This window comes from Tasmannia lanceolata, unplaced genomic scaffold, assembly GCF_043159265.1.
Source record: "Tasmannia lanceolata isolate RefF3 unplaced genomic scaffold, GAP_Taslan_0.1 ptg000007l, whole genome shotgun sequence".
Classification (NCBI taxonomy): Eukaryota; Viridiplantae; Streptophyta; class Magnoliopsida; order Canellales; family Winteraceae; genus Tasmannia; species Tasmannia lanceolata.
In genome coordinates this window covers 17,085,001-17,215,712 of record NW_027518684.1, presented here as the reverse complement: position 1 = coordinate 17,215,712, position 130,712 = coordinate 17,085,001, and the positions used below count along the sequence as shown (strand labels likewise).

The 130,712-nt window shown below is 41.0% G+C and overlaps 6 protein-coding genes across 8 annotated transcripts in view; 3 read left to right on the top strand and 3 right to left on the bottom strand.

Annotated features, from left to right (window-relative positions):
- The first annotated feature begins 47,586 nt into the window (after positions 1–47,586).
- Positions 47,587–55,880, top strand: LOC143882133 (uncharacterized). The gene is made up of 2 exons (XM_077385568.1): positions 47,587–48,180; positions 55,767–55,880. Exons 1-2 carry the CDS (start codon positions 47,653–47,655, stop codon positions 55,857–55,859), a joined length of 621 nt encoding a protein of 206 aa, XP_077241683.1. The 5' UTR covers positions 47,587–47,652; the 3' UTR covers positions 55,860–55,880.
- A 2,204-nt stretch (positions 55,881–58,084) lies between these two features.
- Positions 58,085–60,117, top strand: LOC143881088 (uncharacterized). The gene is made up of 2 exons (XM_077384085.1): positions 58,085–59,642; positions 59,803–60,117. Exons 1-2 carry the CDS (start codon positions 59,130–59,132, stop codon positions 59,923–59,925), a joined length of 636 nt encoding a protein of 211 aa, XP_077240200.1. The 5' UTR covers positions 58,085–59,129; the 3' UTR covers positions 59,926–60,117.
- Positions 60,118–61,473: 1,356 nt separating this feature from the next.
- LOC143882132 (amino-terminal glutamine amidohydrolase) lies at positions 61,474–74,044 on the bottom strand. Of its 2 annotated transcripts, XM_077385566.1 has the most exons (7): positions 73,745–74,044; positions 70,888–70,993; positions 67,839–67,916; positions 67,538–67,668; positions 67,303–67,341; positions 62,261–62,385; positions 61,474–61,960 (listed from the first exon to the last, which is right to left on the bottom strand). In XM_077385566.1, exons 1-7 carry the CDS (start codon positions 73,846–73,848, stop codon positions 61,803–61,805), a joined length of 741 nt encoding a protein of 246 aa, XP_077241681.1. In that variant the 5' UTR covers positions 73,849–74,044; the 3' UTR covers positions 61,474–61,802. The 2 variants fall into 2 exon arrangements, with proteins under 2 accessions (XP_077241681.1, XP_077241682.1); XM_077385567.1 differs by lacking the exon at positions 67,303–67,341 and having other exon boundaries at positions 73,745–73,928.
- A 14,326-nt stretch (positions 74,045–88,370) lies between these two features.
- LOC143881087 (protein LATERAL ROOT PRIMORDIUM 1-like) lies at positions 88,371–90,494 on the bottom strand. Its single transcript, XM_077384084.1, has 2 exons — positions 89,411–90,494; positions 88,371–88,967 (listed from the first exon to the last, which is right to left on the bottom strand). The coding sequence occupies exons 1-2, from the start codon at positions 90,042–90,044 to the stop codon at positions 88,642–88,644; spliced, it is 960 nt and encodes a 319-aa protein (XP_077240199.1). The 5' UTR covers positions 90,045–90,494; the 3' UTR covers positions 88,371–88,641.
- A 16,748-nt stretch (positions 90,495–107,242) lies between these two features.
- Positions 107,243–114,409, bottom strand: LOC143882131 (phosphatidylinositol 4-phosphate 5-kinase 6-like). Its single transcript, XM_077385565.1, has 9 exons — positions 114,128–114,409; positions 112,030–113,960; positions 109,671–109,838; positions 109,347–109,512; positions 109,141–109,257; positions 108,866–109,059; positions 108,571–108,701; positions 108,380–108,458; positions 107,243–107,900 (listed from the first exon to the last, which is right to left on the bottom strand). Exons 2-9 carry the CDS (start codon positions 113,256–113,258, stop codon positions 107,612–107,614), a joined length of 2,373 nt encoding a protein of 790 aa, XP_077241680.1. The 5' UTR covers positions 113,259–113,960; positions 114,128–114,409; the 3' UTR covers positions 107,243–107,611.
- A 10,938-nt stretch (positions 114,410–125,347) lies between these two features.
- LOC143882130 (signal peptide peptidase) overlaps positions 125,348–130,712 on the top strand; it is a 31,628-nt gene continuing 26,263 nt past the window's right edge. Inside the window, exons 1-3 of one of the 2 annotated variants that reach the window (XM_077385564.1) lie at positions 125,397–125,496; positions 126,409–126,427; positions 126,553–126,595. In XM_077385564.1, the coding sequence (XP_077241679.1) occupies positions 126,556–126,595 (40 nt within the window). In that variant the 5' untranslated portion in view covers positions 125,397–125,496; positions 126,409–126,427; positions 126,553–126,555. Of the gene's footprint in view, positions 125,497–126,408; positions 126,596–130,712 lie in introns of both variants that reach the window. The other variant, XM_077385563.1, reaches the window with a different exon arrangement.

The window sequence follows — 130,712 nt, the reverse complement described above, 5'->3', positions numbered from 1 at the left end:
AAAATTCTTGGCTGAGCTCTCGTCAATTACACTGGTAATCTCGCATCCTTTGGTTGAATTTTGATAGCGAGACTACCCAGTTTTAATAATGGCACCAAACCAGCTTTTTTATTTTATTTTATTTTATTTTATTTTATTGAAGTTGATTATTAATATTAAATTGTCGAGAATAGTAACTGTTTGAATAGTAATAGGATGAAATATTTATTTTTGTGCATAGTAAAGGTTGTGTGAACAGTACTAGAATGAGTAATATTATTAAATCATTATTTTGTCGATTAATATTATTAAATTATTATTTTGTCGGTGATTAATATTATTATTTTATTATTTTTGTCGGTCGCGATGAATAATATTATTTAAGTATTATTTTCGTCGGTGGAATATTTAATTATTATTTCGTTTCCAATTATTGATGGTTCCCGCTGGTGTGGGATCCGCTGGTGTGGGGCCCGCTTGTGTGGGACCCGCTGATGTGGGACCCGCTGATGTGGAGCCTACTGATGTGGGACCCGCTGATGTGGGACCCGCTGATGTGGAGTCTACTGATGTGGGACCCGCTGGTGTGGGGCCCGCTGATGTATGAATAGTACTTGGTAGGTCCTACTGTGAATAGTAGTTTTGAATAGTACTTATGAATAGTAATCTTGTATAGTAATCTTGCATAGTGACTATTGACATAGTTCTTATAGATTTTCAAGAGGTTGTCCATCGATTTCAGAGGTTTCCTCGGCGGGTCCAGGCTATGACGGAATGCTTCTTGAGCCAACCCCCTCCCTTCCTGCCTTAGAGTCTTCGCAGGTTAAGGGATTTCTTCCTCTTTAGAGTCAGTCCTAGAGAGTTTAGGAGTCAGTCCTACCATCCTAGGGTTTAGGTGTCTGTCCTACCCCTGTAGAGTTTAGGATTATGTCCTATCCCTTCATAAAATTTAGGATTTCGTCCTTCAATCTTTCAGAGTCAGTCTTCAGCATAGGAGTCAGTCCTTCAGTCTTTCAGTGGTCTGTCCTATCATCATAGGGGTTAGGATTCTGTCACCCTCTCATCAAGTCGTGCGTTTTTTTCTATCCACTCCTGCAAGGTATAGGATGCTGTCCAACCCTTGCAGAGTCGTGATTCTGTTCATTCCCCCCGCAAAGCATAGGATGCTGTCCAACCTTTGCGGGATATCAGGAGTCTGTCCTCCCCTTGTGATGATAGGATTCTGTCCTCTTGTGTCGAAAAAATCAAAAACATCTGAAAAATCAAAAATCTCAAAAATCTCGAGTCATTAGAGTGTAGTTAGGAAAATCTGTTCCGAACTACGGATGGCTTGATCCCTAGCTGAGGGGTACGTAGGCAGCTCAGGCGTGCTGCTGGCACCCTGAGTTCAGTCACCATTTTTTACACTCTTTCACCCTTTACACACCACTTTACCATTATTTCTCACCTTTCCTTCCGAACTACGTTGGCTTGATCCCTTTCAACAGGGTACGTAGTGCAGCTTGGGGTTCACATCCCAGGTCCAGCCAAACCTTTAAAAATAAACATTTCAAATATTCCCAAAAATACAAAAAACTTCAAAACTTCCATAAGCTTTCAAACCTTTAAAAATAAACATTTCAAATATTCCAAAAAAATACAAAAAAACTTCAAAACCTTTTCAAAAAAGATCTTCCCCTAGAGTTAGGAGTCTGTCCTAGATATTTAGGGTGTTTTAGAGTTAGGAGTCGGTCCTGATTTGTATTGATATGGTGTGTCCTGTCGTGTGAGTGTCCCTAGAGTTAGGAGGCCTCAAGTCGATCGGTTAGACATTTAGTCGAACCGATGGCTAGACTAGGAAGCATATAGTCAACCCATGGTTTTCCTTAGAATGCACAGCCTAGATACACATAGGATATAGGGCTCACCTGCATTAGCTTAAGGCTAATCAACTTGCATTAGTTAGGGCATATAGAGTCCTAAAAATTACAATCCACTTGAATTTAAGCAATCGCACAAAAAGCTTTAAACATCAGTCGAGTCTAGTGGATCGAGTCTAGGATAGCGGTCCTAGAGTTTTAGGCATCGTAGTTTAGAATAGGGCACCGAACTACGTTGGCTCTGATTCTTCCCGAGGCCGGGATACGTAGTGCAGCTAGGATGGATGGCCATCCTGGTCCGAGTCAAGTATTGCATTAGAGTCTAGGGCTTGTCGTGTCGGGTCATGTGTCGAGTCGTGTTGTGTTGTGTGTTTTGCTGTGTTTTCTTATTTTTATGTACAGATCCTATACCTTTAGCTGTAGCATGCATGTGTTTGCCCACCAGAACTTAGACACCAATCAGGCATGTCACTCATAACCTAGATATTTTAGGTGACACTTCTTTCACTTCTTTTATGTGTGTTTCTTATTCATCTCCGAGACGTGCATGATTAGCTAGACGTTATCTCGGGGATATTCGTTCCCATTTCGCATGATTTTCTCCCAAAACTCTTCAAAATTAATAATAAATGGCATAAGAGACCAGGTGCTAGCACTTGGGCGAATTGGGGGCGCCTAATCCCTTCCCCATTCGTCATCAGGCACGAACCCTATTTTATATCTCTGGTTATCTGTTGCAACAGAGCACAGCATGGGATCCAGGGCCCACTTCCTTGGATGGCGACTCTTTCTTTGCTTAAGGTGCGTCTCGAATCCGGGCTAGTCCCCGAATCGAGAGGTATCTCACTTTACATCGCCGCTCATGCTGTGAGGGGCACTCTTTCGAGAGTTCCTTGGTGGGGCTCTCCTTCACGTGGACGATCTAGAGACTCGCGCGGGGGCACGTCCCCCCGCCCCTCTCGGATCGAGGTCCACAGGCTGGCGACTCTGCTGGGGAATCTTTGAAACATTGCCTAACTCTGTAAAAATGCCATTTTTAATTAATTTTGAGGAAATTTGGGTCAAAACCAAGTTAAATGGGAACTTTATCGTTAGAAATCCAGGGGCACCAAGTAGGTGCGTAACTAAAACAAGGGATTCACACACTGCACATCATACATTGTCATATTCTTTATTTCTTTCATTATTTTCATTATTGGCCTCAGGGAATAGATATGACGCGTACCAGTTGGGAACCGTTGTATCTATTTCCGAGCTATGCGCCGGAGCTGCAGCCGTAGACACTGGGTGTGCTGGTGTTCTACAGCAGCCGATGAGCAATGAACATACTTTGTATAATGCTGGGTGTGCTGGCATTATACATCAAGGGTATGGTCATAAGCATAGTACCCTGCAGAGATGCCTGGGCCCTACTTTTATTTCATTATATTATGTATGTATATATTAGTTGCTCCCTTTAGAACCAAAATTAGGGAACCCTTGCTAGGACACTATATATATGTACTCATATAGGACGAACATGTGCGACCAGCATATGTGAGCCTAGGATAGAAGTCAGCCTACCCATGTAGTGTAGAAGGGTAAGTCACACCGTGGTTACCCGCGCGTTTTCTAGTACACTCACAAGCACTTTTGAGTCAAGATTATCTGGGCTCCGCTAGATCAGGTTAGGGCTGGTGCCCCTGGTTAGGATATGTATGTATATATGTACGTGTATGTGTTATATTTATTCTCAGATTAGGACATGTCTCCTAGATTAGGTTTCTGTATCTGTCGCAGTCGTGCATTCCTTCAGACCTGATCGATGACCCTTACTCTTGCTCGGTTGTCAGCTAGATCGTGATTTACCCTGTGATCTCTTATCATACGGTCACCCCGGTGTGTTGGGTTCATGTGTTTGAGTTGTTCTGATCCATTACATCAGGTAAAGTCTATTCCTTCTTTCAGTTTGGGTCTGGCCGACGGTTTTGTTCACCGCCTTTCATGGTCATGGTCCAGTCCTTGATTCCTTATTTTCCTGATCGGTCTTTGTGCTAACCTGTTAGACCAGGGTCTGTCTATCAATAGAATTTTCTGGTCTAACTATCAGCTACATAGTTTCATTCCTCAGTCTTCAAAATGGTTAATCATTTTCCCTGGTCTTTGTCCTGATCATGGTCTATGTTTTGTCTCCTGAGTGTACGGTGGTCTTGTTCCTTTGTACATGTATTATTCGCTGAGTCGATGTACAGTTTTGCCATCTTCTTGTGCATACCCTATGTGTCGAGTCGGTCGTTCAGATCAGGCCACCTTTTTACAATAGGTGTTCCAGGTCTGATCCATCCTATTGCACTCCTTCGATGCAGTCGATAGTATTTCTTTTACCTTTGTTGAGACTATATCTGTCGTTTTGTCTTCAGATTGTACAAATCTCTTTGGTATGTCCCGTTTTGTCGATTGGTTAGATCAGAACCCTCTTTTCCAGTGAGGGATTCCTGGTTCAATCAATCATATGTACATTCTTTCAGAGTCACCTGGTTAGTGGTCTATACTCGTCACTCTCATAGCCATGGTCTATTCATGTGTCATAGATCCGTGTTGTGTGTGGATATTACTCATTGGGTTAGATTTTCGCTACTTGCATGCTCTGTCTTAGATATGGTTGATGGCTTGTCCGCTGTCTCTATGACCATGATCTATCATTATCGATCCTCTTGATCATACAGTTGTCAATGTCCATCATCAGATTTGAGATCCAGTCTATGACCTACTTCTGTCATTTTGTGGCCGTGGTCTACCTTTCTGATCTATTCGAAAGTCTATGATTATTGATGAACAAAATCATTGTCACCAGTTGTATCCTTCCCATATGATCGGTCAAAATTATCCCTATTATTTCGTTATTCAGGGTTATCTTCCCTCTCTTCTGATCTTATCCTATCTGTGATTAGGTTAAATCATGTCGAACAAAGTGATGAGGGTTTGGATAAGTGAGTCAATTCGAGCTCTCCCGCGCGAGCGTGCACAGTGGAGTACGGCCGACAGGTTCATCAGCACGTTTAATAATTTGAGCGCATCCGGTGTGAATTGGCAATTTCTTCAAGCAGCTGCAAGACTCTGGGATCCTATTCTTCATGTTTTTCAATTTGGTCCCTTTGAAATCTGTCCTATATTCGAGGATTGGTGCGCCTTATTAGAACTCCCACCTGAGGGACTCTGGATCCAACCTTCGAGTGTAGCGTCTCCTCGTTCCCTTTTCTGTAAGCTTTTCGAGAACCAAACTGTTGATGCTATGCCCTATTTCAAAGACACGTACGTGCAATTCGATGACCTCATTGAGCGTTTTTCTAAAAACGTTGACCCTATTGATACCCGTTTTCAAAATTGTAGACGCAGTGCCTTAATCTTTGGTGTCCTTGCACGTCACGTTGTCCGTGAAGACTCCAGTATTGCCCCTGTGACCTTACTGAGTGTGGTCGATCAAATTAGTGAAGGAAGGAATCCTGTCCCACTCATGCTAGCAGAAACCTTCTCTGGGCTGGATCTTATCGCCCGGCAAGAGGTGAAGGATAATTTCCATGGGTGCGTCAAGTTACTTTATTTATGGCTCTGTGAAAAACTCACCATCCTTCGGCCACAGAGTTCCCTTCAGTACACCCTCAAGGATCATCTTTCGTGGCAACCAATGGCCAATAAACCCCAATCCATTGATGAGTGGCGTAATTGGTTGCAACACGTGGAGAAGGATCAATTTCACTGGGTGAGTCATTCATGCTTACATGTTATCACTAGCACCTGCCCACACCCATTTGTGTATCTTATGGGTTTGGAAAAGTCAACCTTTTATGCTCCCACTCGTCTGCTTTACCAGATCACGGGAAGTCCATGTCCTCCCGGATTTGTAACCCCTCCTCCTTGCGAAAAGCTTACTCCCGATCTCATAAAGTCTATTGTAGCTGCTTGGGGAAACAAGGTTACCGCTAGGAGATTTGCTCTATCATCTAAAGTCCATCGAAAGGAGTTACCAGAAGAGCCTGCGGGAAAGAGAGCTCGGATCATGGAGCATTGAAGACCATTTTCATACAATTGTCATTTTAATTTCAAGTTTCATTATACTCATTTTGTTCCATCTACTTGTAATTAAAAGTGACATGTTTTATCAATCGTAACTGCAGTTTGATTTGTGATCAATGAAAATGTGTTCTTTTCTATTTTTCTCGTCTTGAATTTACGTGAAGTGTTCCATCTCAATTATCAAATGTGCAATCTAACTTATTAACTTCCATTCAGGAGTCTTAGCAGGACATCATCGCTCCTAAGAAAGCCAATTCAAAATCGGCCTGGTCCCGTCAGTCTTCAGATTCCAGGCTGAATAGACTTTCTCTTTCCCCAGAATCCTTTACTTCTCCTGCGCCGCTTCTCCTTGGTCGTCCAGAAATTCTTTCACCCATTTCACTTGCATCTGAATCAATGGAAGGGACCGGTAACAACAGTCCTGATACGAATGAGATGATGAAGGCTATTCTTCTTCAGCTGAGTGCCATGAAGGATGATATAGCCCTCCTGAAAAATGATCGTCTTTCTACCTCTAAAGACCCGGCCAATCAGCAGCCTTCAGTTATACCTTCTGTTCCTCTTGTTTCTCCCAGGCCAGCTGTATTGCCTGAAATCGAAGACTTTGATGAGGGCCAGTACGCAGCAGAGAACTGTCTTCCTAACCTGGGAAATCCTGATAAAGCACAGGAATTGGCTGACCAAATTGAGAAGCTGACTCGGGATATGGAAACCATGAAGTGCCAAGGTCCCAAAAATTTGGATATGTCTGAGTTCATGATAGCTCCAGGGGTCGTACTTCCGCCCAAGTTCAAAATGCCAGACTTTGACAAATACGACGGAATGGGGTGCCCTCGTAGCCATCTCAAGTCAGTCATTCCTTTGTTGCAGCAACACGGTTTATCCGCAGAACAGATTGCTTTAGTGTTCCCTAGAACTTTGACTGGGACAGCGAAGAAGTGGTTTTTGCATCTGAAACCAGAAGAAAGCAGGACCCTTGAAGGTGTAGCCAACAAATTCGTCCAGCAATTCTCCATGGAAGAGGGGATTGATGTGACAAAAAGGGACCTGAAATCGCTGAAGCAGGGACCCAATGAGACCTTTACTTCCTTCATTCGGCGATGGAGGAGAAAGGCAGCACAAATGACCCACAAGTTACCGGATGACGATCTTATCAAGATTGCCGTCAAGAACCTTTCCCCCTTTTACTTTCCCCATATGTCAATCCAGTACTTCAATGACTTCGATCACCTGATTAAGACCGGGACTAGGATCGAAGACATATTGGCTAAGGGCGGCCTGAGAACTAGGGCCTCCACTTCAGATGTCAGAGAGGGAAAAAGGCCTATGGCGCCTCCGAAGGAAGTTAACAACGTGAATACTGCTCGTCCAGTTAGGAGAGAAGGTCCCGGAGGAGTTCGTCCGGAAAGAAATGAGCCCAGACAGTTCACTCCTTTACCTTATTCCCTGTCTGTAGCTCTCAAAAAGCTGTTGAGAGACAAGAAGATCACTCTACTAGAACCCCGGGAAGTTCCCAATCCTCTCCCGAAATACTGGAGAAAAGATCAGTACTGCGAATATCACCAGAGTGTTGGGCATTTGACTGACAGATGTTTGGCACTAAGGCATAGGATCCAGGATAAGATCGAGGCAAAAGAAATTGTGGTGGAAGCTCTTCCCAATGTCACCAGGAATCCATTGCCGACGCATACTATGCCTCCTCCAAATGTCTATGCCATTCTTACTGAAGAGGTTGTCCTGGACCATTCTCGTATATGCGCAGTCATCTCTGATGAGCCATATATCTTGAGATGGGAATCCGATGATGAAGAATTAAAGCGCGAAGAGCCTTATGTCTTATCCTCTGCGCACGAAGTTGGGGAATCCTCTGGATGTCCTTATGTCCTCAGATTCGAGGGGGAGGAGGAGAAAAGCGAAGTCCCATATGTCCTTAAGCTTGAAGATGAGGACTTGCTGCTGTTGAACGATCAGTGTGATGAGGTTCGCCATGTTACCCGCGGTGGACGTTTCTTTAAGCCTCCTGAGTTGAGAGCAGAGAATCCTGCTGAGATCGCCAGAGCAGTTGAAAACCAGAATCAGAGGCTGAGTCCTGAGGAAGATGAGGACATTCTGTTGAAGCAGCTTAGGAAGACCCAAGCCAATGTTTCTATCTGGGGTTTGTTGATGTCATCACCTAAACATCGTCAGGTTATGCTTCGCGAACTGAATACAGCACAGGTGTCTGTGAATATAACCCCTGATGAGCTGGTTGGGCTCGTATCTATGGCCAGATCAGCTATGACCGTGTCCTTCTCGGATGAAGATTTGACCCCGGAGGGTAAGAATCACACAAAATCTCTCAGAATTACCGTCGTGTGCAATAAGAAGAAAGTGCCAGAGGTTTTGGTCGACAACGGGTCAGCTCTGAATGTGTGTCCTTTGAGCACCGCTACTGCCTTGGGGTTTGGGCCGAATGACTATATTCCGTCGGAGAAGGGGATACTAGCTTATGATGGGACTAGGAGAGACGTCATCGGCACCTTGGTCACCGAAATTGAGATCGGAGGTGAAGTGTTTGACGTAGAATTCCAAGTTCTAGATATCAAGACCTCTTTCTTTCTCCTTCTCGGCCGACCTTGGCTTCACAAAGTCGGAGTAGTTCCTTCCACTGTCCATCAGAAGCTCAAGTTCATCAAGAATAACAGAATTATCACTGTTAGAGGGGATCCAGAACCAGAGGTTGGGCAGATTTCCCAAGAGCAGATCGGTTCAAGCACCATAGATGTCAGTCTGACTGGGTTTTCACTCGAAGTTTCAACCATTACTATGGAAGAAGCCATGAATGAGGAAATTTTGTTTATGTCCAGTACAAATGCGCAGGTAGCCCGAATAATGCGCAAGTATGGGTATATTCCTGGAACTGGTCTGGGGAGAAGCCTGCAAGGTTTAACTGAGTGGCCGGAGCTGAAGGTCGCAAACAATTTGTTCGGGTTAGGATATGAACCCACCCAGAAAGAGATCAAGGAGAGAAAGCAGTACATGCTGAAGTGGGCAGAGCTGCGTCGTCGGGGCCTAGAGCTGCCTATGGGGCCGTTCAGTCTGTTGATGAATGGTAAGTACAGGAAAGAAGGAGCCGATCGCCCGTTCTATGGTTTTCCCGAGCCGTGGTTTGATGAGTCTGGAAAAGAGTTACCAGGTTTTGAAATCTTCTCCACTGATGAATTGCCAGATGAATACTTCCATGGACAGATTGTAGCCGTCGAAAAGCAGGAATCTGATTGGGCTAAGAACTTAGAGTCGCAGCTTCTGGACTCCCTCTTCGAGGTTGAGGCACCGGTCATTGCTATGATCGGAAAAGATGCACGCTTCCTGAATCCGAAGGGCCGAATTACCCCAGCTGAGGTACCCCTTGATAACTGGACTTCTCAGGTCATTCCTCAATTAGTTCTTCAGTGTGGTCATGTTCCTCCAAAAGAGTCTCAAGTTTCTGAGTATGTGTCTGTTTCCGAGTCAAATATAAAGTCTGCTATTTCTAACAATTCTTTGGATGCAGGTACCTTAGAAAGCTTAGACATTCCTGGTGTGGGTGGCGAGTCCTCCGGTATAGATGTTGTCTATGAAGATGAGTCTGTTATGGAATATACTACAAAGTCCATACATGGTCCAGTTGAGTCAAGTGTCAGCATTTCAGTTGACGATGCAAACTTTCTTTTTGAGCATACTGTAAAGCCTGCTGTGGGCCAGTTGATCAATGATGTAAACTTTGATTCTATGAATGAAATAAAGGACTCGTTTCAGTATCTTCCTGTCTCTGTTTCTGCTTCTCAAATTGATAAAACTAATAACAATGATCAAGACTCCCCCTCTTACGAGGATGTCGACGAAACTCCCCCTGAGATCAAACACATGATTACTCAGGAGGAGCAGCGTCGGGCTAAACCACTTGAAGAAGAAATTGAAATCGTCAACATAGGTGATGAAACCTTAATCCGGGAAATACGGATTGGCAAAACGTTATCCCCGGAGGAGCGTGAAGAATTAATCACTTTGCTTAAAGAATACGAAGAAGTTTTTGCTTGGTCCTATGATGACATGCCAGGATTAAGCGAAGACATAGTCCAGCATCGTCTTCCCCTAATCCCAGGTGCCAAGCCGAAAAAGCAAAAACTTCGAAAACTAAAACCAGAATGGGAATTGAAAGTCCATGATGAAGTCAAGAAGCTGTTAGATGCGGGCTTCATTCAAGTGGTTGAGTATCCGGAATGGCTGGCTAACATAGTACCGGTGCCCAAGAAGGACGGAAAAGTCAGAATGTGCGTGGATTTCAGAGATTTGAACAAGGCGAGTCCCAAGGATGACTTTCCTTTGCCGAGCATCGATCTCCTGGTGGATAGTACAGCTGGTCATGCTTTGCTATCCTTTATGGATGGGTTTTCCGGATATAATCAGATCAAGATGGCCCCTGAGGACATGATAAAAACTGCGTTCACCACTCCATGGGGAACATATTGCTACAAAGTGATGCCGTTTGGGTTGAAGAATGCAGGGGCAACCTATCAAAGGGCGGCTACCACCTTATTGCATGACATGATTCATAAAGAGGTCGAAGTTTACGTCGATGACATGATTGTTAAATCTAAGACTCGACCAGAGCATGCCGTAGTCCTGAGGAAGTTCTTTGAAAGGATCCGGAAGTATAAGCTTCGCTTGAACCCGAGCAAGTGTGTTTTCGGGGTTACTTCAGGGAAGTTGTTGGGATTCATGGTCAGCGAAAGAGGGATCGAGGTAGATCCTCAAAAGATCAAAGCAATCCAAGAGATGGAGCCACCGAGGACCGAGAGGCAGATCCGTGGTTTCCTGGGAAAGGTTCAGTACCTCAGAAGGTTCATAAATCAGTTGACAATGACGTGCGAACCCATCTTCAAGCTGCTGAAGAAAAATTCTCCAAAGAAGTGGAATGATGAGTGTCAGGAAGCATTTGAGAAAGTCAAGCAGTGTCTAACTTTGCCTCCTGTCCTGTCACCAGTTATTCCGGACCAGCCACTGTTGCTGTACCTGTCTGTCACTGACACAGCTATGGGTTGCATGTTAGCCCAGCAAGACCCTGAGTCGAAGAAAGAAAAGCCTATCTACTACATCAGCAAGAAGATGCTGGAGTACGAAATCAAATATTCTATCTTGGAAAAGACTTGTCTGGCACTGGTTTGGGCAACTCAGAGGCTTAGGCATTACCTGCTATCAAACAAGGTTCTCTTACTCTCACGGATGGATCCGTTGAAGTACTTGTTCGAGAAGCCCGCCCTCACCGGGAGAACATCCAGATGGTTGCTGCTATTGTCCGAATTTGATATTGCCTATGTAACCCAGAAATCAGTTAAAGGGCGTGTGATAGCTGAGCAGTTGGCTGATGCGCCTGTAGATGAGAATGCCGTTCTGACGGCAGATTTTCCTGATGAAGAGATCATGGCTGTAGAAGAGGAGGTCCAAAGCACCAGATGGTTGATGTATTTTGATGGTGCTGTGAACAACCGAGGTCAAGGAGTTGGGGCAGTGTTGATATCTCCGAAGAAAGAGTACATCCCCGTGTCCATCAAATTGCAGTTCAAGTGTACCAACAATGAGGCCGAGTATGAGGCTTGCATTGCTGGTCTCGAAGCAGCCTTGGCTCTGCATATTCAAGAGATAGATGTTTTCGGGGACTCGATCTTGATCATTTGTCAGATCAATGGTCAATGGAAAACAAAGGAGGATAGATTGATCCCGTATCACACGCACCTGGATTCCCTGGTCAGGAGGTTCAAGAATGTTACATTCACTCATCTGTCGAGGACAAGAAATCATTTCGCGGACGCTTTGGCTACGCTAGCCTCAATGTTAGATATCTCTGCATCAATGGAAGTTCAGCCTCTAGCAGTGCGGTTACAATGGGCTCCAGCGCATGTGAACGCTATAGAGATAGCAGCCCGATGTCCAGATGGAAAGCCCTGGTACATTGATATAAAGAATCTCATTTTAGGCCAAGGGCACCCCCCTGAAGCATCAGGAAAAGAGCGGAGGTCTCTCCAGAAGTTGGCGGCTAACTTCATTATCTGCGGCAATGAGCTCTTCAGGAGGTCATTTGATGGAATCCAGCTTCTTTGCGTAGATGAAGATCGAGCAGCTAATCTCGTAGAACAGACGCATGAAGGAGTCTGTGGGCCTCACATGAACGGGAAGATGCTGTCAAGAAAGATCCTGAGACTTGGGTACTATTGGCCAACCATGGAAGCTGACTGCTTCGCATTCGTGAAGAAGTGTCATAAATGTCAGGTTTACGCCAACCTCATTCATGTGCCGCCTTCTGAGTTACATTCTCTGACTTCGCCGTGGCCGTTTTCAGTCTGGGGAATCGATATTATCGGAAAGGTGTTTCCGAAATCTTCAAGTGGGCATGAGTACATCCTGGTAGCCATCGATTACTTCACTAAGTGGATCGAAGCCGCGTCGTTCGCATCGCTGACTTCAGCCTCAGTTGCCAAATTCATTCGAACGAACATCATCTGCAGATATGGGGTACCGCATGAGCTGATCTCAGACAATGGATCGCACTTCAAGAAAGAAGTGGTACGCCTATGTGAGGAGTTCAAGATTAAGCATCACAAGTCCTCACCATACAGACCCCAGACAAATGGAGCCGTCGAAGCTGCAAACAAGAACATCAAAACCATCATCAGCAAGATGACAGAGACGTACAGGGACTGGTCAAATAAGCTACCATATGCTTTGTGGGCTTACAGAACGTCGATCAGGGCCTCTACGGGAGCTACGCCATATTCACTAGTGTATGGGATGGAAGCGGTCCTACCAGTTGAGCTGAGAATTCCTTCGTTAAGGGTAATGATGGAAGCTGGTTTGCCAGAATCAGAATGGGCAAGGGCCCGGTATCAGGAGTTGCAAATGATTGATGAGAAGAGGCTCAGAGCTCTGTATCATGTCCAGGGGTATCAGCGTCGAATTGAGAAGGCCTTTAACAAAAAGGTGAAGATCAGAGATCTCCAGAAAGGTGACCTCGTTTTGAAATCCTACAGGGCACCGGTCCATGATCCCCGAGGGAAGTTCAGACCAAACTGGTCGGGTCCTTACATTGTCGATGAAGTCCTGCCTGGAAAAGCCGTCAGACTCCTTAATCAAAATGGTGAAAAGCTAACAGAACCCACAAACCTTGATCAACTAAAAAAATATTATGCCTAAGACACTAGGAGGCCGTCCTTGGTCGATCTGAGCTTCAAAGCCAAAAATCCCATTCAAAAAGAAAAGAAGGGAAAGTCAAAAACCGTTTGCAAACCCTTTGAGCCAATAATCAAAATTTCTTTGTCACACTCAAACCAGGGGCATCTTTTATGTCTTACGTCATAAAAGATGCAAAGCCTGAACTACGCCGTGACCTGATCCCTTTCTACAGGGTACGTAGGCAACCTGACAAACTCGGGTTCGGTCAAATCTTTCAAAGCTGTTGAAAAAGAAAAAAGAAGAAAAGAAAAGAAAGCAAGTCCTTCAAATCTGCGGAGGAGAGAAAAATTCAAATCAAAACAATCTCAACCCAAAATCCCCAAAGGGCAAACTACGCGGACCTGATCCTCACTCTTTGGAGGTACGTAGGCTATCTGGAAGGGTCCAGATTCGGTCCAGTCATTGCAAACATCCTAATCCAATTCTTTCAAACCCTAACCCACCTAGAAGTCCTCCTGGTGTGATAAGGCAAAGGTTTGTGGCAAAACAGAAAAAGAAAAGAAAAGAGTAATGGAGTCTTAGACCCGCTAGACTGAAAACCCGAAAGGGCGGTCTAGGCAAAAGTTAGGGTCATTCGCCCGCTAAGTTGAAAACCCGAAAGGGCGGCTTAGGCAAAAATCAGGGCGCAGAGCCTGCTGGATGGAAAACCTGCAAGGGCAGGCAGTCCAGGCAAAAATTAAGGCAAGCGGTCCGCCGGATTGAAAACCCAAAAGGGCAGTCTGGTCATGGCAGTAACTTCTCGTAAAGGACTAAATTTCAGAAGCTAGCAAGACTTTCATACCCTTATCGGCCTCACTTCAAGGTCTGAATAGTGCTAGCAAGGCTTCCTTTGATATTCCTCTAAGCTAGGGGTTAAAACCGAGCAATCCAAAGGGTATAATAACCATGACTAAATACCAGAAAGAGGCGAAATCACCTTAAAACACGGTCTTCAAAGAGTTCCAAGAGTGGTAAGCTGTACCATCTTAAAACAATTATCAAATTGAGAAGCAGATTCAGTCTTTCCTGAAAGTCAGTCTTGTAACTCGGTCGTGTATTCACCAAAAGTCCTTTGTCAAGCAGTCGTCAAGGTCGTTCTCTGTCAAGTCAAAGTCATGTACTCAGTCGAGTCAGGTGTGTCCCAAAATGACCTGTTTGGTCCAGTATCCTTTCAAAAGCTGGGGTATCAGGTACCGGAAAATGAAGTCGCATCTCCAGAAGGCATTGATGACCTATACATGGTCTAGAAGCGCGGCAAGCTCTCAGGCCCATTTGAAATTCCTGCAGCAGGCAGGAGGTTGAAGATGTGTCAAGCAGAATCAGTCTGCTTGGAAGTTGAAAACCATTGCAACCTGAAGTTCTGATAGCTGGCAGAAAATTGAAGGTATTTCAGGCAGAATCAGTCTCTTGTGCATTTTGAAAGCCTTTAAGGCCCGGAACCCCTGCAATTGGCATAAAAGTGGTAGACCTTTCAGCAAGAGTCAGTCTCTTGTACCTTCAAAATCTTTGTTACCCGAGTTTCATAAAAGAAAGCTTGAATCTGTTTGAGTTTTGTTAAGACTCCTGAACTGGAAGCGAAATTATACTAGGGGCATCTTTTATGTCCTGATGAAAGTCAGACCATAAAAGATACCCAGCATGCATTGATGTTTGAGATATCAGCTTTAACAAATCAAGATTTGAGAAACTTGAACACGTCGTTCAAATCAAATTTTCAAATTGGGAATGATCCCCCTGTTGATCTGTCAAGATGCTGTCTTCCCAGGTCCCAATTTAGGTTTGATAATGATAACTGTCTAATCATTCCGCTTTGTTCATCTGTCAAGATGCTGTCTTCTCAGATCCCAATCCAGGTTTGATCGTGATACTGTCTAATCATTCCGCCGTATTAATCTGTCAAGATGCTGTCTTCCCAGGTCCCAATTTAGGTTTGATCATGATAACTGTCTAATCATTCCACTTCGTCCATCTGTCAAGATGCTGTCTTCTCAGATCCCAATTCAGGTTTGATCATGATGCTGTCTAATCATTCCGCTGTGTTCATCTGTCAAGATGCTGTCTTCTCAGATCCAAATTCAGGTTTGATCATGATGCTGTCTAATCATTCCGCTGTGTTCATCTGTCAAGATGCTGTCTTCTCAGATCCTAATCCAGGTTTGATCATGATAACTGTCTAATCATTCCGCTGTGTTCATCTGTCAAGATGCTGTCTTCTCAGATCCTAATTCAGGTTTGATCATGATGCTGTCTAATCATTCCGATTTGTTCATCTGTCAAGATGCTGTCTTCTCAGATCCTAATTCAGGTTTGATCATGATGCTGTCTAATCATTCCGCTTTATAATCTCCAAATCCCTGAGTGACTTAATTAGAGGCTGTCTAATTATTCCATTCTGCAATTTGTGAGAGTCTGTCTCACTACCCCTTGAGAGTTCATCTCAGTTTTCTTTTTGAGAATCTGTCTCGTCAATTCATCTTATCATTCCCTCGATGAGAATCTGTCTCGTCGATCCATCTTGTCCCCCCCTTGCATCCCTTCCGTTTGAAATCTTGGGCCAGTCAAAATGTGCTGTCTGCTCGGCTTTGGCTTTCGTGCGACAAGCGCACTCTGCCAAAGAGGGGCATCTGTAGACACCCCATTTTGACAAGGCCCTAAAGTCCCCAAAATTGAAAATCCAATAGAATTCCCGAATTTCGGGTCCCCAGACGTCCCGAAATTAATCTCGAAATTCCTGAGGGGTGGCCCCAAAATGAGAAAATGGAGAACAAGACGGGCGAGTGTGTGCCATCATCAAAACTGGCTGTGCTCATATCATTCCCCTCGTTCGATGCAAAATGAGGGTGCGCCCATGTCGGCCCATTGGTCAATCGGTGTAAAAATTTGGAACAGGTTAGCGCGGCTATCGAAGCAGGGTAGTATTGGTGTTATCTCTCTTTATTACGAAAGAGGGGGTTGAAAACAACCAAGTGAGGGTGCTCATTGATGGAAATAAAAGCAAGTAGGGCATAATGGCAATAGGGTAAAATCGCTTTATCTTGGGGGCATTTAATAAGGATGGGCATTACTTCCTTTGCAAGCAACATACTTAGGCCATTGGATTAAAGAGATGAGGTGTAGGGCTTAGATCAACTAGGCACTCTATGTTTTTAGGGTTTCTAGGATAGAATTAGAGCAAGGGAGAGGATCAAGGGTTGAGAACAACCAAGGGAAGCAAGATGCCACATAGAGGGTGAAGATTAGAGCTAGGTCCCTAACCCTAGTTATAAGAGAGGATTTTCTCAAAAAAAAAAGAAAAAAGGAAGAAAAAGAAAAAAGAAAAAAAAAGAGGGCAGCAGCAGCAGGGAGAGCAAGAGGAGGGAGCTTCTTCATCTTTTCTCCCAACAGGGGAGCCGAAGAGGGGAGCCACCAAAACAGAGGGAGAGAGAGAGAGACCGCCGGCCAATCGCCTCTACCACCGTCTTCTCCGGCCATCCTAGCCGGAATCCGGCAAAAATCCGGCAACCCCCATCACTTCCGACCACCATCTTCCTCGGCCAACAACCCCACGACCTCATTTGCCATTCAAACCCCATCTCCCTTCCTCCACAGCCACTCTCCACCATCCTCCACCGCACCACCCAAACCCATTAAACCCAAAACCCTTTTTTTCCCCAAAAACCCACCTCAGCCATCTCCCTCATTCTCCCCATTTTTATTCTTATTTTTTTCTTTTCTGTTCTTCCTCCCACCGCCGATCACTTCACAGCCGCCACCTTCTTCTCCGGCGAGCTTGCCGGAATCCGGCAAGCCTACAACCCCTTCTTCCTCCTCCATTCTTTTCTACCACCTTCCTCCTCCTCCACAGCCGAACCACCATCCACAGCCACCATCTCCACCCCAAACCTCTACCACCTCCCTCAGCAACTCCCAAACCCAAACCCCATTTTCGAAAAAACCACCTCCTCCTCCATCTTCTCCGGCAAACCGCCCCGCCGCCACCACCATCGAACCCCCAGCCACCCATCATCATCTCGAAAATCTACCCCAAGCTCCATTAAAACCGCCCACCACCACCACCACCTCTATCATTCGGCATTTTTCCTGCAAATCCAAAACCCATTTCAAGAAGAAAAAAAAAAAAACCACCGAGCCTCTTCCACCGAGACCCACCAAACCCCCACCCTTTGCCTCCACCCCAGCCGCCACCGCAACCCTCCCCGTTTCTTCTCTTCCCGCCTCGCCGCTCCTCCACCACCAGCCGCCACCATTTCTTATCTCTTAAAAAAAAAAAAAAAAAAAAACTTCCAAACCCAAAAATCCAACCCACCGCCACCTTCTGCCGTTCCCACCCCCATTCAGCCACCGTACCCTCCCATCAAACCCATTTTCCCTTTTTTCCCATCTCACTTTCTAAAAAACCAAGCTCTCTCCAGATTCACCGCCATCAGCCACCTTCTCTTCCCCAACAGCCGACACTTTAAACCCTAGAGAAGACCCCACCTTCTCATTTCCTTCGGTGAAATTTCTCCCGGAATCCGGCGATCCTCCGAGGGACCCAGTCGTCTTTGTCGAAATTGGATCGGAATTTCGATCTACCCCATTTGTGAGGGAAGGAGATATAAGCAGGGTGAAGAAATTAAAAAGAAAAAGGGGGAAAAGGAGGGGAGGATTCGGTCATTCTCTTTGGGAAGGAGGGATCATTTTGTTGAAGCAAAAGAGAGTGAGAACAGCGATGAGGAGGTAATTTCAGAAAATTCTTGGCTGAGCTCTCGTCAATTACACTGGTAATCTCGCATCCTTTGGTTGAATTTTGATAGCGAGACTACCCAGTTTTAATAATGGCACCAAACCAGCTTTTTTATTTTATTTTATTTTATTTTATTTTATTGAAGTTGATTATTAATATTAAATTGTCGAGAATAGTAACTGTTTGAATAGTAATAGGATGAAATATTTATTTTTGTGCATAGTAAAGGTTGTGTGAACAGTACTAGAATGAGTAATATTATTAAATCATTATTTTGTCGATTAATATTATTAAATTATTATTTTGTCGGTGATTAATATTATTATTTTATTATTTTTGTCGGTCGCGATGAATAATATTATTTAAGTATTATTTTCGTCGGTGGAATATTTAATTATTATTTCGTTTCCAATTATTGATGGTTCCCGCTGGTGTGGGATCCGCTGGTGTGGGGCCCGCTTGTGTGGGACCCGCTGATGTGGGACCCGCTGATGTGGAGCCTACTGATGTGGGACCCGCTGATGTGGGACCCGCTGATGTGGAGTCTACTGATGTGGGACCCGCTGGTGTGGGGCCCGCTGATGTATGAATAGTACTTGGTAGGTCCTACTGTGAATAGTAGTTTTGAATAGTACTTATGAATAGTAATCTTGTATAGTAATCTTGCATAGTGACTATTGACATAGTTCTTATAGATTTTCAAGAGGTTGTCCATCGATTTCAGAGGTTTCCTCGGCGGGTCCAGGCTATGACGGAATGCTTCTTGAGCCAACCCCCTCCCTTCCTGCCTTAGAGTCTTCGCAGGTTAAGGGATTTCTTCCTCTTTAGAGTCAGTCCTAGAGAGTTTAGGAGTCAGTCCTACCATCCTAGGGTTTAGGTGTCTGTCCTACCCCTGTAGAGTTTAGGATTATGTCCTATCCCTTCATAAAATTTAGGATTTCGTCCTTCAATCTTTCAGAGTCAGTCTTCAGCATAGGAGTCAGTCCTTCAGTCTTTCAGTGGTCTGTCCTATCATCATAGGGGTTAGGATTCTGTCACCCTCTCATCAAGTCGTGCGTTTTTTTCTATCCACTCCTGCAAGGTATAGGATGCTGTCCAACCCTTGCAGAGTCGTGATTCTGTTCATTCCCCCCGCAAAGCATAGGATGCTGTCCAACCTTTGCGGGATATCAGGAGTCTGTCCTCCCCTTGTGATGATAGGATTCTGTCCTCTTGTGTCGAAAAAATCAAAAACATCTGAAAAATCAAAAATCTCAAAAATCTCGAGTCATTAGAGTGTAGTTAGGAAAATCTGTTCCGAACTACGGATGGCTTGATCCCTAGCTGAGGGGTACGTAGGCAGCTCAGGCGTGCTGCTGGCACCCTGAGTTCAGTCACCATTTTTTACACTCTTTCACCCTTTACACACCACTTTACCATTATTTCTCACCTTTCCTTCCGAACTACGTTGGCTTGATCCCTTTCAACAGGGTACGTAGTGCAGCTTGGGGTTCACATCCCAGGTCCAGCCAAACCTTTAAAAATAAACATTTCAAATATTCCCAAAAATACAAAAAACTTCAAAACTTCCATAAGCTTTCAAACCTTTAAAAATAAACATTTCAAATATTCCAAAAAAATACAAAAAAACTTCAAAACCTTTTCAAAAAAGATCTTCCCCTAGAGTTAGGAGTCTGTCCTAGATATTTAGGGTGTTTTAGAGTTAGGAGTCGGTCCTGATTTGTATTGATATGGTGTGTCCTGTCGTGTGAGTGTCCCTAGAGTTAGGAGGCCTCAAGTCGATCGGTTAGACATTTAGTCGAACCGATGGCTAGACTAGGAAGCATATAGTCAACCCATGGTTTTCCTTAGAATGCACAGCCTAGATACACATAGGATATAGGGCTCACCTGCATTAGCTTAAGGCTAATCAACTTGCATTAGTTAGGGCATATAGAGTCCTAAAAATTACAATCCACTTGAATTTAAGCAATCGCACAAAAAGCTTTAAACATCAGTCGAGTCTAGTGGATCGAGTCTAGGATAGCGGTCCTAGAGTTTTAGGCATCGTAGTTTAGAATAGGGCACCGAACTACGTTGGCTCTGATTCTTCCCGAGGCCGGGATACGTAGTGCAGCTAGGATGGATGGCCATCCTGGTCCGAGTCAAGTATTGCATTAGAGTCTAGGGCTTGTCGTGTCGGGTCATGTGTCGAGTCGTGTTGTGTTGTGTGTTTTGCTGTGTTTTCTTATTTTTATGTACAGATCCTATACCTTTAGCTGTAGCATGCATGTGTTTGCCCACCAGAACTTAGACACCAATCAGGCATGTCACTCATAACCTAGATATTTTAGGTGACACTTCTTTCACTTCTTTTATGTGTGTTTCTTATTCATCTCCGAGACGTGCATGATTAGCTAGACGTTATCTCGGGGATATTCGTTCCCATTTCGCATGATTTTCTCCCAAAACTCTTCAAAATTAATAATAAATGGCATAAGAGACCAGGTGCTAGCACTTGGGCGAATTGGGGGCGCCTAATCCCTTCCCCATTCGTCATCAGGCACGAACCCTATTTTATATCTCTGGTTATCTGTTGCAACAGAGCACAGCATGGGATCCAGGGCCCACTTCCTTGGATGGCGACTCTTTCTTTGCTTAAGGTGCGTCTCGAATCCGGGCTAGTCCCCGAATCGAGAGGTATCTCACTTTACATCGCCGCTCATGCTGTGAGGGGCACTCTTTCGAGAGTTCCTTGGTGGGGCTCTCCTTCACGTGGACGATCTAGAGACTCGCGCGGGGGCACGTCCCCCCGCCCCTCTCGGATCGAGGTCCACAGATAGTTAGCTTGCCTCGTTTAGGGGTTTCCCCTGTTTGCCCTGGGGTTTAGGTCTTTGACCAAAAGGGTGAAATCAGAAATTAAAAATCTAAAAACATCAGAAATTCGAAATCCAAAAACATTTGAAAAGCTTTAAAACCCAAAAACATTAGAAATTTGAAACTCAAAAACATTGGAAAAACTTTAAAAACATCAAAAACATAAAAAAATATAAAAAAATCTAAAGTGTTGAATGTTTTAGAGGTAGCAATTAGGAGAGTTCGTTTCGAACTACGTTGGCTTGATCCTCTTCCACGAGGTACGTAGTGCAGCTTGGGATACATATCCCAAGTCCAGCCAAACTTTGTAAATAAATGCTTTAACCTTTTTTTTCTTCAAAACCTTGTTTTCAACAAATTCTTCCTCTAGAGTTAGGACTTTGTCCTAGATAGAGAGTTTTAGAGTTAGGAGTTTGTCTTTTGTTGTGTGCTTGTTGTGTGTTTGTGTTAGAATTAGGAGTTTGTCCTAGCTAGGAGTGCCTTCGTCCGGTCAGTTGGCGATTCACATCACCGACTGATGACTAGGTCTAGAATGCGCTAGTGATTCCATTGTTTTCCTTAGGAAATACAGCCTAGTTACACATAGGTTGTAGGAACCACCTGCATTAGCTTAGGGCTAACTTGCATTTAGTTAGGGCATATAGGGTGTCTTAAAATCTACAATTCACTGGAATTTAAATAATCATTCAAGAAGCTTTAATAACTAGTCCGGTCTTTTAGATCGAGTCTAGGATAGAGGTCTAGGTGTCTTAGGCATACTAGCTTAGAATAGGCGTGAAGAACTACGTTGCCTTGATTCTCGTGGAGGCGGGGATACGTAGGCTTCTTTGGATGAATACTAGACCATCCGAAGACTCGGGCTAATAATTTAGAGTCTTAGGATTTGTTGTGTAGTCATCGTATGTTTTGATGTGTTTTCTTACTTTCTTGTACTGATCCTATACCTTTAGCTATAGCTTGCATGTGTTTGCACATCAGAACTTAGACACCTTTTAGGCATGTCACTCATAACCTAGCTATGCTTAGGTGGCACATCTTTCATTTTATTTTATGTGTGTTTATTATTTTTATCTTCAGGAAATGCATGCTTAGGTAGACGACTCCTGAGGATTGTTCCCATTTCACATGATTTTTACCCAAACTTCTTTGAAGTTAATAAAAATGGCATAAGAGACCAAGTGCTTGCACTCGGACGAATTGGGGGTGCTCTCAGACCTTCCCTATTCGTAACCAGGCACGAACCCATATATATTTCTGGTTATCCATTGCACAGAGGATTTGATTTTAGGGTTCCATGGCATATCCATGGATGGCGACTCTGATTTTATTTCAGGTATGTCTTGGTTTCGAGCCTTGGCTCCGGATCGAGACATATCTCTTTCTTTTTATATCGCCACTCGTGCTATGCTATGAGGGTGGCATCCGTTTTGAGAGTTCCTTGGTAGAGCTCTCCACACACGTGGATGATCCAGATGGTGTTAGGGACCCGTTCCCTCGCACTCGTCCTCGGATCGGGGTCCACACTACCATATCAAACATGAGGTGTAAAAATAAATGGGATGGCCCCACCAATGATGGTGCACCCTGCCATATCAAACCTGTGTAAAATGGGTAGGGTGGGCCACCCATGTGTGCCAAATGATGGCCCAATGCTCATCAAAACATGTATTGTAAAATGATGGGCCCACCCATGCAATGCATGAGGTGTAAAATAATTCCACCATAGTAAAAGTGCCAGTAAAATTTTTCCATGGAAGAAGTTTTTCAATAAAACTTGGCCTTAGAAAGAAGATGAATGACAATGAAAAGAAACATGTTTACTAGGGATGCAACTCGGGTCGGGCGAGTCGGCTTTTCCAAAACTCTACCCTACGCAAGAATTATCTCGGGTTGGGTCGGGTCGGGCAAGTCAGCTTTTCCAAAACCCTACCCTATCCTAGAATTATCTCAGGTCGGGTCGGGTCGGGTCGGCTCTTCTACAGGAAAACCCAAGATTCCTAAACCCGGCCCTACCCAAGATAGTTTCTTGGGTCGGGTCGGGTTTTCATTTTTCAGCTTAGCATAGTGAATAATTTTAAACACTGAAGAAGAAGAAAACTAATATTCACACCGAAAATCTCTAAATTTATGTCATCAAGTGTATAAATTTAAAAAGGGCACTATATTTTCACATTATAGACATGACCACCTCAATGAAAACAATTGTATCAATATATTGGGAAATAATTTGCTATGTTATTCAAGAGATATTTAAGAAAGTCATAGTACACCCATATGAGTCGGGTCAGGTTTCAAGTTATATTTTATTAAACGTGGCCCTCCTCAAGTGTGCAAAGGGGATCCGTGAAATGCCTCCAAGATACAATGAAGCCTAGTAGGAAAATCCTACTGATGTTTGACGACGCCTTGCACAAGCGGAATCAAACCCGAAATGCCCTTCAGAAATTTCAAGCCTCAGAGACATTTCCAGATATTGTTTTTACAGAATAACTAGGGGTGCAACTCGGGCGAAACTCTACTGTATTTTCTGTTTTCTTTTTCAATTACATTCTACCATCTCTCAAATAAAGGAAAAGCATATTCCCATTCTAGATTCCTCCCACAGAGGTACGCCATTTTTTTTCTCTACCCAACCAAATTCATGAAATCTAGGGTTTATTCTGCTTGCATGGATTTTCCTTAGAGTTTGAATTATTTTTTTTAATTATTTAGTACAGTATATGTTAATATCAATTTCCAGTTTCTTACTGTTGTCAATTTCATTTTGTTTAAGATTATCTTCTCCATTGTCAAATTTTGGTAATCCTTACTATTTGATGGGGTGTAAAAACTCCAGCCTCTCACAGGCCGCCACCTATCCCAGAGCAGGTGAGCTCCAGCCTCTCACAGGCCGCCACCTGTCCCAGAGCAGGTGAGCTCCAGCCTCTCACAGGCCGCCACCTGTCCCAGAGCAGGTGAGCTCCAGCCTCTCACAGGCCGCCACCTGTCCCAGAGTAGGTGAGCTCCAGCCTCTCACAGGCTGCCACCTATCCAGGACACCTGTCCTGGACACCTCACCAGGTTTTTCCCTATAAATAGGGGATCAAAGTTCAAACCAATGGGTAATGCGAAAAACCCTCTCCACCCAAACTCTTAGACTTCTCCCCTTCACTCCTGCTCATACTGACTTGAGTGTCGAAGGGCCTGTCCGGAGTAAAACCCGGGTTGGTCTTCTGACCTCGCTTGACTTGTGCAGGACTCGGCCCTCATAGCAGGACTCGCTTCTGGTCACCTCACTACTCGTTCACTCTGATCCCCCAGAACTCAGTTCCTTTGGTCATCCAGCTCAGCTCTTACGTCACTGCTGTACCTGTTACCGATTTTCGGTCTAACAGATTGGCGCCATCCGTGGGACCGCAGAACTAAAAGTCGTTCTCAAACATCTCATAAAAAATGGCAGGGCGCAAGAATGCGCGTGTACCGACTGCACGGACTGATCAAGCCGTGCTGCCTCGTAGGACCCGAAGTGAGCGAATCGCCTCGTTGGTAGTGGCGGCCTCTGCAATAGCTGAGCAGAGCCCTGCTAGCTCAGAGCACCTGAATCCCCTGCCCACTCCGGAGCAAGTTCAAGCTCTATTTCAACATATGACAACTCTCGTTGGGCAGTACCAGCAACTGCTTCAGACGCCTTCACAACCTCCCCCAGAGGCTCCGCGATCTGTCCAAGGAAGGCCAGACGTCCACAGGGGAGAGTCGTCGTGCCATGGTGAGGATCGAACTCACCACTCCACCAGACAAGTCCATCACCCCACAGCGGGGCATGCCCGAGCAGAACCTTACCGCCGTCAGAGGTCACGATCCTGCTCCACACCAAGGCCCCGAGCTCACGAAGACCGTGCTCCACCAGTGAAGTCCCGATCTCGTCGAAGGAGTCCGGAGAGCCAGTCCGGCTCCGCGGTAAGCCGATCAATGGGAAGAATCAGGCCCACGGAGCATAGAACGGATCCGCTCCTACAGAGAATGGAGGAGATGGATCACCGGATAGAGGAGCTGGCGAAGGATCAGAGCCGGCCCGCCTCCAGGACGTTCTCAAGTAGAACGCCGTTCACTGGTGATGTCCTGGGTGCTCCAGCACCCAGAGGCTTTAAAATGCCCGCTGTCCCGCAGTACGACGGAATCACTGACCCCGTCGACCATTTGGAGACATTCAGAACAATGATGCTCCTTCATGGCGCCTCCGACGGCTTCATTTGTAGAGCGTTTCCAACGACGCTAACTGGCGCGGCGAGAGACTGGTACTCCAGGATCAAACCGAACTCCATCAGTAATTTCGATGATTTCGGAGAGGATCTGGTACGCCACTTCATGAGCAGTCGCAGGCCGAAGAAAACGACAGCATCTCTGATGGCTTTGCGACAGGACGACAATGAGCCTCTGAAAGTGTTCGTCCGCCGCTTCAACAGGGAGGCACTTCAGGTGCCCAATCTAGATCCCTTAGCAGCTATGAATGCGCTCCTCGCGGGTGCCAGATCTAATGACTTCCGTCGGGCCGTAGCCCGACAAAATCCGCACTCACTGGCAGATCTAATGGCCGGGGCAGAGGAGTACATAACGGTGGAAGAAACACTGGCAGCTCTTAATTCAAATCGGAGGATAACCTCCGAAGAGAAAAATCCCACCAAGCAACGCAGGGAGGATAAACCTCCCCGGAGAGAGAAGTCTCTGCCTCCTCAAAGAAGAGGAGAGAACTTCACGCCCCTCAACACATCTAGAAAACATATATTGGCTGCCATCAGCGAAGAAGAATTCGTGAAGTGGCCTGCGAGAATGATCTCCAAAGGGAACAGAAGAGATCCCTCAAAATACTGTCGCTTCCACAAGGACCACGGCCACGACACGGATGAGTGTTGGCAGCTCAAAGAGGAAATTGAGCAGCTGATCGGCCGCGGTTATTTGAAAAAGTACATTCGAACTGATGGCCGCAAACAAGAACGAAGAGAGAAGAGCCCCCGAGGCCGCAGTCCTCGAAGATCACAGCCGCCCCCTGCTCGTAACAAAACTCCTCAGCCGCCCAGTACGCAGCAGGAGGCACCTCCATCTCAGCCAAGGGGGGTCATCGGTAGAATAATGGGTGGACCAGCCGCCGGGGGCACATCCTCTGCTGCCCGCAAAGCATATGCGCGACGAGTTAACGCCATGCACACAACCAGCAAAAAGACGAGAACGGAGAATGAGATCTCCTTCTCAGATGCAGATCTGGACAACCTTATCCTACCCCATGACGATGCACTGGTTTTAACCATGCTTGTTGCCAACTGGGAGGTGAAGAAAATTCTCGTGGACAATGGGAGCTCAGCGGACATTTTATACTACCATGCCTTCGAGAAAATGATGATAGGCGACGACCGTCTGAAGCCGGCGAACTCGGATCTATTTGGCTTCTCCGGAGAGGTCGTAAAGGTGGTGGGGTAGATTGAGCTCCTCGTTCTTGTCGGAGACCCACCTTGTCAAGCCTTCGCCATGGTCAACTTCCTGGTAGTAAAGGCCACCTCGGTCTATAATGCTATCCTGGGACGGCCTGGCCAGAACCTGATCCGTGCAGTGGCCTCGGCTTACCATCAGAAAATGAAGTTCATAACGCCCAATGGCGTGGGCGAAGTCCGAGGAGATCAGCCTCAATCCAGGGAGTGCTACGCAACGACACTCAAAGGCAAAAATGCAGTGGAATCACTGCCAATTGAACTACTTGATGTAAGGGACGAACTCAGGGGGAACCAACCCGTTGAAGATCTCATCTCCATCCCACTATGCCCAGAAGACAGTGAGAAGGTGGCTCTGATCTTCTCTCAGCAATAGCATTCAGCATCAGCTTGCTGAGTTTCTCCAAGAGAATGCAGATGTTTTTGCATGGGTTCCTGCTGATATGTCAGGCATTGACCCAGAAATCAGCACCCACCGACTCGGCGTCGATTCGACCTGTAGACCGGTCAAGCAGAAGAGGAGACATTTCGCTTTTGAAAGGCGACAGGTAATAAAAGAAGAAGTGGAGAGGCTTTTGAAAGCCGACTTCATTCGCGAGATTCGGTATCCGGACTGGCTGGCAAATGTAGTCCTACTCAAGAAGGCAAATGGAAAATGGAGGACCTGCGTCGACTTCACCGACCTGAATAAAGCTTGTCCTAAGGACAGCTATCCACTCCCGAAGATCGACCAGCTCATTGACCCCACGGCGGGTCACGAATTGTTGAGCTTCATGGACGCCTTCTCCGGATACAACCAGATCAGGATGTACGAGTCAGATATACCAAAGACCTCCTTCGTCACAGATCAAGGGACTTATTGCTACCAAGTTATGCCCTTTGGCCTCAAAAAAGCCGGAGCTACTTACCAAAGGCTGGTGAATAGACTTTTTCAGAACCAGATCGGCCGTAACATGGAGGTCTATGTGGACGATATGCTGGTCAAGAGTCGCAATGCGCAGGATCATGTATCTGATCTCAGGGAAACGTTTCAGGTCCTGAAAAAGCACAACATGAAACTTAATCCCACCAAGTGCACCTTTGGTGTCAGTTCAGGGAAGTTCTTAGGATTCATGGTAAGCCAGCGAGGGATAGAAGCAAACCCGGAGAAGATCAAAGCTGTGAGGGAGCTCACTGTTCCAAAAACTATCAGAGAAGTCCAGCGGCTCACGGGAATGATAGCCGCACTGGGACGCTTTATCTCGAAATCAGCAGAAAGGTGCCTGCCCTTCTTTAGTGCGGTCAAAGGACTCAAGGCCGCGCCCTGGACGGAGGAATGCCAAACCGCATTCGAAGAATTGAAGAAGTACTTGTCCTCCCCACCAGTACTAACAAAGCCGGAGCCGGGCGAGGAGCTATTTCTGTATCTCTCCATTAGCTCCACAGCTCTGGCAGCTGTTCTCGTCCGTGAAGAACACCGCCAGCAAAAACCTATCTATTATGTCAGCAAGGTTCTTCACGATGCAGAAACGAGGTACCAGCGGGTCGAGAAATTGGCTTACGCGCTGGTAATGGCGGCCAGAAAGTTAAGGCCTTACTTTCAAGCCCATACCATAAAAGTCTTGACTGATCAGCCACTCCGGCAAGTACTCCATCGACCAGATATCTCCGGGCGACTTGTGAAGTGGGCCGTGGAGCTAAGCGAGTTCGATATCCAGTATGCACCTATGCCAGCCATCAAGGCCCAAGTATTGGCAGACTTCGTGGCTGAATGCACCATCCCCCAGCAGCTCGTTGATCCTGAAGCAGTACAGCTCCCAATTGCAGAGAGAGCAGCTCATGAAGAATGTATAGCAGAGGAAATTCAGACGGAAATTAGGCCACCGTCAGCCGAGCAGGACTCCATAACCAGCACACCGACTTGGGAAGTATACGTCGACGGATCTTCGAATAAAAACGGCTGTGGAGCCGGCCTCATCCTCACTGGGCCTGATGAGTTCACTGCGGATTACGCCCTGAGATTCGGATTCCGTGCATCCAACAATGAGGCAGAATATGAAGCCCTCCTTGCCGGAATGAGCCTAGCAATCCAGACCGGCGCCCAAAAATTAAAAGCATACTGCGACTCGCAACTGGTAGCAAACCAGATCCAAGGGGTCTACGAAGCTCGAGACGAGCGTATGATTAGGTACCTCGCCAAGGTTCGCCAACTTTCCAGCCGGTTTGCAAGTTTCGAGGTCATCAGAGTACCAAGAACAGAAAATGCCAAAGCCGACGTGCTGTCAAAACTGGCTGCCTCTGGATATACTACTCTCGGAAGCATACACATGGAGTTCCTACAAAAGTCCAGCATCGAAAGTAAAGCCATGGAAGTCATACAGGTGGAAGATGAGCCGTGCTGGATGGATGAGATCATGGGTTATCTGCGCGACGCTAGACTCCCGGAGGATAAGAAGGAAGCCCGCAAGGTGATACAGAGAGCTGCCCGATTCTCCTTCAGTGGCGACAATCTGTATAAAAGATCATATACTCTCCCATATCTGAAGTGTCTGAGGCCGAGCGACGCCGCGTATGCACTACAGGAGACTCATGAAGGAATTTGCGGAGAACATCTGGGGGGCAAAGCCCTGGCGATAAAAGTGCTGCTCAGAGGACTGTATTGGCCTACCATAAGGCAGAATGCACTGAGTCTGGTTAAAAGGTGTGAGAGGTGTCAAAAGTTCTCTCCCACCATCCACCAGCCCGCCGTAGCAATGGCTCCAATTATTAGTCCACTCCCCTTCGCAGTATGGGGGATGGACATCCTGGGCCCTTTCCCACCGGCTTCTGGAAAGCGCATGTTCGTGGTAGTAGCGATCGACTATTTTACTAAGTGGGTGGAGGCAGAACCTCTAGCACAGATCACAGAGCAAAATGTGCAGAACTTCTTCTGGAAATTAGTAGTTTGCCGATTTGGGATTCCCCGTGCCTTGATAACAGATAACGGCAAACAGTTCGACTGCCGGAACTTTAAGAAGTTCTGCTCCGATCTAAAGATTGAGCAGAGGTTCACTTCGGTGGCTCACCCCCAGACCAATGGGCAAACGGAAGTGACTAATAGAATCCTGCTTCAGGGGATAAAGAAGAGACTGGATGAAAAAGCTGGTCGATGGGCAGATGAGCTCTATCACGTTCTATGGGCATATCGCACTACTCCTCATACGACAACTGGTGAATCGTCGTTCAACCTCTCCTTTGGTACTGAGGCTGTGATACCGGTTGATATAGGCGCTCCATCTCCCAGAATCACCAGCTTCAATGAGCAGCTTAACAGGGACGGGCTCCACGCCAATCTCGACTTGCTAGAAGAGATCCGAGAAGAATCTCGAATCTGGGTCGCTGCTTACAAGCAGAGGGTATCCAATTATCACAACTCCAAGATTCGTCCCAGAGAATTCAGGACAGGGGATTTGGTCCTGAGAAAGGCAGCGGTCTCCCAACCGACGAAAGTCAGAAAACTCTCCCCGACTTGGGAAGGGCCGTATCGGGTGAAAGAAGTTATCCGCCCAGGAAGCTACAAGCTAGAGACACTGGAGGAGTACTTATTACCCCACACATGGAACTCCAAAAATCTCAGGAGATATTATCAATAGTCAAAATGACCGACGTAAAAAGGTGACTTTGTAAATTTGTAAATTTGTTATTATGAATAAATAATGTTTTTTGCAGACTCAGTTTCTTCCTTACTCACTGGAAACCCAGTTCTTAAACTTGGGTACTCACTGGAAACCCAGTTCTTAAACTTGGGTACTCACTGGAAACCCAGTTCTTAAACTTGGGTACTCACTGGAAACCCAGTTCACAAAACTTGGGTACTCACTGGAAACCCAGTTCTTAAACTTGGGTACTCACTGGAAACCCAGTTCTTAAACTTGGGTACTCACTGGACACCCAGTTCACAACACTTGGGTACTCACTGGAAAGCCGGTTCGTCAAAATTCGGCCGTCAACAGTCTTGGTCCCAGGTTATCAAAACTAAAAGGCAAGTCGAGCAAGTCATTCAGTTAAAGCTTATTAGAGACAAAGAAAACAGAATAAGACAAGTATGATTTCATTAATCAAAGTGTCGGGCCTCGAGGGCCATTACAAAATTAACCTCAAAAGGCTGTCAAAAACTCCAGGGTCTCAAGGACCATTACAAAATGAAACAGAAAAATACTAAGCATCTGGAAGAGAGGTAATGTCAGCAGGAGCATCAGCAGGGGCATCTGGCTCCTCATCAGTAATCTTCGGCCTGGCAGGAAGAGTCATATTATGCATCACCAAGTTTGGATTGCACGCCTGGAGCTCCTGGAGGTAGTCGTAGTATCCAAGACTATAAGCCTCACTCGACAGGCTGAAGAGTTCAGCCTCCTTCGCCTCTGTGGCCTCCTTCACTGCTGCCTCCTGCCTCTCTTTGGCTCTTCCTCTTTGGGCCTCCATGGCTTCCGCAGCCTTGACCAGCTTCTTCTTCTCTGAGGCCAGGTCCTCCATCAACAACTTCTTCTCCACCTGTACTCGCCCGATGCTCGTTTGAAGCTCCTGGACCTCAGTGGCCAGCTTTCCGTTCACCTCTTCAGATGTGGTGATGGCGTCGAAGAACTTCTTACTCTTCTCCTTGAGATCATTGTAGTATAGGGAGATCTGCAGAAAGGAGCAAGCATCAGCGATGTATAGACAAAAGGAAAAATGGATAGAAAGTTAGCAAACTACATCTTTTCCTTACCTGGTAAAGCGAAGACAACACCGCCTCCTCCCCTGTAGCTGGCGGCTCACGAAGGACATGTTGCTTGTCCTTCCGCAACAGACACTTGCTCATGATCTCCCCTGCTACTCGGCTCTCGCCTAGGGCAGTGTCGTCCTTCAGAACGGCCCAATTGGGCCGAAAAACGTTCTCACTCAGTCCCGTAGGAGGACGGGCTCCAGAACCGGTTCCAGTAGAAGCACCATCGGACCTAGAAGAGCCACCACCCTGGGCAAAGGGGCCTACTAGCTTCACTGTAGTCTTGGCCCTCTGAGCTGGGGGTGGAGGAGTGCCTCGTGATGGGGCCGAACTTGCCAGTTCAGCCGCCTTTCTCTTCTGGCGCTCCTGTAGTGCCTGCGTAGCACCCTCCTGTGTCCGCGGTTGGGCTCCCTGTCTTATTTTCTCAACTGTTGACTGTTTCTTCATCTCTGCAAAGCAAGTAAGCAGTCAGAAGCAAGTATACAAAAGTAAACGAATTCTAAAGACAGGTCTAGCTACATACGTTCTGGAGTCGCGGCACTCACGCCCAGCCCAACCAGCATCTCCTCTCCTGAAAACTCTGCACGGCGGATAAGGCCCGATTGCTCAATCTCCTTCCGCATCAAGGCGAAAGTCTCTCTATCCTCACCCTCGAGGAGCGGCTTTCGACTTAATTTGGAAGTGTCCGGAGTGTCCCACACTAGAGGGACAGGCCAGGGCTCACTGGCCTCCTTATCCTCGACGTAGAAGAACCTATTCTTCCACGAATGTATCGACGAGGGGATGCCGGTAATGATTTTTAGCTCAGGGCGCTGGCTGATGTAGATCCAGCCCCCTTCCTTATGCCTCTTCAGATGTGCGCAAGCACGGAATAGCGACAAACTCACGCTCCTCTCTAACCGGCTGTGGACGAGATACAAGAACCCAGTCAGTAATCTCCACGAGTTCGGAGCTACTTGAGCTGGGGCCAGTCCGTAGTATCGAAGCACCGCTGCGAAAAAAGGGTGCAAAGGAAATCGGAGTCCCGCCCTCAGCGACTCCTCGTAGATACAGAGATCCCGGCTCTCGTTACAGGCTCTGTCTCCCTCTATAGCTGCCCTCAGTTCAAATCTTGGGGGCACGCAGTACTTGTCTCGAATATCCCCCAACATGGACCTTCTGAGGTAATTTTCCTCGACCAAAGCTCGCAGATTGTACTTTGGGTTGGCCTCCATTCGCGCTCTAGCGATCACCTCCACCGCCCGGCCAGGAAGGAATGTTGTGGATGCCTCGCCAACGTCACTTTCAACACTTCCTTCTGCTCGGGGGAGACTACCAGTCGGGAGTGGGGTGGTGTTCAAGTCTAATATCACTTCGTCCCTGACCCCTCCGTCGTCGCTATCTACGAGGTCTATCCTAGCGGATAACTCAGCCATTACAGGCTCATGAGGCGGCCTAAATTCTGAACTACTACTAGTAGAGGACTCCGTATCGGACTCAGAACGGGAACTACTATCAGACATGTAGTAAAGAGAAGGGCTAAGAGGAATACCGGTGAGTAGAGCTCGTCGAACCTGTGCGCAACTCCAACTGCGAACTGCGAAGTCGAGCTCACAGAGAGAGAAGAGAAAAGAAGATAAAAAGTGAAAAGTAAAAAATGAAAGGGGAAAACCTCCTTTTATAAACTTTTCAGAGGCGGTGGGGCAATAAATACGATGCACGCATCTCGAGAGTACTCAAATAGCGCCACGTGTCCCTTATTAATGACGGGCACATTCTCCCACTCAAGAATACCGTCAAACACGCGCGTGTCTCTGCGTGCGTAAAAACTTGCATCTCCAGAAGAAATTTCCGTGCTCCGTGCTGGATTTTCCTCAGCCGGACTGGATATAACGCGTTTCAGCAAAACGACAAAAAGCAGTCCGGTCCGAACCGGACTGGACGCAAGACGACAAAAATCAGTCTGGCCCCAGCCGGACTGGATATAACGCGTTTCAGCAAAACGACAAAAAGCAGTCCGGTCCGAACCGAACTGGACACAAGACGACAAAAATCAGTCCGGCCCCAGCCGGATTGGATATAACGCGTTTCAGCAAAACGACAAAAAGCAGTCCGGTCCGAACCGGACTGGGCGCAAGACGACAAAAAACAGTCCGGTGGAAGCCGTATTACGGACTCTGAACTCCGGACTCCGAACTCCGAACTCCGGACTGAAAACGACGCGTCCTACAATACGTCAGAATCAGTCCGGTGAAGCCGTACTCCGTACTCCGGACTCCGGACTCCTTTCTCCTTTCTCCGAACTCCGAACTCCGGACTGAAAACGACGCGTCCTACAAAACGTTAGAATCAGTCCGGTGGAAGCCGTACTCCGGACTCCGAACTCCGGACGCCGGACTGGACTCCCAGATCAATTCCAGCCGGACTCCGGACTGGACCTCCAGACGGAATTCCCGATTCACTCCCAGACAACGCCTACCCATTCAGAGAAATGATTGATCACACTTTCCCAAGTCTCTCAATGACTTGAAAAATTGGGGGGCAACTGATGGGGTGTAAAAACTCCAGCCTCTCACAGGCCGCCACCTGTCCCAGAGCAGGTGAGCTCCAGCCTCTCACAGGCCGCCACCTGTCCCAGAGTAGGTGAGCTCCAGCCTCTCACAGGCCGCCACCTGTCCCAGAGTAGGTGAGCTCCAGCCTCTCACAGGCTGCCACCTGTCCAGGACACCTGTCCTGGACACCTCACCAGGTTTTCCCCTATAAATAGGGGATCAAAGTTCAAACCAATGGGTAATGCGAAAAACCCTCTCCACCCAAACTCTTAGACTTCTCCCCTTCACTCCTGCTCATACTGACTTGAGTGTCGAAGGGCCTGTCCGGAGTAAAACCCGGGTTGGTCTTCTGACCTCGCTTGACTTGTGCAGGACTCGGCCCTCATAGCAGGACTCGCTTCTGGTCACCTCACTACTCGTTCACTCTGATCCCCCAGAACTCAGTTCCTTTGGTCATCCAGCTCAGCTCTTACGTCACTGCTGTACCTGTTACCGATTTTCGGTCTAACACTATTCTAAATGCGTCAATGTGAAATTGTTATTGTTGTTGTCTTATACCCTTTTTTCTATCCAAGGTATCTTCGAAAGATTATTTTGTTTTGACTTGAAATAAGTTGTGTTTGAAGATGGTTCTGCATCATTTTGATGCATATACCATTTGAATTAGTTTATGAGATTTTTCATAACCAATTACCATAAAAATTGGTAATGTGGTTTGATATCAAGCAAATCTCATCATTTTTCTGGCCATCTATGCTTTTTCTCATTTTCTTTTCATAACCAATTACCATAAAAAATTCGGGATTCATGTTTCTTCCTTTTAGTTGTGTTGCTGGTCTTTTGTGTGTTTCTGAAATTCATTGGAATCTTAAGGGTTTTAGATTTCAATAGTGGGTATAGAAAGTCCAAAAATAAAAAAGTAAGATCAGAATACGATTGTCATTGATTGACTGTCAGGCATTCATCAGTGGATGCTCCATCTGATTCTCGCAACAAGTGAATGTTATGTCGTTATTCCCACAGGCTGTGGTTTTCATTTTGTTCGTTCATTCGACTTCATCAATGATGTTGACCCTTCTACACTATGCAGGGCTATGCTGACAAGTATGTCAAGCTGCAAGATGCGGTTGTATGAGTTGGCTTGGGCAATGGTGAGGATGGGTTGAATATTCTGTTAGTTCCTATCTGTGGGCACTATTTTTCTAATTTCATTGATGAGGTGTATTGTTGCATTTGGCTTCAATTAAGTTCAAAGGGCTTTGTGAGAGGGTCAGTGAAGTTCCCATGGAATGAAGGTATTGGAAACTGGTGTATGAATTGGCTTGGACAATGGTGAGGATTTGTTGATTACTCTATTGATTGCTATTTGTAGGCATTATTTTTCCTAATTTCGTTTATGCGGTTAAGTTCAAAGGACTCTATGATAGGTAGTAGAATGCTGCTAAACTTGGTATGTTGGAATATGGTTACATTTTCTGAAGTTTACTTAGGCCATGTTTATTTTGGATTCTGAGAATGGATTGTAAGTCCAAAACTTATTATTGGACTAAAACATAAACATAAATTTGAGTCCAATTGTCTTGGACTTACAATGGTTCCTCTAAGAAAGTATTTAAATTGTGACATCTTTCTATCTCTGTCTATAGTTATAATTGAGAATTGTGAATGTGGACAATTCGCTGATTAACCCCTTTTCCTTGGTTTTTTGTCTGAAATAATCACGATTTTATTGGAACATACATTGAGACAAGACAATAAAATAAAAAAAAGGAATATGAGTGTGGACAATTCGCTGATTAACCCCTTTTCCTTGCTTTTTTGTCTGACATAATCACTATTTTATTGAAACATGCATGGAGACAAAACACAAAAATAAAAAAAGGGATGGCAGGGTTGTGGGTGGTTATTTTCTCCAGAAGTAACAGTCAAGTGAAAAGGATGGCCTCCACTTCCTGGCAAAGCATAAAACATGGTGACACTCCAAACTCTTTTAAAAGCAACACGCAAGTAAGCTAATTAGCAAGCCAATTTTGTAAGCCATCGGCCTTTTTTATCCTTTCATATGCATGTTACAACATAAGTTATACAATCTTTGTTGTTTTATGGGTGCAAATCCTTGGTACATTTAACTAAAAGATTGTTATTGGTATTATGTTGGTTTTGGTTTAGAAGATTGTGTAGAACTATTATGGTTATTGAAATCCCCCCCGTATTGTATTTTTCATTTGTTATTTATGTACTGGAAAGATTGTGTAGGCCCCAAAATTAGAAAATTCATGGTTTTTTAGTGAATTAAATTACGAGGTCTTTCAACCTTTAGAATTATTTATTTATTTTCTCCTCAGTAGCTTGCCGTGAATTTACATGCTTCAAGATGGCCTCACTAATCTCTCTTTATTCTATGAGATCTTTGCTTTGGACGCAGATGGGGTCGGCATCAACCCATAGCAAAGGGCAGGTATGCAGTATGCTCACATATTTGGCATATACGACATCTGCTCTGTTTAGAGAGACAGATGACGAGACTTTTGGCATATTTCTATGACGAAAATACCCCTCAGAAATGGGACATAATGGAAAGTGTTGGATTTAGATAATGGATCTGATCTATGGTTTATTCGAACCAAAAAAATCTGCAACTTGAAATGAAAAAACTCTTTCTGTTTGGAAACCAGAAATAAAATAGAACTTATCTGTTTGGTTGAAAACCCTTTGGAAATCGGATTGAAAAGAATAAGGCTGAGTCGTACCACTGGTCACTCTCCTTAAGAATCGTATCCGCCCCCTACCGGTGCAACCGGGATTTGCGAACCGACGCTCCAAGATAAAACAACCGAAATTGGCCCCAGTCCACGTGCACTCGCTGACTGGTCCACCTAGAATCACCAACGGAACTGTGCTCAGAATGAACGGAACGAAGGAGGAAGAAGAATAGAACAGAAAGCCTTGAGTTATAAATTTCAGAATGTGCAAAAACGTCTGTGTAATTTCTGTGTCCAAAATAATCTGTCTTGTCCCCTTTTATAGACCTGAAAGTGTCTGTTGGGGAGAGCCACCATTAAAACACACCCTTAAAGGCCAATAACGTTTTTTCTCCCAACAGTCATTTTTATGACCGTTGAGATTTTAAACGGTTCTTTGCAATTAAGGTGGTGTGTCCATATCAAAACCAAAGGGTAAACATCAAAACGGTTTTTTGCAATAAAAATAACCTTTTCATTTAAACCCAAACCCGGACCTGGACCTGAACCTGGACCCGGACTCGGACCACGGGCCACGGCCATTGCTCGGCCCGGCGAGGCGCGTGTGTTTTTTACACATGGGCTTGTGCTCTTCTAAAAGCCCAAGACCCAACAAATTCTAAAGCCCCTTGAAGGCTCAAGCCTTTCTCCAACTCTCCATCTTATATGGATGAGAAAATTTCTCTCAAGCTCCTATGTGGGACTATTTATTTTGCCTTGGTTTAGAGAGCACAACATTCACACACACATCAAGGTCTTGGGTTCAAGTCCCCATTCATGCAATTGATTCTAGTTTTCAAAGAAAGAGGGGGAGAACTTTAATTTGAATCTTCTCTCCAAATTTTAAACACAAAGCAAAAGCATCTTTGACTTTTCTATTTAAAATATTTGAAATTGTCCAACAATGCCCCACAAGATTCAAAATACAGTTACAGTTTTGAAAACGGAAGTATCTGAGCACATTAGAATAATAGAGCGGGTTCATACCGGTGTTTTTTGGACTTCAACCGATATTTAGGATAAACAAATTACTTTACCGAGTACGGGAGTTAGACTCCTTCAACCTTTCCTCGTAGGTGTAACCGACTAACCTGTCACCCACACCCTACCATCGATTCCTTGGTGATTCAATCACAGTTTTGGAACATTTTGGCCTTGTTCTCCTCTTGGTTCTCATGAATATTCTAGAGAATTACTCGTTAAATTCTCATAGGAGGCGGCCTTACTTCCACATTCACTTAGGTCAGTCATCAAGTATGCACTGCAAGTAACATACCACCCAATATAGGTTATGAACTGATTAAGAGCCTATAAGTCATCATTTCTCATTTGCAGTGAACACTATCTTCCAACATTTTGCATCTAGAAGTAGGGGGTGATAGTGTTAACAAACCATCCGGTGACTTGTTAGTACCCATTGAACCAAATTCCAGGGATCTCCTTTCACATTGGTTGGATGTCCATCACTAATGGTTCATGCCACGAGCTTTAACCCCATTCCTTGCGATGCCTCATAAACCACCTTGTTTATCTGTGGCTTTGTCAGAGGATCTGCCAGATTCTTCTCCAACCTTACAAAGTCGAGTGCTATTGTTCCCTCACTCAAGTATTGCTTTACCAAATTATGCCTCAGGCGAATATGCCTTCTTTTGCATTATAGGTCTTATTTTTTGCCTTGGCTAAAGCAGCTTAGCAGTCACAGTGTAGAAACACCGAGGGACCTGGCCTTGGCCATAAAGGCACATCTGCCATAAAATTCTTGAGCCATTAGCTTCAGCTCCTGCTAGGGCTAAGGCTATAAATTCTGCTTCCATAGTGGAACTTGTACTACATGTTTGTTTAACCGATTTCCAAAAAATTGCACCACCACCAAGGGTGAATACATATCCACTGGTAGACACTGAATCTCTTGAATCAGAGATCCAATTTGCATCACTATAGCCTTCTAAGACAGTAGGAAACCTCCTAATATGCAGTCCAATGTTCATTGTACCTTTTAAGTACCTCAACAACCTAGTCAAAGCCCGCCAGTGTTCATGTCCTGGTCTATGTGTGTGTTGACTGAGTTTTCCAACTGCTAGTGCAATGTCAGGTCTAGTACAGTTCATTAAATATGACACTGAACCTATAATACTTGAGTATTCCTTTTGGGATACCAACTCACCTTTGTTTTTCTTTAAGTGAACCTGACAATCTAAAGGTGTCTTTGCAGGTGAACTATCATATTGTCCAAACTTCCTAAGAATGTTCTCTACATAGTGAGACTGAGACAATATTATTTCATTTTCTTTTCTAATGATTTTCATTCCTAGAATTACATCAGCTTCACCCATATCTTTGGTTTCAAAGTTTGACATTAAAAATCTCTTAGTAGATTTAACTATGTCCAAACTAGTACCCATGTCAGTATATCATCTACATATACACACAAAATTATACCTTCATCACCATTAAACTTACTATAAACACATTTATCAGATTCATTTATCTTATAGCCATTTGTAATTAAGACACTATCAAATTTGTCATTCCACTGTTTAGGTGCTTGTTTCACGCCATACAGTGACTTAATTAATTTACAAATTTTGTTTTCATGTCTAGTTACAATGAATCCTTCAGGTTGTTTAATGTAGATTTCTTCATCTAAATCTCTAAATCTCCCTTTAAGAAAGCTGTTTTTACATCCATTTGATGTATTACCAATTTATGAATAGAAGCTATAGCTAATAATATCCTAATGGTGGACAACCTAGCAACAGGAGAATAAGTATCAAAGTAGTCTATCTCCTTCTTCTGTCTAAAGCCTTTAGCTACTAGCCTTGCTTTAAACTTATCAATTGTCCCATCAGGTCTTAGCTTCTTTTTAAATATCCACTTGCAATCTAGTGCTTTAGTTCCAGGAGGAAGGTCCACTAGTTCCCAAGTGTGATTTTCTATTATGGAGTGTAGTTCACTTTTTATAGCTTCTTTCCAGAATACAGCATCTGGAGAAGTTACAGCTTCAGTATAAGTTACAGGATCTTTATCTATTAGATAGGTGAACATCCCATCTCCTAGATTTGTTTATTTCCTTTGTCTTTTACTTCTTCTGAGTTCTTGAAACTCAGGGTCCAATTCCTTTTCAGTTTCAGTTTGATTTCTTGAAACATTACTAGGTTCTTAAGGAATTTCTTTCTTCATAGGGAAGTGATGTTCAAAGAACTCAACATCCCTAGATTCAATTATAGTGTTATATTCTAGGATATTTTCAACTGATTTCAAAACCAGAAATCTATAGGCAATACTATTTTGAGCATATCCAATTAATACACAGTCACAAGTTTTAGGTCCTAGTTTTCTTTTCTTAGGTTCAGGTATTCCAACCTTAGCCAAGCAACCCCAAACTCTTAAGTGAGATAAACTAGGCATCTTGTTATGCCATAAATCATATGGTATTTGACCCTTCTTCTTTGGAGGTATCCTGTTATATATATAACACACCGACAACAGTGCTGCCCCCCAAAGTTTAAGGGTAAACCAGAACTTATTACCATAACATTGAACATATCCTTTAAGGTTCTATTCATCCGTTCTGCTATACCATTTGATTCAGGTTGGTATGGGGCTGTGGTTTCATGGATAATACCATTATCATCACAAAACTTAGTTATAGAGTATTCTGTTCCTCTATCTGTTCTAAGTCTTTTAATTCTTTTATCTAACTGATTTTTCACTTCATTTTTATATTTGATAAAGGCTTCTTCAACCTCATCTTTAGATCTAAGAAGGTATACTTTAGTGTACATAGAGTAGTCATCTATAAATGTTACATAGTACCTTTTACCTCCTCTAGATTCAAGATTTCTAAAGTCAGCTAGATCACTATGAATTAGCTCTAATAATTTAGTTTTTCTTTCAACACTAAAGTGAGGTTTCTTAGTGAATTTTGCTTCAACACAAATTTCATATTTTTCTTTACTAGGTTCAATCTTTTCATTTATTAAACCTAAGTTGTAAAGTCTTTTAATATAAGGTGCACTTCTATGACCTAGTCTACCATGCCATATATCAAAAGATTCAACTATATAAGCAGAAGAAGATGGTTTTTCATTCATAATTTCAAGTATATTCAGTACAAACAAACCATTGGCATTATAGCAATTTCCTACAAATACATTATTTTTACTAAGGATCGCCTTGTCTGCTTCAAAAGTGAGCTTCAGTCCATTTTTGTTGAGGAGCGCACCAGACACCATGTTCCGCCGTATATCCGGCACATACAGCACTTCTTGCAATGCAAGTATCTTTCCTGAAGTTAACTTCAGAAGGACCTTGCCTTTGCCCATGACTTTCGAGGTCTGTGAGTGCCCATATAGACCTGATCTCCTCCATCAACTGTAGTGAAGTTGTAGAAGGAACTTCGGTCTAGACATATGTGCTTGGTAGCACCTGTTTCCAGCACCCACTCTTTTGGATTTTCCACCAAGTTCACCTCAGTCACAACTGCTGCAATCATATCTGCCTCGGTTAGATTAACCTTAGCACTGAATGAACCAGTCTTCGGTGTCGACAATCCTTCTTGTAGTGTCTGGGTTTCCCACATTCAAAACATACTCCTTTCTTCTTAGGTCCAGATTTCTTGAAGCTCTTATCCTTCTTCGGTTTCAGATTCTTAGATCCATCATTCTTGGTTTCAACAATGTTTGCCTTAGAGGTGTACTCTTTGGCCTTTAGTTGCTTATCCTTAAGTCTGTTTTTCTCTTCAATTTTAACCCGAACAACCACTTGGTCTAAGGTCCATTCTTTTGTCTTGTGTTTCATTCCGATTTTAAAATCTTTCCAAGACAAAGGCAATTTCTCAATGAGAGAACCAGCCACGAATGTATCAGGTAATTTCATACCTTCCTTAGCTAATTCACCAATAATAAACTGATACTCATCTATTTGGGCAGAAATAGGTTTCCCATCTTCCATAGTAAAGTCTAAAAAATTTCCTATCACATATTTTTTATTTCCAGCATCCTCTAATTCATATTTAGTTACTATGGCATTCCAAAGATCAGCAGCATGCTCATAGGAATAATAGATATTATAAAGTTCATTTGGCAAACCATTCAACAAATGATTTTTGCAGATATAATCTGCATTATCCCAATCAGCAGTTTCTTCATTTGGTTTTGGTTGTGTAAGGACAAAAGCAACACCAATTTGTTGCAAAGCAAACAAGATCTGTTGTTTCCACCTTTTGTAATTCAAACTAGTTAGTCGTTCGATTTTGGAAAAATCAGGAACATTATTGAGAATTCTGTTCCCAACAGGTGTTCGAACGACAAAATTTGGATTGGAATTCTCACCAGAGATGGGAAGAACAGAAATTGGGTTCGGATTATCAGAAGCCATAAGATCAGATCTGTTTTGTTACGATTCTTAAGACTGTTGAATTTAGATAATGGATCTGATCTATGGTTTATTCAAACCCAAAAAATCTGCAACTTGAAATGAAAAAACTCTTTATGTTTGGAAACCAGAAATAAAATAGAACTTATCTGTTTGGTTGAAAACCCTTTGGAAATCGGATTGAAAAGAATAAGGCTGAGTCGTGCCACTGGTCACTCTCCTTAAGAATCGTATCCGCCCCCTACTGGTGCAACCGGAATTTGCAAACCGACGCTCCAAGATAAAACAGCCGAAATTGGCCCCAGTCCACGTGCACTCGCTGACTGGTCCACCCAGAATCACCAACGGAACTGTGCTCAGAATGAACGGAACGAAGGAGGAAGAAGAACAGAACAGAAAGCCTTGAGTTATAAATTTCAGAATGTGCAAAAACGTCTGTGTAATTTCTGTGTCCAAAACAATCTGTCTCGTCCCCTTTTATAGACCTGAAAGTGTCTGTTGGGGAGAGCCACCATTAAAACACACCCTTAAAGGCCAGTAACGTTTTTTCTCCCAACAACAGTCGTTTTTGTGACCGTTGAGATTTTAAACGATTCTTTGCAATTAAGGTGGTGTGTCCATATCAAAACCAAAGGGTAAAAATCAAGGGTAAAAATCAAAACGGTTTTTTGCAATAGAAAAAACCTTTTCATTTAAACCCAAACCCAAACCACGGGCCACGGCCCGGCCCGGCTCGACGAGGCGAGGCGCACGCGTGTGGGTTTTTTTTACACACAGGCTTGTGCTCTTCTAAAAGCCCAAGACCCAACAAATTCTAAAGCCCCTTGAAGGCTCAAGCCTTTCTCTCCATCTTATATGGATGAGAAAATTTCTCTCAAGCTCTTATGTGGGACTATTTATTTTGCCTTGGTTTAGAGAGCACAACATTCACACACACATCAAGGTCTTGGGTTCAAGTCCCCATTCATGCAATTGATTCTAGTTTTCAAAGAAAGAGGGGGAGAACTTTAATTTGAATCTTCCCTCCAAATTTTAAACACAAAGCAAAAGTATCTTTGACTTTTCTATTTAAAATATTTGAAATTATCCAACAGAAAGACAGAGCACAACGGCAAGGAAAGATTGGATAAGAGGAATCGAGTGAAAGAAAGGGAGTCGGCGAGAAAACGGGGAAGGAGCGGCTATCTTTGGTATCAACGTCAAAAGTTGATGAAGGATGTATTCCATTCAATCCTTCCCATGTGATGTACAGTTGCATCTTTGCAGTCATAGATAAAGTGAACCTGGGTGTTCCAAGTAATGGAAAGGGGCGCATTAATCATTTCCCTTTCATTATTTGATTAGCTATTTAAAGGGGATTGCATGTTGAAACAGTTGTCCATTGCTAGGAAGCAGATGAGTACAATGCAGCCATGTACTGCTTCATATATTCTAAAGAGATTGAATATGTCCCATGCCATTATCGAGAGTAATTAGCCGAAACAAGTGTTGAAAGAGAAGTCAGGTGGCCTGTTACAGAATCCTCCATCTCTTGGAACGACGATTAGTCAGTAAGGGAGGAACCAAGGGAGGTTAAAATTGCCAAGGCTACTCTTGAAGTGATAAGAGAGGAAGGGATTGGCGTAAGTTTCTTTCAATACTCCTTTAACTTTATTATACATTATGAGAGCATTAACAATGTTCCAACATTTCTAATAAATCTAACTTCAAATTCTTGGCAATTTGTTTGAGTTAAGATATTAAAAGGGGGGGGGGGGGGTGTATTTCTTTCTTCATATTTAACACTTCTACAGGTATTACAATGGGCACATTTAGTAGTTATGTTCCAATTGAATATATTTAAAGGCTCAACTCCATATTTATTTTTGCCACATGCTCCAAAGCTTTTTGATTTGAAAGGGCTTTGCAAAGCATCACAGTACCCATTAATTTATCTAATTTATTGGAAAGATGATATAGGAGCACTGTGTCTTTCCTGTAACTTTTGAAAAAAATTTGGATGTATTTGTTTGTATCTTATAATGGACGTGAACGACCTGCACATCACTGCCTTGTAATTTAGAACTTTGGAGGTGGAGTTAGTTGATGACTGTAATGGGGTTAAAGAAACAACAATGCATTTCATGATTCTCCACTAACTTGTTACTTGTGAGAGAAAATTACAGGGCTCTTGGATGTGATGATAAGAGAACTTAGCACTGAAAATATACTTGAATTTCTATATCGTAGCTCATAAGAGGCAAGTCATTTATATTTTTGTGATAAGTTCCCATTCGTTTTTCTATGTTCTATATATACTTGAATTTGTATATCCAATGACATTATCAGTCAGTGTTTGCCTGCTGCTAAGAGAACTTAGCACTTAAAATTGGTATATGGACATATGTTGTGGATGGTTACATTTCATATTTTAGGTGTTTTGAATATAAAGGTACCGACCGCTATTGGATACCTGATAGTTGGCTTTCTTTTCCTTCTAATAAATCTCCACCAGTACAAAAAAAAAAAGGATACCTGTTGGCTACCCACTAGCCTTGGCAGCACCATTGCTATGTGCAGGAGTGAATGGGGCTTACACGACTTTCTCCGACGCAATAGATTCATATTAGGTTGGTAGAAACCATGATTTTCTTCTTACTGAATAAGTTTCCAATTTTAGGTGTCTTTTAAGCTTTCTAAGTTCCAGGTGCTGTTTCTTCCTAGGTTAAGGTTTTTCTGAAAGATGGCACTACGTATTCTATTTTCAAGAAATGTTTATCAGAAAGGTGAAACTAATCCTAAATATCATTGCATTATTGAGTTTTGAATATCCTTGTGTTTCTTCTAAGAGGGACCAAATTAAGCAATGCTCTGGCCACTGCGCAGGAAGATCCAAGTCAAGTATAAAATTGAATATTTTTTAATATTTCTTTTCTTTATTCATCACCATGCTTCTATTTTTGTTCTTATTAGTTTTAGACTTACTCCTGGGCGTGAAATCTAACTTTTAGTTTCCCTTCAGGAGTAGAGAGTTTGAAAGAAAACCGCAAATGCTTTTTTAACTCATTGTAATGCAAACTCCTAAATATCCATGAATGTTGTATCACTGCCACTATAAAACTAAGGGGCTGTTTTGATATGCGGATTTTAGAATCCAGTTTTTTAGTTTGAAAACAGTGTAAAAGAGGGTCCATGATCAAGCTGCTGTATGGCGTTTCTTGGATTTTAAGTGAGAAATTCAGGTTTAAAAAATCTTTCCTGCATCCTAAGATTTCTAAAACCTGGAAATATGGGACGGTCTGCTACTCTCTTGCTGACGGAAAGAAGGGAGAGAAGTAAAAAATGAGTAAAAAACGACGGCTGGTCCGCTTCTTCTCTTGTCTCTTAGCTACAATTTTGAAGAAATCCCGGATTCTAAAATCCGCATATCCAAACGGCCCCTAAATGTCTAGACCTCTTTCTAAAGACTTGAATTGCAGATGATTTTTTACGTCTACTTGCATTTGGTTTTGATTCTGTTTGGATCATTGAATCATCACCTTTTTTATTTTGACACTTTCCTAATCGCTGGGTACTCTTGATACAAGGCTAAAGCGAAGAGCCCGTATTCAGCTGGGGATATGCTTCAGAATTGGAATACGATCATCTCAGAATGCCCATTGAGGAAGAGCATTTCACCAAGATGGACGGCACCTCTCGCTGGATGGTTTAAATTGAATTTTGATGGGAGTTCCTTTTGGAAATCCTAGGCCGGCGGGTATTGGCGGAGTCCTTCGTAATGAGTTAGGGGACGAGATTATGTCCTTTTCTGGTCCAATCAAGTTAGCGATGCAAATTCTGCGGAGGCCAGAGCACTATTGTTTGGACTTAAATGGTATGCGGCCAACAATATGGGACCTCTCATTGTGGAGGGTGACTCGTCTAATGCTTTGGCCCGGGTGACGAGATTCTTATTTCTTGTGTCCTTGATGAGATTCGCTATCTTGTTCGCATCATACGACCAAAACTATGCCATCAACACCGTACGGCCAATTCAAGAGCCGATGAACTTGCAAAGGCGGGGACTAGCTTGTCGGGGACCATTATCTCATATGTTGCTATGGATGGAAATGCGGGAGATTAAGTGATCATATCTTGCTTTGGCTTATTATTGATCAGTATCTCCTGTAATCCTTGTAATTTGCTACAGGGACCTCTTGTCCCAGTCTTTGTAATTACTGGATTATTGGAATAAATCTTTGTTATCTTTCAAAAAAAAATAAAAATAATCAAGTGATTGTAAGTGGAATCATGACATTTGGCCTTGAAGTACAATGTTGTATGCACTATTCATTCCATATTTTGGTTTTGGTTTGCACTGTTGAGGTCTATGTTGAATCCTGTCCCATTTTATTGAATCCTATGCTGCATTGGATGAAATCTAGAAATCCTGTGTCTAGGCTTGTTGATAAGCTCCATCTTGAAAGAAACTGCATCATTGTAGTTAACAGGATTATTGAGGCTGGCCACCCTTGTTCCTTTTGTTGCAGGCAGCATCACAAGGACGACTGGTTCCTTTCCGCAACAAGTTTCTTTTAAATGATCCTAAGTTTTTACAAGAATTTATCTTGTACGATACCTTAATTCCATCTGCCCATTACTTCCTTTTCCGTGACAGGTTTTTTTAAATGATCCCAAGTTTTTACTAAAAATTATCATGTAAAATACCCTTGTTTCATCTGCCTACTAGTTCCTTTCAGCAACAGGATTTTTTAAATGATGCCAAGTTTTTTCTAAAAGTTATCTTGCAAAATACCTTAGTTTCACGTGCAATGAACGTGCCTTTTACAAGTGCTATATGCACCCATTTCTTTCTTTTTCAACATCCGATGTGGGACTATCTTTCCCACTACACTTCTACATCCCTTTGTAAAAAGTGTTTTTCTTTTTCCAAAAACACTTTTAGAAAACATTTTCCAAAATGATATTTTTGACTAAAACCAAAGATTTTGAAAATCCAATTCTCTAACAATTCTTTCATTTAAATCAATAAAATTTTAGGTGCCAGCCTAGAGACTAAAGAGAGAGGGAAAGAGAGGGAAAGAGAGAGTAGGGAGGGGTATTTTAGTCTTCTTACTCTGCACACTTAAGGCTCTGTTCACTTGCGTTCTCCGGAAATCAAATCCCGGGAAAACACCTCTTTTTTTCCCGAGAAAGCTAAAATAGTGTTGTTCACTTGTTTTCTCGAGAAACTAACAGGATTAGGTGGAAATGTAAAAAATGACATGGAAAATCCCACAAATGATGTGGAAAAGAGTCTTTTCTGACAAGTGTGTGAAATCATTTTCCACCATTTTGATGAGATTTGCTTTCCTAGAAAAGCAAGTGAAAAAAGATGGGCAAGTAGTTTCTCGAGAAACCTTTTCCTGTACAGTTCCTGCGCCCGTGAACAGGCACGGGATACCTTTTTTTGCATAGTTTCTCTGGATTTCTTTGCCTTATGCCACGTCAGTTTCTCGGGAAACCTTTTCTTTTCCTTTCCTGGGAAAACAAGTGAACAGAGCCTAAGGGTGCAACTCGGGTCGGGTTGAGGCCAACCCTAACCCAACCTAAGATAACATTCTCTCAACCCTAACCCAACCCAACACGAGCCTCAGGTTGAGGATGGCCCAACCCTAACCCAACCCGCCTCCAAATCGCATCGCGTTGGGTTCGGTTTATCTAGGGGTAAATAGAAAAATACAAGAAAAAATAGCATAATCCAAGAAAATTATGAGAATAATGACGGAAGTCGGGTTCGGGTAAGGTCGGGTTGCCAAGGCCTCAACCCTAACCCAACCCGATAAAATGCCAACCCAACCAGAGCCAAAATCAGGTTGAACCCGTCGGGTCCGGGTTGAGCCCGACCCAAGTTGCACCCCTACCACACTCGTGACATGGTAATTTCGTACTTGCACCAAAGTTTCAAGTCAAATCAGTAGTTTGCCCCACAAATTAATAAAATCAATGAACCCCTTGTTGTCGTTTATAACGAATATTTTCCTAGAGAGAGAGAGAGAGAGAGAGCTGACACTTCACTGTATATAAGAGCTTTAATGTACTGCTGGTGAGCTCCCACCGCAGACAGACCCTGCTCTCCCACTGAAAAAACAAAGGCATATCCATCAATGACTACGGAATGGAGCGACTATGATGGTAACTCCTGTCATTTAGATGCCCGAGAGCGCCACAAAATGGTGGAGAGAGAACGCCGGAAATCAATGCAACAACTCTTCCATTCCCTCCACTCTCTTCTCCCACATTCGAATGTCGTCCGAAAAGAGCAGAGCCTCATCCTTGACGAGATCATCAACTACATTCCTTTGGCTGTCGCTCGACTCAAATCTCTCCAAGCTCAAAAAAATGTTCCTCTAACTCCATCTCCCAATACTAAAACAGCCTCTTCTTCCTCTCCCACCACCCTCTTCTGCGATCATAACTCCGGTGATTGTGACATTCTTTTCTCGCCGGACCCGACATTCTCCGTTGCCATTCGTGCTCGGGGTGATTGCGTCAACATCTCTCTCACCATGGGCAATTCTCAACCCATTCCCCTATCTCAGATTCTAGACGAGTTGGAAGCTCATCATCTTGAGCTAACTCGGTCTACACATTTTATTGATGGAAGGAAATTCATACACCACTCTGAATGCAAGGTTCTATTAAACCCTCCACCTACTTTTTTATTTATTTTTTGTTAATAATATTAGCACTGAATTTTTTTACTAAAAATGGGTGGCCCAGCTCTTGCCATTGAGGGGTCTGACGAGGGCTAGATGTAGACCTGGCAAACGGGCGGGCCGGGCCGGATTTGACCCGGCCCGTACGGGTCCGGGTCAAACGGGCCGGGTCAAAGTGACCCGGAAAATTTTACGGGTCGCGGACCTTGGACCCACACCCGGCCCGTACGGGCCGGGTTGACCCGCGGGTCACCCGGGTTTTTTGCCTTTTTTTACACGTTTTCTGTTATTTTTTTCCCTGTTTTTATGCCTACATTTTTCCTATTTTTTACACACTGTAATAGGATGATCCAAACCGTCCATGTGATGGGCAATGACATAAATAGGTTCAACCCAAAAAATCATTTCCATAGGATGATCCTAGCCCTCTAATCTATGTAGGAATCGCATATTATTATTTATGGAAACCTCTATAGATTGGAGGGCTAGGATCATCCTATGGAAATCAATCATAGGATTTTTAGTTTTTTACCCATGTTTTATCCATTGTAATAAAAAAGACAAATATCCATCCATTGTAATAAAAAAGACAAATATACATCCATAAAATGATTATCAAAAGACAAACAGCCCCTGTTTAGCACCCAACCATCCATTGTAATAAAAAAGACAAATATCCATCCATAAAATGATTATCAAAAGACAAACAGCCCCTGTTTAGCTCCTGTTTTAGCACCTGAAACAGGGGCTGTTTAGCCTCTGTTTAGACCCTGTTGGCCCCTGTTTTGGCGCATGTTTAGCCCCTGTTTTGGCCGCTGTTTTGGCCCCTGTTTTAGTCCCTGTTTAGCCTATGTTGGCCCCTGTTTTAGACACCCACAAAATGAATTTTACAAACAATGAAACAGAAAAGTTCACAAAGTGAAGTCACATCTTTAAGCCGCATTTAAATTATCATACTCCTAAAGCTTTCGCCAATGGTCTTGTTGAAACCTATCCAAGGCATGCTACTCATGGTATAGTTCCTGTGAACAAAAATAGGCATTTACAATACATGATGAAGGGCCATATGAACACAATACATCATTGTTATCATCAATATAACTATATAACTAAATATTTTACCTGCAACTTCCAAGGCATTAGTGGTAGTGGATTCTCTCGACACCGACGCCAACAGGTTCTTGGATAATGGCACCACTAGTTGCTCATCACTTGGATCATCGCCTGCATTTACCAAATACAAATAATTAATTTATTAAAATACATAAGAAGAATATGATTAAATATTATTTGTGTACTGTAAATCAAATATTGCAACTTACTTTCTATTTCATAACCAAACAACCAATTTCTAGAGCAAATCACCGCTTGGGCATTTTCCGGTCGAATTGAAGTTCGGTATTTGGTGAGAACTTTGGCTCCAATACTAAAAGCCGACTCCGAAGCAACGGTTGTTATGGGGATGCTCATGAGATCACGCGCCAATATAGATAGAACGGGATACCTCGCATGGTTGTCTCTCCAATACACTAAAATATCCATGTTTGCATAGTGTTTGCGATCGAACTTTGGCTCTTCCAAATAGAGGTCTAGTTCGGACTTTTTTGCGCTACTATTTCCACCATCATATTCATAATAATCAAATTCCTACATTATTAAGATATGAAAGTCAATAATAAATTAATAATACACAAAATTTAAAAAGAAACTACCACAAGTGTTTAGGGGGAAAAGAAAACTTACATTAATGTTGTCATCGTTGTTACTACCGCCCCTATTTTCCACCAAAGAATGGTTCGGAGTTACCACGGGACATTTGGTAACATATTCTTGAAAAAGATAAGTCAATGAACTTCGAACAATATCCACCTTCACCTTGTGATTGTCTTCATCAATCTTCTTATAGCAAAATTCTACAAGATTCATCTTGAAGCGAGGGTCAAGCACAACGGCCATAGCAAGCACAACACTATAAGAGTCCCAATACTTTAGAAACTTTGGTTTCATTTCTTGTGCCATGCTACTAATAACAGTATCAACACTCTCTATCTCTTCATTTAGGCGCAAATGAATTTTCCACACACATTGGAAATATAAATTCGCTGTTGGATACTCGGAACCCGATAAGAGAGTTGTAATATCAAAAAATGGCTTCAAGAATTTGTGCATTTTCTCCCCCCTTTCCCATTCATCTCTTGTTGGACAATACTTGTAACCCGGTTCCATCAAAGCATAATGTGCAAAAGCCTCACGATGTTTGAGGGCACTCTCAAGCATTAAGAAAGTGGCATTCCATCTTGTCGGTACATCCATGCGCAAACCCATTGACCCCGTCACTCCCACTACTTCACAACACTCCGCAAATTTCACTAATCTACCCTCGGATCCTTTAACAAATTTAACACTTTCTCGGATCTTGTTTAATGCAATATTAGCCACATTCAAACCATCTTGAACAATGAGGTTCAAAATATGAGCCGAACATCTTATATGGAAAAAACTACCTTCACATACTAAAGCTCTTTGAACTCGAAGTTGGCTCTTTAAGATTTCAACCAAAGTGTTGCAACTAGATGCATTATCCAAAGTTAGAGAAAAAAATTTCTTTTCGATCCCCCATTCCTTTAAGAATTGAAATATCTTCTCCGACAAAAGAACACCACTATGAGGTGGAGGTAAGTGGCAAAAATTGAGAATCCTACTTTTTAAATTCCACTTCTCATCAACATAGTGAGCGGTGAGGCAAATATAACCCTCGGTCGTACAAGATGTCCATACGTCGGATGTGAGACATATCCTACCGGGAACCCTCTCCAAACCAAGTTTGAGTTTTTCTTTCTCTCTCTTATATATTTTCAAACAATCGGCTTTGGCGGTATTTCTACAATATGGTTTCACATCATGATTTAGATACGTGTGAACATCCCTAGTGCCTTCATGCTCTACCATTGAGAAAGAGTAGTTATGTTTCATTATTGAAATGGCCACCTTCTCACGATATGTCTCTTGACATAATTTTTTACCCCTCAATTGCATTTCATTACTTAAATGCATCTGTACTACATCCATATTTTCACGTTTTGGACACTTGGAGTAGTGCTCTATTAAATTCTTTGTCCCATGACTACTACTACCAACGGCATAACTTTTACTACACAACTTACATCTTGCCCTTTCTTTCTTGTTCTCGTCAAAGTATGATTCATATTCATCCCAAATTATTGCTCTACGCTTCTTACAAACTCTACTTGCAGTACTATCATTAAGAAAATTCTCATTATCATCATTTACATCTACGGGGGTACTCATATTCACAGTGACAGACATTAATGATCAAAGGAGAAGCTGCATTATCGAAAAAAAAAAAAGAAAAAAAAAAAGTGAACATCAATAGAAGCAAGATAGAGTCGCCAAGATAGACTTGCCAAGATATAAAGTAATAACAATAACAATTAAAGAAGCCCCAAAGACGACATGGAATGGGGCTAGAACAAATGTTATCAAAACAATAAAAAAACAATTAAATGACAATTGAGATATCACATGTAAATAAACCGAAACAACCACTCTCTTGTGTAAATTGAAGCAGCCGCTCTCTTGTGTAAATTGAAGCAACCACTCACATGTAAGAAAATTCCAGCAAAAATATTTTTTTTTCTTGTAATCCAAACAGGGCCTTAATGAAAATGTAGAGAAATTGCAATCAATACAGAAACTTATGTGAGATACCTTCTCAGAATAGTGACAGGCAACACAGGATCCAGCAAGGGAACATTCAAAGGACGCGTTCCCTTTTGTTTCCCTAAAACTCAGCATCGATCTACGCTGAGATCCCCTTTCTTCAACATCTTTTCCCCTGCAATTCCACAATATCTTTTTAGTAAAATCAACCATCAAAATCCATCAGAAAATTTCTCTCTCTCTCTCTCTCTCTCTCTCTCTCTCTCTGACCTTAGGGTTTGTGTTTGCGTGTGGGCGTGTGTGCTATAGCAAATGGAATGGCAATATGATTTTTCCTTCTCGATAGCCCGGGTTGCTATTGGAAGGAAAAAAGAAGCAAAATAATCCCAAAAAAGGAAAATCACAGAAAGAAATCAGAGATTGAAGAATGGTATTTAGATGAAATTTCGAAACCAAAGCGACCATTGTAAAAGAAATATTGAAACCAAATTGAAGAATAAAAAATATCCAATCCAAGAAGAAGGGGTTGCTATAGAAAGGGGAAAAAATCAAAAGAAACCCAAAATAGAAATATTGAAACCTAATCAAAGAATAAAAAATTTCCAGTCCAAGAAGCAGAGGTTGCTACAGGAAATGGGAAAAGAAAAAAAAATCAAAAGATGCCCAAAAAAGGAAAATCACATAAAGACGTCAAAGTAAGGAATAATCAAAGATTGAACGGAGAAATCAAAGAAGGAAACCCAGAAAAGGAAAATCAAAGATTGATTCAAATTGGATTGTGAGTCTGTGACCCAGACTCTGAAAGTATGATGCATAAAGTACTCTGAAAAGAATTTGAGCATATTGGAATCAAAACATAGATGGACCCCTTCACACCCATAGAATAAATCAATAAAATGGAAAATGGAGAGTTGGGGTCCTTGGTGTTTAAACGAATTGTTTGGATCGTGAGATTAGTGGAGCCCACTTTGGTGTTTAAATCCATAACTGTAACTCTGTAAGGAAGACTCCCACATTGCAAAATGCCCACTTTTTAGCAGATTTTGTCTTCATTCACGAGAGAGAGAGAGAGAGAGAGAGAGAGCCGTACCTGTGGAGAGGTGGCGACGCCGCGCCGCCGCGACGCTTCTGGAGGTTGAAGAAGAAGAGAAGAAACCCAAAACTCCAAAAGAAACGACCTGTTTTTTGACCTGTTTTTTTTTTTTTTTTGTGAAAGTGAGACTTTATAACTTTATAAGGGAAAAAAAAAAACGACATTATTTTTTATGTTTAGTTTTTTACGGGCACCCGCGGGTCCACCCGGACCCGCGCAGTTTTGACGGGCCGGGTTGACCCGCGGGTCACGATAGAAACGGGTCACAACATCTTGACCCGGACCCGGAATTTACGGGCGGGCCGGGTCAACCCGCGGGTCCGGGTCAATTTTTGCCAGGTCTAGCTAGATGTATGTCGGCAGCCTTACTAAATTTTTTTAATACCGGCACAAAATAAACTTGTCTTTTCTTTTTTAATGGGCTTATGAGAGCTTTTTGGGTAAGAAGAGACAAAATGACTTAATAAAAGAAGTACGTGCCTCTTTGTAAACCAAACAAATTAGGGAAAATTATTAAACAAATGCAAAGTTTATGCGAAATTGTGAACAAAGGATAGTGATTTGAAAATTATAAAAAAGGTGTTGTCAGGTGAGAGAAGATGACTTTTAGGACAAATATACCCCTCCTAATGGTTCCGGGGTATAAAATGTGGTTCAGTAGTGGTTCCGGGGTAGAAAATGTGGTTCCCTAGTAGTTCCGGGGTATAAAATGTGGTTCTCTAGTGGTTCCGGGGTAGAAAATGTGGTTCCTTAGTGGTTCCGGGGTATAAAATGTGGTTCCCCCAGTAGTTCCGGAGTAGAAAATGTGGTTCCCTAGTGGTTCTAAGGTATAAAATGTGGTTCCGTAGTGGTTCCGGGGTATAAAATGTGGTTCTGTAGTTGTTCCGGAGTGTAGAATGTGGTTCCGTAGTGGTTTCGGGGTAGAAAATGTGGTTCCCTAGTGGTCCCGGAGTAGAAAATGTGGTTCCCTAGTGGTTCCGGAGTAGAAAATGTGGTTCCTTAGTGGTTGCGAGGTATAAAATGTGTTTCCCTAGTAGTTCCGGGGTAGAAAATGTGGTTCCCTAGTGGTTCCGAGGCATAAAATGTGGTTCCCTAGTGGTTCCGAGGTATAAAATGTGGTTCCATAGTGGTTCCGATGTATAAAATGTGGTTCCGTAATGGTTCTTGGGTATAAAATGTGGTTCCGTAATGGTTCCGATGTATAAAATGTGGTTCCGTAGTGGTTCAGGCATATAAAATGTGGTTCTCTAGTGGTTTCGGGGTAGAAAATGTGGTTCCCTAGTGGTTCCGAGGTATAAAATTTGGTTCCCTAGTGGTTTCGGGGTAGAAAATGTGGTTCCCACGCCGGCCCGGATTTTTGCCTTATTTTTTAAGATGTTTTTGGGAAATGTTATCCGCACTACCATATTTTGATGAGGACACTCCTCACTTTATTAAAAGTACAGTATGACCCGCACCATAGGATGATCCAAACCGTCCATTAGATGGGCCACAGCCTAAATAGGTTGTGCCCCAAAAAGCATTTCCGTAGGTTTATCCTAACCCTCTGATCAGAATGTTAGAGGGTTGGTCCTAACCCTCTATAGATCGGAAGGTTAGGATCAACCTATGGAAATGATTTTTGGGACACAACCAATTTAGGCTGTGGCCCATCTAATTGACGCTTTGGATCATCCTATGGGGGGCCATACCGTACTTTTAATTAAATGAGGAGTGCCCTCATCAAAATACAGTAGTGTGGATAACATTTCCTTTTTTTGTATGGGAATTTGCTAGCCACCTTTGCCGAGGCAACTTCTCGGCTTGTGGCCCATCCTTTGATGCAAAGATTGCCAGAAGTAATATGGGTGTAAAGGTGGCTAGCAAAAGCATAATTGCAAAAAATAGTAATCATTACTTGCAAAAAATAGTAATCATTACGGATTTGTGGCCGAAGTGCTAAGTCTTAAATGAAAAATTATGAAAAAATGGAAGCAAAGTATTAAAATTACGAAAAAAATACCAAAATGATGCACTAACATATGACAATTACCGAACTACAAAGTTTGACTGTCTTCCGTCGGAAGTCCGAACGTTTGTTCAGAAGTCCAAAGTTTTGTTCGGACTTCCGATGGAAGCCAGTAGAATAGGGATAATTCCAAAGATTTTTATTTTCAAATTGAGTAAAAATTCGAAGGATAATAGGGATATACATTGTGATCTTAGTATCATGCAGGCAGCCATAAATTGAAGCTTGATTTTGATGTCTTAGAATAAAAAAATGCAAAGAAAATGGATTTATCTTGAAAATGGGGAAAACAACAAAATTCAGTTTTAAGCTCAAAATTCATTTTCTTTGCATTTTGTAACACTGCTTCGATAAGTTTATCACGAATAAACTCTCATGATTACCAAACCCTGTTGTAAATGGCAACCTTCAAAACCTTTCCATGGAGTTTTCCACGGTAGAAAAGTCTTGAGGAAGAAGAAGGTGGTAGGTGAGAAGGTAATAAGTGCATAGGGATGGGTGCAAAAAGGTGGAGAGAAAAAAGAGGTCGGAGGGGTATATTTGTCCTAAAAGCAATCTTCTCTCACCTGACAACACATTTTTTATAAATTTCAAATCAATACCCTTTGTTCACAATTTCGCATAAACTTTGCATTTTTTTAATGATTTTCCCAACAAATTATTAAAGAAATCACATGCACCACAATAATGTTAAGAGTACCCCATCACCCATCTCATATGTGCGGAGAAAACCCTGGTTTTATTTTATTAGTTTTTCACTTTTTTGTTTCATATGTGCAGATTTGTGACGGATTGGATCGGTCTCCAGCTTTGTTAAAAGCTAGATTGCAAGATTTAGCTTGCAAACTTCAGGAACTAAGGAAATGGTCCTAGCTTAAGAGATCATTTGATCAAATCACTTAATCAACTACACAGATCACTTACTCCACCAATCAAACACTGTAATTGAAATTACTAGACTACTTTTTTTAATTAATGAATCTTGGATCTTTATGGTATCATCAACGATATTGAAATGGTTTGCTTTCCCTGCTTTCCCTTTTACTTCTGCTCTTATATTTATGCTTTTTTTGGTAGAATTTATCTATTAATCTATTGATATTAGCTCTACCATATTTTGATAATTGCACTAAATCTGTCTGTCTGTCGTTATTATTTAAACAGCTGTCAAAATTCATTACAGTTCCCGAAAAGCTCCTAGAAGCCCAGTAGTAAAGAAAAGACAAGCTGAGTTTGTGCAACTATTAAAACAATGTAGTGCCAATTTTGTTTTTTTTCCCTTTGCTTTCTTTTGCTCTCTTGGGTCGGTGTATATGACCTAGGGGTGTAAACGAGACGAGTTTGGCCAGGCTCACGAGCCTTACCGAGCTTTTTTTCACACCCCTCATCTTCCCTAGATAGCCCTATATAGTGTAATTTCACTACTTTTTTTACACTATGGGGGTGGTCCAAGTAACAAATGGGGTTCCTAAAATGAAGTGACATATTTTGCCTCCCCCTTTTACTCCTTAGACAACCCTTTTAGTGTATATATTAATAAATAATATATATATTTAAATATATTAAATTCTTAACGAGCCTTAACGAGCCGAGCCTGGCCTAAATTGGGCTCGGCTCGTCAAGCTTAACGAGCCTGGAGAGCCGGCTCGGCTCGGCTCGTTAAGGATTAGAGCCGAGCCTTTTTTTGAGTCGAGCTCGAGCGAGCTTCCGAGCCCGAGCCAAAATTGACACCCTTAATATGACCCCAAGGGGCAAGGGTCTCCATGAAAAGGAACGCCACTCCATGTGGCTTTATGAAAAGACTTGGTCTCTAATCTCCCTGTCATCTATTGAGTACATAAGCTCACCTTGTATCATACAATATTCTGTACTATTCACTATTTCAAAAAAAAAAATATTCGGTACTATTCAGATAAAAAGAAAGATGGCAGTGATAAATCGGCCCCAATACATTTTAAAAGGGAGAATTTATATGACGGGTGGCCGTGAGAACATAAACACGTGCAGTCTGGAAAGTATCGTACAGTTTGAATCATTCCATGGCCGCCCAACTTTTGATGGTGCTTTATTACAGACTTTTCTTTCTCTAATCTTCCTGTAATCTTCCTGTAATCTTTGAGTACAGATTTGCACACGTTTAACCATACAATTCTCTGCAATATTCGTATAAAAAGAAAAAAGAAATAAGGAGACCAATCCTCTGTGGTCAAGCATCACAGAGTTCTTATCCTTTCTGGAAAAGCTGCCCACACATCATTTTGCATGTGTTCCCATCTCCCTTCTCAGCAGAATAAAGGGTTGCACTCCATGTAGCTCGCACACCCGTATCTGGAAACGTATTAATTCATACGGTGGGGCCCATCAATTCCAGTTGAGTATGAAGTGAAACTGTGAGGAATTGGATCGAATCAGCGTGCAACATGGGCCAGGCTCAAACCGACAATCAATGGGTTCAACTCGGGTTGGGTTGGGTTAGGTTTCGGAAGAGCCAAGCCAATTTATTTGTGTGCCCTTATTTTTCTTGTGATTTTATCATGCTTTCTAAATCTCAGGACCGTTTGGATATGCGGATTTTAGATTCTTGGATTTCCTCAAAATCCTGGATGGCATATAACGGAAGAAGGAGACCTTCCTTCCGTTTTCTGATTTCCCACCTCTCTTTTCGCCGAGCAAGATTAGGAGATCGTCCTAAATTCAAGTTTTAGAAATCTCAAGATGGGGGAGAGATTTCTAAAACTTGGATTTCTTGCTTAAAATCAAGGATAATGGATTGTAAAATCCCAAATTTTATTCCACTCTTGACTCATTGAGTAGGGTTGAGCTTTTAGGTCCCTATGTGTTGGTGTGGGTCCCTCCCATTTAGGGCACCGACATCTTTTTGTGCCAATGTGTGTGTAATAAATAGCTTCCTTTATTAGGCTCAAGGCCACGTCTCATTCACCTGGAGGGAAAGGTAAATTAGAGCATGGGCAATCACTAGAGAGCCAAGATAGGTATAATTACCACCTAGCGGGAAAGGTGAATTACCACGTCTCATTCACCTAACATAGGTATACTTCTAGGACTTTGAATGCTAGAGAGCCAGGAAAAAAAACATTAGAGCATGGGCAATCACTCTTGGCCATTGAAATCTGGTCCATAGAGTTATTTCTTTCTTTCTTTTTCCTTTTGCAAGCCATGTGTGTTCTATCGCTGCTATTACAGACTTAGCTTGCATCGAGAGGTATCAAAACATATCGTCACTACTACTTAGTGACTTACAGACCAACGAAGCAATGGAGACTGCTAACAATTAAAAATCTCAAGGCCACCATCAACAAGATGACACAAAAAAATTGAGTCTGGTTTGCTAAGCTCCCTTACGCAATATGGGCATACAAAACTACTATTAGGATGCTTACTGGGGCAAACTCTTACTCGTTGGTACAAAAGATGGAAGCCATCCTCCCAGTTGAGGTTGAGATCCAGTCTCTCAGAATAAGACTGCAAGAGTGAGGTGTGTGAGGAAGAGAGGATCGTAGATCGGTATCAAAAGCTTCATGTACTTGACAAAAAGAAGCTCAAAGCTCTCCACCACTTTCAATAGAATGAACTAGCTATCAAAGCCAAATGTGCGATTAGATGTGATGCTTTGGGTATTCCATGTATCCATTAGAAGTAAGTTCTGGTTCTTTTCTGAGTTTAGAGGTAAGGTGGCAGGCCTCCTTTCCTAATTCTAATTTTAGAGTGTAAAGATTGTGAGTGGAGGTTTCTTTAGAAGCATCGCAAGTTGGTAGTTTTAGTAAAGTTGATCACAGCTAGGAAGTTTGTCCCACAACGAAAGTGCGTTGTGATTTTCTCCGTGATTGCAATCTCGCACTAAAAAACCTGAAAAGTAGACAGAAGTGCCACAGGCAACCTTTTTCATTAGTTTTTAAAGGCATTGAATCTTGCCCGTCGAAAGGATCGTACGGTTATGTGATGGTCGACGAAGTCTAATGTGGTGCGTCGTGATGCACATGAAACGGTCTCATTCAGAAATTAATAAAGTTCTTGTCGGTAATGAAATATTTTCCTGTAAAGTGAGAGGGAACTGAGCTGATATTTTCCTACAAATCAGACCTGATTTGACCCTAAGACCGAAACTCTGACAAAACATTGACGATGGAATTGAGAGATGGCAACTCCGGCGGCTTAGACTCACGGGAGCGCCACAAAATGGCGGAAAGGGAACGCCGGAAATCAATGCGGGAGCTCCTCCTCTCCCTTCACTCTCTTCTTCCACATTCCAACACAGTCCGAAAAGAACAATCCATCATCCTCGACGAGATCATCAAATACATTCCTTTAGCCGTGTCCCAACTCCGCTCCCTCCAGGCCCGAAAACACGCTTCCCTCTCTCCATCTCCCAATCTCTCTTCTTCTTCCTCCCCCGCCATCTTCATCCCAGACTCCGGCGAATGCGAAATCCTATTCTCGCCGGAGCCCACATCTTCGATCGCCATCTGTGTCCGGGGCGACCATGTAAACGTTTCTCTCACCATCGATGTTAAGGCGAATTCTCAGCCCATTCCTCTCTCTGATGTTCTAGACGAGTTGGAAGCCCATCATCTTGACCTCATTCGCTCTACACATTTTCGCGATGGAACCAAATTCATCCACCACTCTGAGACCAAGGTTACATTATATACACTATAACACTACCCTCTCTCTCTCTCTCTCTCTCTCTCTCTCTCTCTCTCTCTCTCTCTCTCTCTCTCTCTCTCTGTGTATGTAAAATGCATATTATGGGTTTTATTTTACTGTTTTTTTTTGTTTGTTTGTTTCGTAAGTGCAGATTTGTGATGGATTGGATCGGTCTCCTGCAATGTTAAAAGAGAGATTACAGGATTTAGCATGCAAGCTTAACAAACTAAGGATCCAGTCGTCGCTTAAGCGATCATTTGATCAAATCGCTTGATTAACTACATGGATCACTTCCTCCAACAATCAACACTGGCTTTTCTCTTAGTGGAATAATTTGGAATGACTTTGTTTGGTTTTTTTCATCAAAATGGAAATTAATAGACTACTTTTTGTTTTTGCTTATTGAATCTTGGATCTTGATTGTATTATTAACTTCTTTGAAATGGGTTGTTTTCCCTTTTGCTTCTGCTCTTAGAATTTTTTTTTTTTCATAGAATTTATTTATTAATCTACTGCTATTAGCACCTTAGAAAAAGTAGATATATTTTTTGGCTACTGATATTAGCACTACCATATTTTCATATATAATTGCACTAAATCAGTCTTGTCTGTTATTATTTAAACAGCTGTCAAGATTCATTACAGTTCAAGACAAGTAGTAAAGAAAAGACAAGCTCATTTTGTGCAATTATTAAAACACCCAAGTGGTGCCAATAACAGTAGCCTCTTTTTTTGTTTCCCTCTGCTTTTCATTCCTTTATGTTATGTTTCTTTTGAGATAAGATGGGCGTGAAACAAAATTTAAAAAGGTAGATGATTTTTTCACCCCAAAGGGCAGGTGTATTTCTGCACCAATAAAAAAACGCCAGAACTGGTCAGCATTCCAGCAACTTTTGATGGTGCTTTATTAGAGACTTCTCTCTAATCTCTTTTATCTCTGTAATCTTCCTGTAATCTTTGAGTACATATTTGCACACCTTTTACCATACTGTTCTCTGTATTATTCAGATAAAAAGAAAAAAAAATAAAGAGACAAGTCCTTTGTGGTCAAGCATCACAAAGTTCTTATAATTTTCTGGAAAAGATGTCCACACATCATTTTACATGTGCTCCTCTCTCCCTTCTCAGCAGAATAAAGGGCTGCACTCCGTCAATTCCAATTGAGTATGAAGTGAAACTGTGAAAGGAATTGGATCGAATCAGGGTGCAACATGGGCCAGGCTCAAACCGACAATCAATGGGTTCAACTCGGGTTGGGTTAGGTTTCGGAAGAGCGAAGCCAATTTAATTTTGTGCCCTTATTTTTCTCGTGATTTTATCATGCTTTCTAAATCTTAGGGCCGTTTGGATATGCGGATTTTAGAATCTTGGATTTCCTCAAAATCCTGGATGGCATATAAGGGAAGAAGTAGACCTTACTGCCGTTTTCTGATTTCTCACCCCTCTTTTCGTCGAGCAGAGAGTAGGAGATCGTCCTAAATTCAGGTTTTAGAAATCTCAAGATGGGGGAGAGATTTTTAAATCCTGCCTGTAATCCTATTTTCAGGGTGAGTTCATCATTCTTTCTGAATCTTAATTATGTTTTGTTTGTGTCCTAGGCCAAAGAACCTGACCCCGCCTTCACCCCAACATGATTGAAGCAAACATGTGGTCCGAAGGCAACACTAATGCTTAATTAAGCAAATTGAGCAATCATAAATCTTAATTAAGGAAAGGGAGATGGTCCAGGTGGGTGTGGGGGGCTTGTACCTGTTTTCTTTTTTCTTGTTCTTTTTTTTTTGCACGTGCTATATATTCACCTCTTTCATTTGACAAGCAAAAGGGAGCGGAAATGCAACCATTAAGGAGAAAAAGAAACAAGAAGTGTTTTGACATGATATTCTTACAAGAACTTAGATTTCTTAATGTTATAACATCACACATTTCCCTTTACACTCAGCTTAACGAACAAGGATTTCTGAAGCAAAGAGAATTGAATCAAGGAAGAAACAAAGATAGTCTCATGGTTGGGACAGGCACAGAAAATACTGGCCCGGTCGTAATCCCATCATATTCAGGATATAAAGACACTATTCAACAGTCGCTCTTTAGTTGATTGAATATCGAAATATAAACATCGACCCAAACATCACCAGATGTGATGAACAGAAATCATGAAGGAATCAGAGCAAACAAGTCCTCCAACTGTGTTTCACTTATCACCACACCAAATTTTTGGGAGAATAGGCCATGAATCAAATCTCCAGCATCTGTAATCACGTGTGATTCACGCATCCCAATGTATTCATCTAGGTTGTTCACAGTCCCATCTACAAAACCATACAGCAGAAAAAATAAACACTGACATTGTTTGCAATATCATATCAACCATAAAGTGAGAGCTCATTCTATGTAAGTAAATTCAGAAAACCCAGAATGGAGTTTCTTCAGATGGTAAAAAAAAAATAAAGCACACATGACCCTCAAAATGGAATTACGGTCAACATATCTCCAACTCATGAATTTCAAACCATAATCTGGGCTTATCAACGGCAGAAACAAGACCAGATTATAAATTAAATTAAAAAATAATACTAATAATAGGAAAGGAAATAGTTTAAAGCATTTACCTTCAGCAACAATGGGTTCGCATGCAGGAGGCTGAGAAATCCAGTTTCCATTGGGATCCTTCATGTGTCTTCTATCAGAGGCAAACCAACGAAGGAAAATTGGAGCATGTACTACCCGGAACAGCCTGCATGTTATAGAAATGGGTTGTTTGCAATGAGTTAAAATAATGCAAAACATGCACTAGGGTTCAAAATATGATATGTGTTTCCAAAGCCCTGAAGATATACAATAACGTGTATGTAAAATGCAGCACTCTATTCGAAGCTTGATAATTTTCAACATATAACTGATTTAACGAAATTAGACAACAAATTAATCAAAACACATAACCTCTGAAAGACATTTACTTAAAGGATCCTGGCTTTAATGAGACTATTTTTTCCTGAGCAATAAACATAAGAAGCTTCAAGAAGGAGACCGAAAATGCAAAGAAAAGCAACAGAGACAAGATGTACCCACGACAAAGATACAGAACACCATTCTGGAAAAGCTTGCAGAGTCTGTGTAACTCAATCCCTTGTCTAGCAAGGGGGTCCTCTAAAATCATGTCAATTACTAAACCCTGCACACCTTAAGTGTCCCCAAAGTGTTCCAAAAATCATTCCCAATACTAGCTGGGAACCCTTCCATGAGAATTTTCATCAAAATTAAACCAAATGAGAGTCGGTTTCCACCAAGCCGCAATCATGCCCAACCCAGGAATGAGTCAAGGAACTGTCCCTCCAATCTGGAGAATATCACAATCCAATACTCACCGATTTTTTTTCTAACTGGCAACAAACTTCAGAAAAGAAGAATTTGTCAATTTATGTCTCGTAAATTTGCAATCATGGAGAATCACAAGCCAGTTTTCCTTCAATATTCTCCGACTTCTCTGGTATGTTAGTACTTTTTGGGCATATTAATGTTTTAACTAATCTCTTTAATTTCACCTCTACTGCAGATTTCTGAAAAATGGTAATGCAGATTAAAGGGCAATGGAAGAAGTGCCTTCGCAGAATTATATTCCCTTCTACAAGTATGGTTCACTCACTGGCTCACTGCCCTCTCAAGTCTCTCCCACCCACGCTCTTTTCCCTTCTCTCACACAAGTTAAACAGGGGGATCCATGGAATCCTTTTCCATGGTTTCCAAGCTGCTCTTAGATGATTCTCTTGATGATATTGGTCTCCTTGAGCTTAAGGGTATCTATGTTGGCTTGATGAATGCTTTGAGGCCAGGCATCATGAACATATGAATAGAATATAATTCCCTGCTTTTGCATGCCGATAAGCATTATTGCTGATCATAAAAAAAATCCAAGAGAGATTCATCCGCTGGAAATTCTCTTATAATCGGAGTAGAAAACCAAGCCACAAATCTACTAGCAAACTATGTCACATATTTTTCTCGGGAATTTCTCCGGCAATGGTAAACCTCAGGATATTTAAACAAAAAAATTATTTTATTCACGTACATTGGAAAAAATGTGAAAAAATATATAAAAAAGGTGAGCAAAAGATGAGAAAAAAAGGAGAAGAAGAAAAAGCTGACCTTCTTCTTCTTCTTCTTCTTCTTATTATTATTATTATTATTAGACCAAAGAGGAAAAGAAGAGAAAACAGAAAAAAATAAAAGATATGAAAATAAAATGACAGGACACCTACTTCTTCTGCTTCTTAAATAAAACAATAGAGGAAAATAAGAGGAAAAAAAAAAAAGAAAAAAAAGATGTGAAAATAAAAAAGACAAGAAAGGAGAATAAAATGATAGTGAAAAGATGAGAAAATAATTTTTTTTTTTTTTTAAAAGCACACACCTCATTTTTCTTCTACTTATTCGTCTTTGTCCTCTTTTGCAAATACAAACCAGAAAATATAATAAAAAAGAAAAGAAAGAAGAATAAAAATGATAGTAAAATGAAGAAAAATAAGAGGTAAAAAAAAAACCTTACTCCGAGGGTTAGGGAATTGCGTTGGGTCCTGCCTAACTCCAGTCTCCAACTTAGCTACCAAAAAAACGGAATGAACTTGATTCTCTAATTCATTACAATGGTGATATCTGCAGTAGTATGTTGAGATCTCAAAAGGAGGGAAGAGAGATAGAGATTTATCAATAGGTAATGTTGCTCCAATACCTAACCAAAGAGCTACTGCAGTACCGATCAAAAAGACTGCTGTAGCCACTGGACGATGAAATGGATTTTGGAATTTATTAGCATTCTCCAAAAAGGGTACTGTCTCCCTCAAGGTGTTTTCAAAGTTAAACTTATATGGAAGTAGATAATCCACTAGGAGAAATGAAAGTGAAATTATAAAAGTTGGCCTCAGTGGTGCTATCATTGACTCCTTGGCTTTAGTGGCTTTTTGCTTGTTCGGCCTGGTTGGAGACTCCCAATATATTGTAGCTGACGTTAAAGCAACATGGGTGTGGATGAAGTTCTTAAAGAGTTTTGAACAGTTACAAATATGGATTGAACGATTCAAAGTTCGTTAGTTGATTTGAATGAAGAGATATTGAGGATTTATTTTGTCCCTTTTTCAATGGTAAAAGAATTTTATTCAAAGAAGAGTTGTCTTTTTTAATGGCAAAAGAGTTTTGTTCGTAGAAGAGCAAAAAGGCTATAAGAAACCTACATTATCAAAAAAGAAATTAAAACAACAAAGATGCAGCAATAGAAGCTCAAGGTGGTCAACAAAAGGGTAGTGGTTACAAAACCACCATGGATCAGGTCATCAACCTCCCTGTTAGCCAACCTATACGTATGTTGAAACCAAGGAATCTGCACTCAATAGTCAATATGATCATGAATCTCCATCTCGTCGCCAAATCTCCAAGGATACTCGCACCACTCCATCATGCATTGAAAGAAATTAAATGAATCCCAAATAGAAAACCAACTCATTAAGATCAGCACAATCGATAAGCACGATGCCCTCCCTAAGTGCCATATAGGGATATACCTATGCTATGTTAAGAGTCAGCACGACAGAAACACCAATGGCCAAGAGAAAGCTCATCTCACTAAACTGTCATGGTCACGAAGAATCCCACCAAACCCAATCGGACCGGGTTTGCTAATGCCCAATCCATCAAAGTTAAGCTTTAGGAAGCCCAGGGGATGAGGAGATCATCATGCGGACAGACAATCCTTCACGGTAGAAATCGCACAAATAACATCCTTGGCAAAGTGGAGAGGACTCTGACCACACCACTGAACACATTTCACTCTACTACTGATCAAATCATGAAGAGAAGGCAACATACCTCCTAGTGAACACTGGTCTGAGGATTCTTTGAATATCCTCCTATTTCATCTCCTTGCACACTAGCAGCAATGTTGAAAGCCAAATCCTGATTCCAGAGAATCCTACCTCTTCATAAGCCCATGATCTAATCAACTAATAAATATGCTCTGAAAGCACCCATCGCACTTCAAAGAAAGAAAATAGGCTATCAATCTCTCACAAAATTGTAGTGAATGAAGATAAGGTCCATCATCTCCTCCGCCAAGACACAAAGGTTGCACCTATTGATTTTTTTTTTTTATGCATAGGATATGCCCACCACATTTTGGGGCGGGACTAATCCCTACGGATGCACGCAATCACCCGCGTGCATCAGGTAACTCTGAGGTTGCATCTATTGATTTTTTCTATGCATAGGATATCCCCACCTCATTTTGGGGCGGGACTAATCCTTACGGATGCATGCAATCACCCGTAAACCACGTGCATCGGGTAACTCCGAGGGGACTCGAACTCGCGTCTATGGGGAGCAAACTCACGACGCTAGTCGACGTGCCAACCCCTTCCAGGTTAGGTTGCACCTATTGATGATGTCATGACTTCGATTCTGCAGGTGAACCACCGTGTGAATCATATCCAGGAAAGCAGTCTAATAACGCAAAGGGTTTGAGACCTTCAATGGCCACTATGAAAACTGTGCACAGGGTAGGGCAAGAGGGATGTCACCCTCAAACCAGGACAAACAACCATCAGAAATCTGGTTTTTGCCTCATTGTTATTCCATTCCTCATCCCTTTACCTCATTTCTCCTCCATTTTGAACATCCTTGTCATATTGATTCCATCACTAGTCTGACGATGAAACCTCATCTCACTATTTCCTTGCATCACATTCCAGTAATCCAGTCAAGTTCCATGATTCTCCTCGATTTCTCACCTCTCACCGTGTGTCTATTCATCATCCACTATGTTAATGTTCTAAAACCTAAATCATGCTTTAATTTATTGATAGGGATCTGATTAAAACAACAATGGAAAGAAAAATAAAGAGTAGAATAACAAAGTTAGGCAAAAGGACTTATTTGGGAGTTCGAGTCTAAAGTGGGGCCCACCTGATTGTGGGGTTTTGAATAGATTTTTGAAGAATGTTATTAAAGGCATGGGGTCCACATGGTCCTTGACTTTGTTAAAGTGACTAGTTTATTTTTCCGTAGAGTTTTAAGTCCTAGATTATTTTCGTAAGTTCTAAGCGAGATGCTTCTAGAATTAGGATTTTATTTGTTCAAGTCACATAGAGTCCACATGTTAGGGTTTAAGTTAATTAGATGTCTCTAGAAGTCATCTATTGTAAGACTTAATAGACATCGAAAAACAGACTTGATGAACGAAAAAAAACTTTTTGCAACCTTGCAAAGTTCATGGATGTTGTATCTACTTCAGGGTGTGATGCCTTGATGTCCTTCGGTGTGAATCCAACACCACTATCTATTCTCCCAAGGGTATTTAGATCCCGTTTTGTTCTAGTTCTGGTTAAGATTTGTTTGAGCATTTAAATAATTTCATCATCTATCACAGCCCTCAAATTCATCTGAAGGAAGGGGGGGGGGGGGGGGGGGGGGGAGAATAGAAGAATCAGCATATATGTTCTGGTGACTGCTATTCAAACAAGATAAATTCAACATGAGCTGAGCTTTTCTCTACTACCGCAATAACTGGAGATTCAAAAGAAAATACAGAGAATCAATCATATGAGAGCTCCCTCAAAGTTGAGTAGAATATAAAAAAGAATAAAAATAAAGATTACAAATGGTGTACCTAAGAATCGTAGTAATAGAAAACTCCTGACAGCCACTCCTATACAAAGAAAAGTTCGAGAATAACACCACAGAAGAGTTACGGAACTGCCCACCATACGACTTAGTACATGTCTCAGAGGATAAGTTAGGGGGCAGTTTTAGCCGGTGACCATTACAAAGTTCTTACGGTATTTTTCAAGAAGGGATAAAATTATATGAACAACAACTAGTTAAGAAAGACAAGATAAAATTACCTGGGATGTTTAAAAAAGAAGGGCAATGATGGCTGGAGAGCTTCAGACACATATTGGTGTAGAGGAGCAGGAAGAGGAAGACTTGAATCCAAATCCCACACTTGGTTTAGAGCACTGTCTACTTCGTATCTCTGATTTTCAGCATGAATTTCAGAAACTCGTTTATGAGATGAGTAGGTAATGTCAGAAATAAATTCTCTATATATTTTCAGACATATTAGAGTTCCCTTTAATGTAAATCCTAACTTATTCGACTGTTCCAGCTTATATTTGAAGTATGCTAAAAGATTCCATCCCTCACCTGAAGGCAGATCACGTGATAGTCCCAAACCACCAACCCATCAGTTCTTTTGCTAGCCTTTTGATGCCACAATGGAACCTATATGAAAAATAAAGGGATCAAACTAATAGATGCCACAGTAACCACAAAGAAAATGGAACAGTGACTGATTCAATAATGCACAAAAAGAAGTTGGGCAATAATCTAAACAATGTCTACTGAATATTAGAGATGGACATCTTACGCACAAGATAGAGGACGAGTAAGAAAAAGAGGGAAAACTGACAGAACTTAAGTGCTACAACATCATAGGTCCAAGAAGTCACAACTAAACCACCACCTGCACCGGCAACCATTGCCACGGTTCTTAGTCAAAAACTTGTAACTGCCGTTAACCCAGAGCTCCAAGCTAAAATGCAGTGGTTGAAGATGGATGCAAATATGGAAAGTTGGATCCAGCCAGAAAGCAACTTGCAACGTTCCTTTCCTGTGTAACCCCGCAGACCCATCCAATACAAGCAAAGGAAATGCAAGGGCAGAAAAAGAGAAGACGAGAGAAGTTTCTATTCTCAATGAAAAAATCAGTCGAGAAAAAGACAGGTCAGAGGGACCAAAGGGTAAAAGTAAGCAATCCAGTTCTCAAGCACCTTTGACAGTAAAACAAGACTGATTCAAGACAATACCTAGAATAGGGAAGATCCTACACTCCTAATGGGATAAAGGTTTAGGAAATATTTAGGGCTAACATGGAATACTAGAAAACACTTGAGAGATTAACCTGGGGCGTTTAAATAGGAAAAAGAAAAGTAATTCTAGGGTTTAGGCTCTGATTTGATGGTAGGTCTAAGCTATGGATCTTAAAAAGGGGTTTTCGGGCTTGAAAAGGGTACAAATTTTCAATAAGGCTAAAAAGGAATTTAAAGCTATGGTTATTGGGTGTTTAGGCTAAGGTTTAATCATAAAAACAATCCTTCAAAGTCTCGAAACGAGATCTTGAAGAATGAGAGAGATCTATGGATTTTGGGTTTTAGGGTTCAAGAACAAAGAAAAAAAGAAAATTTGATTTACTTAAGGGGTTCTAGGGTTTAGGCTCTGATTTGATGGTAGGTCTAAGCTATGGATCTTAAAAAAGGATTTTCGGGCTTGAAAATAGTGCAAATTTTCAATAAGGCTCAAAAGGAATTTAAAGCTATGGTTCTTGGGTGTTTAGACTAAGGTTTAATCATAAAAACAATCCTTCAAAGTCTCGAAACGAGATCTTGAAGAATGAGAGAGATCTATGGGTTTTGGGTTTTTGTATTTTAGGGTTCAAGAACAAAGAAAAAAAAGAAAATTTGATTTACTGAAGGGGTATAGGTCAATTGCGGGATTACTATTTTTGGTAAGTTTTTGTCTTTATTTAGCTTTGCTTTAGATTAGATGAATGGTTAGATTAATTCTTAACTTTAAGTTATCTTCTAGGGTTTCTTTTTCTTATAAATACATCTTATGAAAACAATGTAAGAGACTTTTGCATATTGAATAGAATTGAGATTTTCTTTTGTGGGAGCTATTGTGGCTTAGACTTCTTCTTCTCTTCTCCTCTTGGTGGTTTGGAACCATCTTCTCTCATACAGATCTGGAACTTGAAGGAAACTGTTGTCCATATCATAGGTAAAGGTTTAAATAGGTAAAACAAAAGTAATTCTAGAGTTTAGGCTCTGATTTGATGGTAGGTCTAAGCTATGGATCTTAAAAAAGGGTTTTCGGGCTTGAAAATGGTGCAAATTTTCAATAAGGCTCAAAAGGAATTTAAAGCTATGGTTCTTGGGTGTTTAGGCTAAGGTTTAATCATAAAAACAATCCTTCAAAGTCTCAAAACGAGATCTTGAAGAATGAGAGAGATCTATGGATTTTGGGTTTTTGTATTTTAGGGCTCAAGAACAAAGAAAAAAAAGAAATTTGATTTACTAACCTTCTTTGTGTTGATTTGATTGAAGAAGTAGAAGATAATAGAGGAGAGGAGATGAGAGAAGATGGTTCCAAACCACCAAGAGGAGAAGAGAAGAAGTCCAAGCCACAATAGCTCTCACAAAAGAAAATCTCAATTCTATTCAATATTCAAAAGTCTCTTACATTGTTTTCATAAGATGTATTTATAAGAAAAAGAAATCCTTGAAGATAACCTAAAGTTAAGAACTAATCTCAATCATTCAAAGTCCAAGCCACAATAGCTCTCACAAAAGAAAATCTCAATTCTAGTCAATATTCAAAAGTCTCTTACATTGTTTTCATAAGATGTATTTATAAGAAAAAGAAACCCTAGAAGATAACCTAAAGTTAAGAACTAATCTCAACCATTCATCTAATCTAAAGCAAAGCTAAATAAAGACAAAAACTTACCAAAAATAGTAATCCGTAATTGACCTATACCCCTTCCTAAAAACACTCATAATTTGCTCAAATCACATCCAAATCATGTGATCTTGGGCCCATTAGATAGGTAATTGAAAAACCTTTCTAATAATACCAAAAATAAATCAAACGGGTGAGATTTGATGCCTAAAAAGTAAGCTACAAATAAAATGACGAAAATAATAGTTAAAATATAAAAACTTGTTCAACGCCAACGACTGGAACAATCTTTATGATTTTCATCCGCATCAAAGACACACCTGCGTCTTCTATAAAAGCCATAGGAAATAGCAAACCTAGAGTGTTCCCGGAACAAAGAAGCAGGAAATTTTCAAATTCAAACTTCCTCAGCAAGGTCAGTTAAATCACCAGGAAAAGCCTGTCCCAACCAGACTTCTAAGGATAAAAACCATGACACAGGGGAAGACATTCTCCATGCTGCAATAAAAGTATAGATGAGTATAGTGAAATAGAAGGCTCAGAAGTGAAAAGCTTCCAACCAGAGCCATGAACAGCCAACATATTTTCCATGAAGCGCCCTCTTTGCAACTAGAGTATGATGCCCCGGTTAGAGATGAGGTAGGAAATATTTCAGTCGAATAGAGTACAAAATCATAATATAGTTGAAACAATTTATAAAGGCAATCCCATAAAAGAGAACGAAAAATGTACTTGCCTGTTTATCCTCATTGGATATAAACATAACAAAAAGATCAAACGCATCATCACGAGCCACCCCAGTCGAACTTAATTTCTTGCAAAGCGAATACACATTCTCCTCACTATCACAAAATTACTGAATCTAGTAAAAGTATGTCTATAGTCATCAATAGCATGTGAAAAGGCACAAAACACGGTCAAATGAGAAGTCATAACTTCAATTTTCAAAATGTAATGGGTGTTGCAACAGGGAAAAAAATATCATCTGCAGAAATTATTGAACAAAAGAGCAAATTAATAGAAAAATATAGCATTTTTTCACTTCTAACACAAAAAGGTTGGTCCGGAGCTAATTTATCTTTCTGCCATGTTCGCTGATCGGCTTATGGGGCAGCCGACTCTCTAGCTAGAGCCGGGGTTTCAAGGGCGGAGGTGGAGTTATTTGACTACGTTCAACCTTGAGCCCTGTATTTTTCCTTCTTCGAGTCTTTCTATCTTGCGCAAGTGGGGCTGCTCCTTTGTATTTATTATTATGCCCGATCCATTGTGTTGACCTCCTTGGTCTTTTATTGGAATTATACTTATCCTTGCCCTAAAAAAAACACAAAAAGGTTGGTCCAAATTTCTTTTACCAATACAGGAGATACCAGATAAGGGTAGCTGGGCCAGAGCAGTTGAACTCTAAAGACCAAACATGTCCACTTCATGGGCGTATTAGAAACATATTGATGTTCATATTTTTACAAACCACAAATACCTTTTCTAGTCTTAACCTGAAAATGAACTACTAAAGGGCATTGCCATCATGTTGGTCAATAAAGCATTATTAACTGCACTTCCAAACGTTGATAAAGAACCTGTGGCAATAGAATAAGTGGCTATATCATTCTCCTTCCCACCCTATACCTTTGTGGGGTGGGGGTGCTTGTGAACTTTGTTGTGCTAGAGTCAAACAATGAGACTAAGAATGAAAGTGCCACTAGAAAACAAGGCTTCTTAGACAGGGGGAGAAAGAAGACACCCACAGGCCCCACACACATTAAAAAAAAAAGATAACATCATAGGTTTCCTTTGTAAAATCAAGGGGAAAACCCAAGATCTTGCGGTCTGATCAGCACAAGACAGATCCACGGTTTCTAATAGATGTATCGACAGAAAAAGAATAAGATGGGTGGAATAAAATTATAGTACTAGATCAGTGCTCTATTACCATGTCAATGTAAATGAAAAGATAAAATACTTGGAGGCGGCCAACCAACTTATGGGTAATAGACTAGAGAAGGGAGAAGGAAAAGAAATGAGGGATTAAGGAGTTTGCTGGGTTCGAAGTCTAACCACACGAATCCCAAAAGATCTCTTTATATGTTCTCAAAAAATATAAGCATGTCACAATGATGCCATTATAACCTTAAGATATGAAGGCTCAAATCCGAACTACACATGAATAACACATATAAACTTCCCTAACTCCTATCAAGTGTGATTTGTGATGGCAAATGGGCCCATGCATCATTCAATAGATTATGCTACAAGGGTGAAAAGGATGGAAGGAAAACACCCTACCTAAAGACTTGAGATGTTGAAGCATCCTTCTTGACTACCAAAAACATGATTGAATATTTTAAAGTGGAGTTACACCACCAAAGACATTTCTCCATTTGAAATAAAAAATTCGTCTATTATATGACCCAAGAGCATTGGCCATTCACGCCGACCAGTACTTCCCAAGGCTGATTTTGGTTATTATCCCACAAAACCCCCTTTCTTATGAGCTCTTAACACTTTGATAGCTACAACAACCATGTCAAGAATCTAAGTCCCATTGATGGGAACAGACTAATTATGTTCCTCCAGTATGCACATTCATCTTGTAAGAGCCACAACCTTGGCCAAGAATTCTGGTAAGCTCAGACATAGTGCAAATATGGAAGAAGGCCTTGTTTGGATTGTAGGAATTTTTCGGAAAAGTCGAGAAAGGAAAAACATTTCTAAAACTACTTACTTTTTTTTTTACACAATAAAAAAAATATAACTTGAACCAACCCTATTCAATTTTTACTTAGAGGGATCTTCTACTTACGATAATATCCCTCTAAATTAACCATAATAGTATCATTTCCCTCTAAATTGTGGAAAGAAAAAATTTCCCAAGAAAAAAAATTCTCCATCAGAAATGTTTTTCTTGCAATCCAAACAGGGCCTAGGTTAAAGTAGGGGTGCAACTCGGGTCGAGTTGAGGGTTTGGGCAACCCGACCCGAGTTCAACCCGACATTTTTATGATTTTTTTTTTCTAAGCTTTAATATTCGGGTTGGGTCAGGTTGAACTCGGGTCAGGTTTGGGTTGGAAAAAAGGGTTGCTCAGGTTGGGTTGGGTTGGCCTCAACCCGACCCGAGTTTCACCCCTAGGTTAAAGACTTAAAGGGGCACCTATGTTTTGCCTTTTTGAAAGAATAGAATGGAAGAATTCTGATGTAGGATCCCTGCCTCCAAAAGCATTGCCTGTTTTGGGACAATACCCTAATTCTTTGAAAATTAGGACAATACCCTAATTATATCCCGCATTTTGGGTGTAATTTGTGGGTAACATACAAATTGAAAAAGGCATCCCTTGGGTGCAAGCCTCAAATGGCAGTCAAAATACAATTGGGTTGCACACACAAATTGATCAGTAGGAAATAATATGTTTTATACTCTACAAAGTAACCATATAACACAGATGGAGACACAGAGAGGATATGAAAGCGAAGAGGAAATCATTAGAATGATGATGATAGAGAAAATAAGTAGATGAAAAGCAAGCATAGACAAGAGAAATGGAAATTAATTTGCGATGTAATTGAAATTGTGAGAGAGAAAGAGGGGTTTAATTTACCAATAGAAAGGGGTATGAGAAAACGTTGAAATGTCGAATGAAGGAGGTGGGTTTGGTGGTGGAGCACTGTTAATGGAGGGAAACTCCAGCTCTGAAATCGACATGGCTTCGTTGCTACTCTCTCTCTCTCTCTCTCTCTCTACATCTTTAAAGAAGGTGGGCACATTGTTTGAAGATCCAAACCGTTCATTTGTTGGGACCCAACTTACATATAGGCTAGCCCCAAAAACTCATCTCCCAAGGATTTTTATGAGGCGTGGTGGTATTAGATTGGAGGGTTAGGATCATCCGATGGAGAAAACTTTTTGGGGATAACGAGGCTCAACAAATGAACGGTCTGGATCTTCTAACAAAGTGAGCCTGTGAATTTTCCAAAGAATATGTGTTAAATGATGTATGTAGTGCCATCTAATAGGTGGTCACAGTGTGCATTACAGTCTGTCCGTAATCGTAGCTAAGCCTATATTTTGGAAGGAAAACACTTTGAAAACGGTATCGACCCTTTTTAATGTGTATTTATTGCTTTTATGAGGATTTGAGCTCCTTCCATTTGTCTTTTAGTGGACATGGCCCAATAATTGATGCCCGTTTTGGGTCCGGGACCTAAAACGGAATCCCATTTTCCTAGCAATGCTCTTTTGGAAAATGCAATGAAGCAAACCATTCCGTTGTTCGATCCCAATGTTTCTAGATTGTCCATTGGATGATCCTAACCATTGAATTTGTAGATAAACTATACCATATAGAAATCTCTATAGACGGAAGTGTTAGGATCATCATTTAGTAATCTCTACATATTGGAGTGTTAGGATCCCATCACATACAGGATGCAAATGGAAGTGACCGTGTGCGTATTCGCTCCTAGGGTGCTCCTGGGGAGTTTTCAAAGAGCGCAAAAACAAAAATCTCGTTAATAATTTTATTGTTTATTTATTTTTCCCCTTTTTATTTGAAATATAACAGATTCATTTTAATAATTCTAATAGTAAAAAGAGGGAACGAGATATCCTCAATACAAGAATTAATGAAAGAGGAAAAAAGGTAACAAGTGTTTGGCTTTTCTCCGAAGAAAACCCACTTTAATTACGAAGCAAATAAATATGTGGATAAAATAAACCAAACAATCAAGAGGGCAATCACACAAGAGAACACAAAGATTTACGTGGAAAACCTTCCAACAAAGAGGGAAAAACCACGGGGTGAATCCGACAAAATATCCACTAATCAAATAAGTAATACAACGTCTATTTCTCTCAAGTTTTCACCCGAAACTTTAGCCAATATAAGAAATAAGAGGGTCAATTGTTGCGAACAACAAAATCCACTTTCTCACCAAAAATTACCCGCTTCGATCTTCAAGTCGAAGAAATCCAAATCCTAACGAAGTCTCCGTGCAACGAGAGGATTCGACGGTGCGGTAAGAAACACTTCAAAAAGAGCCCTAGATTTTGGTCCCAAGCCAAAACCCTAACTACACAAAGAAAACCCTTGTTTCTTTTTTTCTCTCTCTCTGTCTCTCTCTTTTTCTTCTTCTATTTCTTTTTTTTCCCCTTAAAGTTCTTACAAAACGTCACACCACACACCGACTCTCTCCCTTGCCTTACCAATTAGGAGATTAGTTTCCTATATTAAATAGGATTCTAATTGTTTGTGTTTGTGGGTCTCACGTCATGGGAATGGACCCACAACCAATCTCCCCCTCCAGACCCATGAAGAAGGAGACACCACTTGACTCTCACATTGGGTCCATATGAACTATGTCTCGGCATAGCTCAAGCTTTCCGTTCATATCAAACGAATTCCAATCGGCACCAATCTTCTTCAACTGCACCAACCGCGTCTCGATCACATCACGGATCCAACGGTTCCCAAAAAATCATTTCACAATTGCTCGGTATTCTTTGCCTTTATGAGATTGTGTCTCTTGAAACCTCTTTGGCTCCCACTCACTAGTAAACAATGTATAATCTGAGGTAGGATATCTCGCTGATGGTCGATGCTCTCTAGTAAATCTTCTAACCTGAGATTCCACTATCTCTGTCACTGGGGACTGCTCCCCCTGCTCATGATCTATCACAGTATCACGACCACCAGCATCTGATCCATGATCACTACCATCTTCTTGCACTTCTCCCCCATGTGTAACATGCTCGAATAGAGAACGAATAGATGTAAGATCAATAATACCATCAATCACACTTTTACCTTTAGGGTCTTCAAGCCTCTTATGCCACAAGCTAGGAGAACTCTCTTTGGTAACATTTACCACATCCTTGTACACTTTTGCATAAGTCTTATATAATGTGCAACAAACCTTCCCATTTGCAACAACAAATGAACCTTTGGTAAGCTTCCATGTTCTCTTACCAAAGTAGCTTTCATAACCTTGCCTATCCATGGCTCTCCCAGAAATCAGATTAAGGCACAAATCAGGAACATGTCGCACATCTCTCAATGTCAAGGTGCACCCAACATTGGTTTCTATGCACACATCACCAATTTCAACAATCTTTGAGAGACTAGTGTTGCCCATCTTCACCATACCAAAGTCTCCTGCTTTATATGAAGTGAAGAACTCCATGTTGGTAGTAGCGTGATAAGAAGAACCTGTATCAACAACCTACTCTATACCCTGATCTGCAACATGTAAACACTCTTCTTCTCCAAAAGAGAGTGTTATCACATCTTCATTAGACACGGTAGTCGTAGTGTCTTTATCATCATCATTTTTCGGATTTTTACCTTCTTTTTGTTCTCTTTTGTAAACCCAACAATTCTTCCTTATATGGCATTCTTTGCCACAGTGAAAGTATTTTTTCTTCTCTCTTAAATTCGACATTTCTCTGGATTTGTCATGATTTTGTGACCCTCTGCTTTTACTTCTATCCCTGTTCTCTGTGACAAGAGCCTGTGCATGTTCTGTACCCATTGATTTCCTTCTAGTCTCTTCATTGAGCAAGTTACTAATAACTTGGCCCATGGTAAGTACACCATCTGGAGCAGAGTTACTAAGTGAAACCACTAAAGTTTTCAAATTGGCAGGTAACGAGCTCAAAAGTAACAATGCCTGCAACTCATCATCTAGCACCATCTTCATTGAAGACAACTGGTTCACTATGCTCTGAACTTCATTCAGATGCTCTACAATCGAACCACCTTCTTTGAACTTCAAGTTTACAAGCTTTCTAATTAAGAAAGCTTTGTTCCCAATAGTCTTTCTCTCATAAAGACCCTCCAACTTTGTCCAAAGCGAACGTGCAGATGTTTCATTAGACACATGATGGAACACACTGTCATCCAACAATTGCCTAATATGTCCAATAGCCTTTCTATTCAATTTTTGACAATCTTTATCGGACATGCCAGTCGGCTTGGCCTTATCACCTTCAATGGGTTCATACAAATCCTTACAATAAAGAATATTTTCCATCTTTGGTTTCCAAATCATCCAATTTGGTTCAGTCAACTTGATCATGGTTCATGAAGAACTCTCCATCTCAATCCACACAAACAACTTTGCTTCCAAACAACCACGGCTTTTATACCACTTGTTGGTTTTTTTCCGAAGAAAACCCACTTTAATTACGAAGCAAATAAATATGTGGATCAAATAAACCAAACAATCAAGAGAGCAATCACACAAGAGAACACAGAGATTTACGTGGAAAACCCTCTATCGAAGAAGGAAAAACCACAGGGCGAATCCGACGAAATATCCACTAATCGAATAAGTAATACAACGTCTATTTCTCTCAAGTTTTCACCCGAAACTTGAGCCAATACAAGAAATAAGAGAGTCAAAAGGGTTACCTCGTTGCAAACAACAAAACTCACTTTCTCACCAAAAATTACCCACTTCGATCTTCAAGTCGAAGAAATCCAAATCCTAACGAAGTCTCCGTGCAACGAGAGGATTCGACGGTGCGGTGAAAATCTCCAAGAAGAAACACTCCAAAAAGAGCCTTAGATTTTGGTCCCAAGCCAAAACCCGAACCACACAAAGAAAACTGTTTTTTCTTCTTTTTTTTTCTGTTCTTTTTCTCTCTCTTTTTCTTCTTTCTATTCTCCCTTCTATTTCTTTTTTTTTTACCCTTGTTCCCCCGCATACGGCTCAAGTGGCGAAGGCCCTTTCTTTCGCGCTTGGTAAGCGCTTCGCTGTAGCCAAGCTTACTGCTAGCCTATCGGCTAGAGCCAAGCTTCGACCGCGACTGCTCGTCGCTTCTGGCCGCCTTATTCCGTCACCCGAGATCCAAGTCAGCACCGGCAAAGATCTATTGATTCCTCGCGGCCGGGCTGGCTTGGAAGCAAGCTACCGAAAGCTTCTGCAAAAACCGGACGGAATAGTAGGTATAAAGTTTTTACAAAACGTCACACCACACACCGACACTCTCTCTCCCTTGCCTTACCAATTAGGAGATTAGTTTCCTATATTAAATAGGATTCTAATTGTGTGTGTTTGTGGGTCTCACGTCATGAGGATGGACCCACAACAACAAGCGGATGTAAGTATCCAGGCCTCTTCCCCGGACTCTGATCCAGTAACAAAGTGGAGATGGAGGTCATATGAACTCCGTCCTTCGCCGGCAACAAGCGGATGTAAGTATCCAGGCCTCTTCCCCGGACTCTGATCCAGTAACAAAGTGGAGATGGAGGTCATATGAACTCCGTCCTTCGCCGGCCCATCTGTTGTAACATTTGCCGTCTGCCTTCGGTGGATAATTTGCGGTTTCAGAATTCGAACCAAGTCACGAATTTCATCCACCGTATATGCCAGTTGCCATGGTCTAGAACATCTATTCGAGGCCCACGCAGTGACATTGGAGGAGTCTCACGATCAGAAGGCCAAGATTATTTTTAGGTACCATTGAAGTCCAAAAAGAAGTGCCCACGCTTCGGCCTCATTCGCGCCAGTTGAGCCAATCGGACCCACATAGGCATTAATGAAACGCCATTGGAGTCGTGGAAAACCCTTCCGATCCCTGCCGGGTCGGGGTTATCGAAAGAGCTCCCATCAAAATTAAGTTTCATCATCTCCTTACTAGAGAAACAGGTAACCCTCTCTCTCTAGTTATACTTTTTTTTTTTTTTCGTGAGTACTATGGGACCATGTACTAATTAGGCTATTTTACCGGGCTGGGTTGTGCCGATGTGATTTTCTGGTAACTATTGCCTTTAATGCATGTGAGATTGCATGCACACACATGCCTAGCCTATGGATCGGTTGTGGGCGTGACAGAGATAATTGTAGCACTTTCAAATTTCCAAATAAAGGTAGTATGGTGATTTTTATGGAAAGAATGTAAGGAAAGAGGAAATATTTTATCGAAGCAAATTTTAGAGATTCTAATTGGCTTGAACAGTTTTTGCCAAAGAGGTGGGCCAACATGTGTGTGCGCGCACGCGCATGTCAATGACTGCAGAGGGGCTGATGTACATCATGTCAGAAGGATTCAACGGGGCTGATTGCCACGTACATTGCTGCTGGGTGTCCCCAGTAATCAAAAGTGGGGGATATGTCACTACCTATTTTGAATGATAATCTATTTTACTAAATTTCATTCATCTCTCTCAAGTCTTGAGTCAACCTCTTCTTTTCCTTCTCTATCCATTGACCCTATCCTCACAGCACTTGCCTTCTAAAAACTTTTAACTTCGTAAAATGAACGTAGGACATTCTAGGACACTCCGATGGACTGTTCAATTTGAAATGGATCGTAACTGAGACATAAGTAGGATCAGAAGAACACTGAGTATCCCATCCATCAACCGACACGAGATTTTGAATGGAACATGACTAAGACATCTAGTGGAACAGATGACACCCTCTCTCTCCCACACACACACACTCTTTCTTAACACTAACCTTGGGTCACACATGTGGAATCATTTCCAAGACCGCAACATAAATGGGCCGCCCTCAACACTAACCTTCCCATCTACAGACGAACGGCACCATACACAAGCAGCTGCAGAGATCACATAGAAAAGTTCGGAAATTTTAGTTTCGAGATTTGATGAGTGAGCCTAAAGGAACCGAACCACTTCCCAATTTGCAGAGCTGCCTACCGGTTGTCGACACTTGTTCCATTCGCTAGGGGAGAAATGTTTGATAAGTCCTTGGTTTAAGCTGTGGCCTTGGAGTCTGGCATAGTTGTTCATGTAGTAGGCAAAATTGGGGCACATCCTATTTCCCTGGCAGCTATATTTCGATTCATCCTCTTCTTCCAAGTATTTCATAATTAGACATTGAACCCCATTTCATATGATGAGTTGACACCTATCGTAATGATAAACAGCTTGTCTCGCCGTGACCTTATCTTGAATTCTCAAGACTTCTATGCATTAGTAAATCAAATAATAGAAATTAAGTGCATAGGTTTGAGAATCAATGAGTTGCTACAATTTCCAATCGTTAATACAGAGTCCAAAAGGCATATCTTGGGTTCCCTAGGGCCTCTGGTAGCACAGCCGAGACAGCGATGGGTTCTCTACCCCTACTGGGATGGAGCGAGAACGAGAAGCCTAAAGATTTAAAATAGTATGAGCAAGAGAGGGCAATTGTAATTTTTTATTTTTATTTTTGAAACGGAGGGCAATTGTATTTTTAAAACAAGATTATACCCCCCATTTTCATTGGGACCCAACATGTGAATGATTTATTTCTTTCACAAAGACGAGCCCTACTCTATTTTAAGAAAATAGTGCCGACAACAAGTAATGCATTATCATGTAGGGATATGATATTTACACAGCTCCTGCATTACACATGCGCCCCCTTATGACGTGATTTGTCATTCAAAAGTGTCAAAGTTGCCCACTTTTTACGTCAAATCCAGTTATAAGGAGAGCGTGCACGTAACGCGGGGGGAGTGAAAATATCATTTCTCTATCAAATAATAGAAGACTACCACAAGAAACAACAAGATATGGCCACCGCTGAGAATTACAAAGTGAAAAAAAAAAAATAGGGAAATGATATCAGCACGAATGCACAACAATTTTTTAAAAATTGCACAAGAGGAAACTGTTTCTTCGAGCGCACAAAACTCACATGGGCCCATATTTTAAGGGTGATCCAAAGCATTCATTTGGAAGCCCTCCAATTGATAGGGTGTACGTAGGGTACATCATAACCCATCCAAAAGTGGAGGGAAAATGGACAGACTATTTGTCCACAAATCTGCCCATTTTCCCCCTCCACTTTTGGAGGGGCTAGGATGACCCTTACTATCTGAATTTTTAGTGAAAACCCTATCTAGGTTAAGGCCTTTCAATTGAATGGTTTGGATCACCACAAAAATGTGAGCCTACCCTGTTTGGTGCACACAGGCACATATAGCACACAAACAGTTCTCTCATTGCACAAACCCATCCAGTCTTTTCACAGTTAATTGGCCTGTGAGATCTTTTTGGGAACTCTAATAACCTCGTACAGATCTTTCAGTAACAAGTCAAGATGAGTCGGTGCAAATATCAAAACATGGTTGTGCAGATAATATTTTCAAACTAATAAAGGCAACTGATATTCCCACTACCACTTTTTGATCACAAGACAAGCTCACCTTGTCTTATAGAATACAGCAGCTGTCAGAAGTTATTACAAACGAAAAAGAAAAGACAAGGTAAGTTCATCCAACTATAAAAAACATGGTAATGCCAAAATCAGATCCAACATAAAAGTCCCAAATAGTACTGACTACCATGGAGGACAAAATATACGACCAAGACAAGCATTTCATGCAATCCAATGTGCCTATTTAACTGAGGAATTATGCATGCGTTAGTTATTGTTATTAAAAATTTCCTTCATGAGAAAAGATGTGATAATCTGTTCAAGAGAAATTTTAATTGCCAGATACAAATCAACATGAAAATGATAATTTTTACTAACTAGAAGTCTAGAAACATAGTGAAAGCTATTCCATAAATAATACAAAGCTTCAGGAAGAATTATGAAAGCAAGAGTGAGATCTATAAATCCATGTCTGTTATATAAGAATAAGGATGACCCATGTTTTGTCAAAAACCTGTCTCGGTTATATGAACATTCAACCACACTGTTACTGTTAAAAGCCTTTATGTTTTGTCAAACCTGTGTTATATGAACAAATCAACCACACTGTTACAGTTAAAAGCCTTTATGTTTTGTCAAACTTGTGTTATATGAACAAATCAACCACACTGTTACTGTTAAAAGTCTATATATACTGATCATTAAAGGATTTCCAGCATGTTTGTTATATCATTTGTTCAGTAAAGTAAAAAAGACATTAGTACAAACTGATAAATGCATTACACGATTACACTCTAAATTAAGAATATACTAACAGAAAATGTTAGCAGTCGCATAGTATAACATACATAAACAAAAATCTTATTTTTTTTAACCCGGAATTGTACGCTGAGGTCCGGGGAGGACCGAAAAAATAATGACTTAAAACAAGCAAAATAATGATTTTGAAAAACTAATCTAGATGGGACTCAAAACGAATCTAAACACAAATGGCTAGTTTTTAGGGGTGAGTTCTACCCGGTTAAATTCGTAACATGATATACTCTCTTCTATCATACATGAGAGCCTGACAAAAGTAGAATTCATATTTCAAGAAAGGTAACACCAGTCACTCATTTAAAAAATAAAGTGGCATATAACAAGGCAAGAAATAAGCAGTCTAAAGGTAAAAGTACCAACCCTACAAGCCATCCAGCAATACTGAAAATGCTTTAAAAATTAGGCACCCAATGAATGGAAACAGACGAATAAACATGGATATTAATAAACTGTTTAAAATAAAATAAAAGCAAACCAACAGTACACAAATTGTGGTTTATTTAATTCATATCTCTATAGTTTGGGTAAAATCTAAACCACCATTAATTGTTCCTGGTATTCATTAAGAGCTGGAATTTATCAACGAGACCAAACAATTAAAGATACATTAGATATATTTTAATATTTTATAGTATGAAGTCCATATTAAATATATTCCAGAACATATCGGCTATATTGTTTACCTAGATATGTATAGTTCTAAGATATTAAAAAGTAAAAACAATCATTGAAATCCAGTCATATAATTATCAACTTTTCTATAGTTAATTTGAACTAGAACATATAAAATGAATGCTTTCAACCCATCAAATAACAACACCCTGTTTTTATTCAATTTCTTCTGTAGTACTAGTTTACATTCAAAACATAAAATCAAAACCCGTCTGAAATTTTTTAATAAATGCAACATCAAAGTTCGCTTGAAAATAGTGAAAATCAACTCGGATAGAAATTAAACTTTATAACCACTCCATTACTCATTTGAAGTGGTCTCCCTAACAGTAGAATCTTGAATTTCTTTCTCTCTAATTACCTCGGAGCATGCAATGCCGATGCATGTTTTCTATTGACATTTTCCTTTTAGAATTTCGTCTATACACCAGCGAAGCATCACTTTTTGTTGGTTACTTCCTTAAAAAGCATATATTATATTTTCGTGATGCCTGTATGCATTTGCTCTATATGTTTTTACCATAGGTCCAATTACAATTTTATATTTCATGCACGTTATTGTTCTCCTGAAAATATATTTGAAATCAACTTCAAAATTAAACTTTAAAACCACGCGGCGGTTAGAATCTCGAGTCTCGAGTTTATCTGCCTGCCAATTACCGAGGTGTATGCAATGCCAATGTTATTGTTCTATTGAAAATATACCGGAAATCGTCTTGTATGGGAAATTAAACTTTATAACCATGCTACTTCCATTACTCATTTGGAATGCTCTCTATAGGATTAGAGTCTTCAATTGATTCGCTATGTGTAATTTCTTGTAAAAGTTTTTTCTTTAACCTTAACAATTTGGCGTTGCGCTTCTTTTTTTGTTTATTTACACCTTCAGGAACCAGCAGGAATTACTCACAAGTCAACGCCACACTTAGAGAGGACACCAAGGTGTGGGTTCTTGAGTTTTTAACCAGTAAGAACAATAAGATGTATGAATCTTTATTCAATGATTTCAAGACGTAGTTGGTATCCATGGATGGCTAAAAGTAATACAAATGGATACTTATAAATAGTTTCTATGTGGTTTCTTTTATTTTTGAATGATTACAAGTCGTGAGGTTAGCAACCTCATGGTTGTTGCAATAAAACCAACTAGGATGGAGGGACATGTGATTCAAGAGAAGAAAATTGTTCTCGATGCTAAACACAAAATGAAAATAGCCCAAGTTGTTATTCTACTGAAGAGACATCAAATTTTTACTAAAATGGCCGACAAATGAAGAAGATACATGACCCAAAATATACCTTACATTTTAAATCTGAGATTAACAAGACAACTAATCTTAGCTTCCCTAAGCTACCACTAACCCATTAACAAATGTAAAGTAAAAAACTAGGACAATTCCAAATCAAATTACTAAGTCCCTAGAACATAACTTACCAAAAATGGGGATTTCCAGTGTGGTCAAGTAAAGGTTGCAAGCTCCAAATGCAATAGTGAGTTCCGAGAAAGTCAAATGGATAGGTGGTCAAGCTTAGATTTCCAACAATGGCAAACTTTGGTGCATATATCTTTAGAAAGTGGAAGAGTATGCTCTAATAAGATAGTGGAAGAAACAGAAACGAATAGAAACATCATTGAAATTTAATTTTGGGAATAAAACCAGAAAGTGAGTGAAATTTATTATTGGGAATAAAACCATTTATTGGTAAAATAGATCGACCCATATTTCGGTGAACAGCAGGTAAATTCATACGACAAAAGTAGTGTTACATTATCCAAACATCCAAAAATTGAGTAATTTCCTCAGTCTGTAAATTAGCATACATAACAAGAAAGGTGCAGATATTAACACATCCAACTTTTTCAAACATATGATTGATATTCTATGTTCTTGAGAAAGAAAATACAGGGGCTAAATGTCAAAATTAGGAGCGCATATTTCATTTCTAACAAAAATGAAGCGCATTAGTGCATATTACTTATTTTTTTAATAAACTTTCCATTGACATTCATTGTTTATTTCGAATTTGGTGTACATCCCTTGAGCATATACACAAACATGATGGTGCACAATGCAAATGCTAGGTGCACATGATACAGGAACCTTACAAAGCTGAAAACAGGTGCACGATTATAGAACTAGTATCAGTTTCAATAAGCATAGGTATATATATATATATATATATATATATATATATATATAGCGTCCATCGCAAAAGGCATTTCGTGGATGGCCTGTTGCATGTGAGAGCAGCCACACAGGCTCATTTTACAGCAGATTTGTCTTCATTCACGAGGTGGCTGCTCTCACGTGCAACAGGTCATCCGCGAAATGCCTTCTGCGATGGACATGAGCAAATCCTTAAGAATCATGTTTCAATACGAATTTTTATCTTGTCATCCCGGACCGGCTCAATTTAATTCGAATTTGAAAACATGACTCTCAAGTGACAAATATCAACAATTATAAAAAAACTGATAAATGTTGTCCTCACTATATTTATCTACCTCGATGTAAGCAATGGCCTCAAGCTTTATGCATTGGGCTTGATTGGTTCAAACAGATTTGATTTGTCCAAACTCTTGCTCGAGCATTGTCCTCTTAAGGGATTTCAAAGGCTTCTTCTAATGCATGAAGGGGCCTTTCAAAGGAATTCCTATTTTCTCTCAACTCAACTCAACTAAGCCTTTGTCCCAAACTAGTTGGGGTCGGCTAATGAATTCTTTAGAAATTTTCATGAAGAAAGTGAACTGATCTACCCGGTTCAAATTGACTAAGTCTAATCCCGACACTATTTTCTTTCAAACAAAACTTAATAAATATAAATCACATGAATCGGACGATTTAAGGTCAAATCATAAGATTTAAAAATAACACTACTCAAATAAAAATTTAGATTCAATCATGAGATTTAAATATGAACCCATAAGATTTGCTTTGCATCGTAAGCTTTTCAATCATAAATTATAGAATTTTACAACAATTGGTACGTGTTGATAAATGGGTATCATCACCAATATATCTCGATCGGAGACAAAGCACCCAATCAACAAATCTTCGACATGAAAATTTTTTAGAGAACCAAGATTTTGTAAAGTAGATGAGCAAGACATGTTTCCATCATTCGTAAAAGATGAGTAACAAGACCATTTCATTTTATAGAAGAGGACTTTAATGTCATTCATGCATCACACATGCATGCAAAACACTTATCATTAGGAAGTCTAAAGACAAATCTTAATATTTTGTTTTAATGTTTTCCCAATAATTTAGCAGGGCAAAATTCAAATGCATTTCTAGTGGTGGTCGAGATGTTATTATGGATTTCTTACATTACATGAAAATATAATACAATATTTAGTGCTATATCTTTAAAATTATCATATACAAGTAAAGAAGATGCCTTGTAGTGAGGGCCATAGGGGACAACTACATGTTGCAATATAACATTCAAAAACCTTGGAGGAAGAGGCTACGGGCATGATTTGGCAATATTGAGGTCTCTACACGTGCACAAAATAACATTTCGGCCGTAACTTTTGATCCAATCATTGGATTGAAGCCACTTTGTTTAGATTTTGGTTACTGAATGCAATCATTAAGTCATGACCACAATGCCCTCATTCATCATCATTGCAGACTCAGGTGGTCGAACTGATACCGTTTGGTAGGCATTTTTGCTATTTAGTTTTCATGATCAATTTTTGTTGATATTTTTGTTAATGAAGGATTTGTGAAGCATTAACCCAAAACTTATCTCTTTCAGTTTCCTTTGATTTGCAAAAACCGTAGGTTAATCAGAAACCATTTTGTAGAGTTGGTGGACAGATTCTTTTATAGACAATATTGTTTTACAATTCCACTTGCTATGAACATAATTCCTCTATTGAAATTGGAGCTTTTTTTATCGTTGCTACCTTCGTAGGAAGTGAGTGAGAGAATTAGAAGCGGGAAGCAAAAGTGGGAAGTGAAAGCCACGAAGGGGAGTTAAAAAGAGATATTGTGGGAATTGAAAAGCTCTAAAGAAGGTAAAGAAGAAGTGAGTGGAAAACATCATTGAAATTCAAGATGAAACATATAATAAACCTCATTACAAGAAAACAAGAAGTGCAAAGGAAGTGTAGGATCATACTAAGTTAGAGAGGAAGGGTTGCAAGTAGTATAGAAGACTTAGCATGATTAGAATTACAAGTGTTAGGGATTTAGAGTTTCACATGTTATATTCATGTAGATATAATGTTAAGTTTTTTTGGAAAAAGGCCCACATAAGTTTTATATGAATCTCAAGATGTGTTCTTAAAGTACAAATAAATTATTTTTCTAAAAAAGCTCCTTCATTATTATCAAAGGGAGAAAAACTCTTTTTTGTAGAAAGTGTACTAAACGCGTAGAATGTAGGTGGGAAGCATGCTTTCCCTAAATTTTGGAAGAAGAAACTTTAGCTTGTGAAGTTTGCTTTTGCACAAGCTAGCTCCCATCCAACTAGAAAACTTCAGGTCACTATGGTCTTTACTACATAGGTCTAATAGCCTTACTACATTTTGTTTTATGACACAAAGCTTGTAGTTTTTTTAATCAGACCATGGCAATCTTAATGAATTTGAAGAGAAATCTTGACAAAAGTTACTAATTAAGCATTCCTCAATATTCTACTAGATGGAACCTTTTTTACATGATAAGGATGCTCAAAATAGGGAAGAGAGAACATGACTTTTTGAATGTCATGGCTACATTTTTTAAATGGTATGGTTACATTTTACTAACAGCAATATTATTATTCTCTGACATTTGCCTTTAATTCGGAGGTTATATTTCAAAAATAATAATAATAATAATAATAGATCAACAGATAAAAAACTTTTAATTACCCAAGACAACATTCCTGCCATAGAGATTTATAATGCATCAACCAATCATAATTTCATTCCCAAAGCCTTTGATCAAGTTATGAAGTCAATAACGCATAAATTGAGTATAATAGTTCAAGTATTTTATGCGGGCAATAAGAATCCAAGGGCAGGCACAGCACTACAACAAGGGTACATGTTTCCTTAGATTGAATGTACAGCGAGCCACAACTTTTGGCAGAAGAATGCAAAATGGTTAAAATCTTCATCACAAAATGTCTAAACAAATAAATAAAACCACAATAAAATGGATATCACTAGCACAAGAGAGCTCATGATTTCCATGGACTTATATTCTGGTCATGATAAACAAACCCATGTAAGAAATAAAGCTAGAAATCTTCATATAAAACTATTAACATGTGTTTACAGCTTTGCATGTGCAGAAACAGTACGAGCAGTGTAGTTGGTAGAGAAGGAAATGAAAATAGTAAAAGAAAACGATGGGTAGCTCTTTTTTCTTCGGCAATAAACGATAGAAAGTGACTTATACAGTAGAATTTATACATAACCCTCATATAATAATGATGAAACGTGGCAACAGTTGACCATTGACAAGATATGAGAGAAAGAGAGAGAGACTAAAATACTCTAAAAAAGATGAGAATGACCTCAAAAATGCTTAGGTTTTACTTTTAAAGCACCCAAAAGAGAGAGAGAGAGAGAGAGAGAGAGAGAGCTGACTAGTCAAGCATGGAAAAGAAGAAAGCAAGAAATACAAACTAGCACTCAGTTTATGTATATACTTGTGTGATGCATAGCAACACTAGGAACTAATACATTTAGCTGGGTTTTTCTCCAACAAGTGGTTAAGAACAAGAAGCTCATTAAGTAGTCATGAGGTTAGAAGACTACAAGTTCTAGAAGAATCAGATACAAAAGAAAATTTAGACAAAATTACTCCCTCCCAAGCTGTCAATCTAACTTATTTCCCAATTGTGAACCCCCCAAGTCACCCCCAATGATAAAACTTCTTTGGTTCCATTTTCAATTAATTTGGTTACCATAAGGCATACCTCCGAGTAATCCGCTGGGACCGGAACTCCCATAAACATCAGGATGATCTAGAACAGGAGGAGAGGAAGAAGGAGCCCCATTGTTTGCACCCAAATGAAGGTCTGAAATATTAGGAAACCCATCTTTTCCATCATCCCCATGATCATATAGAAACCCCTTGAAAACATGGCCCCCAATCTTTACCATTGCCTGGTAAGCAAACTCATCTTCGCCGCCCTCTATGGCCGTCACTCGGACACACTTGAACACCGCGGGCGCACAGACCTGTCCCGGTAAGCTCCCTTTAAAACTTGCATCTAACCCACCAAAAAAAAAAAAAAACCTTCAATTCCTCTATGTTTGAGGAAAGCAATTAACAATAGGAAAAAAAATGAACAATATAAAAAATCTGCCCATGAGTATAGAAAGCATGTGGAATTTTAATGAGAACTTGTTTGGATCAACATGCACAACACAAAGAGTTTGCCCATAATAATCATACAATGCATGTGAAATTTAAAAACATTAAAAAAAAAACTTTGGATCTATAGGTGCATTAATGTTCACTTTTAATAATTAGAAGATAAGAAATAGACCTTCTTTGGATCAACATGCACAATACAAAGAATAGGCCCATGATCATATAAGGCATAATTTTAAAAAAAAACTTTGGATCAATAGGTGCATTAATGTATACTTCAATAATTTGAAGATTTGAAGATAAAGAACTAGATATTGAGAGAGAGAGAGAGAGAGAGACCTTGTTGACTAGAAGATCCAGTGTCTAGGCTTCTTGGGGGAGTGGTGTTAGAGGTGGAAGTATGAGAGGTTGTTTGTGAAGAGATAAGTCTGGGTTTCTTAGTAGAGATAGAGGCTGAAGAACCGGTAGCTCCGGTAGCCACCGACAGCTGGCGTTCACGGCGCCGTGCCGCGGGGACCCACGTGCTCTTCACATGAGTAGTACAATCAAACCCTCGGCTCTTACAACAAGTCCTACACCTTCTATGGGTACAATCCTTCTTAGCTTGGTTCCCACAATCTTGACAAGTAGTCCCACTACTAACACCCGCCACATACATATCCGCACCACCTCTTGTACCCAAATTATCAATGGGTTTTTTAGGGTACCCAATACTTTGATGGGTCTGATTCTGATTTTGGTTCTGATTCTGCCACAAATTGATCATGTTTTCTTCCTGGGGTGCAACACAAGGAGTAGTAGTTAAAAGAGGAATAACACCAAGGGTTTGAGGGGTGTTATTATTTGGGTTGATTACATGTTGAGGGAGGATTTGTTGGTGGTGGTGATGATGGTAATGAAGATTTTGCTGTTGTTGTGTAACGACAAGAACATCTCTAAGTCCAACCATTCCCATTCCCATTCCCATACCCATCTCTTGTAATCCATAATTGACCGGAGGTTGTGGCCGGAGAGAGGGAGTTGCTGCCGACGGCCATAAAGCTCCGGCACCGGAGGCATTGAAACCTAGGGAGAGATCTTCTGGGAACCCTCCGGAATCCGAAGATTGTCTCCTTGAAGTAGCCACAATGATAAATAATAGAGAGAGAGAGAGAGAACAAAAAAGAGAAGAATAATAATAATAATAGGCTACACTATAAGGGCAGAGAGAGTGTAAATAGGATGGTGGGGACACTGAAATTCCTTCTGAGAGAGATCTTCTCGATCTCCTCTCGATCTTTCTTTCTCTTCTTACTGTCTTCTCTGTTCCTCTGCTCTGTTACTGTATAAACGGCCTTCATTATTATTCATTTTTGTTCTCTCTCTCTCTCTCTCTATTCTCCCACCTTCTCCCCACTCATCTTTCTTTCTTTCTGTCATAAAAAGCGACACTGGTTTTTTCCTTCTCCCTCTCACTATTCTTGGTTTTGTTGTTATCCGCCAAAAAGTCCCATCACATCTTTTCTCACTGGGGTAATTTCTCGGAAGCCACGTCCTATTCTTCCCTCGGTACACGTGAATTTCTCTCCAATTTCTCGTCAACTTCTCACCAAATTTATTGCCAATTTATCGTCAATTTCTCGGACCCAGAAGCGTAAAAGCCTCTTGCATGTGTCCTCTACAAAACCCACTTTCTCTTGTAGTGCAGAAGTTGGTTCGCCAATTTCTCGCCAGCTTCTCACCAATTTCTATTCAATTTCTCTGGTCCAGAAGTATAAAAGCCTCTTGAATGTATCTTCTACAAAACCCACTTCCTCTTTTAGTGCAAAAGTTGGATAGCCAATTTATCGTCAGTTTCTCACCAATTTCTCGTCAATTTATCGGGTCCAGAGGTGTAAAATCCTCTTGAATGTGTCTCCTACAAAACCCACTTTCTCTTTTAGTGCAAAAGTTGGATAGCCAATTTCTCGGGGCCAGAAGTGTAAAAGCCTCTTGAACGTGTCTTCTACAAAACCCACTTTCTCTTTTAGGTTGGAGCACGTGAACGAGAAGTGTTATGGACGATTCCCCTCCCCTTTCTCTCTCTTTTGTTTTTTATTTTATTTTTTTCCTGTCTCTAACCGGGGCCTAAGCTAGGTTCATTCACCTCTTATGTTTCTTTCCACAGACAGAAAGTTACTTTTCCAAAGACACAAACACCTCTTACTCTCTCTTTCTATCTCTCTCTCTAGGTAGGTTATATGCTTTCTCCTTCGATTATTAACAAAAGCAGAAATGGCCGGTTTATAGAGAGCATAAAAAATATGACCCACTAGGCAGACCCTACTATCTGAATCAATGTTGATGATGAAAGGTAGGTTTTAATCGGGACCGTTAAACTTTTAGAAAATAATGTGATGACCCAATTGGTCTTTGCCCCATATCCAACGGATGTCACACTCTCAAGTTAAAGAACTACAGAATTAACGGCTTAGATTTTGTTAGGGGAATCTTAAAAATAGGCTTAATGGATCAAGGGCTTAGATTATGTGGTGAAGGTGGTCTTATTATAATATATATAGGTAGAACAAATGAGAGGAAGCGACGAGAAGCTGTGAAATGTTGATTTTTGTGGGTTTTATGCTCTGTATGGTTGCCAGGTTTTTTTTGTGCCCGGGAGTTATGTGGGAGAAAAAAATACCCTGGGAGATAGGAGGGAAAAAAAAAGTCCTGGAAGTATCCTGGTAAAATAAAAATCCCATGTTTGGTTATGTGGGAGAAAAAAATACCCTGGGAGATATGGTGGGAAAAAAAAAAACCTTTGTTTGGTTGCTTGAACTGTTGGGTAGAAAAAAATTCTTCTCAAGCTTATTTTTGGTTCCTGAGTTTATTTTTGTTCCTGGGGTTATCTTGGGATGGGATGAAAAGGCAATTATTACAAAAGTGGGATTAAAAAATTCACCCCACAAGTAATCATTACAAGAGTGGGATTAAAATAAACCTAGTGCTAAATGGCAACCAAACATGGGATGAGACCAAAATTTAACTTACTCTCCCACAAAACTCCTAGTAACAAAAAAAACCTGGCAACCAAACAGAGCATTAGGGGTTGTTTGGGAATCATGGATTTTTTTCCCCTGAAACTTGTTTTCTTTGGGAAAAATTTTCATGGTTGCAAAAACAGAGAATCGAACAACGTAGAGAATTGAAATATGAGATGTGATCTGCTATTCATTTGTTGCTGGCTAGAAAGAGGGAGAGGCTGAGGAAACTTAGAGAAATATGAAAAGGCAGGGGAAACTTAGACAAGTGTCATATCCTGTTACATGTTTTCTTGTGGGAATAGGAGGCTAATGGCACCCATCCGTGCATATCACTATGATTTTTGGCTTCTTGCGCCTCTATTCTTTCCTTGCTCTAAGGCTATATTTGGGTGCAAATGGTTACCATATAGATTAGTGGTATAACTATAAGTAGTCAATAGGGAGGAGACAAACTTTTGTAATGTTTGATCTACCAATACCTGGTAGAATAGAATAGTGATAAGTAGTGTTCCTTTGCCAATCTCGTTATTAATGGATGTGGTGTCGTTACCATTATATAGAAAGAGAAGAGATAGAAAGAGAAGAGCAAAGGAGAGAAAGCAAAATTCTACATAAAGAATTTTACCATTTTGGAGAAATGAGGCATAAAGAAAGACCTCATGAGTGCCGCATCACCAAACTTGCAATAACGTTATGATTCTTGTCAGGTAGTCTCCATGAATTGTGATGGTATTGGCAAACAAACACCAAAGAGTGCATTATTTTGCCTAAGGATTCCTGAGGCTCCCTTGCAATTGGCATCCAATTGGCAAGAAGAGTGGACGAGCATGAAAGATGTGTAGAAGAGTGCTGGAAGAGTGGTAAGTGGTGTTTGGTTATGCTGCAATCTTATAGCATAGTAGCGGTTAATGTAGGGGTGTCATTAGTAATATAGTGTGGTACAGAGTGATAGTGAAAAGAGAGAAACAGAGGAAGAGAATAAGATAAGACTTTTTCTACTCTTCTGCCACCAAAATTTCTCCATTTTGGTGAAATGTGGTTGAAAGATGAGGGGAGGTAACATTATCGCCACATGGGGTGTTACGTAGGAAAAAAACAGCAATAATGATGTCCCAAACATGCCTTGGATTCAAATGAAGTTGGACATTTCAAATTCCACAAATCCCTAATCCTTCTTCCACATTTTGGGTAACCAAACACGGCAAGTACTAAGATGGAAGTTAGTTTGGGAAATAGAAGTAACAATTAGTGGCTTAATAATAGGAAATATAGGTATATTCTGTTGTAGAGAAGGATTTGTCAATCATGTTAAATAGTTTTAGGAGATGTATACAAACCCATCTTTGACTCAAAGAAGTTGAAGCATCACGCACAAGTAAGAATTCGAAATAAGACAAGGAAAAGAGAAAGCTCTGATTGGGGGAACACTTCTCCCCACAAATAATATGAAAATTTTGCAACTCTCACTATCAGTCTATCAGTGTCACGCCCCTAACCGTTATCAAGGCCCAGCACATGACAGCGCCACATACCTGTTAGGTGATCTCAACAAGCATGCAAGACTAAGCAGAATAGTTTCAGATCCATTCACGGCATTAACCAAAATATCAAATCTTATATGATTTTAAACAAGAGTTTCAAAGCTTTCTCTCCCAACCATAAATTAAAGGAACGTCTTTCAACAACTACTCAAATCAAATACTCGCTACCTAAGTAGATCAAAATCTTCACTAATCAGATGAAGAGGGTCTAAGCATTAAGCCAAAGTCCAGTACATAATAACGCATTACTGTCAATTGGGTCTAAGCATGTCATGGGATAAGAGGCAAATCAATGAATGGTCTTGGAAGCGGAACATAGTACAAATGATTCATACAATACGAATATCATGAGTCAATAAAAACTGTTCACATTTAATGGTTGAGCAAGGTAACATTTCATTGATTTAGAATCCCATTAATAATTACAGAGGGTTTGAAAGGTTAAAACAAACCTCAAAAGAACTATCAAGTCCCAATAAAACAGGCCGAAGAAGCCGAACCGGGCAAAATTCCTGTGTATTGGATAGCCAACTATCCTCTGCTCGGTCGACTCTCCAAGGGATAGTCGACCATCCAGAACCTTGGTCAGGCTCTGTCAAGTCGTAGCAGGGCTTTTTCTTTCACTTGGAAACCTTCTTCGACTGTTCGAAAAAGCTTATTTTAAGCCTCCAAATCCTAAAAAAATATTGATTGATCATCCTTTTTAAATCTTTACTTGATTTGGGTTCTTCTAAGAGCGGAAAGAACGATGAAATCTTGGAAAAAGAGTAATCTCTTATGAAAACCCAAATCATTGTCAAATAAACTCCATAATTTCTTCCCTTTTAAAATATGATTTTATCTTGTGTAAAACACAAGACCATTTAAGATTGATCCATGTTTGTGTGTCTTGGGACAAATCTCCCACCCAATCACTAAGATTGATTATAAACTTATTGAATTGAGAACAAGCCCTATTCAAGCACAAAACCTAGATCAAATCTATTTTGATTAGGGTTCTTGATAGGAGATTTTACTTTTGTTTCCACCCCCGGCGAGATTTCGACCGGTGTGTTGAGCTCTTTGGAAACCTCTCGCCACGAGCTTTCTAACAAGCCCAACCTCGATCGATTCCGTCAAGAAATAATGATGTCAATGGCACTTAAATTTTTTTGGGAAAAATCAGAAGAGTGAGAAAATTTTCCAGTTCGTCGAGGTCGGTCGACAGAACACCTATTCAATCATCCGAAGCTAGTTTTGGTCTATCGAATAAGCTTTCGGTCAGCCGAAGTCAAGGTACTATATTTTTTTATGTTCGGGCAACCGATTGAGGGACGGTTGACCGAACTTGGATCTACCTCGGTATTGTTTTCGGCTCATCTTGAACATCGTGAGAGGCACTTATCACAAAATTATCTTCCTTGGGTTGGGCGCCTTAGGGCTTCATGTATATTCTCGAGCTTCGTGAGCCGCGGAAGCTCCTGTTTTAGGTATAGCATTTCACTTAAAATTGTGTTTAAAGTTTAAACCCTCTACAACATACTTCTAACGAAGAGAAGTTGAATGATAGGTGATCAAAATTTGGAATATGAATGACATTGGGTTTTCGATTGATATAAGTAATATTGTACTACTTTAGTTCTTTGAACTGGAAAATTTTCCTTTGTCACTCACTTAGGCTTATGACCTTGTGTTAGAATCTGAAGTATTTTGGTTCATGTGATTCCAATTCTCATTGCCTTTTCTCCGACGTTGTCATGATTTTGGATGTTGTTTCATTGACATGTCTCTGTATTGCTTTGACATTGAATATTGTTCCTTTGATTTATACCTATCTGTGCCATGATTTTGAATAGATACTGTTTTGATCAAGCCTCAACATATGCCCTTTGCCAATTGCTTGTGTGAGCATGAATCTTCATGATTCATCTGATATTGGGTATCCTATTGATAGTGTGTATCTTTGTTTGTGCTAACCTTAGCATATGACTTTTGACAAGCACATATATTACCTGCAACCAAACAAAGCCTTAATATTTTTGTTGTTAATTTTACAACATGATTTGTTTTAGGCCCTAATCGAGTCCAAATAATCAGTTTCGGACACAAAATTTAAAACAAAAAGGGGCCTTAAGAGGAATAATACAGGATTCATGTCAACTTTTACTGCAGGGACACAAGTACAGGGGTGTAGCCACCAATCTATGGATCCAAAGTCAGACTTTTTACTCTTTAATCTTGCCGGGTGTGATCTTATTGCATGGGATTCCGACCATATAGTCATCTCCATGTAGCTAGTCTGAAGATCAAGGGTCTCGATTAAGCAACTTATCCTTGTTGGGACCCAGAAAATGATCATTGGGATTGATCCAAGGCATCCAAATTTCGATTTTTTCAAAGAAATCTGTCTTGAGAAACAACCAAAAAGGAGGAATGAGAAGAGAATAGAGACAATAAACAAAGAAATGACCGGGATAAGGTGACACCTATCCACATAAAAGCTAAGACGCAATTATTCTGCCACAGAAAGTCCCATGTCTCTTTGCGAAGCAAGTGTATTAAAAATCCAAAAATAAAGAGGCTATAAAATAAGAGCACAGGGAGTTAAAAGAAAAGCAAAGCAATGAAAGTTGGGGCAGGAATTATTGGAGGTGAAAGAAGGTGGGGCCCACTTTTTGGGACCCACTTATGTCCGTACGTCTATCTAAAATCACGCCCCCATCCCCCCATCCCGCAATTTAAGCTACACCTGTCTCGTGATGAATTCTTGAGCCCCGAGCTCTTAACCGTGGTCCTCACCTTTATTTATTCTCTCTCTCTCTCTCTCTCTCTCTCTCTCTCTCTCTCTCTCTCTCATTTTTTATTCAGGATTTGAAAAGCTCGTGTTTTCAGTTTCCTAATGGACCCGAAGGCCGCATGTTATTGCCTCCGTTTCTACTTTTTAATAATGGCGTTTCTACACTTCTTTAATAAGTAATTAAAGGCGCGTGACAGTTTACAAAAATGCTGTGAGGAGTGCCGTTAGTAAAACATGAGGAGTGTACACATTGTTCCTTGCAAATAAATATTCGTTTCTGCTCAGGGAAAAAACTTTGCAAACGGTATACCGTTCTGAGAGAAATGATAGAATGAAGGGCGGCCTTGCAAAAATCAGCTTCGAGGGCGCCCCTGTTGGTTAATTTTTTACGAGTATGGCGCAGGAAAAAGTGGATGGCGCCTAAAAAAAGTGGAAACCGTGTTGACTTATCATAAATAAACCAAAAGGGGCGCCTTTCATTCTATCATTCCTCTAAAAAATATCTAAAAGTGGGTTTAATTCTTCTCAAATGCGTTTTAAAAGTTTTCTTAAAAAAATGGAGTTTTTTTTTTCTTTCAAGTTTTGCTAACTATGCTCTCAGCGGTGCACCAATGCCACGTGAGTTAGGACCGATAAAATTCAAGTTTATGGAGGTATAGTTTTTAAAAAAATACCAAAATGTGTTGTGGTTCCGCGCAAAAGCAAATAGTCCCACATCGGATAAGTCTGAAATGGATGGGGATGCGTTATAAGGGAATGGGCACCCTCCCTCCAATAGCTAGCTTTTAGGGATGAGTTCTACCCGGCTAAATTCCCTACAAAATGCTTTTAAATTTTTGTCGTTTAAAAATTTTCGTAAAGTGGGAAAGTTGGCCAAATAAATGCATTTGATTCGTCTAAAATGCATTTTAATCGGAGCATTAAACGACATACCAATAAAACATGTTTTTTTATCCAACCCTGTTCAAAACCGCGTTTTGCTAATTATTCTCCCACCGATGCTAAATCCAAAAAAAAAAAAAAAGAGCCACTGATATTGGCACTACTTTGTCTTAATAATTGAACCAACTCATCTTCTCTTTTACTATTTAAACAGTCGTCAAAGTTTTTGACATCTACCAAAAAGTTCTCAGAAGAAATTACAACAAAAAAGATGAGTTGAGTTACTGCAATTATTAAGACATTATCATCAGCCAATAAGAACCAAAGAGAGAGTGGAGCATCAAACCATCCGAGTTAGTGTTACCCAGCTGCCTTGGTTCCTACAAATGACACTATTGCATTGTGATTTTCTTATATGCGCACTCCGTTGTTTTAATACATCATATGTCTCTTCATTTTGGTTGGAGAAGAGCTCGGCAGAGTCGAAATTTGACTTGGATTTGACATGCCATTCCACATTTGGTTGCTAAAATAGCATTAGACTCTCCTTCGACTCCCTTGGATGTCTCCGATGTAATAATTGCTTGCCTGACATGAATTTCTTGTCCCCTCATGATTTTATAGCAAATTCATCCAAAAGCAAGAAATTTAATTCATCTAGAAGATGTGCCTACAAAACTTAAAAAATCTTGTTCCCCACCGTACTTGGGCGAGGAATCTTATCCATGTTCATGGACTCCTACATGAAGATAAAAATTCTTTTATATTTAAATCCTCATTCATGTGGTTACTTTAATTAAAATAGAAACTTTCAATTAAATCTTTTCACTACATATGCAATCAAACTGTTGAGAAAATCCACCGGACAATCCGATCTGATCGTGCACAAATAAAACGGAAAAGTAAAATAAACAAGCAAATCAAGCCACAAGATGAACACCAAGATTTTATGTGGTTCGGCAAAGCCTACTCCACAGGCGAGAAACACGATCTTCCACTATGAGAAAAAATAATATACAAGGATTACAATGGATTAATCACAAACCCACAAACCCGCAACCCTTTCCTTGCTTCTCAAACCTAAGATCATACCCAAGAGAAAATCAAAGAGAAAACCCCAACAGAAACCCAAGAGAATACCCCAAGAAGAAAACCCTCTATTCTTCTTCTTCTCCCTTTGTCTCTCTCTTCACTTCTCTTTTTCTTTTTCTCTCTTTTCCTCTCTTGATTTTTCCACACTCTCCAAAGAAGAAAGCCACTTCATGTTTTTAGTTTTTTTCAAAAACATCCAAATAAGAAGGTTTATATCTTTGCCTCTTGCCTTCCCACCCAAGCCACCTACGGTGGGTGGGAAATAAGGCAACTTTCCAACAATCTCCACCTTGGCTTATTTCTCAGCATCTGAAGATTTTCCGTTGATGTCTCCACCGGTTCACTATTACCGCAAACCACCATTGGCCTTCTAAAGTACCAGCTACACACCCTCGAATCACCTTGATTCTGACTCCTCCCAATTCAATCAACACGGCCAATGCACATGTATAGCTATCAACCCGTTGACTCACCTAGTCAACCTTGGAGAGGGATCTCGATCCATCCTCCCCAACGCAGGTACTGTCATCCTCTCACAATCTTCTGCAACCTGGAAACCCGTCTCTGCACCAACTGGGAAAGAGACCCTACGCATGCACGCGTTACCACTCCGTTTCCAACTAACCATCGAGATCTTAGGAACACTAGTCACCGTATCCCCAATCAGACGATATAATCCACCACACTTCTCTCCTTTCATCAGAACCATACAGCCGCGTGTGATTTTCATGGCTCCACCTGCAGTTGAAAACCTGCAACCCCTGGAGTCCAACCGCCCAAGCGATACTAGATTCTTCCGTAGCTTTAAGACATACGCCACACCACCCAAAGTACGAACCACTCCATCGAACATCTTGATCTTCACCGTCCCAACTCCCGTGACGTCACAAGTAGACCCATCACCTAAGGACACTACACCAACCCTTGTCTCCTGGAACGTATCAAAATATTCCCTCCTAAAGCATACATGAACAGAGCAACCTGAATCTAGAATCCACTCATCATGAGAAGTGTGATTACCTGAGGAGACTGTGAGAACGTCTCCAAACACTTCGCTCTGTTCTCCTACCACCACAGCATTCGTAGCACCATTGTCCACTTAGTCAGCTCGCTTTGGACAATCCCGCTTAATGTGGCCATATTCCTTGCAATGGTAACATTGCACACTCTTTCCGCCGACCCTGGATCTTGACCTGCCTTTTCCTGATCCCTTGTCAGACGACCTTCCTCTTTGTTTCCCACCATGAACAACCAACCCTTGTTCTTCGCTTACACCAAGAACATGTTTCTTCCGCATCTCATTCGATAAGAGTGATGCCGTGACTTTCTCAAACTTTATCGTATCTTTATCATACAATAAAGTCGTCACCAAGTTGTCATACGAATCAGGAAGAGAAGTAAGAAGCAAAAAGGCCTTGTCTTCTTCCTTCAACTTTTCTTCTACCTTGTGGAGCCGATCCACAAGCCGGTTGAACACCGTAACGTGTTCCAGAAGATCCCCGCCTTCCTGCATTTTCAGCCCGTACAATTGCCGCTTCAGATACAACCGGTTGGCCAAGCTTTTTGACATATAAAGTTTTTCCAACTTATCCCATAATTTAGGCGCATCTTCTTCTTCCATAACGTTAAACATAACGCTATCTGTCAGACATTGAGTCGAAGGCGGACATAGTCGAATCGTGCTGACCGCCTTCAACTCAATGTCTTCCCACTCGGCATCCGTCATCTTCTCCTGCTTCCCATAATTTCCCTTCAACGCCTTAGACAAGCCCTGTTGAACTAGGATGTCCTTCACCCTCATCTGTCATAGGGTGAAACTTCCCTTTCCGTCAAATCTGTCGATGTTGAACTGAGTAGAACTCGATTTTACCGCCATCTCAGATTACTCCGCTCTTCACGGTGTAGCGCTCCACCTCGAACAAGAATATTTCTTGGACAATCTTTCTACTCCAAAAAATCACTCTAACCGCGATCCAACCACAACACCCATGATCACTCCACCCGGCCTCGACGATCCCTCCACCTGAGCTTTGATACCACTTGTTGAGAAAATCCGTCGGGCAATCCGATCCGATCTTACACAAATATAACGGATAAGTAAAATAAACAAGCAAATCAAGCCACAAGATGAACACCGAGATTTTACGTGGTTCGGCAAAGCGTACTCCACGGGCGAGAAACACGATCTTCCACTATGAGAAAAAAACAATATATAAGGATTACAATGGATTAACCACAAACCCGCAACCCTTTCCTTGCTTCTCAAACCTAAGATCGTACCCAAGAGGAAACCCGAGAGAGAATCCCAAGTGAAATCCAAGAGAATACCCCAAGAAGAAAACCCAGATAGTAAACCCTCTATTCTTCTTCTTCTCTCTTTGTCTCTCTCTTGACTTCTCTTTTTCTTTTTCTCTCTTTTTCTCTCTTGATTTTTCTACACTCTCCAAAGAAGAAAGCCACTTCCTCTTTTTAGTTGTTTTCAATAGATCCAAATAAGAGGGTTTCTATCTTTGCCTCTTGCCTTCCCACCCTCCCACCAAAGCCACCTACGGTGGGTGGGAAATAAGGCAACTTTCCAACACAAACCAAAATGGAAAAGTTGTATGTTTCATTACCACCACATGTATTTCTAATATAGCTTCCATGAAAATTCCAAGGTTGGAAATGTAGAAAATCAAGGATCAAAGCACCCAAGTCTTTGATAGTTTGATCCACTTGCTCGCATAAGAAATAAACAGAGTAAGAAACAATACCCACAAATCACTAAGGACAAAAGAGAGAGATGAGAGAGAGAGAGAGAGGGTATTCTTTTCTTGAATATAATAAATCAAAAGTAAAAGAACATGACACCACTGCACTTGGAACGTTTCACACTTCTCTTCTCACATTCTGACGTTTTTCCTTTCTCTGTGTATATATGCACGTTGTGCTCTTAATCCCTCTTTATAAACAATAAATAAAGGAAAATGTTATCAGCACTACTGTATTTTGATGAGGAAAAATTATACGGTGTAAGGGCTTACAACAATAATGCGTTTGCCCTTGGCATTCGATCCAACAGCAGCTCATCAAAAAGCTCAAAAAGTGAGCTGCCGTTGGATCAAATATCAAGGACGGTACGCCTACCGTATTGTTGTAAGCCGTTGCACTATAAAAAATCTCTTTGATGAGGGCACTCCTCACTTTAGTAGAAGTACGGTATGGGCCGCACCATAAAATGATCCAAACCGTCGATTATATGAGCCACAGCTTAAATAGGTTGTGCCCAAAAAATTATTTACATATGTTGATCCTAACCCTCCGATGTTTTTATGCTCTCAACTCCAATAATTTAAGGGTGATGACAGGATGATTCGCAGGGCGTATCATCCTACGGGGGGTGGAAAAATCATTTCCCTAATTTAAATGTATCACTCTATACTTGCAGATGTGACAATTGATCCAAAATTGTGGCATACCGTGTCTCTATTCTTAATTGTAAATTTTTTTAGAAGAAATTGAAACACCATATCCCTTTCCAAGGACTCCATTATCAGATCAGGGGTTTGTGCAATATTACCTAATTAAGGAATTTAAGTTCAGTCAAAATACCCATAAATCAAGATAGTGATGCTAAGAAAAGAAAGTTCTATTGAAACCAAAATTGTGCTAATTAACACTTTGTAGACGGAGGAAAATTTTACAAAGTTATCCCTTCAAAGCTTCCAAAACATGGAGATGCCCTCATCACAAAATTGGGTCCTAGGGCCCATCCAATCTCATTTCGTGTGGGGTGTCCCCACCAAGATCAAGGGTCAGCACATTCAAGTCTGGCACCTTGGCAGGGTATCCTCACCATGGTTAGGGGATAGGCCCCTTTCCAAATACACCATGTTTGGGTTTTCCTACTAGGGCCCTGGTGCTTGGCCCTTCTCTCTACTTCAAACTGTGAGAGGGATGTCCCGATTGTGGCTTTGAGGCTAAGCTCCTTATATTTTTTTACTGCAAGAGGGATGTCCCCACCATAGCCTTGGGGCTTTGAACTTTCAATTTTACACCACAGAGTAGAGTGTCCCACACCCTACTTACAGCCAGATTTGCCCATAGTGGCCTCAAGGCTAGGCCCCCCTGTCTCAAATGAGTACAACATGGTTGGGTGGCCTCTGCTATTGAGGGTTTTTCCCCTTCCAAAATTTGCACCGGAAGTGGAGTTTCTCCACAGTGGCCTTGAGACCATTGCCATCTCCAAATTTGATCCACACGCTTGGAATTCTATCGCTACCTTGGGGTTAGTCGCAGAGGATTTACATGAACTTTGGTGGGAAGCTCAAATGCGCATCCTTTTTCGAGAACTCTCAAATGCGCCATTAGTGGGAAGCTCCGAAAATCGCAACATTTCGTTGCCGCGCAAACTCAAAGCCCCCAAGTATAAGAAAAAAAAAACCCGAACTTAATGTTCACCTCAAATAGATGAAACTTGAAATCCTCGAGCGAAATTGCGTGCAACGCTAATCTTAAGAGCTGAAAAACAAAATGAACGTCTTCATCACCAGCAAACCTCTCTCTCTCTCTCTCTCTCTCTCTCTCTCTCTCTCTCTCTCTCTCGGAAATGTGCTTATTGGTTTTGTGAAAAGTCCTCGGAGTCTTCTAGGATACTTATTATTTGTGGAAAATGTAAGAGCCTTTTGTATTTTCTAGAGCTCTTAATGTCTAGGCTAGAATATCAAAGAGTCAATGTGGATATTCTATGATGTTGCTTAGGATTACTAAAGGACTCATGCGGACTACAACATAGTGTCTAATGTATTTGCTATTTTAGGTGCGCCTTGAGTAAGTATGGAGTCATTTCTGTAAAGATTGTGAGCTTAGAGAGAAGCTTCAAGGGAGAAAAAGTGTAGAAATTTTAAGGGAAAAGAGAAAAGAACACCAAGTCTATCATAAGTTGTTTTGAGATATTTATTAAAGTTTTTTATTTTGATGTTACACTTGTTTCTTAGTGGAGCTCTACACGGGGCGCCCTTTGGCTGTGTGTCTCCCATGCTCCCTTACCTTGCTCTTATGATCACAACACATCATTGTCGATCCATTCAAAGTTGGTCAGCATCTCTCTCTCTCTCTCTCTCTCTCTCTGGAAAGGGTTTTTTGCTACATTAAAACTTCCTATCTAACATAGACGAAGATCTTTTTTTTGGCCAAAAGTTTGTATGCTTTTCTTGAACACCTCTTTCTGGTTTTCATGAACACCTACAAAGACGAAGGTCGTTTCCTCCCCTCCCCCCCCCCCTTCAAATTCCGAAAATCTTTCCTCCTTGATGCCTTTTTTTCCTTTTGGCAAGTATTTACAAGATCCATATTGCCTTCTTACAGGAAAAACAAAGGTTTTGCTTCGTTTTGTAAAGATCACGAGAACAATAACCCACTTTCGCCTCTTGAGAAATGAATGATCTTGTACACGATACAATACTTTGTAAAGATAGTAATCTCTATATACCTACATAACATTCTAACACTTGTGCCTCCTCCAAATAGCTGATTCAAACAAAATTTTCATGGCTGCAGTGAAAGAAACCCCAGAGAAGGCATAGACACTCCTGAAATGGTTATAGAGGCACCATTTTGTCATGTTATGCCACTCCAATTGGCAAAGAAAATATGGCCCAAGCACAAGCTAAACTGTCACGCCCCTGATGGCAGCACAAGCCAAGGATGTGGCAATGACCGCATGCCCATAGGGTTCCATCCCTTAAGCATGCATGGTCTGTAACTATATGATTAAATAAACTCAGCTTTCATATATTGGTCTAGGTTCTCAATAAATTCGTGAATCTCAAACTATTCCTTAAATAAATAAAATAAAGGAAAATGATATCGTGACTGAGAGTAAGACCTGTGGGAGAGCCCAACAATGAGTATGCACATGTGAGTAGAAAAATCTATTTATTGTTATATTTTCTAAACCTAAGAGTCGGCTTACGTCACTTGTGATGTTGCGGATTTTAGAATCGAACCCATTTGCTTGGCCCCCTACTTGGTCTTGACTCCCCCCTTCCAATTAGTTCTTAATTATAATAAAAACAAGAACCGTTTGGATATGCGGATTTTAGAATCCAGGTTTTTAGTTTGAAAACAGTGTAGAAGAGGGTTCATGATCAAGCTGTTCTATGTTGTCCTGATAGCGTTTCTTGGATTTTAAGTGAGAAATTCAGGTTTTAAAAATTCACTTTTTTTTTCCTTTTTAGGAATATAATTCACTAGCATTCTTTTTTAGGAACATAATACACAAGGCATATTCTTTAGGAACACAATCACCACATAGACCACGATGACGAATAGAACACAAATTTTTGATAAAATAGGACACATGAATAAAACAGTTTTCGGACTCTCCGGATGGTCTCAATGTTAGCCAAACCTACTCTAAACTAGGCCGATCTTGCACACGATTATACTGTTTTGATCTAATAGTCTTGGATGTTCCTTATATACCATGATCATCCTCGGCGGTTGATTTGATGCCTCTTACGGATCAACCTATCTAAGAGCCTTGGATATTTGATCTAGGGTGATCATTTATCCGTTGTGGGGCCCATAAGAGAAAAACAAGGAGAAGAGAAAAATATGAGATTTCCTGGGATGCAAGTAAAAGTAGGGAAAGGCCGGGGAATACTAAGGGGAAAGGTCTGGAAAGATGAGAAAAAGTAGATCGCTAGAAAGTGTAGGAAATTGGTCTAGAGCGTTGAGAAAATTCAGGAAATTGACACAGAAGGTGAGAAAAAGTAGGAAATGTGACTGGAAGGTAGAGAAAATGCAGGGTAGGAAACCTACCGAAAGGGTGGGAAAATGTAGGAAACTGACTCAGAATGTCTTGAAATATAAGGAAATGAATAACCCTATACTCAAGAGTTTGAGTTCGCGTAGGATTCTTCAAAGGAACTTTGACTTTGGGCCGGAAATTGAGAGGAATTTGAGCCCAAATAGGATTTTTGATGCGCCGGACATGTCTTAAAATGCAGGAATTTTCCTACAATTTAAGAAATGGTCCAAAATGACTCGAAACAATGGGAAATACCCTAAACTTAAGGAATATCCCTAGAATATAGGACTTTCCTAAAATTTTGGAATTTTCCTAAAATTAGGAAATGACTCGAAACGGCCTATAAAATGTATGAAGTACCCTAAATGCCCAGGGAATACCTTAGAATATAGGACTTCCCTAAAATTTAGGAAATTGTCCAAAATGACCTAAAATGTATCAAATACCCTAAATGCCTAGGGAATACCTTAGAATATAGGATTTTCCTAAAATTTAGGAATTTTCCTAACATTTATGAAATACCCCAGAGATGGAGAAAACCTTAGACGTAGAGAAGGGAAAGTGAGAAACGGGGAAAAATGTAGGGAACTAAGTAGAAAACTTTGTCGGCTAAAGTGGAGCAAAATGGGGATGTCTACCAGCATCCATGAGAGTGGTGGGGCGAAACATCCGCACAACAGCTGCAATATCGTCTTGAAGTCCCCCAATGAAACAACCAACAAGCACCTTTTCTGATTAGTGTTGAACCCAAATGGAAACTCCCGTTGATAATCATGCAAGGATCCTTGCTGACAAATTTTTACTAAGGCTTCATCAAAATCATCGTACTCATTGGGGCCAAATCTTACCAACAATGCCATGGAGAATATCTCTCACATAACATAATGGTGGGAGCACTCCATAGACTGGAACCTCTAGTTCGCCTCCCGCTCTAGGTGGAACGAAGCATGTAATGCATGCTAATCCGACGATGTGACTTGATAGTGAAAGAATTGTTCCACGCAGTGAAGTCATTCTGTAGCTTCAATGCTAGAGTATCTCGAAAAATCCAGGCACATCAAATGAGCCTAAATAGTGCCATTGCCAGCACTAGTCCTTGCTTGCAAGTTGGGTAGTACTACATGTTACTTACATGCATGCCATATTGCCATCATTCTCCTGCTGCATCATGCCCTCATGGACTTGGATGTCGAATGACATATGTAACTATTCATTTTGTGATATGATAGTAGCCATCGCAACTGTCAAATCTTTGATTGTTGTAATGAGCTCCCGTAGAGAGGCCTCAGTCTCTTAACCCTTGATTTCGAGAGACTCAATCATCTCCTTGTTTGTGGCCATGGATCATTGCTCCGATACCAATTAATATGATTCTAACTTCTAAGGGTTTCTTCAAGGGAACCCAGACTGCTAAGCCTAAGCTTGAAGGAAAATCTGTCATCCTTACTTGACCCAGCTTTCTCTCTTCAATAGAGTTACAAAAGGAAACAACTACAACCAAATAACTAGCATAGAAGTCCCAAAAGCAATAACCTCTAAAAACGAAACGAACTCAACTATGGAACTACACATGGCATGAAATAAAAACAAACTAAGAGAGTGCATATTAAGCACATCTTTTAGATCTTCCCGCGGTGTATATTTAGGAGATCTTCTGGATCTCCCAGCAATGCATATTAAGCAGATCTTATAGCAGGTCTGGCATGTTCGCATCGGTGCTGATAAAGCATAGGTTCACGTCAGCGCTGATAAACCACATGCGTCTAGGTCCTTGGAGTCACAGCTGCTACCATTGACCCATCATCTTGCCCCTAATGTTATTGATGAGGTAGGGTCCACCATCTCTACCCACACCTATGCATTAGGACAGGGCCTACAATTTTGCACATCATGTTTTGATGGTGTGGGGCCCACTATTTTACCCCATGCATTGCATGGGCTCAAAATACCAAGCGCGCAAGCGCGCACACATCCTTTTTCAATTGTATATGAGGTGAGGAAGAAACATTTTAAAGTAGAAAGATAAGAGTAATAACACAAGATTTGGGGAAAATCCAATTTCTCTGTACATTTTTATTCTAATCGTTGTCAAAATCCCAGAAGAGATTCTTCTTTTATCTTCTGAGAAAATAATTGATACAAAAAGAGTAAATTCCGATACAGGTTTACCCTCAGGAAATTCATTTACAAGTCAAATGGGCTTGCATATGTAATTATATGAAGTAGAAATAACTATGGCTGAGCCATGCTTAACTCTCTGGCATGCAACTTCGGTACTATATGCTGTTAGCTGCACTGGTAACCTTTCAACCAGTAGAACATTCCCAACAGACTCTCACCTCCATAAAGACTAAACGAATGACGGCCCTAATGGGAGCACAGTTCTGGCCCACCAGCTAAAATGACAGGAGGTTCTGCACCTTCTGTTTGATCTGGAAGCAAACGCACGATTCTTCAAATGTCTTCCATGAAAACTCTGAATATGAAATCGCGGAAGCGTTTCGAATATTGCTTCGGATCGACTGCTGATATTGAGGTGGGGTCGTACTGAAAGGACTTGTAGGCGTGCTCAAGCTTCTTACTAATGTCGTAATCTTGAAGTATGTCAATGATTCCAAAGAACAATACCACATCGTAGAACTCCCCTGTTGGTTCACCAATCAGCTGAGAGTCCGCATCACTTCCTCTCATGGTCTGTTCGACCCTAGCTGGCATATTCACGCCCAGCCTGATACTTGCCCACCTGCATTACTCGTATTTAACATAACAGAGGAAAGAAACGCATTCGTTCATTCTATTATTGGGACTGTTTGGTTGCCACATGTCTGGCATCCTCAAGGATCTCCCAAGCAAAAAAATGTACTTTTTGGTAACTTTATGGTGTTTGGTTGCCAATTTAGGATCAAAATCCCTGGAGACTATCTGGCAAGTTTCAGACGTAATAATTGCATGTTTGGTGACATGGCATCAATGTCCCCTCCTTATACTTTCCAGGCCAAATTTCTCTTTTCTTTCTATATTGGTAATGACACCCTCCCCCCACTACTCTACGAGGTTGGCAGCCAAACACTACTTATCCCTATTCTACAAGGTAAATCCTAGGTAAATCAAATGTTTGTCTCCTCCCTATTGACTACTTATACTACTAATCTACAAGGATAGAGCATAAGAGATCCGATCCGACAAGGGTTGTGAATGTTTTGATTCAAAATTGAATTATACCTGGTGGGATCAAGAAGAAGCTGATCCATATCCACTCTAGAAAGTCGTGGTTCTGCTTCGCTTCCTTGATCGGCATTACCTGCAACGAGAGAAAAGTATTGCACAGCTAATGAGCTGGAAATTAAGCCAGTTGATGACCAATTCCAAGTTTACAGTAAAGAAAAATGATGTTGAAAAGGATGAGAAATAACTCTTTGGAGTCCGAACTCGGGGGGTAAGCGGAGCACTGGAGCATGATGTTTCTCTAAAATGAAGACCCACCAAAAGACTGTAATCCATAATTCTCTCTTGTTCAAGAAACTCACAGTCCCGATCAACTTGCCTGCGAAAAAGACATATTACAACAAAGGATCCGACCGTCAGTCTTCTAAAGAAATATAAACAATCAATATTGTAAAATCCGGAGAAGGTGAGATGCGGATTGGTGATCAAACTGGGCAGTTAAGCAAAAAGGAAAAAAAAAACACTTCTGAGAGGATACATTACCTGAGGAGCTCTTGAAACCAAGATTTCTGAAGACGAAATATGAAATTAAGATCAAGGTCTTTGAGAGTTGTGTTTTCATCAATCTCTGCCTCAGGCTTATCTGTCACACGGCCATGGGAAGATCCCTTCAAGTCGAAGCGCCTGTGAATGGAATACTCAGAGCAGAACAAATTCCCCATTATAACAAAGCGAACCTGGTTCATAAAACAGATAGTTGTAACATCAGAGAGAAATGCACAAAACCTTGAATATCAATGTTTGATGCCCTCATTTACCTTCTTTTGAGTAGCCCCAGTTAATTTTACACAGTGCAGGCCAAAGAATTTGGTCACTAAAGTATTCTCGAACGCCCGAACATGATTATAATAGGCGGAAAGCATCCTCAAAAGCACCTGTGCCGTGACGGAGAATGAATTAGACGCAAATGATGAAGTCAACAACAGAGCAAGAGAGGGGGGGGGGGGGGGGGGGGGGGACTCACTTTTACTTCGGACTTCTTCATTGTTTTGATCATATACCGATCATCATTAGTCAAGTAAAAGAAGCTTCGACTTTTACCCGGAGATGACAGCTCCCGAAGGGCATCATTTCCACATATAGATATCATATAATCAGCTGCATCAATCTTGAAAAGCTTGCGGAGGGTCCTAAAAATACAACATCATAATCAATTAATGGGGACAGAAAAACAAAAAACCGTTCTAGGTGCAATGTAAAGGATTAATCAGTTCCAAAGAAAGAACTAGCTTAGCAAGAGAAACAACAAAGTCATTACTAGTTCGACAGATATATCGCAAGGCCTGACCTGAACACCAATGGGCAATAATCCTTCCATTTGAATTCACAAGACTGGTGTGGTGGAGTATATTTTGACCCTTCAGAAGGGAATTTCGTCCAAACTTTTTCTTTGGGGTCAAATGCAGAGGCTTTCAGATCAAGGGATGTGGCTGGAGCAGGTTTCCCTACAGAATGCCTACAGAATCACAAGTTAATTTTAAGTGACAAAATGAGATGATCATTAGATCCAGAAAACTAGAACAGACGTGTTGCATAAGACTTATAAGAAAAAAAATAATCAATAGAATCTACTCTAACACAATGCTTCTCTTAAATTTCAGTTCTCAAGGATGACTCAACACCACTAACTAGGGATTCAACTCGGGTTGGGTTGGGTCCAACCCGAACCCAACCCGACCCAAGTTCCAACCCGATGAGGTTCAACCCAACCCAACTGAGTTTTTAAGCTTACTAAAAAATGATAAAAAAATGTTGGGTTTCACTCAGGTCGGATTGCCCAAGCCCTCAACCCGAGCCCGGACCTAACCTCGAACCCAACCCGAAGTATACCCAGCCCGACCCGAGTTTTTTTTCGGGTTGAACCAACCCGAGTTGCAACCCTTACACCAACAAACTAGGGGAGCAACTCTGGTCGATTTTTCGGAATTCGGGATGAGCTTTTACCTTAAAATCGGGTCAGGTTCGGGTTGATTCCAATTCATTTTCTACCAAAATCTCAACCCGTCCCGACCCAAGTTGCACCCGTGAACAAACTGAATGTTCAACATTTGTTCTAAAAACAATTTTCCTTTTATACGTGAGTAAATGAACTTCGTGACACAAAATTTCCCTGGTTTACTGATTCTCATGCTAGGAGAAAAAGCAAAATGAGATCTATGAATCTCATTTGAACTATGACAACAGGACTGGACTCTTTCAAGCTCACTTCTCAGCTATGATAAAGAAACCCGAAAACGAAATGTCAACCACCTTCCTCCTCTCACAATATGAATAAAGAGGGGAGCCAAAAAAAGAAAGGATTCGAGGAAGTATCAACTAATATAAATACAATCCAACGAGAAAATCATTTTCCATGCATGGGCTCGCAAGGGAGTCTATCCAAGTTGGGTATACCCCAACTTGGATATACAAGGAAGCCAATGGAAGCCTATAAAAGGAAGAAAATTGCGAAAATTTCAGTTTCTTTTATATATTGCCTTCAGATAAAAGTTAACTAGATTGGGATATAGAAATGCAGATAGAATCCAAATAATAAACACAGGAAGATGGGGTCTCACAAGATTTAATGATCTATGGCTTAACACATGCATGCAGATTTGCTCTACCCATCACATGAACTCTGTTATTGGTACCAAGATTGTTCAAATTTTGTTAATCTTATAAAGTGATAGTTTCTTCTTGCATTCTTGATTCCAGTACAACTAGCTTACAATTTCAGAGGGAAAAGGGGAAAGAGGATGAATCAAAACTCATGCATTTTATTTTATTCCATGCCACTGATAAAATATTAGGGATCGATAACCTGCAAATAAGCAGAGAGCATCAGATTGATCATTGATAACCTGGGATACCCAAGTAATCCTTTCGACCATGGTTCTTCGTTGGTAGTGGTCCGTAAATTTCATATGCACATGATGCGGATTGTAGGGCCAATAAGAGGCATGCCCATTAGGACTTTGTGGGATTTATTTCCATGTTATTTAGTTTCTAGAATTTTTATTTCCATATTTTAGTTTTTAGGGCTTTTATTTTCCATGTAATTTTATTTCCAAATTATTTCAATAGCCTCATGTATTAGAGATTATAAATTTTGATGAATAAAGATAGATTACTGATTTCTCCCCTCTTTCTCCTCTATTCTTCCTCTTCTCTCCTACTCCCTTATTTATTGTCTTCTTCTCCTTCTTTTTTCTCGCTGTCCTGCATCAGTTTGGAATCAGAGCTTCCCTGTGCGATCTTGCATATGCACGTCAACTTGAAAATCAAGTTTCAAAGCCACGAGACAATAGTCCCGATTATCGAACATGAATTAGTGACGATGGAGAATAGAGTAAATCCAAATTAAAATTTTGAATTCGGATTACGTTATGGCAATTCGTCAACATTTTCAATCTAAAATCCTCCTGGAATTTCAAGCAAGACAAGTTAGGTCGTCACAAACATAAGAGATGAATGGTGGCTAGGATACCATACGAGGAGGATGAAATGCATCAACGTTTGTACAATTTCCAATCAGAACCATAACCAAGAAGAGGGGGAAAGAAATCCAAAATTGGAAGCTTCAAAACAGAAACAGAATTGAGCACAAACACTATTAGAAATGAAAGAAATAAAAATGGCACCATCACCACAAGAGCAAACATTACCTGATTCCCAGCTGCAAATTGAGCATGAGCTCATAATTCTTATGCCCTTTCGAGATGGTCTCACCCTGTTTCTTCATCTCCCTTGGCGGAGTTCTGAACGGCTGATTCCGAGCCCTCGAATCATCTTCAAGGCGTATAGATGCCAATCCATCGCCACTCTCCCTCCCTTCAAGGACTGAATTCCCATCAACAATATCACAAGTGATATCCCCATCAGACTCCCAAATACAAATCTTATCAAAACCCCCACCGCTCCCATTATTCTTCCTCGTAACCGCATCCACCGAGCTTCTCCACCAAGGTCGGCTGCTATAATTAGCAACCAATTTAGCTTCCACCCCAGACCAATTTAGGGTTTTCTGTGAAGGAAGAATTGAAACCTTCTCACCAGGACAAATCTTACAATCATTAAGATCAACGGAGAAAACCTCCTGTTGATTCCAATCCAAATTCCCAACCGGTGAAGCCCCGCTAGAAGGATAATAAGTCCCATTCTGATCATTTGGGTCCGTACTCCAAGTACCCACATAAAAACTACCATCAACCCACAAAAACCTCCCCTCCCCTTTTGGCAATCCATCCTCCCACCACCCAACATACCTATTCCCATTAGCCCATAGCATAGAACCCTTCCCAAATATAACACCATTCTTCCACTGCCCTTCATACTCATTCCCATTCTTCCACATATACTTCCCATGACCATCTTGTGACCCAGATCTCCATTGCCCTTCATAGTAATCCCCGTTCGCAAAGCTTTTCTTCCCATTCCCATGCTTCAAATTCATAACCCAAAATCCCCTATAAGTATCCCCATTTGAACCAGTATAAGTTCCAAAACCATCCATATAACCACTCTTAAATTCACCTTCATAGGTGGCACCAGAGGGCCAAGAGAATTTCCCCCGGCCCATCGTTTTGCCACGGAACCATTCGCCTTCGTACATACATCCATCAGTCCAAAGGTATTTCCCCGTGCCGTGTGGGAGGTTTTCTAACCATTGGCCTGTGTAGAAATCTCCATTGGAAAGCAATTTCTCGGTGTGATAAACAGATTCTCCCTCTAGTCTTTCTTCATCCTCTTCCTCATCCACATGAGCTACAGCCGACATTGCCTTAGCCACAGTGGTAAAACTATCCAAAAGCCCGCGTCTCTTGGCCGCCGCATCTTGTGACTTTCGAATTCTAGTCGAGTCCCACGCCTTGGCGCGTTCTGGGTCTCTGTACATTTTTCTCTATAAATTTTCTTTCCCTCTATTCCTTGGATCTTGGGCATTCAAATCAAAGAAAAGCTTTATCTCTTATAAGTGGATATAATTGGGTTAGGAATACCTTGAGCCATTGCCAATAATCCAAAGCTTGAAATCTTTCTAACACTCTATACTTCTACTCTCCAATCTCTTTGCCTTTCTACCCACAAACACAAACCAACCCATAAGCCAAAAAAGAAGCCCAAAAAAGGGTTGTGAGATGAAAGTGGCTTTTTTTCTTTTTGGAACAAACCAAACCAACCAACCAACCAGAAAAAACCCAAAAAAGAGGGAACCAAAACGTGTTTGTGTTTGTGTTTTCTTTTCCGTTTGAGTTCCGCTTCCTCCTCTCCTAAATCCACTACGAACCCTAACATTTGGCGAGGCAAAGCGTGTTTCTTGTTTCTTGGATTTCTATTCTTAGCGGTTTGAAAATAAGAAGAGGGTTGTAGTCGTAGAAAAGAGGGCGATTCATGTACAATACAAAACCGTTGGATTATTTTGACGGTCCAGATTGAAAAGGGTAAAAAACAGGTTGTTTGGGTAACGCGTGAATTTTTCCTCTTCCCTGATTCAAAGCCTGTAATTTCTATTTCTTCTCCGTTTCTTTGCTTCCATTAACAACAGGTAATGGGCCATGTGAAAATCCATTGTAGATCTGTTTCGGATGATTCTATCACCCTGCAATTTCCCAAAAATTATCAGAAATCAAGGATATAAGAGAAAAGCAAAGGCAAATAGAGTAGGAAACCGGCCATTCTGGGAGATTGGAGACTGTAATTTCCCGATTTTCTTCCTAAAACGTAGGAAAAACGAGCCCTAAAGAGTAGGAAGAGATAAAGGCTTACCGGTTACACATCTGGACCGTCAAAATGATCCGACGGTTTCGTATTGCGCGACGATATGCGAATCCGCCTCTCTAGAAAAATGAATGACTCCGTCCCATTCTCTATTGAACAATTATGCTTGGACAGGGGGCGGTGGAGAAATCATTACTTAAACAACATATCAATTGTCTATATTTCATGTGATGTGTCTTGACTGGATCTATGTATAGAGAGAGGGTGGAATGTTTAAATGAGATAATGGGTTTAAATTGGGCCATTTGACATGTCTTCCTTTCTACTCTTGTGGCTAAAATCCTCATGCCTGATGTGCATGTTTTATAGTGGCCCCTTTAACAGATATAATTAGGATCTATTAAGGGGTGGAGAGGAGCAACCAGTAATTCCAAAAGCATTAAAATTTAATGATTTATGTTTTTTTTTTTTTTTTTTTTTTTTTTGGGGGGGGGGAGGGAATCACTACCCTTTATTGGAAGTTTACGCCCTTCCCGAGAGAGACACTACCCTTTAAGGGAATCACTACCCTTAATTCACTATCTCTCGCATTTGTGTTTGCTTTCGTTGTTTTATTAGTTAGATCTTGACAGTTATTTATATTCTGTATGCATTGACGGCGTCGTTCCCCGCAAAGTTGTTCACATTCTATGTGCATTGACATCCTCAAAATTGGTATTGCATATCATAATGGAAAAAGTCCTTTTCGTGTGGAAAGGCAGTAGAGAGATCAAGGAAGAAGTGATGAAGAAGTAATGTTCCACTCTTCTTCTCGATCGCTTGAAATCCAATCTCAGGGGACGGAAACGTTTCAGTCGTCAGCCCCTCGAGTTGAGTTTCGACTTGTCTCCTAATAGACTGACACAACCGCACATTCACTACATACAAATACCCACGAGCACATCCAATAAACTGACTGGTCGCGCTGACAATAGTCGTGTGACTCATGGCCTATATGTGGTTCTTGACCATACATGTTTAACAACAAAAATGCATTATTAAATGCTAGGACTTAATGTTGCACGGGCATGGGCAGTGCATCCACTTGGAGTTGTATGCGCGTGTGGAGCCTTTTCTTGAACTTAAATATCCTTTTTTCTTCCGAGAGATAGAAGTGGAGAAAGAGTTCCAATTGAAACCCCTTCCTCCGTTTTAACTTAAAAGCTCCATTTTAACCCACAAACACAACATGTGTGAATAAAAATACAATAAACCTCTCTACAGTGTCGGTTCTCACCAACTCCAACTAGTTTGGGACAGAGGCTTTGTTGAGTTGAGTATAGTATCAATTCTCGCTCCTCCGTTTGGATGCTAGAATTATTTTGGTTCTTGGGACTTTTGTGGAACAAAAAACTTCTTGGGAGATTGGTGGGAAAAAGAACTCTCTGGAAGTATCCCGGTAAAATAAAAATCCCATGTTTGGTTGACCGGACTATGATGGGAAAAAAAAATCCTGGTACAATAAAAATCCCGGCTTTGTTTGGTTGCTTGAACTGTCGGGAAGAAAAAAAGTTCTTCTTTTGATTATTTTTGGTTCCTCGGATTTCGTGCGGGATTGTTTTGGTTCCTAGGATTTTTTTTCCAGCTTTGGGTTTCGTGCGGGGTTATTTTGGGTTTGTGGGATTCTTTTTTGCCCACTATATAACTAACAACCAAACGTGGGTTTCCTGCGGAAATTCCACAAAAGTCTCAGTAACCAAAAAAATTATGGCATCCAAACGGAGGTCTAGTCCTACATCAGAGTGTGGATATCATAGTTATTGTTAGGGAAAAAGTTTGGCCCCAACTGCGTAGTGCTGCGTGCCTTGGGACCTAGACCAGTCCCTCCGCTCAAACATTGCCACGCGGCACAAAAGGATCGGATATCCAATAGCACACACGGCATCCAGAAACCATGCGCCACCTCAGTGCCCTCTGGACGCTCGCTTCTCAATTAAGCATGGAACCTTCAGCCCGCACGGCATCCAAAAAATACGTGCTACCTCACTGTCAAATCAGCATCATTCCGGATCTCCTAGAACAGCATAGCCTGTCACACCACTCATTCTATTTCTTGCATATTTAGATATAGGGAAAGGAAATTATCTTGGAAACTTCTATTGGGGTTTTTTTTTTAATTATTTCTATCGTTTGATTTCAAACTAAACTTTCTAAAATTTTAAATTCTAGGGCTCGGTTCTGCCTCCTTTCAACAAAGCCGTAAAAATGAACAACATATGCAAGGAAAGCTCCAAGGCTTGCAATGTGGAGAGGTGAAAAAATACCACTTCTAAAAGGAGAAGAGGCCAAAACCCCAAAAGGAATGTTCCTCTAATTGTTAACAACAACTTTGCCCTCGGAATCAAGCCTTATCTCAAAAGCAAAATCAATTATGCACTTTCATGAGTCGTTCTCTAATTCATTTGCTAAAAATCTAACTATGAAATAGTTCATTTTATAAAAAAAAAAAATCATATGAGATAAAACCGATTAACAATATTGACTAGAAAAAAAAATAAACAAGAAAAGGTAAAGCTCATTTCCAAGACAGAGATCATTTTCTGGAGAAATGAACAATTTTTTTGCTGGAGAAGAGATCAAACAGCTAGAATAAGACCTACGCACCATCATGTTGTAGGCCTGTCGTGACATGGATCATTTTATGGAGAAACGTCGTATCTTTCCATTTTTTCATCTCTTCCTAGAAGTCTATCTTCGCTGCTTGGAATCATGGCACCGCTCCTGGTATCTGCCAGCAAGAGCAGAGCTAAAGTTTAGTAGAGGTCATAACATAGGCAAAGGGTTTTTGCAGAGAGATACGCGACCCGGGGGGGTAGCGTCTTCCACAAGAAAGCTCCATGATAGCACAGTGCCATCATGAACTAACATTGCCGGGATCTGTCCCAAATCTCAGCCCCGCTGTAACAAAGCTTGTTTATGCCATCTACCAATATGTCACCACCAGATCTCCTATCCCGTCAAATCACCTTCCATGATTGTACACTCATACACTGCCACACTGATATCTTCAGCGGTATATGCGGTCCAAGTCAATGTAACATTGCACCTAAGATCCCAGAACTCCCGCTTATACAAGGGGGACCCCCTATTCAAAGGAAGGACGAGGAAAAACACAGGGGAACTCCATAACTGAGAAAACCTTAGTATTCTAGGATCAGGGTAACATACTCCCTCCAGGTGAGCCACCACCTTCTACATTCCAGTTCTCCTTTTCCTCCCGGTGCCTTGATCTGACTTGAGTGTCGAAGAGTCCCCATGGAGTTCCAACTCTATATGGTCCTTAAGCCTTGTTTGTGGGTGTAGGGCATAGGTCAGTGTATTCCTCTCCGAAGAAGGACCGCTGATTTGGGCCGTTCCCACCCAGATACGGATTTGAGTCGCATCAAGATCTAAACACACTCTTCTGGTTTGGATTCTAGGAATTTTCTGGAAAAGTTTGAAAAGGAAAATATTTCTAAAACTTCCTTTTTTGAGAGGAATACACTGAGAAAACCAGGGGAACTCCATAACTGAGAAAACCCTTGGTATTCCAGGGTCAGAGTAACATACTCCCTCCAGGTGAGCCACCACTTTCTACATTCCAGTTCTCCTTTTCCTCCTGGTGCCTCGATCTGACTTGAGTGTCGAAGAGTCCCCATGGAGTTCCAACTCTATATGGTCCTTATTCCTTAAGCCTTGTTTGTGGGTGTAAGGCATAGGTCAGTGTATTCCTCTCCGAAGAAGGACCGCCGATTTGGGCCGTTCCCACACAGATTCGGATTTGAGTCGCATCAGGATCTAAACACACTCTTCTAGTTTGGATTATAGGATTTTTCTGGAAAAGTTTGAAAAGGAAAATATTTACCCGCAAAAAAGATAACTTGAACCAACCCTATTCCATTTTTATATGGAGGGACCTTCAATTTATGATGATATCTCTCTAAATAAGCCATAGCCATATCATTTCTCCCCAAATCATGGAAATATAATTTTTTCTCATAATATTTTTCTTGCAATCCAAACAAGCCCTCGCAACCAAACTAGGGGTGCAACTTGGGTCGGTTTTTTCCCAATCCGCATCGACTTGACCTGAAAATAACATGGGTCGGGTTTAGAAATCATGGGTCTTGCGTAGGGACGGGTTTAGATTGAAAAATCCGACTCAATCTTGGGTCAGGTTGTATTTAAAGAACAAAACTCGAAACCTGAAGCCCAACTCATATAGGTGCAGTGTAACTTTCTTGAATATCTCTTGAATAACATAGCAAATTATTTCTTGAATAAGATAGGGAAACAATCCACAGGGTCTTCCTTGGCATGTTTACAAATGATAGGCTAATGGAAAAGATCGAGGAAATTAACTTTAGAATGAAGGCAATCATGTTTACAATGCAAGAGGCGGAACAAATCTACCTTATAGCGAAAGAGAAGGTCAATAAACAAGATGGATTAGAGCAAAGAGCTAGCAATGCTCCGGTGCTTTTTGTAAAAAAATGCTCTTATAATCTAATCAGATTGTTGTCTGTCTCAAAAAAATCCTAGCAAATTATTTTTCCAGTATATTTATATAATTGTTTTCATTAAGGTGATCACGCCTGTGATGTGAAAATATAGTTTCCTTAAATTTATACACTTGATGAATTTAGAGTTTTTTTGTGTCAAAATTTGTTTTCTTGGTACCACCTTTAAAATTAGTCACAATCCTATGATAAAAAATACCCGACCTTATATTATTTCTCGGGTAGGGTAGGGTATTGGAAAACCCGATCTGCCCGTCCAAAGTTGCAGCCCAAAACCAAACATACTAACATAGCAGTAGGAAATCAGTTTCACAACACATTCTAGTCGTAGCTAACGACCCGTTACTGTTTTGTTTTTATCTTGTAAATATTGTTGACTTTCTAGGTTCTTTTCTAATTCAATCATTAACCATTTCAAAAAACAAAGAAGCTAACAACCCGTTACCTGGAGAAACGGACCCAAAGGGGAACATATGGGACTCCGGGTCACGCAATGCGCATGCTGCCTATTTTAATAGAGATTAGTTCTTAGGGTGGTGATAAATTCACCCTATATTTTTTAAAATGGACTGTACAACCCACACGATAGGGTGATCCAAACAGTAGATTTGATGGGCCACAATGCAAATAAGTTGTGCCACAAAAACAATTTCCACATGATGATCCCAACCATCCGATCTATAGAGGTTTAATTATGGAGTTTCTCTATAACCAGTTTCACGACACATGTTACCCGCAACAAACGCAAACGACCCGTTACTAGAGAAACAGACCCAAACGAACCCATACGGGTCTCCGGGATTACACAATGCACAATACCACGCGCATCTTGCGTATCTAGGGGTGTCAACGGATCCACTTCGGGTCGGATCTACCTATGTCACAGTCACAATCCATTCAAATTCCTTATCGGTCGGGTCGGAGTCATATTGTTCTTCGGATCCTACTTTCAACGTCATGATCATGATCCATTTTAATTTGGACCGTCCATAGGAGTGTCCTATTATGTCCCACTAAGCTAAGTAAACAATTAATTTTTTAAAAAAGAGATAGAATGGCAGTCTACTATTAGTGTGTCTTTATGCATTTTCTTCAACTAAATTAAAAATTTATCTATGTTTAATCTGTGTGTATAATATTGCTTGTAAATAATAAAACTAATCAAATTTGCATACACAAATATAATGTATAACTATTATCAAAGAATATGATGCTGTGGACCCCGATCCGAGAGAGGTACAGTGGTGAGGGACGTGCCCCCACGCGCTCAGGTCTCTATGGATCATCCACGTGAATGGAGAGCTCTACCAAGGAACTCTCGAAAGAATAATGCCCCTCACAGCATGAGTGGCGATACAAAGGTGAGATACCTCTCGATTCGGGGACTAGCCCAGATTCGAGGCGTACCTTAAACAAAGAAGAGTCGACATCCAAGGAAAAAGGCAAATGGGCCCTGGATCCCATACTATGCTCTGTTGCAACGGATAACCAGAGATATAAAATAAGGTTCGTGCCTGGTTACGAATTCGGAAGGTCTAAAGAGCACCTCATCCGCCCAAGTGCAAACACCTGGTCTCTTATGCCATTTACTTAATAATTTTGAAGAGTTTTGGGCGAAAATCATATGGAATGGGAATGAATATCTCCGAGAAGACGTCTATCTAATCATGCATGTCTCGGAGATGAAATCAAAGGCACACAAGATAAAATAAAAGAAACATGTGTCACCTAAGCATAGCTAGGTTATAAGTGACATGCCTAATGGGTGTCTAAGTTCTGATGAACAAACACATGCATGACACACCAAAAAAGTATAAGGTCTGCGCAATAAAGTAAGAAAACACTGCAAAACATAGAAAAATGACTCGATACCATACAACCCTAAGACTCTAATCTATACCTAGGCCCGAGTCTTTAGATGATCTGATGTTCATCCAAAGAAGCCTACGTATCCCCGCCTCCACGAGAATCAAGGCAACGTAGTTCTTCGCACCTATTCTAAGCTATGATGCCTAAGACATCTAGACCTCTATCCTAGACTCGATCTAAAAGACCGGACTAGCTCTTAAAGCTTCTTGTGTGATTATTTAAATTTCAATGAATTGTAGATTTTAGGACACCTATATGCCCTAACTAAATGCAGGTTAGCCCTAAGCTAATGCAGGTGGTTCCTATAATCTATGTGTAGCTAGGCTGTATATCCTAAGGAAAACAGTAGGATCTATCGCATCTTAGACCTAGTCATCAATTGACGATGTGGATCGCCAACTGACCGGACGGAGGCGTAAAACTCCTAGCTAGGACTCACTCCTAACTCTAACACAAGCAAATGAAACACACAACAAACAAACAACGAACGAGGGAGCAACTCCCGACTCAAAAACTCTCTAGCTAGAACAACCTCCTAACTCTAAAGGAAGATCCTTTCGAAAAAACAATATTTTGAAAGATTTTTATAATTTTGAAAGATTTAAAATGCTTATCTTTAAAGGTTTGGCTGGACTTGGGATGTGGATCCCTAGCTGCACTACGTACCCTGTTGAAAGGGATCAAGCCAACGTAGTTCGGAAATGATTTTCCTAACTACTCCTAAATGACTCAAGATTTTTGGTTTTTGAAATGTTTTTGATGTTTTGGTTGTTTTATAGTGTTTTTGACTCAAAGGGGACAAATCCTATCATCATAAGGGGAGGATAGACTCCTGACATCCCGCAAAGGTTGGACAGCATCCTATGCTTTGCGGGGGAAAAGAACAGAAACACAACTCTGCAAGGGTTGGACAGCATCCTATACCTTGCAAGAGTGGATAAAAAAACACACGATTTGATGAAGGGTTGGATAGAATCCTAATCCCTATGATGATAGGACTGACTCCCGAAAGAAAGACAGACTCTCTAGCTAAGGACAGACTCCTAGGCTAAGGATTGACTCTGAAAATAGGATTCTAAGAAGGAGATGCTAATGAGACAAAGCCTGTCTCCTAAAAGAAAATGAGATAAAGAAGGGTGCTAGTGAGACTATCAAGCTAAGATAAAGATCACAAGTAACAAGGAAAAAGAGACCTTGCGCATATTTAGCAAAGGTAAAACACCCAGCCGGGCCGGACAGCTACCTAGCCCTAGGGTGCAACAAATGTGCAACCCAATACCCATAAGGGTAAGGGGTATGTTGCCAAGCCGAGTAGGATGTTCTCCCAAAACCAAATGATGCACAAAGAGGGGGTTTAGTAAAAGAATGAGACTGGGTAAGTCTATTAGACACATAGGTAGGATAGAGAAAAATGCTAACAAGGAAAAAGAGACCTTGTGCATATTTGGTTTAGGTAAAACACCCAGCCGGGCCGGACAGCTACCTAGCCCTAGGGTGCAACAAATGTACAACCCAATACCCATAAGGGTAAGGGGTATGTTGCCAAGCCGAGTAGGATGTTCTCCCAAAAACCAAATGATGCACAAAGAGGAGGTTTAGGAAGAAAAATGAGATTGGGTGAGACTCCTAAACAAAAAGATGAGCTCCAAGAGAGGTGCTGACGAGACATGGCATGTCCCCTAAGGATAGACTCACTAATGAGACAAAACTTGTCTCTAAAGGATACAACTTTCTCTGTCTGAGACATAGCCTGTCTCCCTAAATTGAGGCTCTAAATGACAAAGTTTAAGGGTATCTCAAAAGACTGGGCACGTCTTAAAAAAAAAACAAACGAGGGGAGGGTTACTCGGACTAAGAGAGTCCCCTAAGGATGGGCTTAGGCTAGCGCCTTCATCGCCCTACAAGAAAAATGGATTCTAGTATCTAAAGAAAATTAACAGCAATCTATAAGACTGTGTTAGTCTATCAAAAAGAGAAGAAAATGCTACCAGATAATCGTAAATTCTATTTCTATTCTTATATAAAAAAAATCAAGTGCTAAGCAAAGAAGAATATACAATCTAATAGCAATCATAAAATGATGAATAACATCAATTAGTCCAGACCAGCCGCTAGATAGCCTAATAAAGTAAAAACCATATTAAACACTTCAAAACCAACCACAAACCCCAATACGGGGACTCCAATGAAATCAGATGATGCCAAAGTAATCATCTGATATCATATACACATGATAATATTTCTAAGCCCGCCTTGAGATCAGACAGTACTCATGTCGATAATATCGGATAGAGTAGTCATCTGATCTCCTTCTTCCTAAAATAATTTATTTAAATAAAAGAGAGACAAGTATAATAAGCTTTCAAGATAATCTCACCTGAACAATTCATTTATCTTCAGAATCTAACTCAAAACTAAATAAGAGGAAAGAAAAGAGGAGCGCTATTCAGACTATGTAAGTCCTCTAATAATGGGCTTGGGCTATCGCCTTCATCGCCCTAAGGAATATTTACTACTAGGCTAGAAACCCGATACTAGAATAAACTAAAAAAAAGAAGGAAAACAAGCTTCGCCTTTGCGATGTATGGAGAGACGCCTCAGGAACTACGAAATCAAAACAAGGCCAAGGGCAAGAGTCAAATTCCTACCATCATATCTTTCAGACATACACACCATATTTTTGAAGGCATACACTAGGAGCCCCAAGGTCAAAGTCCAAGCTAAGGCAAAGGATGAACCCTAAAACTGAGTCATTTAACCATATACATTGAATTCTAGAACCCAAAGAAAACCAACAAAACCCCTTCTTCATGGTACTTGGGCATACACCTTGAAAGATTGAGGAGTCCAAATGAATATTTATACCAAGTAGAAGATCGGATACTTGAATAGAAGTGTAGAGGTATCTGAATGTATAAATCATGGCATGCCCAAGTCACAGATCTAGTTGAGGAAAAGTTGGGACAGAGCAAAAGGGACATGAACATCCGAATCAAAACAAGTTAAATGGATACACTCACTGAAATATATGGGTGTCAACATTACTGATCAAAGAGTCATTGCCTACACCAAGCTTCCTCTCTCTAAGGCCGTGCATTAACAAAATCGCAGCGAAATTGAAACATCGGCCACGACGGCGACGGAGTGGAGATGGTAGCCGACTCTCTATTCCTCTTCCTCTCTAGCCCAATCAACTAGATATGCGATTCTCCCTTCAATACCCTAAACAAAATCTATCCTCTCCCTGCTAATCTTCTTTACTTTGCTTCTTTTGCAACTTGAGGCCGGAACTTGCAGAGGCTATCGGATTGTGAAATTTTTTTTTTTTTTTTCGGAATCCGGCGAAAATTGCCGGAAATTATGGAAATGAGAGATCTAGGAATGGAGATGAGAAATGATATCTGATAAAATGAGGAATGGGCTGAGTTGGATCCGGATCTAGGGCTTGATGGAGAGAAAGATGTAGAAATAAAATGGGTTTGGGTGGTTAACTGAAGAGAAGGGTGACTAGGCGGAGCTCAGGTGAAGGAGAGCCGAAGCGTGTAGCTTTGCCGGAGGTGGCGCGGTTCAGATCTGGACAGATCTGAGCGGGGCTAGGAGGTTAGGGTTTGAGATGATGACTGATGATGATGGATTGAATTTAGGGTTTTAGATCTATAAGAGGTGTTGACCGTGAGTAGTATTGAAGGAGTGGTTGAAATCTCACTGGAAATTGATGGCCGGAGCAGAGAAAAACCACCGGAGAAGATGACCGGAAATCTTTCTCTCTCTCTTTCCGTGCTTTTGATCGAAAAAAAATAAAAATCAAATCCTCAAATGAGCAACTCGATCTCTCTTTTACAGGTGGATATGGTGGGTAATGGTAGAGAAAATGGGGTGTATCCGGTTGGAGAAGATGGAAATGGTGGTCGCGGCTCCCTCCCTTCTCTGCAAATTTTTTTTTTTTTTCGATCCCCCTTTCTCAAAAATGAAATCCCTCCTCCCGTTTACGAGCTTTGCTTCTCTTTTATACCAAAAATGACAAAATTTTATCCCCTATTATTCCCAAGGACTGCCACTTCAAGTGAATTTTCAACCACTATTTAACCACAAAGGGGGGGTGGCTGGGTAACGAAAGAATCCTAGGGGAAATGATATATTCGGACCTATTTCCTCTCTGGACAGCCCTTATAGCATGCTCATTATGAATTTTCTATTCATAAAGGGTGGCTTAAATTAGATTTGTTAGCAAGGAAAAAAGATAAAATTCGACCCCCTTCTCTTTCCTTATAAGCCCCTACTTTGGCAATTACACCCCCCTTTCTGGTTTACACTACGGTCCTCTCTCGGCTCGTTCGCTAGGCAAACGCGCTCGGATTTCAACGAAATTTTATGGGGAACTTGGCAGGACCCTAAGCTAGCTTGGGGTAAAATTTGGGACCTTAAGTGATTAATTTGGTTGGGTTTTTGCTCAAACACGGGAGGCTCAAGGTACGGTCAAAATGGGGTGTCTACAGATGCATAAAGAACAAAACCCCTCTCTATTTTCCTTCGTGAAAGTATGAAATGAAACGACTGAAATGGGTGAAATCACATTCACATCCGATTCATTAAGTGATAAGAGAGGTTTTGACCAAAATACCCTTCATAGAAGGGTTAGCATTACCAAAATTTGGAGGGTATTTTTGTAAACCATTTCGGATCATGACTATCCAATGGGCATCTGTGGCGTGCCCATGCACAATCCAAAATTTTTCGGAATCCCAGATTTGATGAACTGAAAGCCCACGGATCCTATTCATATGTTTAGATCCCGTTCATTAACGTTCGGATTCGGACGATCCATCGGACCGTCTGCCTTAAAAAAAAAAGATTTTTGATCTTGCATTAATATGAAAACACGGAATGCTAACGCCCATTCTCTTTACCTTCTCTCGCCCTACATTTATTTCCCTTCGCAGAAAAACCCTAACCCCTATCGATCTGTAACTCTAACCCTAACCTCTCCCTCCCAGTTTCTATTCGTTTCCGGTAAGAGAAACCCCTCTCTCCTCTGTCTCTCTCTCCCTCTCTCCCTCTCTCTCTAATTGAATCCCAAAATTCTTTTATTTTCTTTAGTTTTTCCTGAATGAAAACGCTTAGATCAGCAAAAACTGTAATCTTTTCTCGTCTGAAGAAACCCTAATTTCAGTTCTCGATATAATTTTATGTGATTTGTCAGTTTGATCCCGTCTCTCTCTCTCTCTCTCTCTCTCTCTCTCTCTCTCTCTAATTTAATCCCAATTTATTTTATTTATTTTTTCCCGATTGAAGACGTTTAGATCAGCAAAAATAGTAATCTTTTCTCGCCTGAAGAAACCCTAATTCTAGATCTCCATAGAATTTTCTATGATTTGTGAGTTTGATCCATGAATCTTCATTGAGTCTTTATCTAATGTTTTCTTCTCCTTGTGATTATCAATTCATCTTTGTACAAAGATTTATGATTTTTTCACAGGCTAGGTTTTCCTACCTGGTACAAATATTCCAATCTATTGTTTTCTCATACTCCATGATTTCTTTATGCGCATCGTTGTGTTTTTTTTTTTTTTTGATTTTTTTTTTTTTTTTCATTTAGATTGCAAGAAAAGCAATTCTGATGGAAGAATTTTCATGGCAAATTTTTTTTCTTTCCGATATTAGGTGAATGGTTTGACTGTGGTTAATTTAGACAGATATTATCATATATTGAAGGTCCCTCTAAGTAAAAATTGAATAGGGTTTGTTGAATTGATCTTTTCTAATGTATAAAAACGTAGGACCTTTTAGAAATTATTTTCCTTTCCAAACTTTTCCAGAAATTTTGTGCAATCCAAATAGGGCCTTAACATCAAAATGCGTTCAAGGCATATTTTTTGTGTCACTAATTTAAGTTCAATGTTTTGCTTTTATTTTCTGTTCCAGGATATAAATTGCAGGGAGGGTAAGGGGGATTCCCACTCAAAACTATTTCAGTTTGCATTCAGTAGCACTTTACAGCAATATCTGTACATTCAACTTGTCCCCGTGCTCGAAATTCTGTCTAAGACTCTTGATTCCGGGTTTCAGACAATGAAGACCGGTGAACGCTTGGCAAATCTGGCTCTAGCGGGTATGCTTATTTTGCTCATCTGGGAATGATAATATGTGAATATGCCTCGACTGCGTTTGTAGCATGGTATAAGAAACTGAGAATATGGTGAAAATTGACCAGATTGTAGCTTATTTAACTGTTTATCGACTGTCATTATCTCTACTGGGCATAGTTTTTTCATGAAAGAGGTTCAACTTTTTCTTTGCTACACAATATTTCCTTCAGTAAAATCTTTTTAATGTGATGTCTAGTCCGTAGTGGGGGCTTGTATTGTGCATCATTTGTGGATAATTTGATATAATTCTTTTTTCATCCTCTTTGAACTTAGATAAAAATCTCCACCAATGAGATTGTTCCTTTTTAAGCCATATATTTTTTTGTATCCATTTAGGAACCTCACGCTGTTACATGTGTATTCTCCACCGATGAGATTAACTACTCGTAGTTTGACCAGAAAAATTGCTCCAAAGTTATTGATGACAATCTCTCCGTAGTCTGCGTTCTCTCTATAGTCTGCTTGGTGCAGATCCACCCCTTGCTTGAGAATGCCTTGAGAATTTCCATTAAAGTTTACCTTTACCCAACCTATCAAGGTAGTTGCACCAGTCATCTTTCCTTTGCAAGGCTTGCAAGCAACACCAATATCATCACTGATAGATTAATTGAATTTCTATAGAACATTCCGGCCATCTAGTTCTCTCAGAAACATAACCAATAACCTCCTTCAACATTAGGGGTGCAACTCGGGTCGCGCTACCCAACTTGAGGAACCCTTTTTCCCAACCTGAACCCAACACAACCCCAACCCAACACGACCCGACCCGTGTTTTAAAGCTTACCAAAAAAAAAAAATATATCTAAAAAATGTCGGGTTTCACTTGGGTCGGGTTGCCTAAACCCTCAACCCGAACTTAACCCATGTTGGGAAAACTCAACCTGAACCCGAACCCGACCCGACTTTTTTTCGTGTTGAACCTGTTGGGTTACTCACCATGGATCTGGTACTTGTGAAAAGTGTGAATATTTTTGCTTTTATTTTTTCTGGATACTCCATAGAATCAAGGGAAACTAAATATTCCACAATCATTCCTTCTAGCGTGGCCAATGGCACCACAATTCGAAAACATCATGAGTGATCGAAGGATTCTAAACACAATGTCCATATAGACCTTGATAAGCTTGAAAACCCTTACTCGACCAAGTCTCCGTGGCCCCATCTTGTTTTCTCATCCATGAAATGACGTTAAATGAATCTCCTTCAACTAGAAGCCTGCCCCTTGTTCTGTCCTAAACAGTCTTATCCCTATTAGAAATGCTCTTACCTCTCCCTCTATATAATCCGTTCGTCCGATTGGGCCCAAGTATGATAGATGAATGTGCCCATTATAATTCCTAACACCCCCACGTCAATAGAATTAAAAAAAAAAAACAACTAATGTGGGGTTCCCAAGAGAGCAACTGTCGAAATTCAGCTTGATGAGAGTGCCAAGCTGAATTATAATTCCTAACCCCCTTCCCCTCTGGAAAAAAAATTACCTTCCCCTTCCTAAGCAACATGTACTGAGTATATTCATTGAATTCTTTCTTTCAAGATTCCCAACTGATCAACTCCATTTTAACGTTCATCATCACATATTCCAAAGATCTGGTTTTTCTTGAAAGATACGTTCCATAGTCCCCCCCATACAGGCAATGGGACCATTTTCCATATGATTTGACCCATGCTTCCCACATCCCCCCCACTCCCTACAAATTTCACAGTACGCAACAAAGGTACAAGGCAACACGACTTGCATAGGGTCCAGTGTGACTTCAAAGGAGATCATGTTTGGTTATAACTGATCAAAGATCGTCTGAAAGGAGACACTAAAAACTGAAGTCGATTCGATACAGACCCATTAGAATCGTCAAGAAAGTTGGAGAGAATGCCTTTCAATTGGTTGGATCTACCACCGCACATGCAGATATAGTCAGTTGCAAATGCCGAAAATCTAAAGTTATTTGAGTCCTTCCATGTTTGTTGAAGACCATGAACATGAATCATTGATGGTTCGTCAATCATTTTTATGCATGTCAGAAGATCAACCAATAGTATTGCAGATCGTCTAACTAGGGAAGGAGTAGAAAAGCAGGGATTGGAGTTGTGTGATTTTTCGCCTCCTTGATTTGGGGCCCATTTTTTATTTTTTTTCCTCTTTTCATTTTTTATCACTTTGTACTGTTTTGGGTTGACATCCTCAGTCTTCCCTTTTGCCTCTGAATGTAGTTTGCTACGATTTAAAAAAAATGAACATGAATCATTGATATTTCCTCTTGACTATTTAGTAATGGAGAGGTAAGACCTGCTATAGGAAGAGAACATCCTTGAAATTTACCAATACCAGGCAGGGCCCCATTAAATATTTTTGCATCGGGAGGAAAGGCCAATTGCCGAGTTGTGCGTAATGGTTCAACAAGGAACAGGGGCAGCAAGACTTCCCCCATCTCCAGCTTTAATTTTGAAGGTGTGAAATCTCCTAAACAAGGGGAGCCATGATCCTGATGGATCATGGAGTGGTGTGGGCCGGGCTTAGGGTCCGGACATGTTGGGTCTTGCGTGGAGTTTGGTAGTACAGAATACTATGTTTTTGCACGCAAGGTGGCATTCACATTTGGCAGTGACATGGCATTCACATGTTGGAGCATTCTGCACCAAGTAGGAGAGAAGTCTATTGAGAGTTCTAGTAGAACTTCTAAGGATCCCTGAAAGGAATCAGCCACCAATGGCATGTGGCAGTGACACGACATTCACATGTTGGAGTATTCTGCACCAAGTAGGAGAGAAGTCTATTGAGAGTTCTAGTAGAACTTCTCCCGAGGATCCCTGAAAGGAGTCAGCCACTAAAGGCCAGACCACTCCTATTTCACATAGGAGTATAATTCAACTCCCTGTAGGAGTATAACTCTTGGAGAGAGCTATCGCGATCGGTTTCCAAGAAGGCAAGACTCCTAATCGGTTGGTGGTTCTTGAAGGAGTTGGAGGTCGAAATCTACAAGGAGGCTCTTCTCCTAGTTTGATTATGACATGGACCAGAAGCTTCTCCTATGTCGACTACAAAAAGGAGTACTTCCCTACTTCAACTACAACAAGGATTAGTCCGCTATTTCTACTACAGTACGCTCCTAGTTCTACTACAGTAAGGATATGACTCCTAGTTAAGCCCTAAGAGGGTAATGTTTGCTTACATACAATTATAAATAGGAGAACCCGTAGTTTTAAAGCTCCCCTGCGTCCGTGTCGACTCCCCCGAGTCGACTCCCTTTTACCTTGACCGTGTTCCGCGTTGTGCCGCATCCGTGTACTGCCTTTTTCCCTACAGAGTCAATAAAAACACCTTTGAATCTCCCGAATTATGACCTCATCAACTGAGTACTCAGCCACGTCAACCGAGCACTCAACTGCGTCGTGCCGAGTCGACTAGGATTTTCTTCGACCATGTTTCGCGCCATATCTGCGTTTTTAAACAATGGGATAACCTAGTGTATATTTTATTCATTCCTTCAACTTTTCTCTGAGTTAATAAGAGTATTAGGAGTAGGGAACGTCCATCCCACTCCAATTACAGTTCTTTCTTTCTTGCTTGTGTTAGGCATAGTTCTTGAAATTTGTATCCTTGATTAAGCACATACTCTAAGTAAAGGTATCCAATTTGGGTTAGTTTGGAGAAAGGGATCCCTTCACTCGATTTTGGATCATTGTCTTAGAGATATGTGCCTCATAGTCAATACTTGGAGTACGGAGTAGATGGTTACTTCCAATTAAGAGTTTACTTCTTATGCTGTTTAATTTTTCGTATATTTGTGGGCCTTTGAGGCGCTTCCAGCATCTTTTTTCCCACAATGCGTTGCTCCTTTAAGCTGAATGGACATGGACAACAGTATCGATGTGGGTAGGGGTTTCTTGTGATGATCATAACAAATTGCACATTGACCATCCCTTCGTAAATAAATATAATCATCGTAAATAAAAATAATCATCTTAACCTTTATATGCACATATAATCTGGGTTTACATGCCTGATCTTTAGATGGTTGTCTCTTTCTTGGCTGTCAATGTGATTTTTTCCCTTTTTTGCGAGGTTTCTGCTCTGTGGAT

Bases quoted from the DNA above. Each gene is read 5' to 3' on its own strand.
- LOC143882133 (XM_077385568.1), top strand. From the start codon at position 47,653: ATGACTACGGAATGGAGCGACTATGATGGTAACTCCTGTCATTTAGAT. The intron at 48,181-55,766 runs GTTCTATTAAAC...TCATATGTGCAG, and splicing joins TACACCACTCTGAATGCAAG to ATTTGTGACGGATTGGATCG.
- LOC143881088 (XM_077384085.1), top strand. From the start codon at position 59,130: ATGGAATTGAGAGATGGCAACTCCGGCGGCTTAGACTCACGGGAGCGC. The intron at 59,643-59,802 runs GTTACATTATAT...TCGTAAGTGCAG, and splicing joins TCCACCACTCTGAGACCAAG to ATTTGTGATGGATTGGATCG.
- LOC143882132 (XM_077385566.1), bottom strand. From the start codon at position 73,848: ATGTCGATTTCAGAGCTGGAGTTTCCCTCCATTAACAGTGCTCCACCA. The intron at 67,917-70,887 runs GCAAGTACATTT...TTTTTCATATAG, and splicing joins TATCCAATGAGGATAAACAG to GTTCCATTGTGGCATCAAAA. The intron at 67,342-67,537 runs GTAATTTTATCT...TTCTTTGTATAG, and splicing joins TTCTTTTTTAAACATCCCAG to GAGTGGCTGTCAGGAGTTTT.
- LOC143881087 (XM_077384084.1), bottom strand. From the start codon at position 90,044: ATGGGTATGGGAATGGGAATGGGAATGGTTGGACTTAGAGATGTTCTT. The intron at 88,968-89,410 runs GTCTCTCTCTCT...TTGGTGGGTTAG, and splicing joins TGGATCTTCTAGTCAACAAG to ATGCAAGTTTTAAAGGGAGC.
- LOC143882131 (XM_077385565.1), bottom strand. From the start codon at position 113,258: ATGTACAGAGACCCAGAACGCGCCAAGGCGTGGGACTCGACTAGAATT. The intron at 109,839-112,029 runs GTAATGTTTGCT...GTGATTCTGTAG, and splicing joins AATTTGCAGCTGGGAATCAG to GCATTCTGTAGGGAAACCTG. The intron at 109,060-109,140 runs GTAAATGAGGGC...TTTATGAACCAG, and splicing joins CTGGGGCTACTCAAAAGAAG to GTTCGCTTTGTTATAATGGG.